General features: G+C 40.2%; 5 protein-coding genes and 1 long non-coding RNA gene across 12 annotated transcripts; 4 read left to right on the top strand and 2 right to left on the bottom strand.

The window, feature by feature from the left end:
• Positions 1 to 66,377: 66,377 nt before the first annotated feature.
• Positions 66,378 to 76,175, top strand: LOC120736490 (urotensin-2 receptor). The gene is made up of 2 exons (XM_040036662.1): positions 66,378 to 67,558; positions 76,065 to 76,175. The coding sequence occupies exon 1, from the start codon at positions 66,450 to 66,452 to the stop codon at positions 67,524 to 67,526; it is 1,077 nt and encodes a 358-aa protein (XP_039892596.1). The 5' UTR covers positions 66,378 to 66,449; the 3' UTR covers positions 67,527 to 67,558; positions 76,065 to 76,175.
• Positions 75,503 to 109,723, bottom strand: uts2r2 (urotensin-2 receptor 2). 2 transcript variants are annotated; one of them, XM_040036663.1, is made up of 9 exons: positions 109,533 to 109,723; positions 107,670 to 107,896; positions 105,820 to 105,895; positions 105,640 to 105,682; positions 102,534 to 102,598; positions 101,676 to 101,732; positions 101,060 to 101,213; positions 91,946 to 92,069; positions 75,503 to 76,251 (listed from the first exon to the last, which is right to left on the bottom strand). In XM_040036663.1, exons 1-9 carry the CDS (start codon positions 109,598 to 109,600, stop codon positions 76,115 to 76,117), a joined length of 951 nt encoding a protein of 316 aa, XP_039892597.1. In that variant the 5' UTR covers positions 109,601 to 109,723; the 3' UTR covers positions 75,503 to 76,114. The 2 variants fall into 2 exon arrangements, with proteins under 2 accessions (XP_039892597.1, XP_039892598.1); XM_040036664.1 differs by lacking the exon at positions 75,503 to 76,251 and adding an exon at positions 90,125 to 91,501.
• A 49-nt stretch (positions 109,724 to 109,772) lies between these two features.
• Positions 109,773 to 114,656, top strand: hexdc (hexosaminidase (glycosyl hydrolase family 20, catalytic domain) containing). Its single transcript, XM_040036655.1, has 11 exons — positions 109,773 to 110,084; positions 110,173 to 110,288; positions 110,482 to 110,569; positions 110,648 to 110,812; positions 110,891 to 111,074; positions 111,267 to 111,338; positions 111,715 to 111,913; positions 111,992 to 112,153; positions 112,247 to 112,354; positions 113,021 to 113,110; positions 114,162 to 114,656. Exons 1-11 carry the CDS (start codon positions 109,998 to 110,000, stop codon positions 114,331 to 114,333), a joined length of 1,443 nt encoding a protein of 480 aa, XP_039892589.1. The 5' UTR covers positions 109,773 to 109,997; the 3' UTR covers positions 114,334 to 114,656.
• Positions 114,515 to 119,078, bottom strand: LOC120736492 (cytochrome b-245 chaperone 1 homolog). 2 transcript variants are annotated; one of them, XM_040036666.1, is made up of 6 exons: positions 118,874 to 119,078; positions 117,062 to 117,149; positions 116,897 to 116,938; positions 116,632 to 116,802; positions 116,384 to 116,528; positions 114,515 to 115,426 (listed from the first exon to the last, which is right to left on the bottom strand). In XM_040036666.1, the coding sequence occupies exons 2-6, from the start codon at positions 117,147 to 117,149 to the stop codon at positions 115,270 to 115,272; spliced, it is 603 nt and encodes a 200-aa protein (XP_039892600.1). In that variant the 5' UTR covers positions 118,874 to 119,078; the 3' UTR covers positions 114,515 to 115,269. The 2 variants fall into 2 exon arrangements, with proteins under 2 accessions (XP_039892600.1, XP_039892599.1); XM_040036665.1 differs by lacking the exon at positions 118,874 to 119,078 and adding an exon at positions 118,060 to 118,244.
• On the top strand, positions 118,545 to 128,530 carry narf (nuclear prelamin A recognition factor). 5 transcript variants are annotated; one of them, XM_040036659.1, is made up of 12 exons: positions 118,545 to 118,651; positions 119,544 to 119,618; positions 119,726 to 119,791; positions 120,087 to 120,215; positions 120,298 to 120,430; positions 120,735 to 120,869; positions 121,449 to 121,567; positions 122,874 to 123,006; positions 124,560 to 124,632; positions 124,787 to 124,924; positions 125,418 to 125,575; positions 125,668 to 128,530. In XM_040036659.1, the coding sequence occupies exons 2-12, from the start codon at positions 119,562 to 119,564 to the stop codon at positions 125,916 to 125,918; spliced, it is 1,392 nt and encodes a 463-aa protein (XP_039892593.1). In that variant the 5' UTR covers positions 118,545 to 118,651; positions 119,544 to 119,561; the 3' UTR covers positions 125,919 to 128,530. The 5 variants fall into 5 exon arrangements, with proteins under 5 accessions (XP_039892593.1, XP_039892592.1, XP_039892590.1 ...); XM_040036658.1 differs by having other exon boundaries at positions 118,548 to 118,781; XM_040036656.1 differs by having other exon boundaries at positions 118,549 to 118,864.
• A 3,276-nt stretch (positions 128,531 to 131,806) lies between these two features.
• LOC120736455 lies at positions 131,807 to 132,102 on the top strand. The gene is made up of 2 exons (XR_005696510.1): positions 131,807 to 131,938; positions 132,045 to 132,102. It is a non-coding gene; the product is annotated as an uncharacterized LOC120736455 (long non-coding RNA).
• The last annotated feature ends 12,077 nt before the right edge of the window (positions 132,103 to 144,179 follow it).

Genomic DNA, 144,179 nt, shown 5'->3' with positions numbered 1-144,179 from the left:
GAAATCAGACAGTCTGAGCAACGAGGAGCTGAGGAGTTGGGTGAAAAGGCTGGCACGTGAGGTGGAAATCTGGAGCATAACAATGTACTAAGTTAGCAACTTGGAAAGATTACTTCTCTCGAACAATATTACCACACTGAGGAATAAATGATGAGCCAGGAAATGGGTGGAGGGGCTGGTCCTTAAATACAACAGGGAGGTGATAAATGGATACAGGACAGACCTGTATTCTGGGGAACCACTGTAAACTGTTGAGAAAAGCACATGTTTAGGAAGCCATATGACGACTAGACCATTAAAAGTCAAACGTTGTTGTAGTAAAAGAAGAAGAACACACATAATTGCTTTCTTTATTGCAATATTGATTGATTATGATCAATATTTCTTGCTGACATCTGTTTTTGCTGCTGTACCACAGCCAGGTTTGACTGCAGAAATAAGAATGCTTTAATCTTGTTGTTGGCTTTCCAGCTGCTAAATAAAACGAGGACATTAGTTGTATAAATGTATGTTAACATTTGCCACAGTCAGTTGCAGAGTGATAAAAGCAGCTGAAGTGAAACCTTCAGAGGAGCTGATTTGACAGTTTAATTGGCTCTTTTTAATCACTTGAAATGCCAGTTAGTATAATTGGTGAACACACTGAAATAACATCAGACTGTGATTAAAATCTCAAGTTAAGTTGTCCCATAGCACCTGAGAGACATCTGAAATTTTTAAAGGTTCTTTGCTCACACACCCAAGCTTTTTTTTTTTTTTTTACTGGTGAACCAAATATAACAATATAGAACAGCAGAGTTATGGTGACAACTTCTAAACAAAGACTATTGATTTAGGGCCTGTATAACTTTTTGGGCAAACCACATGAATCTAATAAAACGAGCATTAAGCAGCTGGCAAATACAAAAAGTGACTGGTGGATTACAAATTAAAGCTCAGCAGCAATACAGAAAAGTTCTGCTTTAATAAATCTAACACGTTTTCTCTTTCCGTCTTTTTCGATCTTGTCCTGCAACCTCAAAATGATTAAAGCCTCTTCAGTGGTTTGCCTCATATCTCTCACACAGGAAACAGTGTGTGGTGTTGGATGGGGTTAAATCTCCATATTTAGACTGTGATACAGGGGTTCCTCAAGGATCTGTTCTTGGGCCCTTATTGTTCTCTCTTTTTATCAATAACTTACCTGAAGTCTGTCCAAATATATTTACTCAAATGTATGCAGATGATGCAGTTATATATACGCAAGCAAATAGTGTCCAGCAGGTGGCAAAAGATCTTACAGCTGCTTTAGCATTAATGCATAGCTGGCTGGAGGACTCATGCCTAATGTTGAACACCTCAAAAACTGTCGGTATGTATTTTTCAAAACGCCCCTTAAACTTGAAGCAGTCAAACATATTCCTGGATGGAGTAGAGCTTGAATTAGCTCCAGAATTTAAATATCTTGGGGTCATTCTAGACCCAACATTATCCTTCAAGAGTCACATAAATAAAGTGTCCCAGGTACTTAAATTTAATAATCGAAATTTTAATCATATACGTAATAATTTAAATATGAATGTTGCAAAAACTTATTTTTACTCAATGATCATATCTCATATGGACTATTGTTTGACGTCCTGGTCACTTGCTTGTCCAACAACACTTAAAACTATTGAAAACATTTATAAAAGAAGTTTAAAACTACTTGACAAAAAACCGACTTCCCACCACCACTGTCATGTGTTTAAAAAAACATAAATTACTGAACTTCAATAACTTAGTGAAACTTAAAAGAGTGTGTTTAATATATAAAGTCTTACACTCCCTTGCTCCACCACCACTAAAGCAGTTCATTAGGCATAAAGAAAGCTCAGACAGGACCACTCGAGCTTCAATCCGAGGAGACTTGTTTATACCCCACAGACGGACAGCATTTGGGCAGAACGTCCTTTCTGTCCAGGGTGGCCATCTGTGGAACAGTCTTCCTCAACCCATTAGAGAATGCTCAACATTCAATTTGTTTAAGGCAAAGGTTAAAAACTGGTTATGGACAAATCAAGTGTGTGATCATGTATGAGTTGTATAGTTTTAATGTTTTATTTGGGAACAGAATGGTGTGTATGTGTAAGTTTGGTGATGGAGTTTTTATTATGAATGAATGATGAATTTTTATGAATTATTATGTCTATTTTTATGCTTAAGGACAACAGATGGAAATTAGCCCTTGGCTATAATCTGGTATGTTTACATTCATGTAATTTTTTTTTTACATTTATGTTCATTAACATGCACTGTCCTAAATAAATAACTAAATAAATAAATAAAAATACTTTGTCCTGGAGACCTACCTCTCCATTCTTGCCCTGTTTTAGGTCTTTAGAGGATAACACCCTCTAGGTTGGAAAGGTCGGTCACAGAGAACATATAGAATATAGAGTCAAAATAACCAATATTGCTCCCATCAATCAAACATATAGTATAAATGTGTAAAGTATAAAACTGAAGACCAAAAAAGAGAACCTGTCAAATAATTGCTTCGGGACATATGCGTCCATCACCATCTTATCAAAGCCAAATAAATTATTAACATATCAATGAATATAAAAGGTTACATGAAGCTGTGTTTAAAAGGGCATAAAACCAGCTGCAGAGGGATGCAGTAGAAGACAGAAGTACAAGAACGTGTTTGTCTTGGAGCACACAAGAAAAAATAAAAGATAATGAAAGGATGATTTTTTTTTCTAATCTTTATTTTAGGGAGTTTGGTGTTTTGTCATTTGGCAGCACCTTCAGAGCATGTGTGAGTTTTAAATTACATTTTCTCATTTTTCCCTGCTCGGAACAAAACTAGTAATTCTCAGATATGTTAACAATGAGATTTGAAACTAATCTTCTGTATTGACTAAAGGCAGGTGTTCAGACTACTCAGCTGCCCTTCCCCTGGGCCTGGTTCATTATTAAGATGTAGTTTGCCAGATCCCAAACCGATAACCCATCACTTATAATGACTTAGCCTCAGGTGCAATTGTCCCTTTCCTAGAGATTTTACACACACAGTCTCGTTTTTAATAAAGCATAACCAGTTTCATGCTGCAAAAGTCAGCAGTGGTGGGATTTGACCGCTTAACCTTTACATTGAGCAAATCCAACACCTTAGACCACAGATTATTTGCTCAGAACTTCAATATTTAAGAAAGAAACAATAGTTGACGTCATTGGCTTTGCACCTTTTAAAGAACCACACATATTTCAGTAGGTTTGAAAACTGAATATTATGTTAATTGTATTACTAGCACAAGTTGGTGACATTTTCATTGGAAAATTAATGAATTTATGGCATACATCTGCTAATTGTTCATGCAGTTCCCCTTACTATGGCCACTGTTTAGGGCCGTCCACACAGGAAGTGGCTAGCATGACGACCAGAGACCACAGAAGGTCGATGGCATTCAGTGACTCGAATATTTGGTGACAGCAGGTGAAATATTCGCCGGCAACATGAAACAGATCCCAAACAGAATTGGGTGTGACGTGTTCCAAAGTTACGTGTTACTGCAATCACATTACATTAATAAGTAATGCAGTAATATAATGGTTTTTGCACTAAATTCAGCAATAAATTTACTAATGTGTCATCAATCTGTCATTGTACTCCAGCTGTCTTAACACCACAGATTGAAAGAAAATCAATCAAACATGCTTAGTGCGCTTGTGCTGCAGTTAGCTGATTTCAGTTGTTGTGCAGGAGGAGGATAATGGTGGAGCGAGCTACAGCAGTTGAGGAGTGTCGATATGGGCATTATTTTATTTCTACTGCCTGTAACGACAAAAGAACGGTGGTAAAGTGCTGCATGCAGGAAAGAAACAACTGGATAATACTGCTAACACAAATTCGGGTCTTGCAAACATCTGCACAGATAGCATGCTAACAAGAAGTTAGCCAAGAAGTCCAACTTATGACAACACTGAGTGCATGCTGAGCCCAGCAACCAGACCTGAACTTCAACAGGTAACAAAGGCAGTGATGAGGCTGTCAGCATTGTAGTCTCTATTTGTACATGTATCTACAGTAGAATCAGTGCAGGCTGGTTTTTATCTTCGCTTTGTGATGTTGGTTTTGCTTTCATGTGCATAAACTAGAAGAAAAATTGTAAAGCATTTGTGTTGATGTGTGAGACTGTAGCCTTGAGCTTATGTTTACTGGTAATTATGAGACAATGCATGTCAGGTCATTTAAAAAGAAAATTACTTTCATTACTTTTTAAAAAAGCAACAAGTAATATATTATAGCTGGTTAGTAACGGGTTAGACCCCCATTTATCTTCAGCCCTGCCTTAATTCTTAATGACACAGATTCAAAAAGGTCCTGAAAACATTACTCTGAGATTTTGGTCCATACTGACATAATAGCATCGCACAGGTCCTGCAGATTTTTCAGCTGCACACCCATGATGCAAGTCTCCTGTTCCAACACATGTCAAAGGTGCCCTAAGTCGGGGTGTCCAACTCCAGGTCTCAAGGGCCGGTGTCCTGCAGGTTTTAGATCTCACCGGGATCAACACACCTGAATCAAATGATTAGCTCATTACCAGGCCTCTGCAGAACTTCAAAACATGTTGAGGAGGTCATTTAGCAATTTGAATCAGCTGTTTTGGATCAAGGACACATCTAAAACCTGGAGGAGGAGATGGACACCCCTGCCCTAAGTGGATCGAGATTTGATGACTGTGGAGGCCATTTAAGTGAATTCATTCTCATGTTCAAGAAACCAGCTTGAGGTTCTTTGGGCTTTGAGATGTTATCCAGCTGGAAGAAGTGATCAGGAGCCCAAAATGTGCTAAGAAAATATCCCCCAAACCATTACATGACCCCCATCGGTTAGTTTTGACCTGGACCTCACGGTTCTTTCTGGAGCATAAATAAATAGAAGCTCAGACAGGTAAGAAGGAGCTCCGCCGTTAAGTGATTTAAAAACAAAAAGTAAAATTTTAAATTGAAACTGGAAGGAACAGGAAGCCAGTGTAGAGAAGCCATAACTGGGGTTATATCTTCCTTCCATTTTGTGCCAGTTAGCAGATGAGCAGCTGCATTTAGGACCAACTGGAGATGATAAGGAGAGGCCTGGTCCAAACCAAAGTACGCAGAATTGCAGTCTGCAAGTAATGACAGCTGAATAAGACGTTCAAAGACCTTAGCTGGAAGGTACGGGTTTACCTTGGCTAGCTGTCTCAAATGAAAAAAGCTAGATTGGACTACTGCAATCCCTGAAGATGATTCTGGAGGAAACTTCCAGACACTGAATCTCCTTTCTTCCCTATTATGATGCTCTGTTTGAACTTCAGGTCACCGTGTCTTCAAGGTGTAAGGTAAAATGGTGAGCTGGCCAAGTTAAAAAAAAACTCCATCTTATAGTTCACCTAACTCCACAACTTATTAATCTTGCTTCACAGCACACCGCTCAGGTGATGTTAATTTATTTTAATACAAAGGTTCCAGTCGAACCCTCTCGTGTTTCAACGCCTTTCTGCTTAGTACTTCTGCTTCTGCAAAATATTGATCAGAGTGACTCCGCTGATTGAGTAACTGATAAAACTGAGGGGGCATCTGAGCAGAGCGACACACTCGGGGGTTAAGAGGATGATTAGTGACAGGGTGTTTCAGAAAGATAAAGTGAGAAGTGCTTGCGTTAGTGAGGTGTCAGATACAGTTTTTTAATCAGTGATGTGAGTACAAGAAAAAGTCGTTCCATGTTTGGTGTGAGAAAGCAGGTGGACCTATTTGCTCCTTTATATATTTTTATTTATCCTGTAGACCACTTAAAAAACAGAACCAAACGCTTTTTATGGAAAATTCAACTATGAATGTCACTATATTTGATCCTATATTTGAGCACAAAACACCGGAGCTCATTTGCCATATGCTTTGATCACTGTGAGCCATGGATATAACATTTATTAGGCTACTCTTAGGTCCAAAAAGTCACGATAATGCTAACACTGACCCAGACAAAACATGTCTGCTAATGTGATCTCTTGTACAATTTCTCACAACAGACACTCGAGAAAATACAAAAAGAAAAGCTGCTGTGTCTGCTGCTGTCACAGATCATTGCACATCTAATATGCAGAGCCAGAGTGATGCAAAGGGCAAATTGACAGACGGGGGCAGAGACACGCCACTTCGGGGGTTTGATCTTTACACTTTTTCGAGACTGATTGAATATGGGGCATATTACAGGTTCTGATGTGCACATTGGCCCTGATGTGAAACTGAAAATCAAATAAGAAATGAAATAAGAGGTCATAGGTCATAAAGGAAAAACATACACTACCATGTCAAATTTTAATGGAAGTTCAAATAAGTATTCTGTGCAACACAGCCAAGAAAACACATTCAGTTATGAGTTAAACCTGGACTTCTGTGGAAAGAAAGCTTAATGAAATGGTAAATATTTATCACAGAAAGATATAAACTCCTCCCCCCGAGGTCCCTGTATTAAGCACGTAAGCCTGTGACACAAAAATCACCAAACTCAGACCACCACAGACTGTTTTCCTTCTAGGTGATGAAGGAAAATGCTGGGCTGGCATGTAAAAGGGCATTTATTCCCTTCAAGGACCTGAAGCTCCATAAAGCACCCCTCCAATAGCCAAACCCATCTGTTCTCTGATTGGATAGTTAAATTTGTGATTGACATGACATTGGCCAATCAGATGAAAGGAAGAAAAACAGGGTCAAAATTCGTACTTGTAACTTGAAACTTGAGTGCAGAGTTTCCCACGTATTTTTTGACTAAGTCCACACACAAATCTTTTTTACACACACAAATCCTGATTTACAAGTACAAAATATTTATGACCACAATTTGAGCCCATACTCCTTTAGCGGTAGGATGGATTTAATTCAACTTTATTTATATAGCGCCAAATCACAACAACAGTCGCCTCAAGGTGCTAAGGTAGACCCTACAATTATACATACAGAGAAAAACCCAACAATCACATGACCCCTTATGACAGGGGTAGGCAACTCCAGGCCTCGAGTGCCGGTGTCCTGCAGGTTTTAGATCGCACCCTGGGTTAACACACCTGAATCAAATGATTAGTTCATTACCAGGCCTCTGGAGAACTTCAAGAAATGCTGAGGAGTCATTTAGCCCTTTAAATCAGCTGTGATGGATCATGGACACATCTAAAACCTCCAGGACACCAGCACTCGAGGCCTGGAGTTGCCTACCCCTGCCTTATGAGCAAGCACTTTGGCGACAATGGGAAGGAAAAACTCCCTTTTAACAGGAAGAAACCTCCGGCAGAATCAGGCTCAGGGAGGGGCGGGGCCATCTGAGTTCAGTCATTCAGGAGGGGCCCAGCACAGCCTCTAATGCTCCGCATGGAAAGAAATCAGTTGAGACGATTCAGGCATCTGATGCGGATGCCTCATGGACGCTTCCTTGGTGAGGTGTTTTGAACAGCTGGGAGAAGACCCCAAGGTAGATCCAAGACAGACTGCTGGGATGCCAACCAAGAGGCATAATCGTGGGCAGGGATAGGGAAGTCTAGGTATTTCTGATTAAACTGCTATTCTGGATAAGCTGCAGATGGATGGATTGATATAAAAACAGCAAATTAAAATGTATCACATATATTGATCACATAAACGAGAAAATAATGCATTTTGAATTGCTCGCTCATTATAGACTTTATGTATTTATTTGTTTTAAGTTAATCTTTGCAAAGGAGCTTCAAGGGACTTTAAGAGATCCACAGACACTTGGTTATGTGTGGGTTCAGGACACACACTGGCAGTGGACTGATTTCTATAGGCATATTTACTGTGATATATTAAGATTTGCAGTAATTAGTCTTTTTTTACATTTCTGCACACAGCACTAAACCTTATTTATATTTGTAAGTATTTTCCATATCTGACCTAAATCAAAGGCTTGTTAGCAAGACCCATAGTGGCCACATTTATGACAAATATAAAAGGTTAAAACCAATCACACTTGTCTTTAAAGTATTAGTCATAACTTACAGCATATACTTTCGTATATTAAGAATGGCACATGTACTTGTAATTTTCTTCAGGCCCCGCGCTGTGCAGCTTCATTCACATATCTCAGCAACTGTTCCATTCAGTCATTGTTGTCACAGAGTTTCCCACATCTTACTCGCAAAAGAGTGTGGCAGTGGGGAAAAAAAAACCTTTATTGTAATCTGTCACTCGCATTCTGATAATGCACTGCTGTGATATCTCTATCCTCGGCACAATGTATAGTGAGTGAAGTAGATTTGCTGAATGGCCACAGTCACGTACCACAGTGATCCCCGCTGCTAGTGTCACGTCTCATTTGCAGGGACACCTTTTGTTTGACTGCTCACAGCAGATATCATCAGTGGTCTATTCAACTGCTTAGCTTTGAATCAGCACTCTGTCAACCAGCGGCACACAGGAAGTGTTCTCTTAAAGCAGCAGCTGAGGGAGGCATACAAAAATACTGTGTGCACTTTTTTTGTATGCACTAATTAAACAGCAAAGGAGTGTGGAACGTCTCCAGAAAAACTTGTTTTACTATCTTCAGAGGAAGAGCTTTTAAGCACTTTCCCACATGCATTTGTAAATTTCCAATTACACTGAATGTTTTTAACTGTTGCCCATTCTGCGTCCATTAAATTTGGTCTGAATAAAGTCATTTACAGTATTACCCTCAGACAACAGTCAAAGTATTAGCAGAGGTGAGTCAGCCAGCCCTGATGTGCTTCACCATCTACATCACCACATGTCCTGCACCAGTGAGGTCTCCAGGGGGGGAAATGAATGCAAACAATTGTGAATGCAGAAGGTGTACAGTGTCATTATAGGGAAAAAACAAGCCTTTGCTACTGTTTATATTCATGTTATCCTACTGCAATTCCATTTCATCTGTTTTTTTAAACAGCAACAATCAACTTACTGCAAGAGTCATGTCAGCGTACATACTATTGCAAGATAAGAAGCAACAGTATTTCAGCAAAAACTGCCACATTCAGACAAGTTCCTATGAGCAGCACTTGGGAATATTGGGAAGGAAGAAATCCCAGAAATCCCTGCAGTGTCAGGGGAAAGTGACGAGATAAAAGGAGAGGACAGAGACAGAGAACACAAAACTTACTGATACATTGAAGTGAAGATTAAATGCTTTATGGGAATTCCAGCAGCAGGAGGCTGAAGCAACATAACTAAGCAATGCTTCAGGGTCACCTGATCCAACCACTGGTATCTGATATTTAATTTTAGGCTGTGTGTGTCTCCAGAATCCAAACTGGGAGCTGGTCCACAGGAGAGGGACCTGATATCTGAGCGCTCTGCCTCCCATTGTACTTTTCAAAACTCTTGGAAACATAAATAACCCTCTAGAATGACAGCAAAGTGCTTTATATGGCATCATCTTCACAATATGATGGGACCTGATTATGTATGAAAGTATATAAGGATGGGATGTTAAATTCAATATAGCAACCTAATGAAAAGAAGCCAATATTGAAGAAACATGATATCGGTACGTATGTTCACTCCTACCTATTCGTAGGCTTGCTTTCTACATATGACACATACAGTAAGTTATATATCATTATATGATAAAGCTGTTAACAGCTGTATATTTTTTACTTAAAAAGAAGAACCCCACCGTGTTTTTCAGTATTTTAAATATTTTTGAAATAATAAAAAAAAAGTGTAAAGTCATTATGATGTATTATTTTGTTACTTTTTCATTAGTTATGTACTATAATTATAATGGAATAATTTTATATTATATTACACATTGTACATGTGATAGGAGATACTACACGCTACAGGTGTCATAACAGACCAGTGACGTCATCCTTCATCCCAGAGAATCAAATACGGGTGAACAGATAAATTGTAGCTCTGGCATTAACTCTGCTGAAGTGGCTGACATTTTTCTTCCAAGAGATTTTTTTTTTCATTTAGTTTTGTTGGTGGAGAGTGCCGTTTCCCACGGTAGTCCAAAATCTTCCATGTGGTTGAGAGCTTTTAATAATCAGACACCATTAATGGATGGGAGGATTTTCATACCTGTGATGATTCCAACTTTGTGGAATTTGCATCCTTATTCTTAAGCACTAAATACCATGCTTTTCAGTGCATAGGAGAGGTACTGCATCCCCTCAAATTATATTATGTAAGCAGTGAAATTTGAACTCCAGCACAGAAATAAAAAAAGCCACATATTTTGAAAGGATGAATGGGGGCTGCTTTGTTTAGTCTCGTGGTTTTACAGCCTTGGATTTATGCAGTTGCACATATTTTCAGGAACAGAGTGCATATCAGTCTGTAATTATACAATAACTTCAATTTGAGACTTTATTTTACTGAGTTCTTGTCCCATATCTGTTAACCTCAGAGCTGCAAGTTATCCATTATCCCCTCAATGTTTAATGCTGATGATTGATGTGTTGCTGCAGTCACAGATTAGAGATGACATAGGCAATGATGCAGGAGCTATAAATAACCACTCTGCACAAAGGTCAGGATGTAATGACAGCAGTTGCCATTGTCACTGACAGCTTTAACAAATGATTGATTAGGTGCAAGTCAACATCATGCAAGCACATGCTTAACCACATAAAACCTAAGCTTTTTCTTTTTAAATGCTCCTTGGACAACATCCACTAATTGTTTCAGAAACCCATTCAAAGCTGTGAGCGCTAAACGGGAACGAGGTAAAAACTTTCTTCACCAGCATTTATAACAGGAAATTAAAAAAGCCCAGCGAAAACTTGCATAACAGCATAATAACAGTGATTCAGAAAATATGGGTGTAACACAGTAGCAAATATTTTTTGGTGTCAAGCACTGTTTTTTGTAAGCAGGACCGTGTCACCAGTGGCAACCAGAAAAGCAAGGTTTTCATAGATATGACCATTTATTTGAACACAAATCTAAATCGAAACAAGTAGATTTTACTACCTAACCCAAACCAAGCAACATATTTATCTTTAATGACATATTCAGAAATCACACGAATGATATGTGAAAAACTGTACTGTTGTATTACTTGACCCTGGATCTTTGGCATCAAAGTTGAGACACGTGTGGATTTGGTTTTACAGACCGAATGAACAGCACATGTGACGGCAGACTGATGAAAAGTCATGTTCAGAGACGTGAGTAATACTGGGACATTCATGTTGAGGAACACGTGGAAAAAAAACACATTTTTATCGGTTGTTTAACTGTATTCATATCCAAAAAAATATTTTATTTCTCAATTTCTTCCAGGTCACTCACTGGACAAATTGTGTCACGTTAAAATAAAAAGATCTAAAAGTCACCAGAATGTCAATTTTCTTTCCAAACTAGACAAATACTTTTTTTTTTCCATCTCAACATCATGTTTCTGCTCTAACACAACTTTGAGGACAAAATGTTCACTTGTTCCTTAATATATATCCCACCCACTAACAGGTACCACGATGAAGGGATAATCAGCGTTATTGGGAAGTGGAAGTGTTATTCACATCTGTCAGTGGTAATAATATGCCTGAGTAAATCTGCATTGTTGGTTTGACAGGTGGTGAACAGAGAGTGCTTTGAGTTTGTTGAGAGGGTCTCCTGGCAATATTTGGTGATGTTATTCGTGTGAAGGGAGACTAGAAGGCATTTCAAACCTTCCTCCATCCCAGCAGGTAACCTACCGATGCAGGTGGAATTGCTACAACAGAAGTATGTGTAGTTGTGTCATGCAAGTATTTGAAGTATGTAGTGAGTGGCAAGTGGCTGACACAGTCATTAATGTAGAGGTTAAAATGAGAAAGAGCTTCAGACACTGCCCAGTCTGTTTGTTATCTGCTGCTGGGGAAGCTATATACCCAAGGGACAAGAAGTTGTTGGGCAACTGAGTTGTTGGAGTTCCTTGATGGTATTGGACTGTGTTGAAAGCTGAACAAAATCCAATTAATAAAAGGATGGTGTTTGTTGAAGAAGTAACAGAGGCATGATGAAGCATCCTCACTCCCACTGCTGAGGCAACAATTGTGGTAGGACAGTTATGTTTTAAAAAAAAGCTTTTGCAGTTTTCTTTCAATACTGAGGTGTGTGTGTAACCAGACAGCTGTGGGTTACCTTAGATCAAGAGAGAAAAAGCTTCTGCATTTCCATTTAACTATAGTTTTTGGATGTGTTAACTGGTATGATTGTGATAAGGAGGAAACCTTAGGCATAACCAGGCTCAGAGAGGGGAGGGGCAGCCTTCCTGAAGGGGGATGATAATAAGGAGACAGGATAAAAGACACGCCGACATAAAGACAGAAGCTGTGTCCCAAAACCTAGGCCGCATCCTAATCTGAGGCTGCATTTGTAGACCGATTATGTCACAGCCATGCAACGAATGCTGTCCTAATTCAAAGGCTGCTGCAATTGCGGCTGACAAATGCATCCTTCATTTCCCCGAATTTGAAAGATGGGTCATGCGTGTCCTTCGTGTCCCAACCTATCCCAGAATTCATAGTGCACGCCATCCAATTCCAGTTTCCAACAATGGCGGCAGCTACTTAGTTTTAATATTACTCTTATTACTCTTTCTGGGTCACAAAATAAACGTTTATCATATTTAACATATAGAATGTAGCTGTGTAAACTTCAAATATCTGTTCTGTGAAAATATCTTGTGAAAAACATTTACCCATCTAAAACAGGAAGTGGCTACACCTTTGACATTAAGCATACATACAAATCGGAGGCAGATAAAAACAAGGAGAGATACGAAAAAGTTTAACACTAAAAAACACAAGGAAGGAGAGCTCAGCAAGACCCAGGAAGGAGGATCTGAAACTCAAATACTAACACATCACAGTCACTGGCACATGCATGACCAACAACTGCCACTTTCCTACTGTTCCGTTTACTTCCTGTGATCTGCTTCCTCCCCATAGCTGTCATGAGTCTTCTGTATTTTACTCCTGACACCAGCCCACACACTCAAAACGATGGACACAATCGGAACAAAGATAAAATAATCATCACATTCAGATCTACCTTATTGCATTCTCCAGGAGAGTCGTGCTTTTACTAGAATTGTTTAATTGTCAACCCTGAATATTTTTTTAAACCTCCTCTGCCCTGAAATATTTATTTCCTATTATTGTTCATGAAAAGGAAAATCTGGCCCTCCTAGGAACTGAACCTACATTTGTTTGTTTTGGGGGGGCGGGGTTGTTAATCATGAGGATTGTCTGCTTAAAATGGATTTTGTCCGCATGCTTTTGCACCAAGGAAACCACTTTGGTCATGCTCATGGTATGTTCTAACTCTACCTTTATCCCTGTTTTCTTACTGTGGTAGTTGTGATGTTTTCCATCACTGTCTCAGCGTACAGTTGCAGCACTGCCAGGCGCTTTTCTCCCCGTCGGTTAGCTTGCAGATTGTGACAGCATTTTTTATTTTATTTTTATTTTTTTCCTGCATCTTATCTTCAATTTCCTTTACCCCTCACTGCTTTGTGTTCTCTTTCCAGATGGCACCCAGTTGTAAAGGGGGAATACTTACAGAGAAACTGTGGGTGGTCAGGGTTGTCCGTGGTGGATACTTATTGTGGAATGAGATTGTAGCAACTCCGCTGGTTGAGCAGCATTTGAGCTGGGTACACTAACAAGTTTGTTCAGTGACCTCCTTTCCAACACAACTTCAAAAGTTTCCAGTTTGTAGCTGATCACAGAGCCAGCTTCCCTGATCAGTTTATTCAGACTGTTAGTGTACCCAGCTCAAATGCTGCTCAACCAGCGGAGTTGCTACAATCTCATTCCACAATAAGTATCTGACTCAGAGAGCACTGAACTCTTGTTCTACGAGTCTGTTGTGGCCAGTGCTATCCTCTATGCTGTTGCATGCTGGGGCAGCAGGTTGAAGGTTGCTGATGCTAACAGACTTAAAAAACCAATCCGCAAGGATGGAGAGGCGAATGTTGTCCAAGATAAAGACAATGTTGGATAATTCCTCCCACCCACTCCATGACATGCTGGCTAGCCACAGGAGCACGTTCAGTGAGAGACTGAGATTACCAAAAAGCACCACTGAACGACACAGGAAATCATTCCTGCCTGTGGCCATCTCTCTGTACAACTCATCCACCTAACACACTGTATACTGCTATAGCTACATCCTTTTTGCACATGCTCTTCTTTCTTATTCAGATATTTATTAGTAAGTGGCTTATATATATATGTATATATTGTGCTATTTCTTACTTATTGTATTGTCTGTTTTTGTTACTATATGTACTGGAGCACTGTAACCAACATAATTTACCCTAGGGATCAATAAAGTATTCTGATTCTGATTCAACAGGGGCCTTCCCCACCCTTAAACATGTGTGAGCTAGACCCATATCTACTTCTTAAACTTTCCTTTGAATTTTAATTTAATTTAGCTACAAATAAGCCAAGGATCCCACAATAATACAGAGAAATTGCCAACAATCAGATTACCCCCCTTTGAGGAAGCATTTGGTGACAGTCGGAAGGAAAAACTCCCTTCTAACAGGAAGAAACATCAGAACCAGGCTCAAGGAGGACACCTGTGGAGCTCTTTCATTAAAGTTCTTTTTAACTTTCCATTATGGTACTTGTCAACTAGCAGTCTTGTGCTGGTATTTAGCCTTAAAGTAGATGGAGTTTATCACTTTGTGATGGGTGTGGCTCAGGAGGTAGAGCAGGTCATCTGTGCATTAACCAGAGTGTGAATGTTAGATAGAAAGGATATAGACATAGAAAAAAAGTACTTGTATGTCAGAGACCTAACAGACCTTCTCGACATGTATAGCCCCAAGAGAGCGCTCAGATCCTCTAACCAACTGCTCTTAGTGCAACAAAGGCCCAGACGAAAGACTAGAGGGGACCAAGCTTTTGCAGTTGCCGCACCCAAACTCTGGAATAATCTTCCTATCGATGTCCGCATGTCAGATTCCATTCAATCGTTAAATCATGCTTAAAAACTCACCTGTTCCATCTAGCTTTTGAAGGAAATTAGTTTGGACTTCCACCTGGTCTGCAGTTGTGCTATGTAACTGTAACTGTTACTGTAACTGTAACTATAATAGTTTATAATTGTTTATCACTGCTTTTGTTGCCTTTGTTGTAATCTGCTTTGCTACATTGTGTGAAGCACTTTGATGGACACTGTCCTTTTTAAATGTGATATAGAAATGAAATATTGATTGATTGAGACATATTGAACAAAGTGCTCGCATAGAAAATAGCCTGCCAGAGAGACCAGCTGGAGTGATGTCAGCATTTATTTACACACGCTCTTTGCTCTGATTTGGAAATTGTAATGTGTGTGTAATGAAAGCTGAATTAAATGTTGAAAATGTAAGGCTTCTGTCGAAAATGTTGAAATTTTGTCAATTATGGTCATGTGGTAATGAATTCATCCAGATTAGAAGTGTTGGCAAATAAAAGTGGGAGTGGAAGACAACATGTGTTTTCAGAGTCTGCTAAGCCACACCAGACATCCTAATACATGTAATTACCTTAACTGTTTTAGCCCCCTTCTCCTTCTTCTGTCTTGTTTCTTGATGTCTGTGGATTCAAGCCACCCAGCTCTGATAAACACCTCGTGCTTTAGACTGTGACTTCTGGCTAGGTTGAGAGATTGCCGAAGAAACTATACCAGGGGTCAATACTAGAGAGAAATTTCAGCATATTCACAGTATCTTTTCCATTAGCTTGATTCACTTCACCTAACTCTGGTAATCAGAATCCGTGGTCACACAAAGTGACGACAGCAGCAGAGTGGCTGATTTCACAGAGAAGAAGCAGCTGAAAAATAAAAACAAAAGTAAGTAAGTAAGTAAAATTTATTTATATAGCACATTTCACAGATAAAAATCACAAAGTGCTTTACAATAAGATCAGACATACAAGTTAAAATTAATTAAAAGCCCGTTTGTATAAAAATGTCTTCAGCTGCTTTTTAAAGGAGTCAATGGAGTCTAGACAGTGTAAAGACAACGGCAGAGAGTTCCACAGCCTAGGTGCCAGTGCCTGAAAAGCCCGATCCCCACATGTTTTGAACCTAGTACGTGGGACCACCAGTAGCCTCTGACTTGAAGACCTAAGTGCTCGGGATGAAGCATGAGGTTTCAACAGGTCAGAGATATACTGGGGAGCTTCACCGTGCAGAGCTCTAAAAGTTACAACTAAAATTTTAAAATGAACCCTAAAATTTACTGGCAACCAATGAAGAGAAGCCAAAACTGGAGTAATGTGTGACCTCTTGTTTGTACCAGTTAAAAGTCTTGCCGCTGCATTCTGTACAGACTGAAGGTGATCCAGAGTTGATTTGTTGAGACACGTAAAAAGACCATTACAATAATCCAAACGAGAAGAGATAAAAGCATGAATAATCATCTCAAGTTCTGCCTTTGACACCAGTAGTCTGAGTTTAGAAATGTTTCTTAGATGATAAAAACAGTTCCGGACAAGTTGTTTAGACTGTTTCTCAAGAGACATTGAACTGTCAAATATAACACCTAAGTTTCTGAGACTCGACTGAAATGAAGGGCCTAAAAAACTGATATGCTGCCTAATTTCTGAGAGCATGTGATCAGGTGCAATAATCAAAGTTTCTGTTTTATCTGCATTTAACTGAAGGAAATTGTCATTTAACCATTGTTTGATTTCTGACAGACAATTATTTAAACAAGACAATTTATACAACTCAGAAGCTTTGAAAGCAAAGTACAACTGAATGTCATCAGCATAGAGATGATAAGAAATATTACTGTAACGTCTGATAATGTGGCCTAGAGGGAGTATATGCAGCAAAAAGAGAATAGGACCTAAAACAGATCCTTGAGGTACCCCAGAAGGCAGAACTGATGTTTCCGACAGCACATGATTTATACAGACAGTAAAAGATCTCTCAGATAGATACGACATAAACCATTTTAAAACAACACCAGTAATCCCAAACAAGTCCTTCAGCCTATTTATCATGATGCTGTGATCAACAGTATCAAAAGCAGAGGTGAGATCCAAAATAACCAGAACAGTGTACTCTCCAGAGTCTGCTGCCATCAGAATGTCACTAGACACTTTAAGCAAAGCGGTTTCAGTGGAGTGCAATTTGCGGAAACCAGACTGGAAAATGTCCAGAACATTGTTCTTTTCCAAAAAGTTGTTAAGTTGTTCTGCAACTGTTTTTTCCAAGATCTTTGACACCAATGGTAATTTTGATATTGGCCTGTAACTGCTTGGAAGAGATGGGTCCAAATTTGGTTTCTTTAATATTGGTTCAACAATAGCTTGTTTAAAATAGCTGGGAACTGAGCCAGTATAAAGAGAAGTATTAATTATTTCCAAAATACAGGGGCCAATAGAATCAAACACACTAATGAAAAATGATGGAGGAAGTACATCAAGGTGGCTCGAAGTCAGTTTCATTCGACCAAGCAGAGCACTGATGTCCTGTAAGGTAACAGGAGTAAAAGAGGACCAGGTATCAGAGGTAAGCAACGTGTCAGTGTGATACTGAGAGGATGATGGAGAAATATTAGACCTGACAGCAGCGACCTTATTAAAAAAATAGTTTAAAAAGTCATTACAATCAGATTTAGTATAGGCTGGTACATGAGGAATATCAGGAGAGACAATGTTTTTAATTGTATCAAACAATACTCTGGGAAAAGAGAAAGACAAGAAAGCAGAGACAACAAGCAGCATCTGGAGCTGCTTCAGCTGTGCCAGCAGCAGAATGGTTCAGGACAATGATGATTAAGCTCATTCCTGAGCAACAGTACTTTCACTATCCATTCTCTACACCTCCCCCCATCCCTCTACACCCCATCCTCCCCCTTCCTTCAATTATCTCTCTACCTCTTACATAGCCCCCCTTTCAACCGCCCAACCGCCTGGTCTTAATCCTACCTCCTGACCACCTTCTCTTTTATTTTTTCTGTCCACAGTCATACAGCCAAAAGCTTCATGCATTTGAGCACAAATCCACAGCTACACAGTACACTGATTTCCAATTCACAAAGTACTATGGACAAAGTTGGTCGTATGTCAATAAATCCTCTTCCCTGGATAATAGATGGCAGTTACACGGCATTTACCAGGGTCATTGTTGTTTCAGAGAACGAACATTTTTTGTTCAAAGAAAAAAAATCTCTGCTAGAACTGCCTGTCCTGATACACTTGATGATTTAGTTCTGACTTCTCCTTTAGCTGAAGTAGAAGTTGGATGGGATTGGCAACAGATGTACAAGATTGTAGATTACTTTGTGTAATGAGCCAAAAATTGAGTCCAAATTGGGAATTAGTTTTCCTTCTGGAGTGGGAATCTATAGTATTGAATTATAAAGTCCGGCGTGTCTTTTCAGCTTCCCAAAGCCAATTGCTCCTCTAAACAATGATACACAAAATGTATGCATAGACATGAAGACGCAAATACAGGAAGACAATATGCTGCATGTCTTAAAAAGAGCTTTTGTGTGCACAGTCAAGATGATGTAGATACCCCACCCTCACTTTTATTTTACTGACTATTACAATTGTTGGTGTTGTATGTGGGAGTAAATATGTCTGTAATGTTTGCAAAAATCAACATCTTTCAATATTGGAAAATTGTGTACAAAATACAAAAAGTAGGGTGGCGAAGGTCTGAGAACAGACTTTTGTTGTAAGCAGTCTAAAGCAGATCCAAAGTCATTACACCTACATCTATTGCTATTATTACTAGCATCAGCACTTGAGATGTCCTGCCAAAAGTAGTGAGGGAGCAGAATGAAGCGCTGACATTAGGAAAGGGAGTCGGCAACAAACCCACAAGCTCAATGATCTTCAGGTACCTGTGACACAAAGAAGCAACTATATGACAAACCATTTAATATATAACATGTATTCTTCTATATAAACCTATATAAACCTTCTATATAAATATATTTTTTTGCGCAGTGGTAGGGTCGATCTCAAAACTGCACTGAAATAAAAACAGAACTTCGAGAACCTGAAAGACAATGAAATATGACAGTGGAGGAAGTTTGGTTACTAGCAGATACATGCATAAAAGAGCTTTATAGTGTTCTGAGAGGATTTTAAAACTCTAGAAATGGTTATTTTAAAATATTATAACAGTCATACGTGAGCTCAGCACCTTCCAGAATGATGCAGGTTTGCCAAATACACCTACATTGGCACTCCTGTTGTTTTAAGAGACTGGCACCAGTCGTTGTAGAACTTAGTTGCCGTCCCATAAATCTACTTCAACCACCTTTGAGTTCTCCAGTAGAGTAGAAAAGTGCTATATAAGAACCATTCCTTTTACCATTTTTAATGAGTAAACATTATCCTGATTCAGTTTAGAAGGATCCAGTCAACAATTAACTTCACTTGTTAGGCACACCTTCTAAGTAATCTCTTATAGTCTTTGGCATTTAAAACTGCATTAATTCTTTGTGGCATAGATTTTACAAGGTCCTGGAAACATTCTTCCGAGATTTAGGACCATATTGATATGATAACATCGCACTGCTGCAGATTTTTAAGATTTGTCCACATCAATGATCTCCCATTCTACCACATCCCCAAGCTGGTCTGTTGGATTGAAATTTGGTGACTGTGGCCATTTGTCTTGTTCAAGAAACCACTTTGAGATTAGTTGAGTTTTATGACAAGAAAGGAGCCATCTGAAGATTTCTTGTTCTTGACTGACAGGAGTGAAAATGACACCATCTTCTTTGCTGTTTGGTGCATTGAGAGAAGTTCTTGTACATACCTTGGAATATTTTACTGGTTACTTCGGATCAGTTCAATGCAGTCTGGCCATCCTTCTCTGACCTTTGGCATCAACGAGACATTTTCTCTCAGAGAACTGCCGCCCACTGGATATTTTCTTTTCCTCTCTATAAACACTAGAAAGGGTTGTGTGGGAAAATCCCAGTAAATCAGCAGTGTAAGAAATACTCAGACCAGCCCATCTGGCTCAACAATCATGTCCAGAGTTAACTTAAGATGAACTGGAAATTAAGTTCTCTTCCTTCTCCACTGTAATGCTTAGACTACATGTCTAAATGTATTGAGTTGCTGTCTTGTGATTAGCTGATTAACAGTTGGATTAACAAGCAGTTGTACAGGTGTACCTCATAGTAAGTGTAGATAAACTTTTTGACAGGACAGAAAAGGTGAAGCTTGTTAAATAACAACAGTGAAATTCACAATATTGAGAAAACTTTCGTGCTTTTTAATCTACTTCCAAGTGTTGACTTTTCTCTGTCTGTACCGTCTGTCTGTGAGCAAGTTTTTCGACCAGTCAACAGATTGTTAGCTGCGTGATGTGAAGTTAACCTTGAATGACCCGAAATTTGCATTGCACTCTATCTGTAATATGTCTTTTTGTTTGTTTGTGTATGTTTTTGTTTTTGCGCCCACTCATGGTTTTTGTGTAAGTCAAACTAATATTTATTCTAAAGCCTCAACGAGGTGAGAGGTGTTGTCCTTGAAGCTCAAAACATGCAGTGCCACGGGGTGAGTAGTTCTGTACACAGACTGCACTCGGCAAAAAACAGGCAACAATGCAGAAGAAGATGAATTATATCTTTTTGTTTGTGTACCCACATAACATTTTGTGCCTCCAAATTCTACAGTTCGTGTATGCCGTTCTTTCAGTTTTTCTTCCTATAGGCATATCAGAGCGTATGCATGCCTAAGATGCAGTCTTCTTGGTAATAAAAAACTGAAAAAACCCCACATAGATAGCAGTTGATACTACTTCTGAGAAAAAAGTATTCACTGAATAAAAGCGTACATTGCTCAAAGATGGATCATTATGAATCTTGAAACTGACTGCTGAACTGTAACTCTTACGTTAGAAATGGAAGCGTGCCTGTATGCAAACTGGAAGTCTGAATGGGAGCTGAAGATGACAAAACAACTTAAACACATCAGATAAATTTTAAAAAACCAAAATAAAACACTCCTTCAGTTTGTGGAGCACTCTCCTGCAATTCTGTGTCAAGTTAAAACTGTCAATCAGTGAAAATCTTCTCTTCCTTTGTGCAAATGTCCTCCCATTTCCTTTCATCCTTGCAACTTAAAATGTCACCTGACAGACATCCAGCCCCCCGATGTAATTGCAGTGAGCCTACCTTTGAAAAGCTCTATGCTGCCTTTTTTCTGAATAGATTGTGATTGTTAGGTTGAAACTACAGCTGGATGACTCCTCAAACGAAGTAACGTGACGTCAGCCATCTTGCCACAGTGAGTGTTCTTTGCCAGAGTATTTTATTAACAGACTGTAGTAACTAACATACTGTGAAAACACATAATAAACCATTTCAGGTGACTACAGTGAGCTCGGTGAGAGAAGGCCAAGGGTTTGCAGCGCTGTAAACAAGTAAAATGTGGCTACTTTGAAGAATCTAAAATATAGAATGTATTTATCAGTTTTTTCTTTGCTACATATTTCCATATATCTTGCTTAATATATTTGATGTCTTCAGTATGTAACTACAATGCAGAAAGTAGTAAAAATAAAGAAAAAGCATTGAATGAGATATTATATATAGAATATAGTCATGTTACAACTATTAATCTCTGGCTCTCTTCCACAGCGTGTCTCTTACCCCAACCCGTTGCAGCAGGCTCCCTGAGCCTGGTTCTGCCAGAGGTTTCTTCCTGTTAAATTGGAGTTTTTCCTTCCCACCATCGCCAAAGTGCTTGCTTATAGGGGGTCATATGATTGCTGGCTTTTTCTCTGTATCTATTATTGTAGGGTCTACCTTCCAATACAAAGCGCCTTGAGGCGACTGTTGTTGTGATTTGGCGCTGTATAAATAAAACTGAATTGAATTACAATAAATGTATATTCACGGCATTATTTCAGCTGTGTTAGTGTTTCTTAAGGCTGCTTGAATTGAATTGACTTGGCTGTGGGGGAGGGCTTTAGCAGAAGGAAAAACTGTAAAACTCGTGAAAATAAAGTTTGCAAAGCCAGTCAATGGGCCAAAATTGTGCAGCATTGCTGTGGGTGTGCTCCTTTTGAATGTTTCCTCATTTTTAATTTTGCTGTGAAAATAAATCACACACACAGAGTGTGTTACCAGAGACTGAGCAAACCTATTCATTCTACTCACATTCAGCAGGAAAATACAGGAAAACCTTTGTGAGGAACTGTAGCCTTTCTTTGAACTTCACAGTTCTGCAAATGCACATGGGAGTTACTGTGCAACTGTGTGATACCTGTAAAGAGTCTATGATTGTATAGGGCTGTGCAGGCAGGCAGTCCATAGAGGACAGTAGGTGAAAAAAATAGTAGGTGAAAAAAAGAATTCTTATCTTCAAATACCAGTCAGTACATCTGACAGACAGAGAAACAGGAGGAAGAAGAAGAAAAAACAGGGAAGAAAAAGACAGTTCCAGTGGTGTGTGAAATTATTTTTAATAAAGGAATGTAAATAGTATAGAAGCCACTTCACTTAAAGAAGAACAGACCTTATCTCATAATTACAGCAAGATCAGAATTGTGAGAAAAGATCTTGCAGTTATGAGTTGCAGAACTTGTAATTATGAGAAAAGATAAAGGCAATTATTAGTCAAGGCTGCTGGAAAAGTCAGGGTATTATTAAACTACCTGATTATATTGTCTGTGCATTTCCATGCATGTAATCAGTACTACAGTAGGTACAGTTACAAAAGACATAACAGATACACCTATATGCTGGACTGTTTTTACATATGTAAGCTTTATATTTGGTGACCTCTTCAGCATTCAGAAGAGTGTTTTGGGGGTTTTGTTGTTGTTGTTTTTTCCATCTTATCCCAGAATATAGTCAGTGCCGGAGGGGAAAACACAAGGTGCACCATTTTTCCTTCCACTGGAGCGCGAGCCAGCAGGATGAGCAGTGAGGGAGAACCTCTGCGGATGTCAGGGTATCACCTTAATGAAAGTATAGATCTGTCAGAGCAATCATGGTTTAGAGCCATTAATCAATGACAAAATAACAATGCCATGGGGACGGAGAAAAAATAATGACACCAGCAATCACGGGCCGACATTAGGTAGATAAACTGACTTTAGCGATCAATTTAGGATTGCATTGTTGTTAGGTATCAATAATTGCCGAGCTTCAGTCATACTGTGGTACCGAGGCAGATGTATACTCGGCTTGAACTGCACAATCACACAACGCAGATATCCAACACTCCAGGAAACATCTATAGCTGCAGGACGCATAATTGTCAGATGTTTAGCTATACATTTAGTCACTTAGGTATGTTAATATAACAAAAAGTAGAATAATCTCAAATTGGCAATAAATTTAAATAGTAGATGGTGAAAAATCACCCTCCTCTGTCATCTAATTGTTCATCTATTACTTAATTACTTCCTTGTAGCATGAATGGCAGTGGGGGAGTTCTTTATCAGCAGGAAAAGCTGTAAAACTCATCAAAATACAGTTAAAAGTCCAAGATTTATGCCCTCCTTCACATTTTTTAAAATCATCCATTTGGATGTTAGACACCCCTGCTTTAAGTCACAACCCTTTCATTTTTATCACAAAGACTGAAATCTACCTTGGTGTGTGTGTGTGTGTGTGTGTGTGTGTGTGTGTGTGTGTGTGTGTGTGTGTGTGTGTGTATAGTATATTACCTTTATTTATCCAGTGAGGTTTTCTGGGGGTCCATCTAACACTTGTGGCCACGGGTCTGCAGTTATTTGTAGTTGGCATGTCCATCAGATTAGATTTGGATTTGCTCAACAAAATTTAAAAAAAGTGACTGCAGCATAATTTGTTCGTTTATCCCTGTGATCCACATTTATTCACACCCAATTCATGAAGGATTTGCTTGAATTGCCATGTAATGTAGTTTTAATTAACTTTATGCAATCGCTAATTCAAATGGAAAAACTAATGGGGTGATGGTGCTTGCCAAGGTCATGATTATTTAAAATGCAATTATAGGTGTCAAAAGTCTGATAATTACAAGATTTGCATTATTGGTCAACCTGACAGCTTCTCTAGTGAAAGAGTGAGTTTCATATGTCAAAGTGGAATTTAGTGAGTCACGGCTGTGTTTAAGAAGAAACCTGTGGAAAAAGGACACATCATTAGTCATAATGAAGTGAATGTCGATGATGTTTTTAAAACTAATCGAAAATTGGAATCGTTCGCATGGGCCACAAGCAATCTCGGACAGTGTTTTCTGTTTTGATTTTTTTATAACTCCATTAATTTTGCTTTGACAGATTATTCATGTCCAGACTACATTAGCAGTTAGCGTAATCTGCTGTCTTGATGTAGTATTAGCTGGTATTAGCTCTACACAGGAGAGGTCACCAAGCTCTTCTTTGATCTATAATTGCCACATCCATGTAATTCTATGTAAATCTGCTCCACATCCACACCTGGGGTGGTTCTGTTCTTAAAAAGGTGTGCTGAGCTTTTTTCCTAGCTCTAAAAGCTATTTGTGTATACATGTATATATAGTGCTAGGCTAGCATATACAGATAATTCATTCACACCAATCATGAATCACCATTTAACATAAAATAAATTTATTTGGACTGAGGAAGGAAGCAGAAAGAACCCACATAAGCACAGCGAGAGAATGTACAACTTTAGCAAAGAAATGCTTCAGTCAACCAATAGATTTGAATCCGGGAGTTTCTTGATATGAGTTGACAATGTGAACCACCACACCACCAAGTTACCCTTTAGTTACAGCTAAAAAACAAACAAACAAAAAATAAACCCATGTAAAATCATGATCAAGATAAAACTGGGCCATTCGATTTTACATTTGTTCATTTCTTTCAGTCAGTGTAATTGCCACTCCAGAATATTTTACTATATAGAAGAGTTCATGGGGAAATCACTGGCTGCAAGGTGCCCAGGGAGGGGCTGCAAAACAAGGCCACATCATCAGCCCTCCACCACCATCTGTGACAGTTGGTATGAGGCTTTTTTGCTGATGTGTGTTTGATTTTCTCCAAATGTGCATTATGGCCAAGCAACCACGTTAGCCTCATCTGTACAAAAAGACGTTGTTTTCAGAGGTTTGTTCAGATACAGCTTTTCAAACGTATGCTAAATTCATTACAGAGAGAAGAGAAGAGGCTGGTAACCCTGTTTCTGCTGGTTAAATGGCTTGGATTTTTACAGATTCACTGGGACATCCTCTTCTGGGAAGGAATTTACCCTTGGCATTGTGCTTACATGCACCTTCAAGCTCCAGAACAACAAACTGCCAAAAATTCTGCTTTTATACTTACTGTTGGTACCACCTTGCTGCTACTTATCCTTTTAATTACTATGGAAACACTAACGTTTACTTAGTTTTTCTTCATAGATTCCTGTGAAAACTTTTTTTCGTATGACTGTAGCAGTTAAAACCAGGTAGAGTGGTGATGTGCAAGTGCAGGCACGTATCCATGAAACGTATCGTCTCACTGTTTTCTCTCTGAGTCTGAATCAGTTCACCAAGCTTTTGCTTCTTCTTGTTCAAGGACACATGCACATTCCACGTGATAATAGCAGAAATAGTTCCAGCTCCATTCAAACCAAGAACAAATATGCTGTGTGGCAATAGCCTAACTATTGCACTACTGTACCACCCAGACAATGAAATAATTCCTTTATTTTTCTAATAAATAAATGAAAACACAACGGCAGCAAACTGCCACACAGGATGGTGTGGGGAAAAAACGCTAACACTGTATTATCAAAATTGATTGGGACAAGCTTAACTAAACATATAAAGAGTTTTATTGATAATTCAACAGTGTATTGCACAACCTTTAACGGTGTGTATCATCAGCAGCTGTCTGAAAATAATCACACTGACACAAAGTCAGTGACATTGCCGTTCTTTCCGTATCTCATTTCCGGCTGTCAGAATTGATTCCTCCAGAAAACCCAATTTCACCATAACATACTTTGACTGCCAATTACCTGCTTCATCGCCCGCTCAGCAGACGCACTCTGGAACAGGAAATTGATAGAGAACTGAAAGAAAATGGTGGCGCTTTTATTGAACACACAAAAAACATTAGTTTCCTATTTGTAATGGCGTGACACCGTATCCACTGCAGATGGAGAGAAATTAAGAGAGGGGATTTTGAATTTTATTTTGGCACTCTACCTCCATTCTCTCAGATCTGATTGGACTCAATCTGTAGATACACCTTGACTATGGTGTTTTTTAAATTATGCATGACTAGAAATAACAGAGCTTTTATGACAATAAGGCAAAAAACAACAATAACATTATCCTGTACGTACCATTTGTAGCATTAGTGCTTAAATCTGAACTAGAAGAGTCTTAGTTTTATTTGGTAATTTCATTTCTTCTGATATTCCCATTGGGTAATTTTTTGAGAAACCTCCAATACAAAAGTTAATTTAGTGTTTAGACACACACACACACGAAAAAAGAAAATGACAATCGAAAGTTCATGAGCCAATGTTTCTGGCATGAAAAAACAAGAAAAAGACAAACAGACAAAGTGTTAGGAAACAGACAAAGCAGATGATATTAAAGATAAACAGAGGGATGATTAACTCGTAACTTTGGAACTGCAAAATTAGTGTTTTAAACCATCTCAGGTTACTCTAATACAAAAAAGTTACAATTACTTTCACTTTAAATGCAACTAATGTGGTTCTGGTTGCAAACATAGTTTTAGATGAGTCTCATTAGGAGCGTTTTCCTTACATCAGACGGGTAAAGCTCTTCAGTCACTCTGCAGGTGCACAGGGATCATAAGCATCCTTGGTGGATAATGACAGCTATTCATCTTGGGCTGCTGTGGTGCAGCAGACAAGGTCTGATGTTGTCAGAGCTCAGAAGGTCACATCCTTCAATGAGAGACCGTCAGTAGGCGGTTAATTGGTCCCCCAACCAATTAGACAGCCTTCGCCTACTTTATGTCAAACCCAGTGATTCACCTTGACGACTAACCAGCAATCATCTAAAGATGAGTATGCATATGCAGCATAACATACGTAGCACACATTCTCCACACTTCAAGCGATGTTTGCATATGGTTTATTTCCTGAACGACTTGGCAGAGATTGACAACATTTTAAATGTTTGCTACATAAATATATGTTAAAGACAGAAACTGAATAAGAGTGGCATGTGAAGGGGCTCGATTATTTAGTCCAGCTCATCATGTAAGAATGCCCAAACTTGCAGCCTTGATATAGTTTGCATGGAGTTTGTCACAAATTAATTATCTTCAGTACAATGTAAACTTCTCCAGGGAACCCTTGTCCTTGACGTCCTATATCAGACAACAGCCGAGGACTGTAAGAAGGTGATATTTCTAAAACGTCGTAACATGGCTCTAGACTAGCAGCAGCAGGGATAAAAATTCCAATGGATGTGAAAGTGCAAAAACTTTCATTCTTCTGCTTGAGGTTAACTTCAAAAATAAGATAATTCCAATGTTAAAATTCCCAAATAAACAAGACTGAATGTGTTGTTACAAAAATAAGAAAGAAACTATTTCCAGTTAATCGTATCAGCTTTTATCCAAAATATGGGATGACTAGTATTTAATTTGTGACCATTAAATACCAATACAGGGCGTGTATTTTATAACTCATTCATCTGGATACTGGGGTTAGCAACATGGCTGCTTTGAGTGGCAGGTGTCTGAACAGAGGCAGCTGTAGCCGATAGCTGTCTGCTAGGCCTTCAGCTAAAGCAGACACTGGTGCTGCTAATAAGGCAACAAAGGAATAATTGGAGAATAATGTTAACTTGACAAGGGACCTTGAACCCTGCCCATGCCAACCAATTATTCTGTGATTGAAACAGAGTTGGTCTTTTTCTGACAGATGTGCAGATGCTCAATTTGGATCTTGGGACTTTGGACGCTCCAAGCGTAATCTCCTCCAAATTCAGTTGCATGTATATCATAACTTACCATGATTATTTAGCCACAAGGGACAGGGACTTGTAGGGTTTGGGTTTGGGGTACTGTTCTCGGGAAACTCAATATGTTGTACGTTTGTGGTGTGCTGTATAACACAGTTTCCCTTTGATCTAAAAAAAAAAAAATTATATTGTATTTTAAGAAAATATGAAAAAATTCTGTGTTGTTATAAGGTGTTAAATTAAAGTACAGTTGACATAAAGACTTGTGTATTTTTTTATGATAGCCTGTAAAGACATTTGCACATCTATAATACCACAATACAAAGCATCTGTTTCCCCTGGAAGCTTAAACTTACTCCGTACACCTGGTAGTGGGTTTAGGTCGAGATAGGATCCCATTCACACCATAAATGGACCACTCTGGAGTTCATCTGGAAGCGCATCTAGTACACTTCCTCCAAAGGGTCTTTGTGTGGTTGTTTCCAGTTGCATCCGAGTGCACAAAACTGGAAAATGAACCAGAGTTTGATTTAAAATACATCAGTGACCTCCTGACCCAGTATGAACCTTCCAGATCCCTCAGGTCATCTGGATCCATTTTTTTATCAGTTCCCAGAGTCAGAACCAGACACGGAGAAGCTGCATTCAGCTTTTATGCTCCATATATCTGGAACAAACTCCCAGAAAGCCTCAGATCAGCTGAAACACTCAGTTTATTTAGATCCAGGTTGAAGACTCACCTGTTCTCAGCTGCATTTGAATAAAACACCAAATCCACACTTTTAAGCTTAAAACTTACATTTTAACTACTGATTTTATCTACTGTTTTTTTTTCATGTCTCTGTAAAGCACTTTGAATTGTGCTATATAAATAAACTTGCCTTGCCTTAAGAAGACTAAACACAGCAGATGTGACAACGCCCTTAAAACATGATACAAACCTTAAGTGGCATCGTTTGAATTCCTCCTATGTAGAGTGATGTAGGAATCAGCTCTTACCTTCACAAGGGAGAGTAAGAGCTGTTAATGCAGTTGGTGCGATGCTTTAATACTGTAGCAGGTAACATCATGTTCCCAGCCAGGCTTTGTTCAATATGCATTGAACAAAGCCTATTATCTGTAATTAGGGTAACCAGTGAAAAGGCTTGAAAAGGTAAATGTAGAGCATTTATATCAACAGCAGTAGATTTTCTACTGAAGGCCTCTGTTTATAACATGACACGAGCACCACCACTCACTGAAAAAGACTAACCATGGTTATTTTTATTAAGGCACTAATAATTGTATGATTGTTGTCTTGGAGCCTTGAGATTCCCTTCAACTGCATTCACTTAAAAATAGAGTAACTTAATTCTGGAATGATTGTCTGCAGTACCACCTGTGGCTCACCAGAGAGCCAAAACCTTCTGGGGGTCTTTCATCTTATTTTAATTTCGAGCTACACTGCTTTGGTTTGGTCTCAGGGTTCTTATCAGAAATGTTTTCACAGAAGGCAGCTGTTCTTAGTGAGAAAAAAATTAAAATCCTGAATGCTCATACTGTAGATCAGCGGTAGTCAGTCCAAAATTCACACTGTATTCAGTTACCAGGAGGCCCATTATTTCCCATACGTCTCGGGTTTTGAAAGGCATAAAATACAGAACTCTGATTCAATATTGGGCCGAACAGACACAGAACTGCAAAAAATAGTATTGATGCCCTAAAGGTAATTGATACAATACACTTTCTGTCAATTCTAAGGTTTTGCATATAACAGCATAACATATAGCAGCCTGATTTACAAGCTCACAGTCAGTTGCTAGTGGACTTTCCAGGCTCCGGTCTCGCTCTGATCATTGCCCTCTTCCTGATTTTGTAGTTTTTTGCATCTTTGTCACACTTAACTGTTTCAGACCATCAAATAAATGTTACTATTAGACAAAGAACACACATGGAAATACAAAATGCAGTTTTTAAATGACGAATTCATTTATAAAGTAAATCTATCCAAACCTAACTGTTTTTACGATAATTGGCAATGAGTCTTTCATGTTGCTGGGAACCATTTGTGGCCCACTCTTCTTTGTTAATTTGGTGCCACTGGGGAGTTTTTGAGTATGAACGGTCTGTTTAAGGTCATGTCAAAGCATCTCAATCTAAGTCTGGACTTGGTTACTTCAAAACCTTCACATGGATTTTTTTTTTTTTTATGTTTCAGAGGTGGACCTGCTGGTGTCCAGCTTCAAGGCACCAACTGATTCTCCTTTAGGATTTTTGGCACATTGTTCAGGTCCTGAAACAGCAAAGTAGCCCCAGACCATCACACTCCCACCACCATGTGAGTTATAAAAAGGACAAATCAAACAGGACTACAAAAATAGATCACTGGCAATTTAAAAAAAAGGATGACTGCTAATGTGCAATTTTGATTCACAAAATAAATGCATTAAGCTCTTTTCAATAACATGAACACAATATTTTTTATATTTTTAAAGGTGTGGTGGTATCCTCTGCTAGTTTGTTTAAACTTTCACATTCTTCCCACTGAGTTTTATTGTTATGGCTGCAGGGAGAGCCAATTATAATTAAGGAAACTTGGATATTGTGAGATTTTTCTAACAAAAAGATCAGAAGAATGAGCTAATTTTGCATTCTGACCTGATCCTTGATATTTAAGCATAAAGATTTTGACAATGTCTACTGAGAATTTAGTTGCTGTTTTTTTTTTTTTTTTTAATTGAGTCTGAGGCACTTTTAGAAGATCAAATGATATTTGGTGCAGGAGAAGGACTTACTCAGGCAGCTATGATTACTTACAGCAAAAGAGACTTTACAGGATCAGACAGCAGGAGATAAGAGATGGGACAGAAACAGCGCTTGTGAGCAGGACCGTGCACGTGTGAGGTGTACATTTTACTTTTTCATCTTTCACATCAATTCTCTTTCATTTTCTTTTGTTTCTAGAAAACCAGCATTCACAATGAAATGTTATGCTATGGATTTGCTGGACAAAAACAGGTCTGCATTAGGGAGTCTTGCATTAGAGGTTACCTACAGGGTACCTACAGTCATAAGTTAAGGCATCTCTTCAGCTGCAAGACTTTGGGGTGGTGGAGAAGGGTGGAGGATTAATACTCTGTCAAATGCATAAGCCACAGTTCCTAATGAACCTCTTAACAAGTTGGCTTGTAGGGGTCATCAAGGATTTAAAGATCACAACTGACAAAGTTGTATGAGTGACTGTTTATACTATGCTCACATCATGGCAGATAACAACATTTGCATGTGTATCTTTATTACTGCATCACTATGTGACAAGTCACAAAATAGTCCAGCAACTGTACAACAATATGTTAGCCTCATATGAACCCCTGAAAGATCTGATCCTTTTTTTGAACTTTTAAGTAAGAGAGAGTTTGCATTATTTTATCAGATGGGGGGGGGGGAGTGAAACAAGAAAAAGATTCTTTCATGTGCGATTAGTGTGTAACTCGTGAAATTAGATCATGATGCAACTATGTGTTTGCTGTCTTTCTGTTTGAGCTAACTGAGCTAGCAGAGTGCTAATAGTTGTGTTAAACCAGACAAGTTCACCATGGAACAATGACACAGAATTTACAAGTACAGATAGATCTATCATATAAAGGTATGCATTAGATTTATCTTTAAAAATGGCTAATAACAGTAGTCTGTGTATGTGGAGTGGATATTATGTGGCTCTTCACGAATACTTTGGAACAAAATCAGATGCCAACAAAAAGAGACGTGTTCAGTTCATTTACTGCAATAAAAAAACACTTTGTAACAGAAGGTTAAACTCTGTTATTGAGGTTTTGTACACATGTGACGACTAACTATGTGACGTTAACTTGTCCACCTTCTGAATGGTTGTGGAGGTTCATAGCAGTAGTTGTCCATAGTTTGCATGTCAGTAACAGACTTGCCGACAAACGCTGGCCAGCTACCTTTTGAAAAAAGGTTTTAGCACTAGGGAAAACTAATCTCCATTGCTGGTTTGCATTGTACTATGGCCACTAAACTAGTAGTTAGCAAGTATTTGCAGACAAACATGAAAAACTACCAAAGCAATCAACTGGAGGTTTTTGGTTTCAGCTGATTTCTGACAGCCAGTAACTTCCAGGAGCCACTGCCAAACAGTGGGAATGTTCTCCACAAACAGGCAGTTTTATCATGTCCAATGCTGTAAATACCTCTTGAGAGTCATGTGCAAATAACAGTTTTAACTGTTATAGCACAACCATCTTTGACTACAACCTTTTCTCTCCAATTGATTTCCCATTTAGATATGTCCTTGTCTATATCACTTGATATTTTCTGATATTTATGAAAAACCCAAGAGTTAATTTTTGATTATCTTACCTGAACCTTTAGCATGGTTTGTTGTGGAATATATTTGAATAATGTTTGTGACTCAAGTCCTAATGCATAGCAGGTTGTTCATACAGAAGTAGACACAATTATAATTTCATTTTCTGCTGACAGAAACAAACATGCTCACCTCTTTTGCGGCCTCAAAACAAAGTCATCATCACAAGCTCACTATGACGCAAATCCGTGCAGCAGCAAGCATTTTGTCTGCATCTCATTTGCTCGTCTACTTTCACAAATTATCCACCAGAGACCTCTCTGAAAGGGAGGTCAGCTGAAGTGAGTATTTAAATCAATGGATGTGCACTGGAGCAGCTACCTTTTTAAACCAGACCCCTACACTGCAAAAAGAGGAAGTGGAAACACAAGGACTATGTTAATTAGGACAGCGGTCCCCAACCCCCGGGCCTCGGACCGGTACCGGTCCGTGAGTCGTTTGGTACCGGGCCGCGAGAGTTGAGGCTCAGGTGTGAAATGTGTGGTTTTCAGGGTTTTTATCGGTTTTCAGCGTTATTTTGTTATCGTTTTTATCGTACTCGCTTTTCCTTGTGTCTTTTCACGTGTGTTATGAATAAATCTTCTTTTTTTCGGTACCGGTACTAGTTTTATTTTGTTGTATTTATCCGCGACACCTTAAAGGCCGGTCCGTGAAAATATTGTCGGGCATAAACCGGTCCGTGGTGCAAAAAAGGTTGGAGACCGCTGAATTAGGATATTTGCAATAAAAGAATGGAGAGTGATAGATAACAGATAACAGCACATCGACTTAAAGGAGACACAAAGCTTTTCTTTTTTATTTTATCATTGTTATCATTTTCATGGATGTCATTTTTTTAACTTTTTTATGCCGAAAGAAAGTCGATTCACATTTAAAACACCTTTACGAACTTCATTGACTTCTTGCTCATTAGTAGGAATCCTGCAGTCCTGAAGAACCGGTGCATCAGCACAATTGGTTGTCCACTCTGTTGCTGAAGCGGAGCTTGCTGTGACTGTAAAGTTGTTGGTTGCTTTCTCATCCTGTTAATGTATGTCTTCGTCAACACCCTGGTGGCCCTGGAGCAGCCTCTGAATAAAGAAGGTATTTGGGGTATTTCTACCATCCTCTATAAAATGCACATGGCTGTGCCTGCAGAGGCTTCTCTGCTTAATTAGTGTGTACGTGGATAGGATCTTCATTGTGAACAAAAACGCCGGCTCATTTCTTGGTGGGTCCTGTCTATTTTGCACCTGCATATAGGAGTCCTCTCGCCACATGAGATGACTTTTTTACCTGCTTTTAACATAATCTTACTGAGTATTTTAACAGATAAATTTGAACAAGAACTTTTTTCCACCTTGTTTGAGTTTATATATTATCAATTTTTCAAGCAGCAGATCAGAGTAAGAACTCTGCTTTCTGTCAAGTAGACCACTTCCCCTCAAGGCTGTGTTTTAGCTCTGTTGTTGTTTATGTTATCTCTTTTCCAAACAGATGTTTTATTAAACTGATACAGATTTAGTGAGCCTCTTACACAATGAAGTCCAAGAGCATGGGCAAATGTTTTGATTAAATGGTTTGAGGCAGTGTTGTCCTCAGCAAAGACCAAGGAAAACATCAAGCCAACCCACCTTCGTTTATGGGGAAATGATCCAGTCTCTAATCAAGTGCAAGTACCTCAGAGTTGCGCTTGATTAGAGACTGAAATGACTGTTGGACTGACTGCCTGGGAAAAGCGGCATAACACAAAAGAACATGTTTATTGAAGAAACTTTTATCCTTCAAAGTTGATTCTATTGTGTTTTTATTGAAAATGTGTTGAATTTCTGTGCTTGTTGTTTTGGAAATGGCTCTGAGGTTCAGACATGGGCGCCTAGAAAGACAGTACCAATGGCTCGCACAAGGCCCTGATGACAAGTGTGGAAACTGTGGTGATGATTCTGTACCTTAATGTAGTGAAACAAAAATGGACATTAAAAAAGGCAGTAAATTCAGTAGAGATCAATGCTCTGCATCCATACACTGACAAATATACTGGCATTTGTTTAGTGCTTTCTTAGTCTTGCTGACAACTCAAAACGTTATTGTTGTTCACCTGCAGCAGGGTAAGACTGCACCAAGGGCTACCAGGCCCAGGGAGAATAAAGGTGGACTAGGAGTCAGGGTGGAGTGCCCACTCCGGGTCGATCTACGCCCCTACCCTCACCCTATGGTCACGAGCTGTGGGTAGTGACCGAAAGAATGAGATCGCGGATACAAGCGGCGGAAATGGGCTTCCTCTGAAGGGTGAGAAGTTCAGCCATTCAGGAAGGGCTCAGAGTTGACCCGCTGCTCCTCCACATCGAAAGGAGCCAGTTGAGGTGGTTCGGGCATCTGACAAGGATGCATCCTGAGCGCCTCCTGGGTGAGGTTTTCTGGGCATGTCCCACCGGGAGGAGGCCCCGGGGCAGACCCAGGACACGCTGGAGAGATTATATCTCTCGGCTGCCCTGGGAACACCTTGGTGTTCCCCCAGATAAGCTGGAGGAGGTGGCTGGGGAGAGGGAGGTCTGGGCTTCTCTGCTTGGGCTGCTGCCCCCGCTACCCGGCCCCGGATAAGCGGAAGAAAATGGATGGATGGATAGAAGTCAGAACTTGAATGTATATCTTGTTTCTGTTTACATCTGATTGATCCTAAACTGTAACTTTAAAATGTTGAAGATATGGTAAAAATGTGTCAGGTCCTGTTTTTGTACTTTATTGGGCCCTCAGATAACTGTTGTTTAGGTAGAGCATTTAGCTCTTGGGCGGTGCATTTCTGCAGGGACAGAGTGTACTGGCTTTCTAATCACTGAAAAACAATAGCAAGTTTCATACACTCATCTATTTGCATGGTTTTCAGAATTAATTAGGGTTCCTTTGTGACATGAAATTCAAGCACAACAGTTAGAATTGTACAAAGCCCAAGGTTTTATTATTCTGCCCCCATTGCAATAATAAGAGTGTGCTATTTCTTGTAAAAATATGTTGTAAGTTATAAAGTGATTAAGTAAAAATCATCAGTGCTGTTGCACTGATGAAGATAAATTGCACACTTGGCTCAATAATTAATGCTCTGGACAGAAAGAAAGCTGCCAATATCAGTCTCACTGAAGAAAAGAATTCATAGTTGATAACTACACCAAATATCCCTGCTAATATGATTTGGATGACTAATTACCGCCCATGTAGGTCAACACTGATGAATGCATATTTGTCCAGTGTGAAGCCTGGTGACAGTACACTGACAGCTTTACAAAAGTCCCATATCATTTGTCATTGTGCACTTGATTATAACGAGAGAAGAGGTGCAGGATTATGCACTTATATGTTCATTTATTTCAGTGTATTGCATTGTGTTGCCATTTGTAGTCATTGTTAGGCTAATTTCTCTTTCAGGGAATTCTTGTTGTCAACTACACACTTTTTGTCACACTTTTCCCCCTGAATTTCTCCCATATTTTAAAATGCATTTAAATATTTTAAGTGTAAAACATGCATTGGGAAAATGTTCTGTGTTTGATTAATGTAAAGCCAAGAGATCATCTATGATCCATATCTACATAGCAGGCAATCCTGTTAGATCCTTGCTATAGCTTTTGTTACTCTATTACTGTATCTTAAGAGTGGTCCTGGGTCTTGGGCCCATAGTTTCGAGTTACTCAGTTTCCTTTGTTTTGGTTATCATTATGATTATTATTAGAAATTACCCCATGGCTTTTTGCATGTTTAGTGTATTGTTTGAGTCTTGATTATTGGTTATCTGTTAGTATTTTTTGATTGATTGAATTTATTTTGGTGTCTTTCTAGTAATTCATAGCATCAGTGGTTGAACTGAGTTCTGTTTCTTATTTAGGTTGCTTCAGAGGGCCACCTTTCCCTGAGGCTCATTCTGCTGGAGGGAAAAGGAAGTTTTTCCATCCCTCTGTCGCCAAGCATCTGCTCATCAGGGGTCATTTGTTTGTTGGGGTTTTCTCTCTGTTAATGTCAGATCTTTACATTACAAAATAAAACACCTTTGAAGTGACAGTTGTGATTTGCTGTTATATAAATACAACTGAATTGAAATTGTATAGTTCTAAGGCATTTTAGTTTAGTAAGACAAATTTGTCCTTCTTGTTTCTATTAAATCCTCTGTGTTCCTTTGTCCTTCGTCATGTTTCAGTGCGAGTTCATGTGTCTGTGCTTAGTTGCCTGGTTTTCCTTCATCCCTTAGATTAGATTTACTTCCAACTTGTGTTTACCCTAAGTGAGCTCACCTGTAAAACTTTTCATTTATTTAATTAAATAAATGAACAGTTGTGTGTGTGATTTATTGATTGCATCGTGTGTGGTCAGTTTTAGTTTCAGTCTTCCCTCTGTCCTTTGTCATATTGGGTTCCTGCTCATAAACCTTCATTACCCACCGTTGAACTTAACTACTTTACATTTCATATAAATCGTGATAATCTGCGACTTCAGGACATACTAATAACTTTCATTAGTTTTTGAGCAGCTGCAGTAGTAATAGTGGTAATGACAGGTTGTCACATGGCATGGCACATCTGGACTTGCCTCAAGTCACAACATTGTGGGACTACACTATGAATGACAGTTGCATGGAGGGTTGGAGTGTGTTCTGCTCAAAAAGGACAAGTCTAAGCAGATCATTAAAAATTCAAATGGAGTTCAGAATGAATTCTAAACTTTAAGTTACTAGATCATTTTAATCAGTGTGAAGTGAACTGGGCAAGCTGTTAGAAAGTTTGACCTTGAACAGCATTGGTCACATAAACAAACCAGTGTAAGCGGATGGATATTCTGGAGATTAGGTTGTTGTAGATTTGGTGACTCCTCATTAACCCTGAATTCTACAACTGAACTGAAGGGTTCAAGGTTAGGATTACACTTATAGCTGCAAATAGCACACTAATGGGAAAAAAAGCTAGGTTGAAATAAATGGGATTTTTACTTTAACTGCATGAAAAACAAACTCAGAGGAAATGAGTAATGGGCCCAACATCTCATCACAAAGCCCTTCCACAAACTATATGTACAAAGAAGTCAGCAGCTGATCATTTAACCGCTCAGCCTCTGAGCAAGCTGTACTGTTTCCATCCAAACAGTAAAGCCTTTAGCCTGGCTTTGATTGCATCACAGAGACAGAGTACAGACAAGGCACCGCTGTGCGTGTTTGGTCCCTGTGGGGCCACACCTGCAAACTGCTCGTCACATGTTCATGCCCTTTTCATCATATCTAACCATCTGTATCTCTGTCTGACTAGCTAATTAGCTGTCTGCATAAGTAAATGCATCACTAATGCCTCATTGCAAGAGCACAATTTTTCCACATTTCTGTCATCCGTGACACTCTAATTACAGGGTAAGTGTGCGGTCAGTGTCTTTTATCTGATCACATTACAGCATGAATGAATGAATGAAAAGCATTCAGCCTGGAATTCCTACTCCAGCATAAAAAAGGCTTTTTATTGCATAAAATTTTTACGATATTCAGGCTATAGATAGGGAGACTCATTTGATGTGTTGTGATTGGCTGTGATGTGAGTTGTGAGCAATTACATAATCTCAAAGTCCATCATGTCATCTGAAAATAGGAATTAATGTCTGCTTTTACAGAGGTGCTCACACTTGCTGTTTATTATGCTCCCTAAATCCAGGAATCTCGGAGTATAAGATATATATGCCACAATGTTACTCCAGTTCAACGAACTTCTAATAATGAAAATATAGCGACATACAAAGAACAAACACGAATAAGGGAGCTGGGCGCCCAAGCAAAGTAGTATTCTGGCTTTTCCCCTAAACTGATATTGGTAAGCTAAAGTAAAAGAACCTAAACTGAAAATAGGACTGGCCCCCAGATCAGCTCATAATAAAAACAGGAGGCACCACGAGAGCACAAACCTTCATCAAGGCAGCTCCCTCTCTGTCACTTTGACCTTTGATAGCCAAAGAAGAATACATGTGCAAACATTACATGAGCTCCTTGGCAGTGGTCATAATGAACAAAAAACTGCGAAGGGAGAAGAGGATGACATCCGTGCTGATGGAGATGAGGGAGGAAGACAGAAGGACCAAGAAACCAACAACAAACCTGCATGCCCCGCCTTACCTGGCTGGATACAGTATGCATGCCAGTGAGCCTTCCAATCAGCACTGAGGATAATTCAGTGGAGAGAGCAGGTTAATGAGGATGACACAAAGGCAGGAGGTAGATGATAGATGTACCAGCACACGGAGGCTACGTGAACCACTGATGACCAAGTACTCAAGTCTGTTTAATTAGCAGCACCTGGCTGCTACTTAATGTCTGTGGAGTGCACTTAGTTTTTCACACCCTGCTTTTGCATTTTGGATTAATTTTTGTTAAATAAATGATGACACAATGTCATGTTTTGCGATTTATCAGAGACTGCACTTGGTCTGCTAAGGACCAGTTTGTGTTTATGTAAAACCTTCAAACTGAGGGAGTGTACTTTCTGCAACATGACTATTTAAGCTAATGTAACAATACAAAATGGTAGGTGTAGTCAGAGACATTATCAGGCTTCTAGGATTTGATGTAGCTTTAACTTTTCCATCCACTAACTTGTCTTTTGCTAAGCTAATGCGGCTACATTAGCCACATTAGCTCTAGCAATAGATATAGTTGCTGTAGAGCAGTGGTGTTGAACTCCAGTCTTCGAGGACTGAAACTTTTATATGTGTCCCTGCTTTAACACACCTGAATACATTTAGTATGTCATTGGCAAGACTCTATAGAACTTGACTGTATGCTGAGGTAGCACTTCAGCCATCTGATTCATGTTACAACAGCTCAAGAGTGAATGAACATGGTGCAATAAAAGTAGTTCTGGAAGTACTTTTTTTAAACGTACACTTTTATTTAAACTTACATGAGTCGGGTTTGGGGTTGCCACCTCGCCATGCAGTCAAGTCCTGCTAATGACCTACAAATTTTATTCAGGCGAAGAATAATAAAGATATCGGGGTAGATTATAAAACAAATACAAATTTTAACACTTAAAAACAACCAAATTCCTGGGAAGTATTGAGCCGCTATTTCAGAGAAAATCTGTTATATAAAAAAAAAAGAGATTTCCTGAAATGGAAATGTTATGAACTGAGTTATATGGAACATTGAAATTCTTTGTATTAAATATTACTGTGACTCATACAGGAGTGACAGTCTTGTTTTTCAGCTCTTAACTGTTTTGTTTTGTGGATTCACAATAATCACAGAGGAAGTTTAGTTGTCACATCAGTTGAGTTCAGTGTCAGTTGTCAGCACAAAAAACTCTTTAGGCTTTACATCGAGGAATAATCCTTCCTGTTACTCACTGACCTAAGGGGTGTCTGACTCTGTCAAATGGGATGACAGGTTCACTGGCGTACTCAGTCAAACGCAGCTTCAAGCGTTCTGAGGGGGAAAAAAGAGGCAGTCTGTAGACTTCCAGTCTCACTGTTTCTGAAGAAAGACCTGAAGAGAATTCATTGTTTCACCCTGAAAAAGCTCTTGGCCCAAAAATAATTGTCTGACGCTCGCAGTTGTTGCAAAATCAATTTCACCCCGGTTCTTTTTATTCCTCGGGCATCCAGAGACGGCACCGGACTCAGTAGTCATTTTCACAAAAACCTTTATTCATCTTTATTCATCTTCATTTAAGCATGCATCTTCTAGAAGGGGAGATGTGCAATCTTCCACTCCTTTGTCTGTGAAACACAGTTTTGTAGAAGCGACCCCATCATAAAACCCCCATGGTGTGCTGCAAACTCTGTGTCTGTGTGTGTATGCACGAGCACGTGAGTGCCTGTGTGTGCACGTACCTGTGTGTATGTGTGAGTGCACGTGAGTGACTGTGCATGTAGGTGTGGGTGCATCAGTCAAAGCACTGTGTGTGTGTCTCTGTGTACGTGACTTCCTCCCGGTCATAAAAGTAATCTCCTCACCTAAGCTACACCAAATTCCTCTACACAACAGAGAAAACAGAGTTAACATATTACAAACACTGAGACCCCCACCCAGGTCTCCCCTGGGGAATTTCCACTCAACATTAACTTCTCTTTGTCTTACTTTCACAGTTCAAAGTGGGGGAGAGCCTCAATACGATTACGTTTCAGGAGCAGTAATCAGATAAACTTGTGTTCTCTCCACTCTGAGAAAGAGTTAAGTTAAAGTGGCAGCTTCAGGTGCACCTGACTGTCCTGCTTTGTTCTCAGCTGTGCAGAGGATTTCCTGCTCTCTGTGTCTTGCTTGTCAGGCAGCTTTTTCCACTGCTGTTGTTGTAATTTTGTGCCTGATTTTGTTTGATGAACATCAACAGGCAAAGGAGTGAACAGTCTGAAAACTGGAAAAGGAAAAAATACGAATGCATTAACATGCGTTCACATACATGTGCTATTAAATAAAAATTGGACTAGATGCCTTTAATATTTTGTGATAATCTTCTCCCTATATGCATTATAATCCCTATAATCAAGGAAAAGTTCAGTTTTGAATGTTCTACATTTAGCCCTGCTGCAGACTGGTGACCTGTCCAGGTTGTCATGTTGCTGCTGGGATAGGCTCCAGCCCCCCACCACAACCTGAAATGGATAAACAGGTGAAGATGGATGGATGATTTTATACAGTGTAGGCAGGGGTAAACAGGTGTACGTATTTAATCAAGTATTCAGCAGACTTAGAGTAAGTAGAGTATAGTAAAAAGATTCAGCTTTTGCTTTGCTTCGATTTTTTTATAGCCTGTATTTGCATTTGAGGAACCATCTTGCTTTGCTCCATCGTCATAGCGACACCAACCAGTCCCTCACAGGAAAGGGCAATCTCACTGAGCTTAAGAGTTAGCACGATCCAAGCTAGCGATGTGTTACTAGCTTTATTCGTATACAGATGGGTCAATACTCATCAGTGATCAGCTTCTCCTTTTATTTTGATGCCAAAGTAGAGACGCGACCGCCTCACTCTCACTCATGCGATTTGATTGGTTCGAGGCATTTATGCAAAATTTGGAGAAAAAAAGTGTTTTTTGAAAAGTTAAACTTTTCTTTACTTTTTAGCGTGAGCTGGCTCCACAAGTCAGTTTGGCAACTCCTGATGTCAAAGTGCATGAAAGGTGAAAGCACTGAAGCCTAAAAGTGTACATGTGTATTTTTTCCAACCCAGACGCTGGTAAAGTACAGACAAGACGCTTTTAGAGAAAGTTAGGTCCTCCATCTTAACGATTTTGTGTCTCAGGGTATGGCATGACAAAAAACAAGCCCTAAATTTAATCTAAAAATGCCTCCCTTGCTGCATAACAGAAAACTGACTTCTTTTGAGACCTAGACAAAAGCCAAAAACATGAATTTAGAGGCTGCTCTGAAATAAAAGACTGAGCAACAGCAAGGGGTGTGTCAGCATCTGCTGTTAGCGGTGATCGATGCACTGAGAAACCTTGAGGTGGTTTACTTCATCATCGTGGTTGACGGTGCTGTGGATGAAAAAACTAGAAGCATGCTGAAGTTGAGCGGGTCTTCTCAGATTGTCGGAGAGACTCCAAATGGGTGGGTCAAGGGTCAAGGGTGGCTGTAGCTCAGGAGCTAGAGCAGGTCACCTACTGATCGAGAAGGTCGGTGGTTCGATCCCTGGCTCCTCCAGTCTACATGTCAAGTATCCTTGGGCAAGATACTAACCCCAACTTGCTCTCCGATGCATCCATCGGAGTATGAATGTCGTTAGAAAGCGTAGATAAAGTGCTTGTGAGAATGGGTGTGATTGGGTGAATGAGGCATGTTGTATAGAGCTCTTTGAGAGTAGAAAAGCGCTATATAAGAATCAGTCCATTTACCAAATGGTACAGGAAGCAGGTTATGTATATATCTCGTATTATATTCAAAGATAAATGATCAAAAACACCTTTGGTGAGACATTTGGACACACCAAATACTCTTTAATGAACTTTCCTAAAGCTACAACTCAGACCACCCAGATAATGGTGATAGATGCTTTGAAAACATCTTAATGACAATTTAGTAAACACTAATGATTATTGTGGCTGAACACATTTTTATTAACGATCCATTTTTAATGGCTGAGTCTTTCCCATAGTCTTTTCTCCTGTCACCCTCCCTCCTCCCAACCAGTTGTGGCAAATGGCTGCCCCTCCATGAACCTCCTTCTGCTAGAGGATTCTTCCTGTTAACAAGGAGTTTTTCCTTCCCACTGTTGCCAAGTGCTTGCTCATAAGGGATCATTGGATTGTTGGGGTTTTCTCTTTATTATTATAGGGTCTTTACAACTGTTGTTGTTTCATTGTTGTGATTTGGCACTTTATAAATAAAGTTGAATTGAATTGGTCCCCTTCATAGAGCAGAAAACACTCAGGTTTCAGAGAAAACCAATCTGTAAAGTGTATTTCATTATTTTGAAACACACCCTAATGTACGAGACAGCTTATTCATACAGCACGTTCTATTACCGAAGCTATAATAACACAGCCATGTCTCTGTGTTTAAACTGTAAAGCCAAAGCTAACTGTATGATATTGTGAGGAATGGATTCATAACATGGCAGAAAAGTCAAAGTTGTTCATATTTTATTCTACACTTTTCTGGCATGTATTTTCGTTACTGTGTTACTGTTGTTGAGTTATATAGAAAATTCTCTAGAAAATGCTTATTGCTGTTTTATTCCCCGTTTTCTATCGCTATACTTATTCTTAGACAGAGGGCCTCTAGGAGGAGCACAGAGTGGTGGAGTTTTGTTTAGAGCTTCAGGGATGGCAAATTAAGCATGATGAAACAGTAGCATGAATGAGATGTCCAAAGCAGCTCCATTGAAAATAACGCTAACAGCATTCTTACACTTACTGATAATGATGAGCTCAAGCAACTTGAGACTTGAATACACGTCTCACACCCGCTTAATAATCATATTCTGAGCTTTAGTTTATGTGACTTTTTGTCAGCAGTTTTCTCAGAGACAACCCAAACTGTATCTTTAAAAAAAGATCTCATATTTAATCTTTAAAAGCACACGGGGACATAACTGCGACTGCGAAATTACCAAACTGACTGCGACTAAAAAAGCTGATCAGGAACAGCTCTGCAAATTGGCCGAGTGGTCAACATCCAGAATTTAGCATTTCAGCTAGTGAGTCATCACATCTCTAAAAGCAGCAGAAATCTGCAAACTACAAACAAGTCATCAGTCATTAAGTCCCTACCTGCAGTTTTTTTAAACGAGTCTATGATGATGAATGGAAACACAGAGAGGTGATGTAAAAATAGACCTGTGCAATTTGTTTCTATTTGCTGCCCACACACGCGCTGCTGCAGTGCTGAAATTGGTCCGCTACAGTACTTTCATAGTAAACACTGGTACTTAGAACTTTGCTTCTTTGAATGTGTCAAGAGCAGTTTGAGCTCCTCACCCTGTTCACAATAGGGCTCCAAACCACATGTACCCATTAACCCTTACTTGTGATGTTATGACCCTGCCTTGGATTCCTTCACTTGGGCTTCACTTGGCAACCACTTGTGAATAAGGGAGGAGCGGAAAGTAGCAATAGAAAAGTACCTATTTCAAACTTACAGTTTAAGATACTAAGCTTAAACTGTCGAGCCAAGCACCACAAAGTTGAATGTGCCTAATCAGAGTTTCTGCTTTAAAGTTTAATATGATCTCTGCACGGCTTACATTTTAGGGATTGTCTCTGGGGTGACTGTAGCTCAGATAGAGCAGGTCATCTGCTAATTTGAAGGCTGGTGATTTGATTCCTGGCAAATATCCTTGGGTAAGATACTTAACCCCAAGTTGCTCTGCAATGCGTCCATTGGAGTATGAATGTCTTTGAATGGTAGCTAGAAAGAACACAGCACAAAATGCTTGTGTGAGTATGGGTGAATGAGACAAGTTGTGTAGAGCGCTTTTTAGAAAAACAGTCCATTTAATTCAGTTCAATTCAATTTTATTTATATAGACAAATCATATCAACAGTCGTTTCAAGGTGCTTTATATTGTAAGGTAGATCGTACAATAATAGATACAGAGAAAAACCCAACAATCATATGACCTCCTATGAGCAAGCACTTTGGTGACAGTGGGAAGAAAAAACTCCCTTTTAACAGGAAGAAACCTCCGGCAGAACCAGGCTCAGGGAGGGGCGGCCATCTGCTGCGACCGGTTGGGGTGAGAGAAGGAAGACAGGATAAAGACATGCTGTGGAAGAGAGACAGAGATTAATAACAGATATGATTCAATGCAGAGAGGTCTATTAACACATAGTGAGTGAGAAAGGTGACTAGAAAGGAAAAACTCAATGCATCATGGGAATCCCCCGGCAGCCTACGTCTATTGCAGCATAACTAAGGGAGGATTCAGGGTCACCTGGTCCAGCCCTAACTATGTGCTTTACCAAAAAGCAAAGTTTTAAGCCTAATCTTGAAAGTAGAGATAGTGTCTGTCTCCCGAATCCAAACTGGAAGCTGGTTCCACAGAAGAGGGGCCTGAAAACTGAAGGCTCTCCCTCCCATTCTACTTTTAAATACTCTAGGAACAACAAGTAGGCCTGCAGAGTGAGAGCGAAGTGCTCTAACAGGGTGATCTGGTACTACAAGGTCATTAAGATAAGATGGGGCCTGATTATTTAAGACCTTGTATGTGAGGAGCAGGATTTTGAATTCAATTCTGGATTTAACAGGAAGCCAATGAAGGGAAGCCAAAACAGGAGAAATCTGCTCTCTCTTTCTAGTCCCTGTCAGGACTCTTGCTGCAGCATTTTGGATTAGCTGAAGGCTTTTCAGTGAGTTTTTTGGACATCCTGATAATAATGAATTACAGTCGTCCAGCCTGGAAGTAATAAATGCATGAACTAGTTTTTCAGCGTCACTCTGAGACAGGATATTTCTAACTTTAGAGATGTTGCGCAAATGGAAGAAAGCAGTCTTACATATTTGTTTAATATGTGCGTTGAAGGACATGTCCTGGTCAAAAATGACTCCAAGGGTTTTCACAGCGTTACTGGAGGCCAAGGTAATGCCATCCAGAGTAAGAATCTGGTTAGATACCATATTTCTAAGATTTTCAGGGCCGAGTACAATAAACTCAGTTTTATCTGAATTAAGAAGTTAGCGGCCATCCAGGTCTTTATGTCTTTAAGACATTCCTGCACTTTAACTAATTGGTGTGTGTTATCTGGCTTCATGGATAGATAGAGCTGCGTGTCATCTGCATAGCAGTGAAAATTTATGCTATGTCTTCTAATGATGCTGCCTAAGGGAAGCATGTATAATGTAAACAGAATTGGTCCTAGCACTGAACCCTGTGGAACTCCATAACTGACCTCAGTGTGTGAAGAGGACTCTCCATTTACATGCACAAATTGGAGTCTATTAGATAGATATGATACAAACCACTGCAGTGCAGTACCTGTAATACCTACAGCATGTTCTAATCGCTCTAATAGGATATTATGGTCGACAGTATCGAATGCTGCACTGAGGTCTAGCAGGATGAGCACAGAGATGAGTCCACTGTCAGAGGCCATAAGAAGATCATTTGTAACCTTCACTAAAGCTGTTTCTGTGCTGTGATGAGCTCTGAAACCTGACTGAAACTCTTCAAATAACCCATTCCTCTGCAGATGATCTGTTAGCTGTGTGACAACTACTCTTTCAAGGATTTTTGATATGAAAGGAAGGTTGGAGATTGGCCTATAATTAGCTAAGACTGCTGGGTCTAGAGATGCTTTTTGAGTAAAGGTTTAACTACAGCCAGCTTGAAGGCCTGTGGTACATAGCCGATTATTAGAGATAGGTTGATCATATTTAAGATCGAAGAATTAATTAATGGCAGGACTTCTTTGAGCAGTTTTGTAGGAATGGGGTCTAAAAGACACGTTGATGGTTTGGAGGAAGTAATTATTGAAGTTAACTCAGAAAGATCAATTGGAGAAAAAGAGTCCAAATGAATTTCAATGGTACTAAAAGTAGCTGTAGATAATGTTACATCTGTGAGATAATTATAGGTAATTTTTTCACTAATGATTAAAATTTTATTTGTGAAGAAGTTCATGAAGTCATTACTAGTTAACGTTAAAGGGATGGTTGGCTCAAAAGAGCTCTGACTTTTTGTCAGCCTGGCTACAGTGCTGAAGAGAAACCTGGGGTTGTTCTTATTTTCTTCAATCAGTGATGAATAGTAAGATGTTCTGGCTTTGCGGAGGGCTTTCTTATAAAGCAGCAAACTATTTCTCCAGGTTAAATGATGATCCTCTAAATTTGTGACACGCCATTTCCTCTCCAGCTTACGAGTCATCTGCTTTAGGGTACGTGTTTGAGAATTATACCACGGAGTCAGGTACTTCTGATTTGAGTTTTTAGTTTTCACCGGAGCTACAGTATCCAGAGTCGTACATAGTGAGGAGGTAAGATAATCGACCTCTGTTGGGGTAGCGTTCAGGTAGCTGCTCTGCTCTATGTTGGTACAGGGCATTGAAGATGATAACAGTGGGTGGATTATATTCTTAAACTTAGTTACAGCACTTTCAGAAAGACATCTACTGTGATAAAATCTACTCTCCACTGCTGTGTAATCAATTATTGTAAATCTAAATGTTATCAGGAAATGATCAGACAGGAGAAGGTTTTCAGGAAACACTGTTAAATGTTCAGTTTCTATGCCATATGTTAAAACAAGATCTAGAGTGTGATTAAAGTGGTGGGTGGGTTCTTTTACATTTTGAGAGAAGCCAATAGAGTCTAATAACAGATTAAATGCCATGTTGAGGCTGTCATTTTTAGCAATGGCTGCACTGCTACGGTAAACTCTTTTGGAGTTGTTTTTAATAATCCTGAAGAAACTCGTAAAGGTGCTGGTTTATCAATTAACCATCAAGCTGCACTACTCAAGGTGGGGTTCTCCTGCCCAAGCTCCTCCATTTTCCTCTGTCGGTCAGTGCAGTAGAAATGCTCGGGGTCTGTCTAGTTTACCAGTTGTGCTTCTGAGCTCCTAATTTTGTATTTCCCTTTGCTGTATCATGCACCACACAGCTTAGCTCCTCTCTGCCTCAGCTCATTGCTCACCTGACTCCCCAGCCTTACCTCATCTCTTGGATCACCTCTGCACATTCCAAGTCTTGCTAATAAACTTTTAAACTGATCCTTGTGTTATACTCTGCGTTAGAATTTGCCAGTTGTTTCAAACACAATGCTTTCTAAATCCATAAATCCAGGCCTGTCTGCTGAGTCTCTGACCTTTCAGTTCAACCAGACTGATTACAGTATATCTGCATCCTTATAGCCGAATCCTTCAAACGAGGTAAAAATTCCAATGTGTTCTGCAAACTGCTTTCTTTTCTCTGAGAAATAAAATGAAAACCTTTTCTGGAATATTTGCAGGGTTTTGAAATGATGATGCACCCTGAATGTGTTTCAGCCTTTTGAGTTGTGCTGGTGAAAACAGCTTTAAGGATCCAGACCTTTGATCTAAGTAGAATATTTCTACATTTTATTTCAGGAACCATTGGATGGACATAAAATTTGATTCAGATGTTTGTGATCTGCAGAAGAATTATGACATAAAAAAGAAGGGCATTAAACATGACTGAAAACACAAGGGTTTTATTACATAATGGGACACCAAGACAGATTTATAAGTATGCATACTAACAGAGTAGTAATGTTCATGCAGCTGTAGTTTTATGTTCTGGGTTGTCATCTTGCTAAAAGACAAATCTTGTATCAAGTGGCAGTAGCAGATAGCAGCGAGAGACATTTATGCTCCCCTTGTACATTCATGAGCCTTTCAGATCGTTCTGCAGATGAATATCCCCAGAGCACCACCTGTCTTCCTGCTGGGGATGATGTACAACAATGAGTTACCTTTGGTTATAACTTTACTTTGTTTAAAAGAGCTCCCTGGGCCTTCTGGCACTTGTCTAGATGTCTCTTGAATTATTTGTTTACATTTAAAATAGAATCGGGGTGACAGTTTTGTGCTTTTGGATTATGCTTTTGGTGCTTATCTGCTTATGGTGACAGTTGTGGATCATCCTTAGTTGCTGGGAAAAAAGGATTTCTTTGTGTGTGTTTAGGAGGCTTTAACAGAGCATAATGTTAATAAAAATTACAATTTGAAGGATCCAGACAGCATTTTTAGATTCCTGGAGACAACTTATATGTTCTGGTATGTATTACATGGTCTAGAGGTGTTCTGAGGCACAAGGGGAAAATACAGAGTCAAATTAATAAAATAAAATAAAATCACATCATATATATATATATATATATATATATATATATATATATATATATATATATATATATATATATATATATATATATGTGGTGATGATTTTACTTTACTATATACTCTTGGCTGACACAGTGATTAGAGGCAAGGAAGTTTGGGGTTTGAATCTGTGTACTCTGCATGTTCTCACTGTGCCTGACTCTGCTCTCTCAGGATACTCCAGCTTCCTCCTACAGGCCAAAGACAGGCTTGTTAATTGGTCCCAAAACTGCCTTGAATGGGGAGTGTGTATTTTAGTGGCTGTCTGTCTCTCTAAGTTAGCCCTGCAAAAGGGCCACTGCCATCAGAGGCTAATGCCAGTATTGTAGCTTGTAGTGAATTTCATCATCAGAGGGTGAATGTAGATATAGATATAGATATCCGCGTGCCTCCTAATTTTCCGTGACCACAGTGTATTACAAAACCCATCCCCAAAAAGTTTGGACGATGTGTAAAATGTAAATAAAAGTAAAATGTAACATTTTTCTTAATCCAATAATTTATTTGCAATAGAAAAAGAAACATATCAGATGTTTAGACTGAGAAAATGAAGCTTTAAAGAAAAGTATTTGCTCATTTTGAATTTTATGAAAGGAACATGACTCAAAAACGCGGGGGCAGGGGCCGTGTTTACCGCTGTGTGGCATCACATTTTCTTTTAAACTGTAATCAGCTTTGAAGTAAAAAGACCAGCTGTTGGACTTTTGAGAGAAGAGTGGTGTCCTGTTGTGGTCGGATATGGGATTCTAACTGGTCGGCAGTGTTGGGTCTTTTTTATTGTATTTCTTGTTTCATGATCCATCCAGATGTTTTCAGTTAGTGAAAAGCCTGGACTTTAGTTCTGTTTAGCACACAGACTCTTCTACTAGGGTCCCGTGCTGTGGTAATAACTGCAACATGCCAACATGTTCTCGCTCCCAAACAGAGATGGGCAGTAACGCTTTACAAGTAACGCATTACTGTAATCCGATTACTTTTTTCAAGGGATTACTATTGCAAAAAAGGTAATTAGATTACTGTTACTTTCCCGTAAGCACGCTGGGTTACTGCATTACTAAAACTGTGATTTTTTTTGCTAGAGTGTCTCATGACAATGACGTAAGCGAGTGCGATGTTCGTGGCAACAGCTGTGTGCAGATCGACAATGGATAATATATCGAGTGTGGGAGAGAGTATGAGCGTGCAGCGTTTAAAGCGTGGAAGTACTGACCTTACTTTGAATTTGATTCCGTAAAAAAACATTAGCGTCCGCTGTTCACTGCGTGGGAAGAAAACTTCTTTTTACAGTGAAAAAAACCCCTAAACTTCAGAGCAAGCACCGACTGCCGCTGCCACGGAATGAGAAATTCACAGACAAACTCACGGATTCTTCCACTGCGGCTCACCTGCACCAGGGCAAACCTCCGCCTGCCTCACTCCTGCTTTACAGGTGGAAATAGAGCAACAGGGACTGCTAGTGTTTGATTTTATTTATTTTCTGCTGTGTTTTACTTACATTTATTTGAAAGAGTGAGTGTAAACACAAAAACCTATTTTATTGTATGTGCTGGAATGTGCAGAAAATAGGTTTAAATGTTAAACAAATTTGAGAAATTTGAGAATGTTGCATATAATTTAATGTTTGCTTGATGCATAAAGTTAAAAGATTAAAACTAATAAAACAAATTTTAAAAAGAGACTTTTTTTACATTTATATGATAGATTATGCAGAAAAAGTAGAATTGGGCTGAAAGAGCTATCGCTTTATTACCTATTCAGGTTGTGTTTTTTTTTTAAGTAACTAAGTAACTAATTACTTGAAAATATGTAATCAGTAAAGTAACGGGATTACTTTTTGGGGGAAGTAATCAGTTACTGATTACTTTTTTCAAGTAACTTGACCAACACTGCTTCCAAAGCGTAACATTTTACAGTAGGTGACAAATCATTGGTATATTACGCTTCCGGGAACCCAACGTGTCCCTATATTACAAGAAAACATGAGAACCGTTTGGAATGAATCTACACATGTACATTTATTTTACTTAAATCGCTTTGGAAAACACTACCTAACGTCATTAAAGTGCTGGTTAAGGTTAGCGATAAGGTTAGAGATAGGTCTGGAATACATGGCTGGAACGTCTATTACCGCAGGACCGCAACCCGGGGCGTAGCATAGGAGCGTGAAAGGTCGCCTTTTGCATTCCCATGGAATGCCTCAGGATGTGGCAAAATTATTGGTATATTAGGCCTCAGGAGTGAGAATGGTCTGAGTTTGCAGTTTAGAATTGTCTTGCTGAAATATGCAAGAGTTTCCCTGAAAAGGTCATTGTCTGGTTGGGAGCATTTCTTTTTCCAAAACCTGTATAGACATTTCAGCATTGAAGGTGACTTTCCAGATGTGCAAGCTTCCAATTCCATAAGCACCGGTGATGATTTCTGGAAGTATTCCTGAGCCCATGCAGTGATTATTTATTTATTTATTACCATGCTTGGTTTGAGAGCCCGAGGATCACGGGCACCAGTAACGATTGCACACAGAGATTTCTCCAGATCATTTGATCTGCTGATTATATTATGTAGTGAAAATGATGAGACATTCAAAGTGGTTACAATTTTACAGGAACAATATTGAGAAACTGCTCCACAACTTTCAGAGACAGTCTTTTGACGATTGATGAAACTCTCCCCATCTTTGCGTGTGAGAAGCCCGTCTCTGTAAGAAGAGATCCTGTTACTGACCCGTTCTCAGTTAACCACATTAAAACGTTCCTCCAGCTCTTTCTTTTTAGTACCACTTACTTTTCCACCCTTTTGCTGTCTCTATCCCAATTTTTTTGAGATTTGCTACAAATTCAAACTGAGCTAATGTTGTTCTGATTGTTCTTAAATCTGAGTTTATTTGATTTGCAAATCATTGCGTTATTTTTTCCATTTACATTTTACACATCATCCCAACTTATTTTGAATTGGAGTTGTATATTATGTCCAAATAGACACAAAGTATAATAAGAACAACTAGTCGTCCACGGTGTGCACAGATGTCCATGTGTGCGTTTGCCGTTGAGGCCAGAACTTAATTTGTGCCATTTGTTGCAAGTTTCAGGGTTGATAACATCACAGGAATAACATCAATAATTCTTCTTTACATGCTCGCTTTGACAGCTCGTAATGAAAAAATGGCACTATTCAGATAAAAGTAAATGCTGGTAAGTTTATCAAATTGTATAAAAAGTTTTTAGCTTTAAATATTAATTAATTCTAAATAACTTGGAGGAGATAAATATGTTAATTTTCTACAGGTTACTTTAGGTTTCCTGTAGCATTTTATAGTAGAGATGGTGCACGTGGTCTAATATTAAAAGTCCATTCTCCAATGCCTGAAGACATAATAACATTTTTATGGTATACAGAATGAGGTCCATGAAGCCTCGGGGGAGGCAAACAGTGATGGTACTTCACACGGCCGAGAAAACACATTTATTCTCTTCTGTTGACTTTGCATTAATTCAGCACAGCAGCATTTTTTGGAGTTTCTGAAAAAACATTCTGAAGTTAGTTTGAGAGAACAGGTTTTCATTTTACACTGACCAGCGGGACTTTAGATTCAGGGAATATCATCTGGCTTTTAATAATCTGATAAAATGAACTGATTAAACAAATCTGACTTTTTGTCATTCACATAGTTGGACCAGTGATCATATCATCCCACTCTAACCCAGTAAAGATTCTGATTCTGCTCCTGAGTGGAAAGCTTCTGGTGCCATAAAGCGAGTTCGACCTGTCCTGAATCCTTTAAGAAACAACTATCATTTTATTAGCAGTATACTAGCATTTTATAGACAAAATAGGCTTTACTATAAGAAAAGGACAAATAGATCCCCAAAATCAGATGACCCCTATGAGCAAGCACCTGGCAATAGTGGGAAGGAAAAATGCTCTTTTAACAGGAAGATGCCTCCAGCAGAACCAGGCTCAGGGAGGGGCAGCCATGAGCTGCAGGGGTGAGTGACAGGAAAAAAGGCACTGTGGAAGAGAGCCAGTGCTTAATAATGACTTATAATTAAATGCAGAGTGGTGTATGAATACATAGAGAATGAAAAGAGGTGAGTGACGAAACACCATCAGCTCCATCCACTCAGTATTCACTTAAGGCAAATCACTGAACAGCAGCCACTTTCTACTGTGGATTTTAATATGCAGTGGAATGGATGTCCTAAAAAATGACACTGAAGTTGGCTGTTTAGTTTCTCTAGTAAGTACAATGTTTAAAATTTGCATACTGTTTACTATGACAATAAATTATGAATCCATCTTCCTAAACAAGCCACAGTAGTCCACGAGCCAGTGGATGAGATTACCAATGCCACATCTATCATTTGTATGGATGGAGTCTATGGTTGAAACCTATCTTGGATACACAATAAACAGTGGAATTCAGGGTGAAATTAGAAGTCCATTTGTATTCATACAGTATGCACATGGTTATCAGAAAGTGCCTGCTCTACGAAAGCAAAAAGTACATCAATGAAGTAAGGGATCCTTATGTCAGCAGCTGCACATTGATTTGAGCCTTTGTTAATCAGATTAAGTCCCACAGCGGGAAGAAGAAGCATTGAATTTGTGTTCTAAGAGGGTGGTCTATCAAGAAGCTGACAAGAGAGAACGAAGGCAAAGAGTTAGAGGGGAAACTAAAACTGGAATGAACCAGTCAAAAGGCCATCGTGATAGAAAGGAGCAAGATTGAGTGCATAGAAAGCAATAGATAAAGGTGCAAGATTATGATAATGAAGTTCAGCGAACACGTTTCTTTCTGCCAGCCGACATCAGGAATTTAAAATGTAACAGAACAAAGGCTGTGAGTTCTAGAAGACTTTTTTAATGCTAGGATAAAAGCAGAGAGGGCTTTACGAAATACCGGCATACTTTGGGAAATGTACTTGCTTGCTTTTTTGCCGCAGGTAAGATGAAATGATTGAAGGGGGTTCAACTCTGTGTACGAAATATTGACCTACGGCTAACAGGTGATTAGCTTTCGCTGAGCATGAAAACTGAAGGAAATAGATTAGATCTACATCAGATACTGACAACTTTTTCAAACCCAGTATTATCTCACAAACACACACAACATTTCTTTTTGGAATTATTGCCTGACACATCAGGTTAAGTCAAAATTATATCCAGTGGGCTTACATTCTGACGCATTGGCAAAGTGTCATTTTTCAAAATGTAGGTTTAATGTTGTACAGCATTATATTTTAACTCGCCCAAGTATAACCGTCTGTTTTTTCAGTGCATGAAGAAGTTGTTAGTGTGTAAATTTCAAGTAAATTTCAAGTAAAAGCAGAATTAAGCTTCTATTATGGATTTTTTTTATTCCTTCAACACTAATACTACCATTGGTAATGGCACCAGGCACCAACACAGAAGAACTAAAAGCATTTTCTATGTACAGCATATGGGTGCTTATAAGCTTAATGAATAAACAAATTAATTATCTTTATTTACATGTTAGTTTTGCAGGTTCTCTAAGTATTGCAAACACAATTAAATGCATCATGTTGTCAAAGTAACAGTCCTATGTCAAATGACTCATGCAGTAATTTTACGGATCAAAATGTCCTGGAAAGGTTTTGTATTTATTGACACTAATTGTGCAAGTTAGTGCCAGATATATACACGAGCTTCCTGCAGTACTCCATCAGTTTTGTATTTTTTGTTATTAAGCAATTTCCGTCTATTTCAAGTCACAAAAACAACCCAATTGTACTCTGACATAGTGATAACATCTATGAATGCCCAGATGATTACAGAGAATGGTCAAAGAATATGAAAACATCCACTGAGAGGCAATTCTTTGTGCAAAAATCCTCTGTTAAGGCCCAAGGACAGAGGAGAGGAGATGTTAACATTTACTCAAGTAACCATTAGTTACAACCAAGCATTTCTGAAACTAGCACACGTCAAACCTTGAAGCAGATGCAGAATACCCCACCATGGGCCACTCATATCAGCTAATAACAGGAAGCTGTGGCTACACTTCACAAAGACTCACCAAAACAAGAGAAGATTGGAAAAACATGGTGTAAGAGCCAAAGTCAATGTTTATGTTTTTCCTTTTTGTTTTGGTGGCACAGGTGTATAGCTTTACCTGCGTCTCAGGTGATGGTATGTGGGTGTGGTCACAGTCTATTTACCTGATGTCGGTGTTCGCAGCAGGTGTGTTGGGTGAGTGGTTTGTGGGCAAACTTTTCTGTTGACCGTCATTTTTTGGCACACCAGTTAATCCATGCGCTATGTGTAAATTGATTGAAAGCGCAAATGTTGTTTTTGTTTTGTTCTTAAAATAAATGCGCAAAGTACAAGTACGACCCATTGTGGATTATTGGAGGCGCGTCACAGGGACACAACCAACTCAGCCGGCCGCGGCTTTATTTACGGATGAAAGTTGCAACACATGGTCTCATTCATTATATCAACAGCTCAAGCTGATGGTGGTGTGATGATGTGGGGAATATTTTCTTCACTTTGGGCTCTCAGAGATAATTTGACATAATTAATCAAAGTGACATATTCTGTTTTATGTGACACAAAGAAAATCACAAAAGTCCCACCGGCTTGTTGTTGATAGGTAAAATGATACAAAATAATGCACCAACCATCACTGGGACATGCATTGATGAACAATACTAGAAAAGGTAAAGTGGAACAGATGGCTTTAATCAACAGCTAATTACACACTGTGCTGAATAAAAACTTAATTCTCCTTTACAATAATTCCCTACATGTTTATAGTCTGGTAGATAAACTCATTAATTTTCAATTCAATTTTATTTATATAGCACCAAATCACAACAAAAGGTCCCTCAAGGTGCTTCATAGATAGAGAGAAAAACCCAACAATCATATGACCCCCCTATGAGCAAGCACTTTGGTGACAGTGGGAATGAAAAACTCCCTTTTAACAGGAAGAAACCTCCAGCAGAACCAGGCTCAGGGAGGGGCGGCCATCTGCTGCGACCGGTTGGGGTGAGAGAAGGAAGACAGGATAAAGACATGCTGTGGAAGAGAGACAGAGGTTAATAACAGATATGATTCAATGCAGAGGTCTGTTAATACATAGTGAGTGAGAAAGGTGACTAGAAAGGAAAAACTCAATGCATCATGGGAATCCCCGGCAGCCTACGTCTATTGCAGCATAACTAAGGGAGGATTCAGGGTCACCTGGTCCAGCCCTAACTATATGCTTTAGCAAAAAGGAAAGTTTGAAGCCTAATCTTAAAAGTAGAGATAGTGTCTGTCTCCCAAATCCAAACTGGAAGCTGGTTCCACAGAAGAGGGGCCTGAAAACTGAAGGCTCTCCCTCCCATTCTACTTTTAAATACTCTAGGAACAACAAGTAGGCCTGCAGAGTGAGAGCGAAGTGCTCTAATAGGGTGATATGGTACTACAAGGTCATTAAGATAAGATGGGGCCTGATTATTTAAGACCTTGTATGTGAGGAGCAGGATTTTGAATTCAATTCTGGATTTAACAGGAAGCCAAAGAAGGGAAGCCAAAACAGGAGAAATACGCTCTCTCTTTCTAGTCCCTGTCAGCACTCTTGCTGCAGCATTTTGGATTAGCTGAAGGCTTTTCAGTGAGTTTTTTGGACATCCTGATAATAATGAATTACAGTAGTCCAGCCTGGAAGTAATAAATGCATGAACTACAGCCTGTACATACTTATAGTTATAGAATATTCACAACATACTTCATACCGTGTACATTATAACATACCATAATAGACCCATTTCTGTAATATACTCACATATCTATATTATTGCTAATATATATTGTAATATATCTATATCACTAAAGCACTTCTGGATGGATGCAAACTGCATTTCGTTGCCCTGTACCTGTGCATGTGCAATGACAATAAAGTTGAATTCTATTCTAATTCTATTCTAATTCTAACTAGTTTTTCAGCGTCACTCTGAGACAGGATATGTCTAACTTTAGAGATGTTGCGCAAATGGAAGAAAGCAGTCTTACATATTTGTTTAATATGTGCGTTGAAGGACATGTCCTGGTCAAAAATGACTCCAAGGTTCCTCACAGTGTTACTGGAGGCCAAGGTAATGCCATCCAGAGTAAGAATCTGTAAAATAACCTCAGGTTTATCTGAATTAAAAAGCAGAAAGTTAATTAATATAAGCAACAATTAAAATCAGCGTCTGATGGAACAGTTGCATTAGAATCTGCAATCAAATGTGGCCTCTTATGAGTAAAGCTTTCATTGGGGTTAGCTGTTTTCAGACTAATCTCGTGTAAAATTAATACGTTATGTGTTTTCCCTTCCTTTAAATCACTTAGTAGCTGCACTACAAAATGTAACCCTATGGGGCATTCAAAAAGTTATTTGTGCATTTACTAACTTGCAAGTCAATTTGAAATCAGGTCGAGAAGCCAAATTACTAATAATCCTGGTACTTGCAAGAGATGAGCACTGATTTGTGTCTGAGTGCAATCAGCAAAAATAAACCTCCACCACCCACCACCTCTTCCATACATCATGTCACATACACACCACATTTCCTTTATCTGTCCCTATAAGCTGTTTACACACATCCCCGAAGATCACTATGGAAACTAAGCATGCACATTCAGTGTGAACTGAAGATGAACAGGCAAAGACGACACATGCAGTTTCTCTGAAATAACGTAATTCTGAGGTTATGTAACACTACAATCCTGGCACAAAGTTAAGTCTGAGAGTTTGTATTATCCACAAATACACAGTAAAAATCCCCTTTTCAGGACAAGGACGATGCACAGCGCAAGATTTAGAGCAACAAAAGGAGCAACTCTGACCTTCCCAGATTTTTATACTTGTGTGTTCCAGTAATTTGGATTTAAAGGACCTCGTAAATAACATATCAAACACCTCATCTCATTTCCATCTGTGGCAGGTGCTGGTAAACATAAACAGTTGATGTTGTTTCTCTTTCTAGCCAAAGCGTAATGTCATTTAATGTTCGCCCACAGTTTCTGCAGCATCTGCCAGTCAGCTGGTGATGCTAGCATGTTCTTCCTGCACAGTGAACCTCTTTTTTCATGTTTAATCCTCCCTTCCTTCATGTATAACTTGCAGAATGTTTTGCTTCTTATGTGGGATTTTTTTTTAGCTTATACTGTCTGAAAATAGACCCTGGCCTTTGCTGTGCAAACCCATCTGTGTACCAACTGTAAACAGAAAGTCTTATTTTTCTCCCGCTTCTCATTCACAAAGATAGAGATGACATTTCTACTTCTTTCTCACCACAAAAATGAAAAAGTAAAAATCCAATTTCTTCCTACTTGCCTGATGCTCTCTATCCTTTTTTCTTTCCTCTGTATGTTCCCTTAATCAGGATGCCTCATTCCATTGAAAATGAACTTAAAATGCATTCAGTTCTCTGTTTATAAAGTCTGTAAATGGGGAAAAAATAAATATATATGATCTCTGTGCTCTACTATACGGACATACTGTGTAAAAGGCCTATTTTTGAAACGTTACTAAATCTACGTTTTTTTCTGGCTCTTCCTGCTTTTTCTAGATCTAAAAGTTGCTTTTATCAACACAATCCTCAGCAGTGGGATGAAATATTCTGAAATAGGTATGCCAAGTAAAAAGGAAAGTTAACTAAGTTATAAAAATCATATTCACAATAATAATAATAATCTTTATTCATGTGGCAAAAACAGCTTTATTTGTAACTTTTTAAAACACACTGTTACAAAGTACTTCAAAGTTTGAATAAACCCACTATTAAACTTAAGTAGACATGTTATAGCATGCAGACGTGCAGTCAAACATACAATCTTAAAAATATTCCAATGTACGTATTTCCATGTATATGTTAAATGTGAACTATAACTATCTAAAACAATGGAAGAAAGATTAAAGAATAGATCATCTATAAAAATATGTTTTCAGAAGTCATTTACAACAAACCACAGATCAGCCGACATGATGAGCTGCAGAAGGCTGTTTCAAAGTTTGGGTGCTTCAAACTCAAAAACATGGCTGCATTTATAATCAGAGACTGCAACAGTTGGCTGAGACGGAGTGGTTGTGGCAAGGACCCCACGCACACACACAGTTGACAGTTTGTTCAGGTATCTTTTATTGTCTGTGGGCACCAGATACTGTTGCTTCAGTGCTCTGCACGGTGGAAGCAGTCACTGCAAGGCTGCTGCCACACACACGTCCTCCTGCTGTGCCACAGCTCCTCTGCAGCAGGCCAGACACCACACCTCCACCACAGTGGTGTTATAATGTCTTAGTAGCTCTGATATGGTAAATGGACTGATTCTTATATCGCACTTTTCTCTCTCTCCTGGAGTTCTATACAACACTCCGCATTCACCCACACACACCCATTCACACAAGCACTCTATGCTTTGTCAGTGCTTTTTAACTAACATACACTCATACACACTCCTACTCCGATGGATGCATCAGAGAGAAAGACTGGAGGAGAGTTACACTGGGGGAGTCAGGAATCGAACTTCCCCATCAGCAGATGACCTGCTCTACCTGCTCTACCTCCTGAGCTACAGCCACCCCCTGTATGCAGGATCCTGGCCACATAGAGCTCCATATGTTATTAAAATGTTTTCAAATGAATTCTGAATTTTGCTGGAAGCCAATGAAGGCCAGCACGAACAGAGGTGATGTACAAGCTCTTTCATTCTTGTAAGTAGCCTAGCTACAGAAAGGCTAAGGGCCAAGAGTTGCATGTGAAAGGTGAGTTACAATAGTCACGGTGGGAGAAAATTTAAGTTTGTACTAAAAGTTCCAAATTATTAGATAACAGTAGAGGTTTGATTGCTTCAGTATTTCTTAGATGAAAGAAACCAGATTGGATGAGCTTTGAAAGATGAGGATCAAATTTTAGATGCTCTCATATAATACCAAGGTTCTTTGTTGAGGTTGATGGGCTTAAAAGAAAAATACAGCTGTGTATTGTCAGCAAAGCAATGAAAATGCCTTTCACGCTGTTACACAGATGGACCAGAGGTAACATATATAATGAAAATAGAATTGGTCCAAGGATTGAGCCCTGGGGGATTCCACATATAAGCGTGGAGACATGACATACAGTTGTCAATATAAATTCATTAGTGTCTTTCAGTGCTGTTAAAAAATTAATTCTAATAGTACTAAAGTGGGAAATTCACCCTTATCTAAGCACATAAGAATATCATTAGTAAATTTCCATAATGCTGTTCCAGTGTCAGTGTCCAGCTAAAAGAGTGATGTGTGACAGCTCTAAGTACTTTTGAAATCAATGGCAGTTTGGAAATGAGCCTATAATTATCTAAAACAGCAAGATCTAAGGAGGGTTGTTGTTTTTTTCAATTAGAGGGAAGAAGGTGCCTATTTTAAAGTACCTTCAAAAACAAAGGTAACAAAGTGCTTTGACAGAACAGAAAACTCTGAGAGTAAATTCAAGCCAAATGTGACAAATAATTAAGCTAAAGTTGGCATAGAGTTAAAGCAGCCGTAAGATCAAAAAACTGAGAGGTGCAGAAAACGATGACTAATAAATGCCAAAGAAACAGTAAAAGCAAGGGAACTTGGAAAATTAAATAAGGCAATAATTAGACAATTTAAAAAAACTTCACATGTTATGGATTCACATAAAAGCAAGTCTATAAAAATGTGTGCTAAAAAGTGATTTAAAGGAGATGAGTGATTCTCCAAGCCTTACATTATTAGGCAGATAATTCCAAAGTCAAGAAAGCCTGAGAGCAAAAGCATGTTTAAGTTTCACCTACTTAAGGAAAAATCTGTGAACTGGCTTATATTGGCCAGTATTTGTACTTGTGTACGATGAGACAAGACCCAGATGAGGTTTGGAGATGTTTTATGACTATAAATGAAAAAGCTTTACTGCTAACATTTGCATTTTTAAATGTATCGATCAAATCATGCTGAAACATTTTGAACTGCGTTCGATTATTTTTGCCCCTATTTATACTTGAAAATTAACCCTAACTTAAGTAGACATGTTACTTCTCTCTGAGCATTGCTCCAACTAAATTAAAACCTCTATAACCTCTCACATACACAGTTGCATAGTAGGAAATGCCTATCATCCAGGGGAGGAGTCACAAACTCCAGTTTGATCCAGTTTTCATTATTTTTGCGAGCAGCAATTTTTTTTTCAGTCACCATTTTCTGGCACTCGTTACAGAGCTCTAAGTGGTTGTGGACGATTGTGTGATGTGTGTGTGATGATGTATGATTCTGAGGTTGAACAGGCTAGTTTAGACCAGTTGTTTGGCTACACCGGGATATTGTCAGAAGCTGCTCCACACATCATTTCTTTCCACATGCATACAGGTCCTGCCAAAAATGTAATGCAAACCTATGTGACAGTAGACTGTGCTAATGTTTCAAGAGGAAGAAGAAAACGACTGCTACTGCCATGTGGTTTCTGTTCCTCTTCTTTGTATTTGTGCCTCATTTCTATCTGTCTTCATCTGTGTGAGTGTTTTTCTTTGTCTCTATTTCAGGTTACTTTTTGTTTTATTTTGAAGGTTAGTAGCTTTGGGTGTTTTACCTCCTTCCTTTGTTCTTTTCTTCTGTCTCTTTATTGTCTGGGTGTCTATTCACTCAGTCTTTGACAGGTCATAAATTATAACTCCCTAAAGTACCTGAGTACTTTAATTTCTCATGGAATCAACATACATGATCTTCCTTCCAGTTTTAAAACAAGGAGCATTCTGTTTTTTCAGACACCTTTCTTATATTTAAATGATACATAAATACATAAATATTACTTTGTTTTTTGTTTTGTTTTTTTTACTTTGTTTAAAGCTGCATCGGTGAAGCCTTGTCTGTTAGCATTTACAAATGACTCAGATTGAATTAGCAGAAACTCATTCGGAGTCATGTTTTTTGGTCTTCACCAAACCATCAATGCTAAAATACACTCTGGACACGTTATAAGGTGCACCTGTTCAACAACAACAAATCTCTAATCAGCCAATCATCTGGCAGCAACTGAATTTAGACATGTAGACTTGATCAAGACCACCTGATGCAATGGTCAGCCTGCCTCGAGCTGATAGGACTCCAACAGTAACTCTGCCATTCATTAAAACCAAGAGCATCACTGGTCAGAATTTGGCATAAACAGCATGAACGCACAGATCCATCCAGCCTCGTATCAACAGTTCTGGTTGTCGGTGGTGCTACAGTGATGTGTGGGGACATTTTCTTGGCACACTCTGAGCCCTTTAGTATACCATCGTATAAATGCTTCAGCCTATTACTAAAGTCCATCGTTTTACCCACGGTGCACCCATCTTGGTTCCAGCAGGAAAAGCACCATGTCACAAGGCTCAGATCATTTCAAGCTGTTTTCCTGAAAACAACGATGAGTTCATTGGTTACATTTCACTGTGTGTTATACTTGTATAACTATGCATGTGACAAATAAAGAACCTTGAACCTTCATTGTGCTTAAATAGCCTCTGCAGTCACCAGATCTCAATCTTTGTGGAACGGTAAAAACACGTGAAAGATGTGCACCTGAGAAATCGCAGGAACTGCACAATGCTATCTGGTCAAAATCTCTGAATTTTTCCAGCACCTTGCGAAGAATTAGGGCAGGTTCTGGAAGCAAACGTGGGTCCAACTTGAGACTAACATGATGTACATAATAAAGTGTCCAGTAAGTGTACTGCTTGTTCCCCTGTTTTAATGGTGGCCTTGAGAAGAATATGTTTCTGAATCTTTTTCAGTCTTTTTCTTTTTCAGTTTGATGACCCTGAGTCAAAACAGTAAGGTCCATTCACCAAAATGCTGACTGATATATGCTATTTTAAATGAACGACAGTGTTTCTGTGGTGTTTCTGCTGTAACCAGGGCGAAGAATTTAAAAATGGCTGTGACTGAGTTAAGTGCCACCATGCTTAACCCTCTTTGCCTCTTCAGCTGCACTTGGGAGTCCCACGTGACCCAGCTAATGACTGTAATATCTCTGGCTTCAGCGCTGCTCTTTTTTGGCTTTGAGGATGGATGGTACAGTATCAGAGTTGGCCACAGAGCTCTATCACTTGTGGATGAATGAGTGTGAGGACACCTACGCTGTCTGGGGAAGATTATTGGCTCATGATTGCTGGCTCAGGACACACTCATCGATCTGGAAAGACAGGGGCTGCAAGAGAGAAAAGCCCAATAGCAAAGTGACGACAATAAAAGGACAGCTTCATGAATAATAACGAGCATTGTACCGAGGGTTTGGAGACGCTATTGTTACTTACAAGGCTCTACTGAGTGCAGTGATGCTTAAAATCCCAGACAAATTCATCTCTGCAATAAACAGTTCATCTGTGGGTGCTCCACGAAAATAAAAGACGAGCGGGAATTGCGAGAAGAGAAAAGCTTCAAAAAGCAGTTAATCCACAAATCGAATATGCTTGTTTTTTTTGTTTGTTTGTTTTTTCACTGGTGTGTAGTGCGGTTTAATATATTTAGTTTTGGAGACATCCTCTGTAGTGAGTCTGTTTTTCTTGTCTTGAATATAATGGGACCAGATGAAACGTGTCTTCTGGTGCTTAAAAATACAATTGAAAAAATAAACAGCGATACCTCTTTCAAGAAATCCTGACCCAGTTACAAAGCAAGTTTTACAAAACTAAAAAATACAAAACTTGTTTCAGGAAGGAACTTTGTTTGCACAGGGGCCTGATTTATTATATTTTTTGTTCTTTTATTGATTAAATATTAATTATGTAGGAGGTTATTTGCCTAAAATTATTAGAACTCCACTGACTTATCTCATTTGTAAAATCTCTGTCATGATGATCTCACACTGCTTCAGTAATGTTGAGGTCCGGGCTCCGGGGAGGCTAATCTATGAGTGTTTTTTTTTTCTATCCTAATATGCGATTGTTTCATATGTCGGTGTTTAGAGTCGTAACGAACATAAAACATTCATCTGACAATAGTCAAGTGCAAAAGCTGAATGAAAATGAATTAAAATCAGACAGTGACCAACGGAAACCTTTGAAAGACCTTTACAAATCCTAAAGAACTATTCTCAAGCTCACTTGGAAGGAAAAATGTGAAGTAGTGAGAGTGGTTTGAGACTTTTGCACAGTGATGTATAATACTTGATGTTCATTTTATTGAAACATTGATCCATTCAGGGTAAAACTACGGTGGCCCTGAAAGGCCAAAAAGACTGCAACTTAAGAAAACACCAGCAATAAGAAAAACGCTGGGAAAGCAAACAAAACACAAAAGAAATGTGAAAAACAACAACGGAAATAGGAAAAAACACAAGGGAAGTGTTTCTGGGGAGAAAATAACCCAATGATCAGTTGCAGGAACCCAAAACATGGTAGGTGTGTTTTATCATAATTCATATAATACTGATGACGGATTTTTAGGCTAATAGTTAGGCTAACACACTTACCTCTCATCTTTTCTTTCCTCACAAAACCGATAGATCCTCCACTTCTTTTAAGTGTCTCCCAGCGCAATTCTTAGCATATTTTGGTTCCTGCAACTGGTCCGTCGGGTTATTGTCTCCCCAGAAACACTTCCCTTGTGCTTTTGGAAATCTGTTTTTCCTGTTTTCGTTTTTCTTATTTCTGTTTTGTCCTATTTCCTTTGTCGTTTTTCCTATTACCGTTGTGTTTTGTGTGCTTTTGCAGCATTTTTCTTATTGCTGGTGTTTTCTTAAGTTGCAGTCCGTTTAGCCTCTCAAGGCCACCGTGTAAACCAGACAATAAAACAGAGCATGCTTTAGGGTGTGGGTACCAGAGATGGGTAATCCGATTACTTTTTTCAAGTAACGAGTAAAGTTAGGGATTACTATTGCAAAAAAGTAATTAGATTACTGTTACTTTCTCATAAGCACGCTGCATTACTAAACTTTGATTTTGTTTGTGAGAGTGTCTCATGACAATGATGTATGAGCGTGCAACGTCCGTGGCAGTAACAGACGTGTGTTTATCAAAAATAGATAATATGGAGTGCGGGAGAGAGCACGACCATGCAGTGTTTAAAGCTTGGAAGTACTGACATTACTTTGAGTTTGATTCCATACACTCTACATGAGAATTTTTTTTGTTGTGTTTTACTTCCGTCTATTTGAAAGAGTGTAAACACAAAAAAATATTTTATTTTATATGCTGGGATATGCAGAAAATACGTTTAAATGTTAAACAAATTTCTTCAAGTCAAAGACTGTTGCTTACAATTTAAGTTTCGCTTCATGCAATGTGCATAAAGTTAAAACATTAAAATTCATAAAACAATATTTAAAAAGAGACTTTTGATTCAATTTTATATGAGGGATTATGCAGAAAAATTGAATTGGTCTTTATTACGTATTCAGGTTGTGTGTCATGTTTTTGAAAAAGTACTCTAAGTAATAAATTAACTAATTACTTTTGAAAACAGGTAATTAGTAAAGTAACAGGATTACTTTCTTGGAGACGTAATTAGTAATTAGTAACCAGTGTTTGTCAAGTTTCTTGAAAATAGAAATTGGTTACTAATTACTGATTACTTCTAAAGTAATCCCATTACTTTACTCATTACTTGAAAAAAGTAATCGGATTACAGTAACGCGTTAAACATTACTGCCCATCTCTGTTAGTAACTAATTACTATTTTCAAGTAACTTGACCAACACTGGTGGCTACCTTTCCTCACGTTGCTAACATATGAGCATTCAGTGTTTGTCAGTGAGATTCAGACGCATGTTGTAAATTCTGGCAACAAAAAAACAACATAACAAGATGACAACAGCCCAAAATGCCAGAGCCCACAAACCAATGGGTCCATGTTTGTTTAGCCTATTTCACCTTGTCAGATCTGCCCAAAATATAAGCTGCTTTGCCGTCCTTCTGGTCACTAATTGGGGCTGTGATGAACAGAATAAACCAAATCAATAAGACCTGAAAATAGCAGCTGGGATAATAAACTCATCAGGAAAGTGTTTAATGAGGTCAGAGTTCAAGAGAGCTGGTTTTCCACACATTTCTTTACAACAGGATTTCATCTTTTGCAGACAAAGACACCCCCCCCCCCCCCCCACACACACACACACACACACACACAATACTGGCCCACCATCTTTGTTCACAACCTGTGGGAAAAATAAAAATAACTTCCAACATAAGAGAGAAAAACAGATGACTGTGATTGTAGATAAGAGCAATAAAACCTATTTATTTAATCTTGAGATGATAATAAGTTTTATTTATTATAATAATTGGAGATGTATTTATTTTTTCCGTGACCTATAATAAACTATTTGCATAACTCAATGCCGACCTGAGTGTTTGCTAATGTTACACAAACACCGAGCTGCACAAAGGAAATGCTGGCACAAAACAAGCGCGTGAGGGGCTCCGACTGCGCTGCGGTCAGTGAAAGAGAAAGTTCGCTTTCTGCTCTCGTGAGTCTCAAGAAAATGGCACACTGAAATTAACTGCAGGGGATTTATTCTTTTTTGTGTGTGGCGGTGGGTGGGTGGTTGTTTTAACACCGGTTCCTCTAGCAAGTATCTATGCCTGACATTACCTGTGTCCTAGCTTTTCATGACATTTTAGCAGACTCGGTCTTGCTTTTGGCATCAGGTGCGCGCTCAGTGCTGACTAAACTTTTAATAATACATCCCAGTCTCACATCGTTGCGCCGAGAAATCCACCCGCTCTTCAAGAAAGAAAAAAGAAGCCGATGCTTTCCTCTTCGTCCATCCTCAGATGGAGCATTGTTTACCGGTGAGACAGCTGACTGTCAGATGTATATGGAAGTAACGTTGGTGACGTCAGGAGCAAAGAGCAGCAGGCGGAGAGCGGAGAGAGAGGAGGGAGGGGGGAGGGAGCGAGACGCAACCTGTGCCAGTGCGCATCTTTTCCAAAACTTGTCCGGAGCTGTCAAAGAGCAGGGAACGGATCCGAACGCGCCATGAGTAACAAATCTTTAAACCTGAACACCAGCCCGCCTCGGGCTGGCGGCACCGTGGACCACGAACTCGTCATCACTTCCACTTTCGGGACGCTCCTCTCCGTTGTCTACATCATCGGGGTCTCGGGGAACGTGTACACGCTGGTGGTGATGTGCCACTCGATCCGGTTCGCCACCTCCATGTACATCTCCATCATCAACCTGGCTCTCGCGGACCTGCTCTACCTCTCCACCATCCCTTTCGTGGTGTCCACCTACTTCCTGAAGGACTGGTACTTCGGAGACGTGGGCTGCCGCATCCTGCTCAGCTTGGACCTTCTCACCATGCACGCCAGCATCTTCACCCTGACCGTAATGTGCACGGAGCGCTATCTGGCCGTCACCAAGCCGCTGGACACGGTCAGGCGCTCTAAGAGTTACCGCAAAGCTCTGGCGTGGGGCGTGTGGCTGCTGTCGCTGGTGCTCACCGTGCCCATGATGGTAATGGTCGCTCAGACAACTAAAAGCACGCCGGACGGGGGTGTGAAGAGGATGTGCGCGCCCACATGGGCTCCACTGGCTTATAAAGTTTATGTGACGGTCCTGTTTGGCACCAGCATCATGGCCCCGGGGCTCATCATCGGGTACCTGTACGTCAAGTTAGCCCGCACTTATTTAGAGTCCCAGCGCAACTCTGTGATCAGCAAAGGCGGCAAAAGGTCACCGAAGCAGAAAGTGCTGATCATGATTTTCACCATCGTGCTGGTGTTCTGGGCGTGCTTCCTGCCTTTCTGGATCTGGCAGCTGCTGCCTCTGTACCACACCAAGCCGCTGAGCCTGGCCTCGCAGACCCACACGTGCATCAACTACCTTGTCGCGAGCCTCACGTACAGCAACAGCTGCATCAACCCTTTCCTCTATACGCTGCTCACCAAGAACTACAGGGAGTACCTGAAGAACAGGCACAGGAGCTTCTACAAGTACACGTCGTCGTTTAAGAAGCGGCCGCCCAGCCTCTACTCGTGGGGCAAGTCGGCGTCCTCCAGCAATCAGTTCGAGTTCAACTCCGAGACGCTGGCCATGGGGTCACTGAAGTGAGGTGAAAGGGTCTGGAGCCGGAGCAGCGACAGGTAGGCGGTGATGTCTCCGTTACGCATAACAGGAAGCAGCCAAGTTTGTTTTCTGTCATTTTAAAGTGCGGCTGTTCTTTGGTCACACATATGTTGTTTGTTATTTTATTCTGTCCATGATGGACAGCCCCTCTGCTGCGCTCCTGCAGCTCAGCCTCAGTGGAAGAACTCTTCCTGCGGTGCTGTGTTGCAGTACAAGGCCGCGGCGGTAATTAGAGAAGCTGAAGCACCTCTTAAACGCAGAAGTGATTTTAAGAAGCACATTTGAATGTTTAATTTAAGGGTGTTTTAATCTGACATTACATTATTTGTATTAGAGCAGTTAAATAAAGGGGGCAGTCAGAACTTGTGCTATTGCAGGTTTAACCTCCTACTGACACGCCTACACTACAAACCAGGGACGTGCCCGAGTTTACAGGTCTGTGCGTTGGGATTATTTTAGGACCATTTGATTTGGTAATCTGAACCTCTGTAAACCACAAAATAAAACAGCCCCTACCAAGGACCCATTTTACAAACGGAATAAGTCAGCGGAGTTCTGATGCCTTAAAGTAACCTCATAGTCCCGAAATACATTCACATGTAATCAAATTCCCACACAGTAAATAAAAAAAACGAATAACAATAAAAATAATCTGAATAGGGCATAGATTTTTTTGTCCCACCTTCTGCAAAGGTTATGTTTGACTGAGGAAAACATGTAGTGCACCTGTAGGTAGATGGAATTCCAAAGCCCCACTTTCACTCCATATTACTGATACATACACACGTCTCAATAATATGCACCACTGTAGCAGAATATTAACTTTTAGAAGGGCCAGAGGTTTACAAGCTCTATATTAGTTTATGCTGAGCACATGTAAAGTTGGTCGTCATATTTCTTCAAGCTTTTCTTGTTTGAAGTAACTGATATAGATGTTACTGTGTTATTCCTTCATAGAGGTACTGGACTGCTCTAACAAGTACTCTCACCACTACTACATCTGACATCCAATATTATATTTGCATATACACAGAGAGAATGTTTGAACTACGTTGGAATGGGAAAACTGATTTTTTTGTTGTTGTTGTTTATTTCTTTTGTTTTTAGTTTATAGCATTGCATCTCACAAACTGGTCAAGGACTTAAACTCATTGCTGCTCAGCTATGATGCTACTCTGCTGCATGCACTGCAGATAGTGAAAAAAGGATCATAAACAGCTGAGTTAAAGCCATTTTGGTGGGCATACTATGCGATGATCACATTTCTTAATTACCCTCCATGTAAGGATAATAAATGTTTCACATTTGCAGTTATCTGACAAAAAATAAATAAAAAAACAAATTTATAGACATACAATATGTCAGGTCACTATGAGCTGATCTGATCCTTAGCAGGTCTTAAAACCAGGTAAATACAACCTCAGATGAAAAACAAAACATGAAATATTACACTGCATCATATTTTTTTAACCCAAAATGCAGAAATTGCTGTCATAGGAATAAAGAGGGTCAGTACTGCAGCAGGCAGGTGCTGCTAATTAAATACACTTGACTTATTGGTCATCAGCAAGTGTGAGTGCCTCTATAAAAGCAGAATTTGGGGCAGTTTGGTGATCTGGAATATTGAGGTGTGTTAACACAATATCAAGCAGGAAACAAAACACACCAGCAACAATCTTAAAGAAGCAACTGTTGCCCATCTATCTGTGGAAAGTCGAAAACACTCAAGACAGCTGCTAATCTTCAGAGGAGTGGTCCCAGGAAATCCAAAGAACAAAGAGCTACATCTCCAACTCTAAAAGCCTCAGTTAGCATGTTAAATGTTAAAGTTAAAGACGGCACACTATTTAAAAAAAAAGACTGGATAATTACGGCTTACATGGAAGGATTGTCAGGGATAAAGTCTCTTCTTTCTAAAAAGAACATTGCAGCACAGTCCAGGTTTACAAAGTTGTATCTGAACAAACAGCAAGACTTCTAGAACAATGTCCTTTGGACAGATGAGACCAGAGTGGTGACGTTTGACCATAATTTACAGAACCATGTTTGATGAAAACCAAATACGGCGTATCAGCACAAACATCTCATACCAACTGCATGTTGGTGGAGGGGTGATGAGCCTACATCTAAACAGGTGAATTGACCTCGATGTGTTGTGTGACAGCCATAATAAGAGCTGGTCAAATTCTCTGAAAACAAAGGAAGGTGCTTTAGTATTTCCTTTCTTACCTCCTTTAGTAGAAGACACTGGAACATCCCTTAGGAGAGGAAAGGAGATAACTTCTTCAAAGTAAGACAGCATCCGACTGTCACTAAAACAGCAGATCAACATAACTGATAAGCGACATGTTTCACATTGTAAAATGCGGCTTTTTTCCAGTTTTAACCCACAGGTGAACGAGGAGTATTGCACTACTCTACTAAAACCTGCTAGATTTGAATTTGTTCCCTTGTGTGAAGCACTTTGTAAAGCGGATTTTAAAAAAGTGTTCTACAAATGAATATAATTACCCACATTAAAACAATCAAGCTGAAGTGGACCTAATTTGTGTTAATTGTGTCCTCATTCTGAGTTGCTGTATTATCAGCTTTTAGAACTTATTAATTGATTTTACTTCAGAGATGCTAAAAACCTTAATAAAGGAAAAGTGATAATAAGGGGATCATCTCTTTAGTGGGGAAAAAAACATCTGATTGGATAGCAGCACGAGTATCTGTTAAAACAGCTATTTAATTTGAGTGTTACTATCATTACTTGTACACAATTATGCAAGCCTACATGAAGAAACACTCTAAGAACACAAATAGAGGAGCGTGTATCTAATGCTAGTTTAAACCATAGACTGTATAAAAAAGATGGCCACAATGACGTCACTCAATTGAGCTAAGCATTTTCATCATCCTTTTTGACTCTAAGGGCAAGATTTATTAACGCACTGCCCCAGCATAAACTGGGTTTTGGTGTAAATTTTAAAAAGTACTGTTGGTATTTACAAAGAGTGACAATCATTCATAGAGCTAATCATGCCCTCACACGCTACTTTGTCCCGTTTTAGTAAATCTGGCCCAAAGTAGAACTGAAAATTAGAAAATTGTTGCATGATCATGTTGCAAGAGGACTTAAAACTACAGATAATATAAGCTAATAGGCAAAGAGTTTACTGAAGTCACTCATCAACACAGTTGAGTGTAACTTTAAAATTTTTTTAAAGAAAATTTAAAAAGAACAGATGGAAGAAACACCCTCCAGTGATGTTATTATGTAATGAGTGTTGATGTTGTGTAGTTTGTTCACCAGGACCAGCACACCCGTTTAAAATGCCTCAAACATGATAATCAGTTAATGTGAGCAGAATTATTCAGAGTGTAAATAAGCAAGGTACAATTTGTTGTTCCAATAAAACCAGTTTATGTTTAAGATACATAGTCATATTTTCCTAGTAGGGAGTGATGAATAACTACATGTAACAAATGTTAGGAAGTTGCGTTTGTTTTGTGTCTGAAAGAAACAAAATATTGTGCAGTATGTCACATTTTTAAATCACCAAATATCAACATCAAAATCTTATATTTTCTGACTTCTTCTTGTCCCAATCAGAAATGCACCTCCTGCTGGTCATTAGAATGAATGCAGGTTCAATGAATTTCAAATGCCAGGAACCTTGGTTCATCTTTTATATACAGTTTACTGATTTTAACTGCAGAGCCATCACATTATTAAGCAAACAAGTATGAGCTGAACCCTCTGAGCACTATATTTATCTTTTCCTAAGTCCTTATAAATTCTCCCTTACGTCTTACTTTAAGACGTTCCCCATCACCATCAAGGAAAAATGATTAGCAACAGAGATAATTTTCTGAATATTTAATTGGAATCCTGAATTTTGGCAGGAAATGGAAAAAGAAGAGAAAAAGAAGCACACACATGGCATGTCACTGCCATTGAATTTGCATGCATCCACCCACAGAGGCAAACACACTTCTGCTGCTGTGGTAAAACCTGAGCTAAAACACCTACTCTTCAGCGTGCTCGCATCCAGGCTTTGTGCGCTTTGTTTACTAGGCTGAACTGTGGCCCACTTACCTGAATGGACAGACAGGACTTCCTTTCATGCTGTAGTGTTTGTGTGGTAATAACACAGTTAATAGCATAGCACCTGCACCCATTAACAATTACTGCAAAGGTTTAGAGGTTAGAAGGCCTCAGTGGCAAGCATGCTAACAACAGATGCATAAAGTGCCTGTGTTTTATGAAGAGTTCACAGTCTTTAATTAAGACAGCTCTTCACTCTAATCTGGCATGTTGTTTCCAGCTCACGCAGCCTTCAGCTGTAAAGCCACTGTCTTCTTAGATTCATAAGAAGCATGGAAAAAAAAGACTGTTACAGACCAAGAGTGGTGGAAATATTACGCACGTCTAGGCAGTAAAAGAAAAATGTCATTAGTGACAGATTTCCTGTCATTCTAAAACATATCTGAATATCTAGAAGTGTGACATTTTGCAAATCATGTCCCAGGTGGGACTGGGCACTTTGGTACACTGACCTTTTTGTGTTTGCATGTCAAATTGTCCAAACTCATGCATAAATTCATTACAGCTACATCGTGCCGCATCACAGATATGGAAATCCCCCACCCTTTCTTTCTTTTTCTTCCTTTCTCCACATATTGACTGACAAAACTTTGCAGAAGTTTGAAAATTCTGGATAAGACCAGGTCTGTGTGGGATTTAGCAGCTTAAATATGCATACATTCGAGCTGAGAAGTTTAGCCTGGATTTGTAGATTTCTTCTAAGCGTTAGCTTGAGAGCCACTTTTGGGTTTCCTGTAAAAATGTAATTTCCCAAAAGAGAAATTAGAACAATGGACGTTAAAGGTCTTGAAGAAATTTGTGCCTTTTGATTCTGTTTAGTTTCAGCAGAGGTGCAAGCACACTTTTTTTTTTTAGCGTGTAATCGTTTTTTTTTTTATCTTACATCTTAGCAGACAAGCATCAGCAGTAAGGTATCCAAAATTCCTATAAATAAAGCCATAATTCAGTGTCTAACCTCCATGTAAAGCTCAGCAGGTTTTTGAGCTTGTGAATGAAGGAAAAAAGGGAGAAAATCCTTCCTAAAGCACACAGTGCTAGATTCTTTCTTTACTGTAACGTGGTACAGATAATACTGCTGTCTGTGTCTGCAGAATATTACATTACATTAAACATTACAGTAACTTCCAGCGGTTTACAGCTCTGTGTGAACTGTTTATATTGGCGGCTGTTTCCCTGCATTTCATTAAAGTGGAATTTAGACAGATCACTAGAGTCTGAGTCCTGTTTAAGCCTTGCAGAGACTATCTAATGGCGCCAGTTGGCACAAGCCAATGATAACACCTGAAATAATCAGTCACATCTAGACTATTAATTACACAACCCATATCATGATAAAACACTGCTGAGGGCAATATGTTCTACAGAGAGTCTGTTTTTTGTTTAAATTACCTTAAATAGGCCTCAACTGATCCTGCATCAATGCCTACAGCTGTCAAAGCCTTAAAAATAATACTTGGCACAGTCTGCACCCTACATTTATTTGCAGTCCAAATCAATTACACCCACTCCTGCAGAAATTTATCCTGACGTGCATGATAATAGTTATTGGTAAGTAGAAGTATTTACTGTGTTATTGTCGGGCAAGGCCAGACGGGTCATTTACAATCAACTATTGGCTCAATTCCTTTCCCACACAGTATCAACAACTAAAATAAATCACATTTAGAAACGGTGTCCTTGATATTTAAAGAGATCAGAAGGCAGTATTTGTTTTTCCAGTCTGTTCAAACCAACAGGAAAGATATAAGGAAATGAAAAAACTGTGTGTGTCTGCTTTAATATAGGCTAGTACAACCTTAACGTAATCAGCTAGCAAGTGATCACAGTATGTCACTTTAGAGGGAAAAAAGCTGACATCAATTCAATTCAGTTCAGTTTTATTCATAATCAATCATGAATAATCAATTCATAATTGTCTGATCAAATTTACATTCCAACCACAGCAAAGCCTCCCAACCTGCAGTACAAGGACAACGCAATTTCTTATGTTTTTTTGTTTTGTTTTTAAATAAAGCTTTGGCATCTTTCAGCATCATTAGCCAGAAAAGTACGAGTTGGAAGATTCTTTTGCAAAGATTTGTCTTAGAAGTTTGTGAAGTGTGCTGAATTAGTTTGCTAGCTAAAGCTGATTACGCGGAAGCAGCTACAATAAATATATATTTGACCATTTCATTTATGTTTATATTTATTAACAGTTCCATGTGGAAATGTCACCACAACTGTAATAGATGAAGAGTACAGTGATTGGAACCATTATTTATAAGGTTAGAGGTGATTAATGGCTTCTTTATTAGTAAATTCATACGTGGCCATCTTTATCAGATCAGTTATAAACTCTGAACAAGGCGCTGCCATTTACAGCTGTGTGACCCTGTCACATCAGAGCATAAATATATATAAATATGCAATGTATATATGTGCTACTGCACAGTGACCCAACACCATGCTCATTTCAAATAAACTCCCACACAGCCCTGCACAGCATAGAAAGACTTACCTCTGTTCTTTATATCACCAGTGAATGTGCTAACAGCTGTGCAGCAAGGTGAGAAAAGTGTGAGAAAAAATGTTTCAGTCACAGCTTTTGAATATGTGTGCTCACTAATGATACATGTAAGTAAGTATATGTAAGTATATATAAATGTATACTTACATATACATAAATGTATACTTACATTTTTGAGAACCAGTGTGCAACTGGCACGTCTTTCTGTAGCACGAAAGTTGCAATTGTTAGCAACAAACTAACAGGGAAGCATCACCTCACTTCAGTTTTTCATGACCTTTACGAGCATTCTTCATTTACCATTCATCTATTCATTTATTCTGCTTTATCGTGCAGGTATTTTTAATTTAAAACTAAAAATCTGTGATAGTCAAATGTGCAACGTACACAACCAACAACACCCAAACAAAATTAGTTTGGGGTTTTTCAGAATTTATCTACACAGCCTGATATTTTCAGTAGGAGCTGGAAGAGAAACAAAAAGAGCTAAAAAAGAAAGCGAATATTGGACATGCATCAGACTGTTGCACACAAAGAGAAGTTTACTAGCATATTTATGTTAATGAGTCAACTATATACAAGTGAACCTAGTGCCTAAAAATGAATGCTTTTAGTGTAGGCGATTTATAAAACGTTTACTTTCAAATGCCAAAAAATGCAGAATTGCACAGCTGATTTTAAATATACGCTAAAAGATTGTCCTAGTGTGTTGACATTAACAGAAGTAAACAGCTGTTTGCATTTATTAAGTGTAAAAAAACCTGCTGTTATTTTAAATGACATGAAGAGCCGTTTTTTTGTTTTGCTTTTTTTTTTTTTTTTTAAATGGAAAATGGCACCACGTAATAATATTTTGACTTTCTCTTTCTTTCTTTCTTTCTTTGATGGCTGGCTGACATTTTGTTTCTGATTTTACCTTTAAAAGAAAAAAAAAGAAAAAGCCCCAAACACATGAACGCATTAACATTTAAAATCACATCAGAGCATAAAAACTGAAATGGGTGTTGACATATAAAATAAACACAAAATTATGGATCCTAAAATCAAAAAACTCCAGAATCGATAAAGAAAAAATGAGAATGGAAACGGTGGGTGGTTCGGTGCAGCTGTGTGAAAAATAAGAAAGGCGAGGATGATGACTTCCCAACCACATGATAGTCTCAGATCAATCAAGAGATTCCTCAAGTGGCTGGCTCACAAAGGAAGGGCGGATAAGACTCTAGTAGCAATCAGCAGGAGCAGAGACGGGTATAACACTGGTTAATTGAATTTAAAAAGTAGTAATACATAAAGGTTTAATATTCCAGGCTGCTGGTTTTAAAATAGAAAAGTACAGAGAAGCATGACTAACAAAACCAGGCAAACTTTTGATGTCATTTTATTTCAAAACATCCTCAAGACTGCACAGAAGCATAAGGTAGGAAAAAGCAAACGAACAGGACAGAGAGACGGTTCTTCTTAGAAGAAAATACCTCAACGGGTCATAGGACGGGGTATGAGTGGTACTTGGTGATGAAACGTTGATTATTCAGTTGGCAGTTCATAAGTTTCAGATCTCTTCTTCAGGGAATCAGCAGCTCTCTTAAAATAATAAACAGAAAGGCAGAAAACAATCCTGCTTTGGCAGAAAGCCTGCAGGGGAACTGAAAAACCCTTAAAACCAGCGATTAAGATGGTGCAGGAAAAAAAGACATTTCTGTAGAAAACAGGATAAAAACACAAACAGGAAAGCACAGAGGGAGACCACATGTGGCTCTTTTTTTCCCCCTGTTGCACCATCAGCAAGTCAATACTTGAAAAATAAACGGAGAAAATTGAAGATATTGACCGAGCAGCTACAGAATACCAATGTAAAAATCCATGTAAAAGCTCTTTTTCCTTCCCCTTGTTCTTAATTCCTGCCTATTCTGCCTCTTTGTTGCAGGGCCTATCGGAACCAGTGGGCAGTGCCGTCATCCATCATCCGTGGTTGCCTCATGGCAGGGCAGGGTCAGAGATGGCGTGTGCAGGGTCGCAGGTGAAGGACACAGTGATGGCGTAGCGTGTCCCCCACATTACCTTCTCCACGCGGTGGAGGTTCTCTGAGCCAGAAGAGAAGAAAGAAACTCTCCCTAAGGGTGGGGACAAAAGGAACAAGAGGAACTCTTTAGGAGAGAGGAAATGTAAAAGCTGTTCAATATTTACCGATTCAGATCCAACACACACACAGCTGGTGTTACCATGTGTTGAACAAGGCTTTTAAAGTCAGAGAAAACCTCTATTAATCTCATGGTCGGTTGTTACATCAGAGGTATTGGCAAGGCAGAGATACGGCACTTGACGAATAGAAATCTTGAAGCGAAATCTATTGGAGAATGCTGTAAACCCAACTATAGAAGCTGCCAACTATGCCTCTTTCACGAGATGCGATCACAAAGTTCTGGGATTACACTTCTACAAATCAAAAACAACATTAGATTTAAATGTAGACGATCTGTCCTTCAAGGGCATCTTCTCGTATATCTCTGGACTAATTTAAGCGCCTCTGTGCGCACGCTGGATCCTCCGCTGTGTCAAAATGACAATCAACTTGAATTAAATCATAGGTGTCAAACTCTGGCCCGCGAAGCCATACCAAATTACTATCAGAGCTGGCCTACTGGTATTATACAGCTAATATATATATTGTTTAGTATTAAGCTTTGCTTGTTCCATATTCAGTTTTTCAGCAAAACGTTTTTTTGAGTCCATAAGAAAAGTTTAATTCTTATATCTGGAGGAATAAATATATTTCAATAAATATTAACGTTAGCCCGCGACTTTGTTCCAGTTTTGAATTTTGGCCCACTGTGTATTTGAGTTTGACACCCCTGAATTAAATTGTATGAAAGTGGGGGAAGTTGCAGGAAGATAAATCTGGCGGTGAGGCAGGTGGTGAGAAACGATTATGCTGTCGTGGCCACAAACCTGTAGCATTTTTCATGAGCCGTGGGGGCTCACAGACACACACGGCAGTGCAGGTCATTCCAGCTCAATATTCTCTCACAGATACTTCATAGCTATAAAGGAGAACTCTGCGCTGACAGCTCAAGCCCCGCCCACCCCCAAAACTCCCCAGCAGGTATGCTCCTGTTTACAAAACTTAGGTGATGTGCTGTGCTGGAAACTGGACATTTCAACAAGAGAAAGAGAGGGGAAAAAGAACATGTAGTCCCTGTATCATAATTCAATACAACAATGATCCTCTTCAAGAAAGTGTTTTCAGTTTGACACAAGCTGAGGTTTGCTCTCTGTGCACACTTGAGTCGCTGAACTTGGATCATGGTGAAATCACAGGACGCACAATGTCATTTCCAGGGATTTATATCAGCAGCACTGGCAGCTGTTCAAAGGTGTATGAGAAGATGACTTTAAAGTCAAACTAATATTAAAAAAAAATGTTAAATTTTTTAATTATGATCACATCTCATCTCAACAGTCAACCTAGGAAACATATAAACGAGTTGACTGGTTTAAACCGTCATAGTAAAGATGATGATGGTACGTCTGCTTGTTTTTAATGGCTGATCATTCACATTACAGAGCAATGCCAGGGTAAGAGAAGTGATTGCATCAGAAATCTGGGTAGAGGTGTAGATGAAACTTGGGGCATGTGTACTAGAAATAAATCTAGTTTAAAAAAAAAAAAAGATTTTTAAAACCTCTTTCTGGTGAAAAGTCAGCAAACTTTTTAAATGATTCTTATGAGATTTAACTGGCTGCAAACATTCAGTTTTTATGAACTACTGATCATGTATATAAATTTATGGCCTCCCTAACCTTCCTTCAGATACGTATCTGGTCTTAACCCAAAATAAATGCCTAAAGGGAGTATCAAGTGGCAAGACATCAAGAAAGGTTGAAAACAGAGTTTGGGCTTGGGTGACCAGGCTAAAAACCCAGAGTCAAACTGTATTGAATGAATATGATAAAAAATTAAATTGCTGATACTTTCGTGCATACTGAAATTTTCTTTTATATTGTTGATTTATAAAAAATGTTTAAAATATGAGGCGTGTGAACTATTATTGACTTCTAAAGCGGGACATAGTGGAAGTAGTTTGCAAACGATTGGTTTAACCTGTTCACTGAGAACACAGTCGTCCCTGGCAGAGCCCGACCAGAGATTTTTAACACTGATATTTGGTGATTTTAAAATCTGGCATTCTGAAATAAACGCTGATCGTTTTAATAAATTCCGATATCGATATTTCAGCAAAATGTTAATATCAGCCAATAATATCAACTCACTGGTAAAATGGTAAGGGTCTCGAGACAACTCCAACTCTAACACCATACCAACACCATAGAAGCAGAAGTTTAATTGACTTGATGATAGCTTACTAAACAGCTATGCTGTTCATAGAGAAACTGCTATAACATCCAATTTGAAAGTGTTGGTATGCACTTTTTAAAAATTATTGTTATTATTTTAACCTTTCGACAGATTATACCTTGCTTATTAACCATGTTTCCAGGTTTAGCCTAATATAGTTTATAAGCCTTAAAACAGTTCAAACACTCCCCCTAAAACTCTCACTACAATCACAAAAGCTGGATGTTTATTTCGAGCCAAACTTGCTGTTTTGTAGTTATTATGCAAAGCAAGGTAAACCATGTCCTCCCTCTGTCTGGTTGTAATATTTTCCTTTCATTTGCAAAAAGAAAGTAAATAAGGTGAAGCTATTATTTATTTTTTTTTTTTTTAAAAAAAGTATTTGCAATGATGGTGGAGTCAAAAACCATTGATAAGGGAAGCGAACACAAAGACAAGCAGTTGGAAGCAATTTACTTATTCTAGGGTTTCATTTTTTGGACTGAAATGCATTTCCTTTGACTGAAAAGGTTTTTTTTTCATTAAATAAACAAACAGTCTGAGTCTGGTGAGGTTTCCTCAGGATAAATTTTCTTCACTTATCAGAAGCTCTGTGTCACCAGGTCATCTCATGAACTACTACCAGTTACTAGCCAGTGTTGTTTTACCTGTGCTCTGTGTTAGATAAGACATTTCCATTCAGTTTGGAAAGTTTAAGCAGCAAGCCCACAGTTGTAGATTTTTATTCAGAATTCTTTCAGACTCTTGGTTTGCTAATAAACTTACAGTGTCTCAAACCTTTTGAAGAGAATATCTCATTATCTTATGCCATGAATAAACAGCTGGAATCACTGAGCCCCCATTCTGCTGCTATAATTTCCCTTACAGGCGCTTTATACATTTGTGTGTCTTTGTGTGTCTGTGTAAGAGAGTTTGAATCTCCCTGGATAGCATTAGCTGACGACATCAGAGGTGCTCGCTGTATAACAACAGAATTTATGCTGCAAACTCTGAGAATAAGGGAAAAGGGAGAAGGATAATAATAATAGATAATAATAGTAATTCAAAATGCAGTTTTGAAATTTGATAATTAGGGAAAAAAGCATTTTGAGAAAAAAATAATTGCCCCCTACCCCTAATAACTGGTAGCGCCATCCTTGGCAGCATGAACTGAAATTGAGCACTTAAGATAACTGGCAATGAGTTTTTCACCTCACTGTGGAAGAGGTGAAAAACTCAAGCCCACTCTTCTTTGTTTGAATTCAGCCACCCTGGAGGTGGTTGTTTGAGCATGTACGGCTTGTTGAAGGTCATGTCAAAGAATCTCAATCAGATTGGAGACCGGACTGTGACTGGGCCACTTCAAAACCAACAGTTTGTCATTTAGAGCCATTCAGAGATGGCCTTGCTGCTGTGTCTCAGATCATCGTCCCGCTGCACAACCCAATTTTGCTTCAGTTGAAGGTTACAAGCTGATAGCTGGACATTATCTTTTAAGGTTTTCTGGTAGAAGTCAGGTTCAGTCAGTTACAGCAAGTCATCCAGGTCCTGAAGAAGCAAAGCAGCCACATAACTTCCACCACCATGTTTGACTGTTGGTATGATCTTTTTAGTTAGTTCTACACCAGATGGAACGGGACTCAAACCTTCCAATGATGTTTTGTGGCAAATGTGAGACTGTTTTCCGTTTGGTCAACAGTGGGTTTCTCCTTGGATCTCTCACATGGAGGCCATTTTCGCCCAGCCTCTTTCTTACTGTTGAATCACGAACTTTGACAAGTTAGCCGTGGAGTTCTTCAGATGTCGTTGTGTGGATAATGGCTCTTTGTGGTTCAGTGGAGTCCCAAAGCCTTAGAAATGGTTTTGTAACTCTTTCCACAGTGATAGATATTACTGACTTTGTTTCTTTTTGTTTTCTTTTTCTTTTAGCCTACTTCACTTCATGCTTTTTTCTACACTAAAATTATCATTTAAAAACTAAATTTTGTATTTACTCTAGGGCAGGAGTGGGCAACTCCAGGCCTCAAGGGCCGGTGTCCTGCAGGTTTTAGATATCACTCTTGGTCAACACACATGAATCAAATGATTAGTTCATTACCAGGCCTCTGGAGAACTTCAAGACATGTTGAGGAGGTAATTTAGCCATTTAAATCAGCTGTGTTGAATCAAGGACACATCTAAAACCTGCAGGGACACCGGCCCTTAAGGCCTGGGGTTGCCCACTCCTGCTCTAGCCTATAAAATACTGATGACCAACGAGTAATGCATTTTTTTAAATTATGTAACATCAAACATCCACTTCCATAATTACCTAATAACTACCTTACAATATCAGCCACATCATCTTGTCTGCTAGAGTCTAAATAGTACTTTCTTCATTAAAAGCACAACTAGAAAGGTCTTCATAATAAATGCAACATGCTTTTTAGCAGAAAAAAAGGCAAAACTGCTACTTCTTAAAAACAGAAAAACTGTATGTTGTAATTATTGCTTTACCTGCAGTCTTTCCCAATAGTATTTTAGCACTTTGCGGTGTCATGAAAAGGAGTAAAGCAGCAGTACATTTCTGTCATTTAAGGATTTGGGTTTCCACAATAGAAATTTTCCCATGAAACAGAAAACTTTAGAGAAACAATTCCACTTCCTGAGCTTATTCTTGAAGCACCTGGGTCAGCAATAAGTTCTATGGAGGAAATTTATCCTCCAAAGCTAACGCTTAAGTGATAGTACTTCCTAAAGATTGAGAGTATTCTGGGTTTAGCTTGAATATGCTACCATTTACAGGATACGCAGAACTGCTAAACCTCTGAGGTGGCACTTAACATTGTCTTCACTAAATGTATAGGGGAAGTTTTGCCTCATGCTACTCATGTGTCATGCCATTAACCCATGAATATTTGCCCATAATCACCAATGGGATGAGCAAGAGTACAGGTCTAACAGTAAAGCTGAACCATAGAGCTTCAACTGCCATCAAATGGCTTTAATAAGCTTGTCCTCTATTTCCGATTGTGATTGTCAGAAGCATCAGGAGAGAAGCTGATAGATTTTTGTGACACAGCATGACAGGGCCTCCTCACTGTCGGACATGCCCGGAAAACCTCACCCAGGAGGCGCCCAGGAGGCATCCCTGTCAGATGCCCGAACCACCTCAACTGGCTCCTTTCGATGTGGAGGAGCAGCGGCTCTACTCTGAGCCCTTCCTGAATGGCCGAACTTCTCACCCTATCTCTAAGGGAGAGGCCAGCCACCCTTCAGAGGAAGCCCATTTCCGCCGCTTGTATCTGCAATCTCGTCTTTTGGTCACTACCCACAGCTCGTGACCATAGGTGAGGGTAGGGACAGAGATAGACCGGTAAATTGAGAGCTTCGCTTTTACACTCAGCTCTCTCTTCACCACAACAGACCGGCACAGCGTCTGCATCACTGCTGCCGCTGCACCAATCCGTCTGTCGAGCTCCCGCTCCCTTCTCCCATCACTCGTGAACAAGACCCCGAGATACTTAAACTCCTCCACTTGGGGCAGGGTCTCGTCCCTGAACCGGAGTGGGAACTCCACCCTTTTCCGGCTGAGGACCATGGCCTCAGATATGGAGGTGCTGATCCTCATTCCCACAGCTTCACACTCGGCTGCGAACCATTCCAAGGCGAGCTGGAGGCCATCACCTGATGAAGCCAACAGAACCACATCATCTGCAAAAAGCAGAGATGAGATCCTGAGACCACCGAAGTGAAAGCCTTACGCCACTTCGCTACGCCTAGAAATTCTGTCCATAAAAATTATGAACAGAATCGGTGACAAAGGGCAGCCCTGGCGGAGCCCATCACCCACCAGGAACAAGTCCGACTTATTGCCGGCTGTGCGGACCAAGCTCTTGCAACCGTATAAGGACTGAATGGCCCGTAGCAATGGGCCAGACACCCCCATTGCTGAATATAATATGTACTTAATAACGTATAGCATTGATATTTTGTAGTACCCTGTATGATTTTTTAAATTCTTTAATTTTATATAATAGAAAAATCCAATGTATATAATTTTAAAGTCAAGTGAAAAAAATAGTTTTTTTATTATTTCATGGAATTTTCTTTTTTCACAGAAAGGAAGAAAAGTGGTTTGGGAACTAGTTTGCTTCTCTTGTACGTCAACAACTGAGCATCATGTCAGTGTTTGACTGACAGCAGGCTGCGGTCCGGTAGCAGAGCGAGAGAAACGGTGATTAATTTTTGATGGATGGAGTGAGAAAGTAAGGACCACACGCCTCCAACTAGACCTCAGTGAGAGCTGCAGCTTTGTTTACATGGAGTTTAATGCGCTGCAACCAAGCAGCAAACTAGGCATCTAGCCTTCAAACTAATGTTAGCGCACTTTTCCCTGGTGACGTGTGCTTTTTGAAGCAGGAATGTGTGAAACAAGACATGCTCATCTTTTTAGGACAAGAAAGAAAAAGACTTAAGTAGTAAAGCTAAAGTGAGTTCTTTTCAATATGTAGATGAAGCAGTGCGTGGGCTCTGTGTTTGGCAGATAGCCGACATAATGTAGTAGTGGTAAGTTCAAGGTTTGGCATCTACCATTGGTTAGTTAAATTAAAAAAAAAAAAAAGAAGACCTTTAAATTCCAAGCTTTTATGTATCAGAACACTTGAAATAATCAGATCCTTATTATATCTTAAACATCTGAATCCCACTGAAGTGCTTTTGGTTGATTTTAAACAGGCAGTATAAGCGCTACAACTTGTGCAAAAAAATGTACACATTACTTCTAAAAGACACGGGGCTGGGTATCGTCCCTGATTTCTAGAATTGATTTGATTCGATCCATGATTTAAATTCGATTTGATTTGAATCGGGGAAATTTTGTCAAAAATATTATAATTCTGATCATTTATCAGTACTGACACTTGTGAGAGCTGTGTGAGAGCTTCTTATCGTGGTGGAAGCAAAACAGCAAAAGTAAAAGGGAATGCATGACGATGTGTATGTGAAGTGAAATGTGAAGCTTAGATTTGATCTTCTTTTGCTGCTGGTTCAGTCAATTTTGGTTGAAGAGTGATTAAACCTGCAGCTTCAGAATCTAGTGCAAAAAAAAGACGTAAACACAAAGCGCTGATCCGCCACATCAGAATCAGCCCCGGTGGTGTGTCCGTGTACATGCCGTCGGGTGAGAAAGCCGACAGCTCACTGATTCTGATGTGTCGAGTTCGAGCTTTGCGTTTATTTCCGTTCACCTGCTCTCGTTTGCTGTTTTAGTTGTTTGGTGGTTGGTGAAATAGTTTTGTGAGGTTTAACCTGAGATTTTGGATTTCTGGCAAAATACATTTATATTTAAAAATCGATTCAGGATTTTAATGAATCGATATCGCTTTATTCAAACTAAAACCGATTTTAATCGATAAATCGATTATTGAAACCCACCCCTAAAAATACAGTAATAAACTGTTAAAATTTCCACATAAGATTTAGTTCTACTAATAGTTTGTAAAATGTTTTTTTTTTAGGTGATTCTTACTTTGACTGTATTTAGGAAATTCTCCGTTATCTGTGGGTATCCAATCATTAGGATCAAAAGTTTGATGCCATATAAGGGCGTGCAAAGTCAAACATTTTCCCTGAATACACGTTTATTTTTTAATATCACAGTGAAATCTGCATTTTGGAGTCTCATAAAGTGATTATGTGCACCATGATGAATTTTTTTCTTTTGTTGTGTATTATTCAAATGAACGAATTTGCCTTGAGAACCAAACACGGTTAAACATTCAGAGAAACAACAACCACGTACAAAAATGTCTTCTAGATAAATGTAAACGCCATCAACGGGAAGTGAACAGAAAAAAAAAAAAGTATGTCATAACACTTGAGACAGTAGGAGAAAAAACCTGCAGAAACACTGCCGTCTCTCTTGGACCTGCTAATAAGAGACTTTAAAAAAAAAAAAAGAAGATCCAATTAATACCATCACAGAGGTACTACGATGCGTAATAGTGATCAGCACGAAATACTTCAAGCAACGCCACTGTTTTTGTTTTTAATAATGAAAAACAGCCACATGCTGCTGATTAGCACTTAATGAGCTCTTGAACTTCACAGACCCAACCGGGATGAGTGCACAATTCTAACAAGATGCTAAACGACGCATGACTCATCCAGTGCCGATAACAAAATCGCCTGCTGGAGCGAAACGCCTCTTTACACTGCCGGCACAGTCACAAGGTGTGCGGCACACTGACACAATGTCCAGTCAATTTATTACTCCCACAGCCTTATAATTAATCAGCTGGGGAAGAATTAAAGAGGGTGTTTGGTGTAACCAGAGATGAAAGGGATAAAAGTAAGATAAAGATAGATCACGCTAAGCTTGAGCAGACAGGACAGAAAAATGTGCTCCCAGATGCAATTACCTGGATTACATTGTGACTGACTTCAATTTAAAACCCTTGAGAAGGCTGAAAGGAGTGTGGTCGCTTTCCATTTGTCACCATACGTCAGTCTAAAGAGCAGCTTAAGTGGATCCGTTTCACTCTTTTCTTTTAATGATAACTGGATACAGCTTAAGATGGCGAGTGCTGGAAAATGTATATCTGCTAAACATCATCTTAGTAGCATTATGACTCTGAGAGTGTTAGCACCGTGAGCTTCAGACAAGAACAGAGCTGCAAAATGTTCTTGTTTTATTCAGTGTGAAATTATTCTGGACATTTTCAGTAGCATTTGGGCGTCTCACCACTGGCTGTCTGTCGGTGTGTGTTAGCTGTGTGATAGACTGACAACCTGTCCAGGCTTCACGTCAGCTCCCATCCAGTGACAGCCAGGATAGGCTTCAACGCACCGCAAACTAAATGGGAAGAAAATGCATGGAACTCTGTCGAGCTCTCAATACATTTATACAGGCTTACACTCGATACTAATGTCATAAATGATTTCACAAGAATCAAGTACAGATGTCATCCAAAGCAGTTTCCCATCATTTGTAGAACAAGGAGAAAATCCTCTTCAGGCGAGCTCTGACTAGACAAGTGGAGGGCATGCAGCAGGACGCATGACGCACAATGCACAAACAATTACTGTGAATTCTCTGGTCAGTTAGTTGTGCTATTCTCACATCTCTGCAGTCTTAATCCACACAGACTTTGGATTCCAGAGCTGGGAGGCTAAAAGCTAACTTGCTTTCTCACATCCACCTGTAGAAAACTTTAGGGCAGTGCTGCAGGCATGAAAGCATCTTAACACAAAATCTGTTTGTCATTGAAAAGAAATGAGCATTAGACAGGAGTCTAACAAACAGCTACAGAAATGAGAAGTGTGGGATCCAGCCACTGTCACGTTAATGTTAATCATTCTGTCTGTGATGAAACATGAGGAACCAAATTTTATACAAAATTCAAGGACTCTTTTACCTCTTAATTCTATAAACAATTCTCACTTTAACCAAGTGGCAGCCTCCAGGGATGAAAAATCAACCGAGTGCAGACATGCTAAAAGTCTACAGTTTCTTCAGTTCAGTTCAATTCAATTCAGTAATAGTTATATATCGCCAATTCACAACAACAGTCGCTTTATATTGTAAGATAAAAACCTTACAATAATACAACAATCAAAGACTCGCTATGAACGAGCACTTGGCGACAGTGAAAAGGAAAAACTCCCTTTGAACAGGAAGAAACTTCCGATGAACCCAGGCTCAGGGAAGGGCAGTCATCTGCTGCTGGGAGTGAGGGGAGGAAGACTGGACAAAAGACACGCTCTGGTATAGAGCCAGAGATTAATAATAACTAATGATTAAATGCAGAGTGGTGCGTAAACGCACAGTGGATGGAGAAAGAAAAATGTGGGTGAAGAAGAAACGCTTAGTGAAGCTCCCAGCAGCCTACGCCTATTGCAGCATAACAAAGGGAGGATTTAGTGTCGCCCTAACTATAAGCTTTATCGACAAGGAAAGTTTGAAGCCTAATCTTAAACGTACAGAGGGTGTCTGTCTCCCGAATCCAAACTGGCAGCACAGAAGAGGGGCCTGAAAGCTGAAGGCTCTGCCTCCCATTCGACTTTTAAATATCCTCGGAACCACAAGTAAGCCAACAGTCTGAGAGCGAACTGCTCTACTGGGATGACACGGTACTGTGAGGTCATTAAAATAAGATGAGGTCTGTATATTAAAGACCTTGAATGTTAGGAGAAGGATTTTAAATTAAGTTCCAGTGGCCACTTGAGGCTGCATACAAAAGGAAGTTGATCCCCAAGTGCCCAGCTATGAAATATATGTTTAAACCCTGGCAAAAAAAATGGTTTTAGTGTCCTTTCCCTTTATGGCAGTTGTGTAGTAGGTACATTTAAGTAGCCAGTCAGCGTCACTCTGTGCTTCCTGTGCCTTTAATTAAACTACCTGCAGAATCCTACAACTTCCTGTAACACTGCAAGCTGATCTTCCATATACGGTCATTTCTGACTAACATTGAAGGCATCGTATCGATCGTATGATTTCGCCCACACACACTAGCAGCGTCTTTAAAACAACACACCTTCTCAGAGTGAGAGATTAATGCACATATTTTCACTCCATACACTGTGTGTGTCTGTACAAGCACAGCGGGCAAGGTCAGACTGGCCGTTTTAAGGTGTCTGCCCAGCTGAGGTTATCTAATTCCCCCGTGGTTATCCAAGCAGTCAGGTTAACTGCTGCTGGCTCCTCTAACTGGTAGACGTGTCTTTTTCGCTCTGTCCTTTTATTACCCTGTTTGTATCTGCCATTCCCAGCCAAACACCATATCTCTCACGCTATCACACACTGTATTTACTCTTTATCTGTCTCCCAGCCATTTTCTGTGTCTGACCTACCTTCTTGCCCTATCGGTGGCGCTTTTCACATTCCACAAATCTATCCATCATCTCATCTAATCCTCCACTTTTTCCTCTGCAGTCTGAACACCTCCACCTCTGTCCCCCTACTGCTCGTTGTCATTACATCCTTGACTGTTGCGCTCTCTGACAGCAAAGTCCTGATTGTCTTCCTGGTGTTATAATTACACCATGTTCATTGCAGTCGCCTCGAAGAGACATGATTATCTCGGCAAACTAATCATCCATCCAGATATGAGGATCAGACTCTTATCAAGTCAAAACATGTCAGTGAGCTACCTGGGATCCATCCCAAACAGTTTCTTGATGAGCTGATGGTGGATTTTAGTGGAGAAAACAAAATGATGGGATGTTGATGCATTATGAATGAGCCTGTATCATGTCTACTACTCGACGCACACACATAGCAGGTTAGGATTTACCAGCTTTACAGATTCAAGCATTTAAAAATCTATCAAAGGGACAGACTGTACTTTTCCTAGTTCACTTTTCCATGACCCTCTTCCCCACCTTCCTCTTCCTCCTGCAATGTTCACTGGGTTTAAAAATCCTGCTTATGTCGCCCTCTTTGCTGTCTGGAGGTTATTCTCACCTCGCCGATACAAGACAGCTGAGCTATTCACCAAAACCCGTCACAGGAGACTAGGAGGCAGACACGCTGCAGTCACTCTTTATTATCATACGTCCTTCAGTCGATGTCCAAGACAGTGTCAGCTGCCCAGGATCCTTCACTGCAGCTCACCGAGTATGACACATGAGCGAGAGTGGTAGCAGAGATTAAATGGAGGTGAAAAAAAGGCACAAAAAAAAAAAGCATTTAAGGTAAGAGAAGTAGTAAAATATCATTTTTCTGAATTGCTTTTGATTAAAAGTGGCAGAAGACTTGGTGTAAATGGCACGAGATGATGGACAGTGGGGGAGATAAAGGGAGAGAGCGAAAAGCGGTGAAGAAAGAAGTTCAAGAAGGGACAAGGTGAGCGGAGGCAGTCTGGGATGGTTTGCTGTCAGAAGGAAAACGCCTCAGGCGATGTTTCCCATACAGAATCGTTCAGGAGTAACGCGTACGTGGGGGAATATGAGCCGAGAAGGAAGCTGCCCCGAGTTTTTTGCACAATAACTAGGTCACACAAATATTACAAACCATGACACTTTGGAGCATCACCTCTTCTCTTCCCCCACAGTGAGGCCTCCACAATCAGCAGACTATACGACACACAAAGCTTTTGAGTTTATCTTTCAAATTTTCTTCAGTGACGACCTTTTTACACTGAAGGGGAGCTATTACAGGGAGTGCAGAATTATTAGGCAAATGAGTATTTTGTCCACATCATCCTCTTCATGCATGTTGTCTTACTCCAAGCTGTATAGGCTCGAAAGCCTACTACCAATTAAGCATATTAGGTGATGTGCATCTCTGTAATGAGAAGGGGTGTGGTCTAATGACATCAACACCCTATATCAGGTGTGCATAATTATTAGGCAACTTCCTTTCCTTTGGCAAAATGGGTCAAAAGAAGGACTTGACAGGCTCAGAAAAGTCAAAAATAGTGAGATATCTTGCAGAGGGATGCAGCAGTCTCAAAATTGCAAAGCTTCTGAAGCGTGATCATCGAACAATCAAGCGTTTCATTCAAAATAGTCAACAGGGTCGCAAGAAGCGTGTGGAAAAACCAAGGCGCAAAATAACTGCCCATGAACTGAGAAAAGTCAAGCGTGCAGCTGCCAAGATGCCACTTGCCACCAGTTTGGCCATATTTCAGAGCTGCAACATCACTGGAGTGCCCAAAAGCACAAGGTGTGCAATACTCAGAGACATGGCCAAGGTAAGAAAGGCTGAAAGACGACCACCACTGAACAAGACACACAAGCTGAAACGTCAAGACTGGGCCAAGAAATATCTCAAGACTGGTTTTTCTAAGGTTTTATGGACTGATGAAATGAGAGTGAGTCTTGATGGGCCAGATGGATGGGCCCGTGGCTGGATTGGTAAAGGGCAGAGAGCTCCAGTCCGTACTCAGACGCCAGCAAGGTGGAGGTGGAGTACTGGTTTGGGCTGGTATCATCAAAGATGAGCTTGTGGGGCCTTTTCGGGTTGAGGATGGAGTCAAGCTCAACTCCCAGTCCTACTGCCAGTTTCTGGAAGACACCTTCTTCAAGCAGTGGTACAGGAAGAAGACTGCATCCTTCAAGAAAAACATGATTTTCATGCAGGACAATGCTCCATCACACGCGTCCAAGTACTCCACAGCGTGGCTGGCAAGAAAGGGTATAAAAGAAGAAAAACTAATGACATGGCCACCTTGTTCACCTGATCTGAACCCCATTGAGAACCTGTGGTCCATCATCAAATGTGAGATTTACAAGGAGGGAAAACAGTACACCTCTCTGAACAGTGTCTGGGAGGCTGTGGTTGCTGCTGCACGCAATGTTGATGGTGAACAGATCAAAACACTGACAGAATCCATGGATGGCAGGCTTTTGAGTGTCCTTGCAAAGAAAGGTGGCTATATTGGTCGCTAATTTGTTTTTGTTTTGTTTTTGAATGTCAGAAATGTATATTTGTGAATGTGGAGATGTTATATTGGTTTCACTGGTAAAAATAAATAATTGAAATGGGTATATATTTGTTTTTTGTTAAGTTGCCTAATAATTATGCACAGTAATAGTCACCTGCACACACAGATATCCCCCTAAAATAGCTAAAACTAAAAACAAACTACAAAACTACTTCCAAAAACATTCAGCTTTGATATTAATGAGTTTTTTGGGTTCATTGAGAACATGGTTGTTGTTCAATAATAAAATTATTCCTCAAAAATACAACTTGCCTAATAATTCTGCACTCCCTGTATAGTTTTCTTTATTTTCTGTGATATATCTACTGTTACAGTGACGAATGCTCAACCTACAAAGTTTAAAACATGAAGTCACCATAAGAGCTCCCCAGTGAGAGTGGATATCCCTAATATTTTGACTTGCTGCCTTTTATTACCAAAAACCAGTTTCCAAAAAACAAACGTCAGCAAAGTGTTCTCATATTTTTTCCTCTTCTTAGTTCAGTTTAAGAGAACAAACTGCTGCTGTCATCTGTTCAGTTTTTCTTATTTACACACGTTTTAGTCCTGATGGAGCGCTTAGTTACGCTTAGTTACGCTTCGTTACGCTTCGTTACGAATCACGTGGACAGATTTGTGGATAATAAATGATTGAAGTGGTCCTATTATTCTTCCTAAAGCTTCATATTTTTATCCCTGGACTCCACATAACTTAATCATAATCATTTTATTTATATGATAGATGGCCCCTCAGTTGATCCATCCCCTGAAATGAGCCGTTTCAGCTCCTCTCCCTTTAAGCCAAACTTTTTCCGATAAAGAAACTAAAAAAGGATCATTTAACAGCGCTCCATGTCTGCTGGCTGTGCAACAGTGCATATATTACAGAAGACAGGAGATATTTGCTATTTGTTTTAATATATGTGCCCCCTGTAAACTGTGCTACATCTTAAAGCTGTCAGTGTGGCAGGTGGATGTTGTTCACTCTGCCTGGAAGCATCCACAATTTTAATATGACAAAAATAAGGAAAAGTAAAAAAAAAGTGCACATTACCAACGACTCAGTTATTATCTATTTAATAATAATTCCTTATTGATATTTGATAATTACTTCTGTCTTACATCTTTACTCTCTACTTAAAAGCAAGTATCTTAAGTGTGTCTGTATATTGGAGAGCCTCTATTAAGTATTGACAGAGTAAAATGTGAGGTAACCAGTATTTCACCCCAGAAAGCGCAGACATTACATTTAGACTTAATGGACGACAGAAATAATTAAATAAATGTGATTTTTTAAAAAGCCATGTTAGATCTATAACTAGAAAAAGAATCCAATCACTCTTTATAAAGCATGGCGTGCCATATGTTAAACAGAAAGAACAATTTATTGCTCACTTTCAATATCATCCAATTCAGTATATAAATAAAACAGGTTTACATGCTGTGTCACATTCCTTTAAAGTGACCAGCTTGGAAACTTTCCAGATTTCCTGCATGCTCCCCCTGAGGACGGATTCAACTCCTCCGCTTTAAAATGTCTGAAAAGCAGATGCCCCTCTAGGCTTTTCTGCTTCAGTCTTCAAGGTGTTCATTTGCTTATAGTGTTGCCCATTTCTTTTCCTTAATGTGAAGTGTTGACACAGACAGATCACGTTACTTACTAAAAAAAAGACCACATGTAGTTACTTCTAACTTTTTAGGTCCTAAAAGCTCAATAAAAAAACAAATCCCCTGCATGCGCACTGTGCTACAGTCTGTGCTGCTGATTACCCACTTACAGAGGATTACGCCCACTTTGCTGCACATATTAGTGTGCTAAAACCACCTCCAGGCTCCCTAATGCAGCTCAGCAATTATAATTTTAAACTCTGCTGTGATAATGAAATCATTTATCTGTCTCACATCATTTACTTTAACTTTTAGGCTTATGAGAACAAAAGCAGCTATCAGGTGTTAACGTCAACAGCCTGCGTTTACACCATCCTGTCTTTAAGCAGGTCAAGCATTAAAAAAAGGTTTAAAGCTAAAGAAGAACATGTGTTAGGTAGATTCAGCTTCTAATACCTGTCCGTGGTTCCACAGTCCGGTTGCCATTCTGGTCCATGAAGACAAATCTACCTCCAGTGAAGTCAGAGCCGTAGTCAGACAGGTACAGGAGGGAGGTGTAGTCGAAAGAGCCATAGGTCACCTGGCAGACAGGGAGAGAGGAGGAAAGCACGAGTTGAGAGCTGAATAATATAATTTCATGTCTCATCTCCATATTCAACCAACACTCACAACACACACGTGTCACAAGTTCATTCCCAAACTTCTGCACGCTTTAAAATTGAATGTGTTCACGTGGAGCAGCAGAAGAAAGGAGGAGTGACACTGCGCTTAGTAAAACATTTTTTCTCCTTTGTTTGTCCTTGAGAAACAGCGCTGTAGACCTATCAGTCTATCTAAGATTAATCAATTATATTCTGATTCTGATCCTCGCCCCAACAGAGGACTACAAACTGACCAGCAGCCTGTGTGAAAAAATTAATTTATCAATATGACAAAAAAAACAACAAAAAAAAGGATCAGTTATGTCAGTTTGGTTTCATTTTAATGGCGATGGTAAGGAGGTACAAACTAGTGTTTTTGGAGCTTGCCTCGAGTGCATTACAGGTTTTATATGCACATTAGAAGGTTTTCAAACACAATTGTTCCTAAATGGTGTGGCTCCTGATTCTGTAACACACAGACATTATTACTGCCAGTGCAGAGGCCAATTCTGTACTCTTAAAGAGAGCCCCAGCAGCCATATGCTGGAAAGTATCACAGTGCAAAACACCACATTCCCGACACAAGCATCAAAAATTCAAGACGGGCAGAATGAATTACTTTATCATCCAAAACTAACAACTAGCACAGCACAATCTCTATATATCTAAAGAAAAGAGGGAGAACCCTATCATACAAGCCTAGCTAATGCTGCTGGTTTCACATGTCACAAATGTGTTCCCAAAATACTTTCACAATACAACAAAAAGAACAGACAGCATGCCTTTGGCTTTTTCTTTGTTGTACCTCCGCGACAAAACGTTTGAAAAGCACTAACCTAAGGCTCCGGTCTGCCTATGGAGCGTCACTCCGTGGATTCCCAAAGTTATTGTATGGATTCTTACTCAACACTGATTTTAAAAGCTCAAAAAGCATTTACAGCTGTGGAACTGTTCACGCATGCATTCAATGCATATCACTTCATGAATCATATCCCTGAAGGTTTTATCCATCACACTGTAAAAGAAGCAGCAGCAGCTCTCTTTCTGTACATTTTGGCTCCACGTGAGGTCCCCAGGCTCTGAGGCACAGTTTGGATCTACTCACTGCAGTTTCACACATAAAGCATTAGGTAAAATATCCCACCTGCATGTTCTTTACAGGCAGGCGGATTGGTTACTTTCTGCATAAACTCATTGTGAAGTTCCTTTGTGTATACACCACACAGCTTCTCCCACAGCAGGATGGCAGCCACCTGTTTGTGCCCACTGTGTCAGCGGCTCATGTGGAAAAAGAAGAGCTTTGTCTTTACGTCTCTCAAAGATTACCTGCTGCCAGGTCCTCCCTCCCACTCCCCCCATCGTATCTGTAATCACTCAAATACAAGTCAAAACGATGCCGCTTTGAGCAGCAGCAAGCTTTATTCATGGGAAGTGAACTGTTGCCTGTTTCTGCAGAACAACTAATAGCAGTGCTAACGTGAAAGCGCCTGATCTCAAAACCTTAATATATCATCTGAAAGTAAGCTGAGAGGGAACAAGAAACGGCTGCCTCTCTTATTTCACAGCAAGAGTCCTCTAACTTCAAAGAGAGAACAAAAGTAAGCTGCTAAGAGTTTTATGAATCCCTGAAACGACGTCAAACCGGCATCGTTCACAAAGCGCTCGTAAGTGTTTCCAATCGAGTTCTACAATTGGAAACTTTAACAATTCATGAACATTTGTCTCTTTGTGTGCGTGTGCCCGAACGCCTGTGTTCTCCAATTAGAGAAGAGTGTGAAATGGAAATATAGTGTAACCATGGGGACTGAGAAGCTGCCTGAAGTTAGAATCGTGTTATGTAAGATGTTATTTTTGGCTAACGTTTAAACACATTTTACTAACATACACTGTAAATCTGAAAAGTTAACATATTACTGAGATTTACAATGCCAGGCAACACACCTAGCACACATCTGTTAATAGTAAAAGCCAATTGTTGCTTATACACTGTTACTGTAACAGAAGCTCACAGCAAACGCTGCTGAAGTTTCAAAAGGATTTTGCAGGTCTGAAAACCAAAGTAGTGAGTTTGAAGATGCTTAAAATCCCCTAGTATTTAAAGTCATGTGAAAAATAATTTACATTCCATTGAATGTAGTTAAACGTAGACGCTAGTTAGAATATCTAACTGGCTTTCTAGACTTGAAGGAATCCACAACTTTGAAAAAAAGAAAATGGTTTAGCGTGCATCTTACAATGACTGCACAGAAAGCAAAGAGAACAGCACGGCTTAAACACCAGTTTTAAATAGGACAGGTTCCACCTATCTCGAAACATTGAGTTACGAATTTGACATTCTGACACATTTATTGACAATTATTTCCAGACACCGATTCAAAGAAGTGCAAATGTTTACTTGATCATTAAAATTTAAATTAAATAAAATATTCTGCAATAAATCAAAAACTGAAGAAAAACCATGAATCAACATATGAACATTACCTGATACTGCTGAAGTGAAGCAGAGTAATGTTTTATTAGAGACACAGCCAGGTCATTTTTGAAAGAAAAAAAAACAAGGTGAGAGCTGTTGTTGCGATTATTCAAAAACTTTAAGAAACAAAATGACCATCGATCTTCCTTGATGGGGTGAGGATGATCGTGAGAAAGGAGGTAAATTAGCTTAAAACTACACGATGGGAGCTTGTTAACGATCTGAAGGCAGGTGGTCCACAACTGGTAACACACCTGCAGGGTCTCCTGCTCAAGAAGGCACAAGTTTGCTGACTTCTAAATAATTTACAGGAGCTATGGAGAAAGTGCTGCAGTTAGAATTAATGCACTAATGCACCAAAATCGAGCTGTTTGGCAGCAACTTGACCCGCCACGTTTGGAGAAAGAGAAATGTTCCATGATCCAAAGTAGTCTAAGGAGCTTGGAAAGAAAAGCATCTGGACTTCTTTAAGTTGCTTGAAGACGTTTCACCTCTCATCCAAGAAGCTTCTTTGGTTCTTAGGTCAAATGGTGGAGAGTCCCAGATTTAAACCCTGTGGAAGTGTCCCCCCAAGAGAGACATAGACCCCCTAATGATCCTCTACCTAATCACACGAGCCAAGGTGTGAAAACGGGTGTAGGTCACAATCAGCCAAGGTGTTGGGTGAGCTCATTGTGAAACCTAGCCCCAGCCTATCATGTGATTTCCAGAGGTCACATGACTCAGGATGTGAGTGGGCGTTAAGGCGTCTGGGAAGGGATCTCAACACTGGATTATAGATGGCAGACAGTTGGTGTCATAAACCACCGCTTCTGTTCAAAGATGGTCGCTCACAGTGGACATAGATGGCTTCTTTCACTCCTCCTTCAAACCATCTGTCCTCGCTGTCCAAAATGTGAACATTGGCATCCTCGAAAGAGTGTCCTTTATCCTTAGATGCAGATGGACTGCTGAGTCTTGTCCTGTGGAGGTGGCTCTTCTGTGTTGTGCCATGCGCTTGTGAAGTGGCTGTTTGGTCTCTCCAATGTAGAGGTCTGGGCATTCCTCGCTATGCTGTACAGCATACACCACATTGTTAAGTTTGTGTTTAGGATTTTTGTCTTTGGGATGAACCGGTTTTTGTCCGAGTTCGTTGCTTGGCCTGAAGTACACCGGGATGTCATACTTTGAGAAGACTCTCCTGAGTTTTTTTCCGATACACCGGCTACATAGGGGATGACAATGTTGTTACATTCGTCTTTGTGATCCTCCCTAGTTGGGATCAAAAGTACGCCATGTCCACAGTCAAGCACAGAGGTGGAAACGTTATGCTTTAAGCCTGTTTTTCCGACTAAGGGTACAGAATGACTGCATTACACGTACCAAACAATCGTAACCCCTTAGCAGTCGGACGTACCGCCCACGGTACGTCCGACTCCTAACCCTTTTAGGCAAAATTTGTAGGACTGCTAAGGGGTTAACAGATAAACTTCTTAACTAAGAACACTGGTGGGTCATGGATGAGTCAAACACACAACAATGTCCCTTCAACTGATGTGGGGCTGATCAGAACTGCACCATTTTATATGTTTGTCACGACACACATTCATCTGACCCATTGTCAGTGTAAAATAATGAGTGTATGCAAGATGCCATCTTTGTGTGATACAGTGTGACACAGCCTTTGTAAAAAATGGACCAGGTGCTATTTGAGGCTGTGAAAAGATCTGAGTGTTTGGTGAAAATACGTTTGTTTGGTGGAGTTGCAAACATTGTCTGAAGAGAGTGCAATTATCCTTGGTGGGTGCATCAGAGCGGTTGTATTTCAGGGTAAATCCAGGGTGATTACCATGTTAGTAAGTTGATGTGCAGCTTTACTCCAGCAGAAGTCAAGGAAGGGTCAGGAATGAACAGACTACTTGACACTCGTGTCTTCACCTTAAATTCCATTTCATTACAACTCCAGATATGAGATAAAACACACTCTCTGTGCTGTCACACCCCAACTGCTGCTATGACACCGTATCAGTGCTATGATCGATGGGAAGAAAAATCGACCACCCAAGACAGCCAAGGGCCATTTACATTTAAATGAGAGTTGGGTTGGCCAATTAGCCCCAAAATAGCAGCAGAGACAGATGGAGGGGGAAAAGTGTCTCTTTCTGATTAAGTTTTACCAGCTGTCAAAGGCCAGCAGGAGACGATTAGGTGGCAAATATTAATATGGCCACAGGGCTCACATTAGGTGTTAAGTATACACAAAGGATGAAGCGAAAGCAAACAAGAATAATCTTAGAAAGATAGCACGATCGTCACAAGCAAAGTGAACACGTAACAGAAACATGTCGTTTCTGCCTCGTGTAGCAGGAGAACCACAGAATAATATTCAGACTGACGTGCAGTTTAAACACGATTGCAAAAGCAGCATTCAGGGACATCTCTTAAATTTTAAAGTGTTTTTCTTTCACCAGCTCTTCAGTAACACATTAAAAAAATACAATAAGAAATTCTTCCAATAAGAAAACTCATTTCAGAATTTACTTACTAACACATTTTTCAATAATAACATAATTTGTAAGCCATTAAAAGTTTGTTGGTCTTTTCCTATCAAAACACATCTAACTCAAATTGCCTCAAGGTCTTCTTTCAAACGCAGAGCAGAGAATGTCTCATGACAATGACCAAACTGTAAAATGAAAGCGCGAGATTAAAGCAGCGAGCTTTAAAGCTGCGCCTCATGAATAGAAATTATGACTGAATGATGTAGGATGTGAAGAGTTTACATAACAGAGACATGGGCTACAGGAAATTAACAACCTGCCTTGCATGGCAATGTCACCTATTTGAAGCCATGATCTATGTAAAACCATGTCTAAATGTGAAACAGCAGCTGTTTTAGAACTGCTGAACTGATGGTATAAGGGATGATCAAAAAATATTAGTAGGTGTTAGGGCTGGGCCATATCATACCGTTCATGGTAATACCGGTATAATGTTGGGCAACGATAAGAAAATGAAATATCGTGATAGAATATGGGTAAAGCGCGCATGCTCAGTGCCTTTGTTTTCATACGCACATGGCGGAAAAAGCATGGCGGCGACGGAGAATGAGAAGGGTGAAAACGGATCGAAATGGATGAACCAGAATTGGTTTGTAAAAATGCTGCAACTTCAGTGGTGTGGAGCTGGTTTAGCTTTCGTCCGTCAGATACGCAACAAAGCATTTTTTGGTAGCGCATGCTAGCAGGCCGTCGTTAATACCGTGTTTTTTGGGAAAATACAGCACACTTAAAATCAATCCTTTGATTTTTCTGAAAATCAACCTGGGTTTGGGGGTAGGGATGGGTATTGATAAGATTTTCATGATTCCGATTCCATTTTCGATTCTGTTTAACGATTCGATTCTTTATCGATTCTTTTTAAAAAAGGAGAACACTAAGGTCGATTAGCTTAGAACTTTGTTTTATATCTTCTCTTTGAACAAGATAGAAATTTAGGAGTAACATGGCCTTACAAACCCAACAGTGAGATCTTAAGAGATCCACAGCCTACGGCTCTTCAATGGGGTGTCACAGGGTCCCCAGGAAAAAAAATTGTAAATGTAAAATAAAAAAATAAATATTCTTCTGTAGCAATTACACAAGAATATCCAGTAATGTCCCTGCCTACAATTAAACGCATTCACTTACTGAAAATCGGGGCATCTGCTGTGGCAAATGGGTTCAAGCCTTTTACCACAAACTTAGTCACTGCTCGGTGACATTCGTCTATCCTGGCCTGAAAGGAGACGCTACCGGTAGACTGCAGCGAGAACTGCCAGCATCTGAGCCAGACTCTGTCTGTCTCTCTCATCATGGTCACCTAAATGCACAGCAATGGCAGGTTTTGTAATAAGACAGATCGCGCTAACATAATATGCACTGTTAGTTGATTATTTATCCGCCGCATTAACGGGAGAGGACGTGCAAACGTCACCGCTGCTGCTGGGTTGAGATTCACGAGTCCGGAGCGGAATTAAAAACACGACATTCATTTAAGGTCATCACGTGTTTTGTGAGCAAATGCTTTTGCATATTCGTAGTGTTTCCTCCCTTAAATGAAATATCCACTTTGCAAGTATTGCAAGTTGCCCTGTTGTCATCCGTTCTCGTAAAGTGTAATCAAACTTTTGAGCGTTTGAGCCGCCATGTTTCCTGCCAGGTAAATGACGCTCCGCAACGTGGTGACGTCATTCGGGGCGACTGGAATCGATAAAGGAATCGTTTGCAAAACTGGCAAACATTTCCAAGGAATTGAAACAGTGGGAACCGGTTCTCAACAAGAACCGGTTTTCGATACCCATCCCTATTTAGGGGTACGTGCTTTGGAATTTGTACGTGTTTGTACTCTAGGGGCCACCGTATATATTTATATATAGACATATATAAATAAAATCACTTTTTTTTTTACATTAGTAATTCCTTTTGTGCATAATTTTATATTGTTGTTAATAATAAATTAATTAAAGCAACAAAACAACCTGAAGAGCCGGTTGGGAGCCGAAAGAGCCGGCTCCTTTTAGTGCACCGAACCAAAAGAGCCGGTTCTCTAAAAAGAGCTGGAATTCCCATCACTATCACATATGTGGCAGATACAGACCGGAGTGGGCTTGGCACTACATGTTTGCAACCTCACTTAAAGGTAAAAGGAAAAGTCTTCCAGTACTGACAACTTTCTCTTCTTTGAAAGTGACCTAGTAGCAAACAAACTGAGCTTAACAGAAATTCAGATCTTTGTTCATTTCAGAAAAGTCTACAATACATTTTAAGTGAGAACAAGATGTGGGTGGAGAGGCCTTGAGATCATTTTCACTGTTGCTTTGATGTTGCAAAAAGGTTCCCACTCTGTTCGACAAGATAATGAGATACACCCTTTTACTAACCTGAATGGAATCACTGGAGACACAAAATCCATGGGGCCACTGTTTTCTAATCTCACTTGATCTTCATCCTCTATGGGGGTCTCTCTGCCAGATAATTGACTTTAGCCTTCAATAAGAAACCATTGGCTTTTTTTGCGCTCAGCTGCTATCTCGGTAATTCAGCAATCCGGCACTGAAATTGTCCTGTTAATATTCGCTCGGAGTTTTGCGTCTATAAACAGTCTTGGTAATTCAGGCCCTGAGGCTGTAATTGCAGCCATTATCATCTTATTACAAACCAAAACTGAGGCGAGTGAGTTTTTTCAATTTTACATTAATACCAACTAAAACAAATGTACATTTTTCAGTGAATCCTGGAGAAATCCACCACTGTGTCAAGGCATCCCCCACCACCTACCTCCACCCTCTTCTCACACTGTATGTATAGATGAGAACAGCTCCCCCGTGGAAACTCATTTCAGCGGCTTGTATGTGAAATCAAATTCTTTCTGTCACCACCTAAACCTCAAGGACACGGTGAGTGTTGGAAGGTAGACTGACTGGTACATCAGAGGACTTTGTTTACAGTTCAGCCAATCCTCTGAAGATATCACCGAACATGATTCCCAGCAGAACCATTTAACAGCAGATGATTACATTTTGGCCCTGGTTTGTATAACATATAAACATGTTTAAATGACGAGTGGGGTAAAATGAGCAGATTTAGCTGAGTTTAACAATGCTGTGTTTACTAATCTGAACAAACCAACAGCAGCTTGCTTCATAATCATTTCCAGATACACTGATCATTATCCAAACTAGTTTGAGAGGATCTTAGCCTCTTGATATGGTGAAGCAACAATCAGTGCGCTGTAGCCATAAAGGGATGGACACTGTCGGCAACGATTCTCAGCTAGGCCGTGGTTTTAAAATGATGCTCAGATGGTATTAAGGGCCCAGACTGTGCCAAGAAAATATCAACCACACCACTACACCACCACCAGTCTGAACCACTCATTTTAAAAATTATTTTTAATCCCTGGAGATGATTGATTGGGAAAAAAATCCACAGTTCATAAATAGTTTCTGAAATACCCAAACAAGTTCACAATCATGCCGCGTTCCAAGTCACTCACGTCACCATTCGTCCTCATCCCGATGCTCAATGTGAACTTTAGCATGTTGCTGTCACCATGTCTACATGCCTGAATATATTAGGCTACTGCCTTGTGATTGACTTATTAGATATCTGCATTAATAAGCAGCTGAACAGATGCACCTAATGAGGTTTCCAGTGAGTGTATACCACAATATAAAATTTATTAATTGCCTCTATTGCACAGACTACTGACACGGACAGAGATAACTCACTAACATTAGTGAAAATTCATTTTTATTTCCTTATTCTGTTAATTTAATGATTAATGAATTAGCCTACCTTATGAAACCTGCCTTGTGGAGGGCTTTAAACTTAACAAGGTAACGTCGCTGACAACAACACATAATGTCGGACTGGTTCTTTTAGTTTTTCTTGCTTGTTCTGAAAAACAGACGAGGATCCGGTTTTTGTGCCTTACCTTATCAATGTGCGGGTGCCAGTACTCGTCGTGTTGGGTCTTGGCTGTCGTGCTGTTGATCCTGGAGAAGAAGGTGGGCTTGGTGAGGTACATCAAAGCTGGGTCCAAACCAAACGTCTGAGCGATAACTTCCTGGATTCGCCCACGCACATCTCTACCGGGGAAAAACAGACACAATATGACAGGTTGAAAGCTCTGACTTTATTTCTTCAAACAGAATGATTTATGACCGGGGTACACCGTCAGGCAGCGCTGCTCGAGCTTTTAAAAAATATCCCAAATAAAGCTCTGCAGGGCTCAACAAGCACTGATATTTACACAAACGCTCGAGCACTAAAACTGCTATTAGCAAAAGGTTTGTGACAATGTTCAGTCATTTTAGTTCTATGTTACTTTTTAATAATAGAAAGGTTGTATGTGCACATTGGGAACAACGAAACCTAAATATGTGTACATCTAAATGATGTAATAGTTGTATTTTATCGATGCAAATAAAACAGGACATGTATTAACAACTAACATTGCGTATGTCACCATTTTAAAAATTCAGGTGTTTCTTTTTGGTTTAAACTCTAAAAATATACAGAAAGATTTTTAATAACGGTTCCTTCATCACCTGTAAAGCTGGAAATCCTCTTGTGTGAATACATCCTTGAGCCGTTCCCCAAAATACCTGCAGTCACATCGCCACCGCACAACCACAGGCAGGTCCAGACACAGCCAATCAGAGACACAAACACAGAGAGGAGGACAGGGGGGGAAACAGAGCAGAGGAGATGGGATCTGTTAGGAGAAATTAATATTTCACAGCACAGTGCACTATTATCCAGACAGGTATTCCCACCCAACCGTCCAAACGCAACAGATTCTGAACATCTGACTGTTTCGCATGAGGAAGTCCCCAGCGGAGGGGAGGCTAACCGGGTGGGAAGTGAGCTGGGAGTACCACCGTCACTGTTTCCTGATTAAAGTCAGCCAGATGGTCCCTGAGGATCTCGTGTCAGCCACCTGCGCTATGTGACTAGAGAGCGACGGAAGGAAACTGAGGCAGAAAACTGATTGTACCAGCGGTGATGAATGAGATTCGTGTGGGTCACTGAACCTGGAGAGTTCAGCTCACAGAGTCCGTCATCATTAAGATTGATTGTCAACTCGATAGTACGACTAGATTTCTGCACATGATGTTGTAGGCGGTTCCTGCTGGGGAACAAACTGGAAAAACCTTGTAGACATAAGTACCGAGTGTCTAGGGCTGTAAAATGAAGCCAATGCAGAAGCGCCAAAATCTGCAGTTCCAAAACGGAGTCAGTCCCCATAAATCAGCATGTTAAAATGTTTTCAGCCTGGTATGTAACACAGTTTGGCCTCTATGGATAGTTTCCCCATTCATAAAAACGAGCAGTCTATGTTTTTTTACACAGTTTCTGTGTCGATCTATAGAAGAACAAATAAAAAAACTGATGTACTTTCCCACCTGTATATGTTAACAAACTGTTTTCCCATCGACAAGGCTCCAGAGTGCAGGTCCAGTATGGAGGCCTGCAGGGTACAAACAAAAGAACTGGAATGTGTGCAAATAACAACAAAAAACAAGTCAGCTGAACAAATAATTCCAAAGTGTTGATGTGCACTGGTACAAGCATGACACAGTGACCGTTCCAAGGGTCAACACTGATCCCTCAGTGGCCTTTTTGGGGCGTTCTCCCTCTGCCCTTTACTTGTTATTGCTTATCAACTCCTCGGGGACACTGATCTGAAAATAAGTCATTTTCAAAGAAGTCTCTCTGTGGCTTCCCCTCGGTTCATGTGAGTGTCTTAACACTCCATAAACAGCTCCTTTATTGGCTGTGGACCAGGCCTGGGGGGAGCGGAAAGCATTACTGGAGAGTGCCCGGAACATCCAGGCAGTCCCAGTTTCATCTTCCACAGCAAAAGAGCCAAAGCTCTAGTTATTGCTCAAGCCTGCCCTCAGGTGCTGAGAGGGCCCATTACAGCAGTGGTGCTTTCTAGGTTCATACTGGAGTATTATTTCATTCACATCCAACAAAAACACAGATGTAATAACTACAGCACATACACATTCCTGTTGTTGAACAGGCTTACTAGAACTGCTGATAAAACTTCATCAGACACTAATTCCTAATAAATGAGCCACATACCAATTAGTTTTCTAAAAACTACAGTGCCCGGGTGTTTAAGAAAACTGTTTGGACTTTCTCAAAAGAAGCCATTACATACCGAGTCATTTACATATCACACAGCCCGTGACAGATTCAATTATTTTTTTATTTAAAGAAAAAACAAAAGAACAGCTGGATTTCCTTCTGTTCCCCTGTCAGCTTTTTCTTTTTTTTTAAAGACGGATGGGTTATTCAAAAGATCTGCTCACACTCCCAGATGGATGTAGACAAATGCATACATTAATCATCTGAACAGTGTGGGATCATTTTGACGTAGAATACAAAGTTGAAGGGAGATGGCTCATAGTCACCCTCAGTGTTCATTTACCTTGTTGTATTAAAGCTTACCCTCTGCAGATTGCTGCTTTGCAACAAAACCCACAATAAAGCAGTCAAACAAATACTGACTTTTAAGCTTTAAAGAATTGTTTTTGCCTCATAAACTATATTTCCATCTATATTTGCACATTTCAATAAATCCCTGAGCACAGTTCTCATTTTCCTGGCAAAAGAAAGAAAAATGTGTCTCTTAAAACAAATGTTTACATTTTTCTTGTTTCCGTTATTGTTCTCTATATTGTCCTCTGCTGTCCACTCTTCTTGTCATTGTTTGTTCTAATATGATGTCATCACTGTTTTTGTCCTTTTTGTCTGTAAATAGTGTATCTGTATGTTTTTACTAACTTGTGTGTAACACCAACCTGCCAGAGGGTCTGCAGATGGAAATTAAGGGTATAGGGTAAACTGTGTGGTCTGAAATTGGGTTGCATAAGCATCCACATACCTGTATAACATTTTTGTCACTTTGATCCAGGTGTGACAGTCTTACTAGACTGAATCTACTAATGTATCAGTTTCAACATGACAGTATGAGAGGATCCCATCTTACTAACTGGGTAAAGTTTCTGTCACTACTAATAAAAAAATGATTCTGTCATGTTCCTCTAATACTTCTGTATCTATAAAGAGACTGAAATGTCTATAAAATGAAACTTTACCACGATAGGATGAATTTCACAACACTGCACATGAATGCACTCTCATTACAAGTTATAGGACACATGTGTAAATATCAAACTGGCTATAAAAATATACCAGCCATGATACAAAAACTCTAATGCAACGTACAATCAACACTCAAGCTGAGTAAACAAGGTGGGAGTGGATGTTTTGGAGTGACGTCCATATTTCTCATGTTAGTTTTAACTTCAAAGGCTGTTTGTTAACATATTTCATGCTTTATTAGTATTAAAAACACGAACCACCCATTTAATCCTGTATAAATGCACTTGTTGAAAGCTTGCTGTCTCAGAGATAGCCGGGTTATCCCTGCTTCACTGTCATGTAGGGCTGCCACGATTAGTCGACTAGTCACGATTACGTCGACTATCAAAATCGTCAACGACTGATTTAATAGTCGATGCGTCGTTTGAAGCTTTGTAAGATCCCAAAAGACGCAGGAATAAGTAGTAGTATTTAAGAGTGTAATAACGGACTGAAACAGAAGATGGCAGCACTGCATGTACAAGGATGCCAGCTGCCGTTAAACCCCGAAGAAGAAGAAGTAGCTCTGTCCCAGAATTCATAGCGCAGCCCAGCTCAGTTTCCAACAATGGCGGCAGCTAGTTAGTTTTAATATTGCTCTTATTATTCTTTCTGGGTCACAAAATAAACGTTTAACATATTTTCAGGCGAGAATGTAGCTGTGTAAACCTCAAATATCTGCTCAGTTTATCAAGACACCACATATTTTCAAAAGCGCTCCGACATTTTCGGAGACGTCTGTTACCCACTAGCTCGATAGCGAGCCGGGGGCAAGGCTCACTAGAGCCGTGAGAACACCGGACTCCCAGCAAATCGTTTTCAAACCCACCGCTGTCTTTCGCTACTCAGGTTAAACATATATAAGTCACTTAGATAACTTAAAAATGTTATTGTTTGGCTTTTTTAGTATTTTATTTGTTCCTGAGTGAATCGGTTTGGCTGAGATCAAAGTTATAGTTTTTGCATAGCTGAATAAACGTCAAGCAGACAGCTGATTATCAGAAGTGTGAGATGCTCGAGAATTTACTCCGGTCTCCTGTTATATTTTAGATAGCAAGGAGTTTATTAAACTTCACCGAACAATCTGCAAATTTCATTAAAATTTAATAAACTATCATCTTGTCTTTATTTTTAGTTATCACATAGCTTAAACACTTAAAGCTGTAAGCTAATGATAGTTATATAAGAGCAGCTGCTGCTGGTGCAACAAGCTGTACGTTTTACGTCCAATGGATGATGATCTGATTAGCCGACTAATCGCAAAAATAATCGGTGACTAGTCGACTATCAAAATAATCATTTGTGGCAGCCCTACTGTTATGTTATTCCAACAGCATTATTTGGGGATATACTCACTCCTCCCTCTGACCCAGCCAGAGCCAGCCCCCTCTCAGCCAACCTGTGTGCCAGAGACAAAAGCACAGAGAATAATTCAGCTGCACCACAAAACACAGAAGATGATGAAGGAGAAAAGCACAAAGGTAGCAGGGAAGGGAGGGAAATGAGACACAGCGCTCTCAGAATGACATTGTTTACCTCCTGAGTGTCTGAGCCTCCTCCCTCGTCACCACGCCGTCTGTGACAGCACGGCCACACTTCTGAGGGGTGCATCCTGAGGAGAGGACGGCCAGGAGAGGTTTTCAAAAACAACAGGAGCATAAAAATAATTGTCAGTAGACAGGGAAAGTGGGTAATAATAAAAGCAGTACTGCCAAAACATGTCCAGTCTTACTTCCAGATTCTTGACTGGTATAATTTCTTGCTTAAAGCTTCTCACTTCATTATCTTTAGGCACTGGAGAGGCACAGTTTGAGCTGTGGGCAGCCCTCATGTTTAAGAGAGAACAAATACAGATGCAAGCCTCGATCAATTATCCATGACTTCTGGGAATGCAGATTATTAACAGTTCTTCAAAAGTGGCACATGATATGCTCAACTTCTGTTCTACAACACACCAGTACAGTACCACTTTAGTACACAACTGGACAGGACAGCAGGCTCTGTATCTCCCAGTTTGAGTGTACATCATTAAGACAGTAATATATATCACAAAGAAACCTGAACCTGGACTATGACTGCTAAACCCTTAGTGATAGAACGGAGCACTGCCTAATGAGGTTAGATGGACTTTTGTCATTTTATTTAATACTGTTTGTTTAAAAAAATGCAAATGTATAGAAAGTCTTTGAACTTATACTCTTGGAATAACAGACAGAATTATTTGCCGTCAAGATATTTGATTTGCTGAAATGCTTAGCAGCTAGATTGACTATTTTGCTAGAATAGATTAAACATTATCAGGCTCCTCCTCCTCATCCCTACGAAGAATAATCATTTTTTTAAAAACAATACTGAAACTAATAATAAAACCTAAACTAAAACTTAACACTAAACTAACACTTAAAATCATAAAAAATACTAGCAACTGCCAGTACTACCCCTCAAAACTTGACCTCTGACCTTGAGGTCGCTGAGATTCGAACTTGGTATCGATTTGAAGCTCTTCCGTCACCTCGTTCTCCAGCTATCCCCTTCACAAACTTAGGTGTCCTCTGCCTGCCCAAGCAGCAGGGTTACAACAATAAATACTGAAGTGAAACTAGAAAATCCACTCTAGAAGCTAAACTGAATTAAAAAGAAAGTCAAAATAAAAACTAGAATAGGTCAGATTTCCACTGACATCATACAAAGAAAAATGTAAAAGAAAACAAAAAAAACTTTCTAAAACTGAGCATTTCGAGTTTTCGCTTACAGGGATTACTTACATGTTGACAAAAGGTTTTAACTTCATCATATAACAGTAGATATATGCCAGAAAATAAAGAAAAAGCATAATAGATTCTTTTTTAATAGAGTGATCAGTGCTATAAGTAATAAAAGAAATCACTTATTGCCACATTACTCACAATCCAAGCAGCAGATTTCCAAAAAGTCTGCCACTCATTCCAAAACAGGGGGATGTTGACTCTTAGCTGTATTCTTTTTACCGTGATAAAGGCCTGAGCACAGATGCAGCGATACAAACCACAAACACACCGATGGCCGCAATTAGCATATTTGGGTACAAGTACATAAATTTGGGGTTTCACCTTAAGCACTGTAGCTTTGTAGAGCCTTGTAAAGAGATGTGCAAGAGGTACTGTACTATGCTGCCATCTAGTGGATGAAACTTATGCTGTTTTAAAATCAAACCATTTGAGAAATTTTAAAAAAGCAATTATGAAAAACTAATAATAACAGTTCCAGTTTGATTTTAAAGCCAAAAATGTGCTGCTGGATTAAAATGTTATTCATTAACTAGACAGAGCCTCAACCCTGCCATGTTTACTCAGCACAGGAGTGTCAGCTGATTAGCTGACATTATGCAGTAAGAACAGGAGCCTTACCTGGGTAGCGTTTGTAGTTGTCATAGTCTTCAGAGCACTGGACGCTGTAGACTCTGGGCTGAGGTGCGACCAGCTCCCCTTGGCTGACCAGAGTTTCTGTGACGTCACTGTCCAAAGAGGTCATGTACAGCCACGTTGCCGCCCCACATGCAGACAAAGCGACCAGCAGCAAGGCCACAAGCAAACGGGACCCCCGCCATGACGATCCCTGCCTCAGCGCATTACCTCTGACCAAGACAGAGAAAAGCTCCAGATAATTAGCTGAAGTTGAATTCTGAGAGAACTTCCATAACATGTTTAGATGAACTAAAGCCATTTCTCTCTCAGGTAACAGTTAGAGGGATGTACTGAGTAATTATTTGACTTCTAAAAAGATTCCCACATTTGTGTGTATGATAGGAAAATCCAAGATTGTATTGTTTCATACTTGTTTCCATTTCTAATGCACAGAAACTGCATAGCAAATTCAAAACAAATGACATTCTTCATTAAATGTCATGGCTAAAGAAATATTAGCTTGAAATAACAGTGAAATACATAATTATGTGGCTATAAATGAAAAACCGCCTTAAATTGATGAACAAATAGTTGAAGTAGTGAAATCTATCAGTGGAAACTAAATAACACTAATAACATCAAAATTCTGGGATATTGAACAGTTAATTAGTTACAACTGGTTCATTAGAGGAACCACAGGTTTTACAGGTAGAGGCCGCTGACATTTTCCCCCATCTTATCTGTCTTATCCCATCTATTTCTGGCTGTTTTTTTCTTTTTTTACTAGTTTTGCATTCTACACAGCTTCAAGAGCATGAAGGAAATTGCATGGAGACAGGTAGGAACTCTAGACAGAGCCATAGAAGGTCCTTAACCCACAGATGAGAGCAGGTTCCCCCAGAGCCCATGTGACATGCGTGAAAGACTCTGGTGAAGCCGTGGAAAACATTACGCTGCCTGTAACGTTTTTCAGAATGACCGGTGGGTCAGTGACAGTCTGAGGAGGAAAATCCATGGAGGGATTTAGGTCTATTGATCTAAATCCAGTAGAACACCTCTGGGACGTTATCTTCGGTCCAAACCTTGCTGCCAGTTCACACCTCAGATTGTGCAGGAGCTCAGCGATGCCCTGGTCCAGATGTGGAACGAGATCTCCCAGGTTACAATTCATCATGTCATTAGGACCATGTCAGGCATGCATACAAGCGCATAGGGGGGCCACACAAACTACTGAGTACTATTTTGTGTTCCTGCAATGAAATTTTGTCAAAGTGAACTAGCCTGCTGCGTTTTTTCCCCACTTAGATTTTTTGGGGTTTCTTTGATCTCTGTAGGCTGATCATTTTCATTTCTATCAAACAGCTGGCATCCTTTCACTCCTAACACATTACCCAGTCCATATCAGTGTTATGACATGATTTTTTTCCCCCCAGTGAGTTGTGATGTGTTTTCAAAGTGTTCCTTAATTTATTTTTTAAGCAGTATATATGCAGTGTACATATACATATAATACATGCTTAATGACGAAGTTTTTAGTTGGGGCTGGATCATTGCTGAACCGGGCATTAATACTCAGTCAATATATGTCACTGCATAATTATGTGAAATGCAAATATTATGTGCATATTATTGATTCACTTGTAAGAAAACTGTTTACAGGAAAGCGCAACTTATAAGTATTTGGTTCACCTGAACACTCTATACCTGTGTTATTTTAACATTAGCTTAGCATTTAGCCAGCTGACGTTTCATCGCGGTCAAACACGGTGACAGCACCTGAGTGGCACACACTCCCCTTTCACACCGTACAGCTGTGCACAGGTGAGCACATTAGCACGTTTTTTTGTTTGGTTTTTTTAAGCTCACCTTTTAATTTTCTTCTCTATCTCGGCTGCATTCGCACCCTTCGCGTTTCTTTGCCGTACTGGAGCCATTCCACCTTAAAACATCTACTACGTAGCATTTAGAAACGCATACAGTCACACACGGCCGCAGTCTCTTGCCTTCTTCCACTAAACCATACCGCTCACCCCGCCAACAGCTTGTACAAGCTCCTGAAACTCTCTACTTCCTGCTTGCCCCGTATAATCCAATCCTATTGGCTCCGGGGAAGGGAAAGCCTTTTTTCTATTGGACCACGTTCGGGTCTCTTTGAGTTGCACTTACAGAGCATAGCTGCGAAAACAACATAGCTAGGCTACAGTGTAGGTAGCTCGGCTGTTATCATCATTTTGATAGTAAACAGTAAGAGAACGGGCTTACGCCACAATATTAACATTTCATCTGTGATTAAAGTGTACAAGTGAGTGGGGCTCTGTGTATGCATGCAGAATGAGCTGTCCACCTTGGCCTAAAGGGAAGAAAGTGGTGCACCTGGACTTAAAAGGTGCTCCTCCACGAGTTGAATACCTGCACAGGGTAAGCTTCCACTCGGGTCTTGCTGCAACATGAACAGTATTTACAGCTCTGTCACTTTTTAGTTCCCCATGTGTGCTAACATCCTCAGCTGATCGAGCTCTTCTCTGAGCTGGGAGTGGATGGCCTGCTGGTGGAGTATGAGGATGTGTTTCCTTATGATGTTGAGCTGAAGCTGCTCCAGGCAACAGCACAACCTGCTTACAGGTGCAGTTTGGGGATCTAGTGCTTCTTAAATAGTTTTTACTGTGTGTGGATTTTTAATCTCTTTTCACAATAAAAGATCCTCTAATAAAATCATAACCCTCCCTGTGTTTGATAGAGATATTTTAAGTGCAGACTTGCTGTAGAAATGCTTTGGTTTATCAGACTGTCTGATTTTTGCGTGCTGTACTTTCAGCCGAGATGAGGTGCTGTCTATGCAGGAATTCGCCAGATCCAAGGGGATGGAGGTGATCCCACTCGTGCAGACATTTGGTCACATGGAGGTGAGGTGTGTCGCATGTGGCTCAATTTTAAGATGGGAGTTCTGTGTCGCCCCTGCGCTCATCTCATCTCTGTCATAGTTTGTGTTAAAACACCGATCCATGTGGCACCTAAGAGAGGTGGCACACTGCGTGGGAACCCTGAACCCCCACAGAGAGGAGGGGGTGAAGGTGGTGATGGAGATGCTGAGGCAGGTAGTGGAGTTGCATCCGGGGATCAGCACGCTCCACATTGGAGCAGATGAGGTGAGGGGTCGGTCTTCAGGGGGGAACTAGTTGTTTTTGTATAACTGAATCTCTTACATTCGTCTTTGCGTCCTCAAGGTGTACATGCTGGGTGAGGGCGAGGAGTCCAAGTTGTGGCTGGCTTCACCTGGGCGTACAGTGGAGCAACTGTTCTTAAGTCATGTGACCAAGGTTGCCAGGGCTGTCAAGGAGGCGTGGCCTCATATGACCATCATAATGTGGGATGATATGATGAGAGGCATGAGCCTGGACACACTGAAAGGTGAGGTGATATTCAGGGTAGTTTGAAGTTCTTGTACGTGTACGGGTCTAAATACTGTCTAAAACCACTTTGCAATAAAGTTAGTACAAAAAAACATTTCAGACTCTTGTGCTAAAACTGTACAGTATAAATGATTTGTATTTATTTATGATAAAATATTCTTAATTACTGTTTTTTTAATCCATATGGAAGCCAGTGGTTTAGTGGGACTCGTCCAGCCTATGTTGTGGGACTACACCCCAAACCTGGATGTGTCCCAAACTGGTAGGTAAAGTACACAGATGTACATTATCAAACAGTGCACTGCAAAACTATTGACTTCAGGCTAATAATTCACCTTCTGTAAGTTTTCTTTTTGCTAGTACAGAATGTTTTCAAATGCAGAAGCTTTAAGAACTTGATATCAATGAGGGGTAAAAATGAACAGAGTAAATACAACCAAAAATATGTGACCTAATGATGATTCAACATGTTATCTTAAATTGACTGAGCTTGTTTTGCTAATTTAAGTTGAAATTCTGAATGGCCATTTTTACATTTTAAAGACTTGGGAAAAACTCAACCTATATATCCGCTTTATTCATTAAGTTACATTTGTAAGTAGAATAAACACTGAATATTCTCAAACTATGTTTTTCAGTGTCTCTGCTGGAGAAGTACTGTAGTGCCGGTATGGCAGATCTTTGGGCAGCCAGCTCCTTTAAAGGCTCCACCAGTGTTTACACCTGTGTGACCAGCACGCAGAGACACCTGGATAATCACCTGCAGTGGCTGAAGGTGGCTGCTTCTTTGTCTCCTGCTGTAAATATAAAGGGTATTGCCATCACAGGCTGGCAAAGGTAAGAAGCAGAGGACGTTCTCCACGGAGTAAAAGGAAAATAAGATGTTTATGTGGGCCATCATTTACCCTTCATCAGGTATGACCATCTGTCAGTGCTGTGTGAGCTGATCCCAGTGGCTATTCCATCACTAGCAGTCTGTCTCCAGACTCTCCTTCACGGACAGTTCAGTGCTGAGGCCCAGAGCAAAGTAACCGGGAAGCTGGGGATCTCATCAGTGGAGGTGGAGACCATGGGAATGTGAGATTTAACACCGTTGTAATAAACAACACCATCACTGTATCTATGTATGCATCTCCAAGCTAACAGGATTTTATTCCCCACGGCCCTCAGGACATGTGTAGCTGACACAGTGTTCCCAGGAAGGAGGCTGGCTGAGTTAATCGTGGAGCTCAATGCACTCCTCAATTCAGAAGATATAAGATTTTTTGAAAACAGCATGTAAGTTATGGGAAATGATCATAACATTTCATTTTAAATGGAATTAAATGGAATTGAATGCCAATTCAGCCTCACGTCTGTACGCTAGCATCTATGATTTGTGCACAGTGTACCACTTTATTAAGGATATTTGTGTGCTGCGAACATGAACTAAAATTTAGTCAGTCATGTCGTTATTGAACAACAGTTTCAGTGAGATGTGGGAATGGATTAAGTCTATGGACAGATTTTAAAACATTCTAAAAATGTTATTAAAAATATTTATATGTGTTGCTACTTTGGCAATTACTACAAGACAGCCAGATATGTTAGGTATAGTGTTTGGTATAGTGCACGGGCTACCTGTTAGCAGTGATGTAAGCTATGCTGCTAAGTTTATAAAATGAAGTCTAAATATGAAGCCATCGTAAAACAAATTTCATTTTTACATTTTAGGTTTTGGACAATTAGCTTTAAAGGTTATACTACAATTTTTTGATTCTTCGTTTGATCTTTTTTTTATTTAACTTTAGTTAGAGCCCGCTTTTAGCTAACAAGCTAACATTAGCGCTATGTATAACTTAGAAATGTGAAGCTAACAGGTGCCAAATAAATTTTTATTAGAGATTTGTCGAGAGTTATTTTTTTCCAGTGTAGAGATTTAACTGTATGCTTGTGTTTCTGCAGGTTTGTGAGAGGATGGTTTAGCCCATACCAGCGGCAGAGGAAAACTGTTACCCCGCTAATCACCATGCAGATTCACAACCAAGCATCCCTGTGAGCACACCTTCCTTATGTTTTACCAAAATGTGGAAAATTAAAAATACACAGAATATGCAGTCATAGTAAAAAGAAAGTACAGCATGTACAGGATATATTTTAAAATCCTTAAAATTAGGCAACTAGAACCTCAATTAAACTATATGATATATGTGTCATGATATTTAACAAAAGCTAAGCCAAAATGAAGAAGCGGTGTGACCCTGTTTGGCCAACAAGCACTTTGTAATCCTACATGTATGCTGAGGTCAGAGCCAAGAGCGATTTTTCGTAGACTCTGTGCAGCTAATGGGATCGCTCCATGGTGACCAATGAGAAGAATTCAGGTTTAGGGCACTTCACAATAGCTTCACTTTTCAGACCCAGAAGTTTGGAGCATCTTTTATGCTGTCAATAAACCATAGAGGGATCATGTCTGACAAGATTTCGTGTGACAGTGGTAGCAACACACCTTTCTAGGTAACTAGTTACCAGAGCCAGTCTACAGAGAATGTCTTTATTTCCTGAAATTCTCAAAGGGATGCTCAGAAGATATGAAGTGACGCAATTCTAATGTCCTTATGATGCTCTTTTACCCATAAAATCTAACAGGACTGGCTTAATGGCACCAGTTTCCTGATAATAAATGCAACAGATGTTGGGAAAAACATGTACAAAAAGGAGCTTGCTGAGGTGCCAGATAGGCTTGAAGTCCTTAATGCAAGAACGAATATGTTTTACAGCAGTTATAGCTCTGTGAGAAAAACCTAGAGATGAAACTACATCTGCTTTACTGATATCTTCTTCAGAAATCACAAAGGAAACAGACAGAAAATTTGTTTTACCTCTACAAGTTACTTGTTTTTGGGCCATAGTTAAAAAGGGCCCCTGTAAGTAAGTGCTGCCATGAAACTCATATTTTGTGGTTCCATTTATATGTGCTAAGCATGTGCAGAATAGAACAGTTATTTAAATCGTTTTAGCACTTAGCTCAGCCTGTGAGCTAGCATCGTGATAAGTCTTAACCTTAGTTTGTATGGCTTTAAACTCTCTTCCGGTCACGTTGCAGGTATTTGGCTACATTACAGCAGAAGGTGGAGGCAGTGAGAGAGGAGATGGCCAGTCTCTACCCAGATTCAACAGTCCAGGAGTGGATAGAGGAACACGTCAGCCCTGTAACAGCTCCTCTTCAGAGGATAACAGAGGATATTGCAGCCTGTTTGAAGGAGATGGTGCCATAGAATCACTTTTCCGTCTTTGACATTGCTGATTAATTCACATAAAGCCTTCCTAATTTCTGCCACACACTGGCACTAAAGTTCAAAGGAGTGATTTTATATAGGGTTCTACGCTTATGTGAGAGTAAACTGCTATATGTAAATGGAGCTACATGTAACAATGACAATAAAAATCAAACCCTAGTTTAAAAAAAACAAAGTGTTTATTCCCTTAAAGCAGCACACATTTGAACTTGGAATGAGACAAAGTTTGACAAAAGCACAAAAGTCTTTTCCTGAGATACAGTCTTTGGTTCACTTAAAAAACAACAACAACAGGTAAAGGTTACAAGATAGACAAGCATGACGTCAAAGCATTTGACACATAATTCACTCTTGACTAAGCTCAGAAGATCCTTCATGCTCAATTACAGTTTACACATGCATTCATCTGGATTGTCTACTGGGTTCAAATAAACACGCAAAAAGACAATTATGAGCGGGGTGGTCCAGAAAACTGTGGGAAAAGCACTTTCCTGAGGCTCACATACACAAGCACTCAAATTCAGTAGGAAGGCACGGGAAATCTGTAATCTGGAGTGTGCTCTCAAACAGTAATTAGCTCAAAGATGATGAAATAATACTCGCTTAAAGAAGACTCCACTTAGAATGTAACAAAAGGGAAATAAAAAGGTCTGTTCCAAGATTTCCTAAATTGTGAACATTTGCAGGACAACATATAACTGAATGGTTGTATTACCAGTAAAAATACAAACAAGGAAGACTGTAAGTAGAAACTAAGGGTTATTTTCCCTGCTGTTCCACATGCATGCACATGCTTAGAGTTTGCTATATATTAAGGGCCTTGCACAAACCTCACCCTCTGTAATGCCTCTGCATTGCTGCAATGCCCCTAATTAAATCTCCCTTACATTAGAGTAACACTACACTTCAGACAGATCACAGCTTGTCTGCTTCATCTGAGTCGGTGTTATTGTCTAGAGAATCTTCATCCTCTACGTCCCCGTACTCAGCCTCATACTCCTGCTGCCGACGTTTCTGCAGTTCCTCCAGTGCCAGGAAGCGCTTGAGCAGAGCAGCCACTGCCTCCACATCACTGAGGAGTAACCGGAGTGCAGAAAACAGATCCAAATAAATCCAAATATTAATACAGTGTATTCATGAATAAATGTTCATCTCAAATCGTAGTAATCAAAGTGCTGTGGTACTTTTTGTGCAGGGTATTATTAGCCATCACATCTCGATAGCTAATTAGCATGCAACAATAATTCCTGTTAGCAATCTTAAAGTGAACACCAGAAAGCAAACAGTGTGTCTTTTCTGTCCTGTCTCCCACACCTCACCACCAACCGGACGTGGCAGATGGCTGAGCCTGGTTCTGCTGCAGGTTTCTTTCTGTTAAAAAGGAGTTTTTCCTTCCCAATGTCGTCAAGTGCCTGCTCATAGGGGGTCATATGATTGTTGGGGTTTTCTCAGTGTCATTATAGGGTCTTTACTTTAAAATATAAAGCGCCTTGAGGCGACCATTGTTGTGATTTGGCGCTGTAGAGATATAATTGATTTGAACTGATTTAAACGGTGAAGACAGGCGACTCATTTAATGTTTATATAACACTTGGCACACACATCTACTTGGTGGTTTCTTAGCTAAAATAATTAAAATCTAACAGAACTGTTTTGGAGTCAATTCTGTGTTCTTTGGTTTTTGTTTGAACTGTGTAAGAGAGCTATTGATTGATTTATTGATGAGGGCAGGCTGAATAACAAACATCTATCTGTAGAAGTCAGCACAGTTTAACAGCAACATAAATTCTAGCCTCTAGATTGGCCACAAAATAAATCAATGCAGGAAGGATCTCTTATACAGTTGTTGTGTTTTAGCTGCGAGCCCTCTAATAAACTGGTAGCTAAACATGTATTAACTGCAAGTTTTAATTTTATGGGGTTAATATACTGAAAAACTAAACATCAAACCTCTATTTTATCTTTCATCTAGCAACAACTTCATACTAAATCAGATCCTGTGCTGAACTGTCAACTGCCGGGGACCTACCTGCGTCCCCCGAGCGTGGCACTCTGAGTGAGGGGGTAGGAGAAGCCTGCAGCCAGCTTCAGCATCAGCAGATAACCTTTTCCCAAATAACGCACCCTTTCCTCCTGTACGCAGATATCGCACAGCTGGTCCAGATCCAGCACAACTGGGAGATGGAGAGAAAAAACACAATGGTAAGATCCATTATTGTGGCCTCTCAGCTCACTAATGGAGCTGTAGTGACCAGCCCCCTCTGTGGTTTTACTCACCTTTTTCTTGGCCCTTCCTCCACAGAGTCAGGACTAAAGTGTATAAACTGAAGGTCTTAAGCTCAATCAGGTTCTTGGTTTTATCAAACACAGCCTCCTCCCATTCCTCCATGTTCTGCATGGCCACAAACAGACAGCCGGCCACGTAGAAGAGCTTCCACGGGATGCTGTCTGCGGGATCGACGCAACACAAGGAAAGAAAAGAAAGCTGTACTCAAGTGTTGGAAGTTAAGATGACATATCATATAAATTTTAGCTTGCATACCTGAGCTGTAATATGCAGCTGTTAAGCCAACAGATGCTATACCTGCAGTGTAAATAAGAGGCTTATGGTTTTGGAGCAGTTCAAGGGAATATTCCATCACTGAAGTGTGAAAGCGCATGTCATATTTGAGTATGGGAACAACATTTGCACAAAAAACAAACTTACCAACAAGAAGAGACCACGAACGGATCCCCGGGGATCTCTTTAGGTGGAGCAGGGTGGAGCTCTGGTCTTCTACTGTCATGTATCCCATCTAAACAAAGACAAGAACCCAGCAGTTTAGAAACACTAAAACCTTTGATTTCTTACAGTAGGAAAAGTGCAAAAATTTGCAAAACCTGCTTTACTCCATAATTTCACAGACCTTTCCTTTAAAGGAAGTGACTGTTTTAAGTGAACTCAATTTAAAGAGCCACTGTAAAACATTCACGTCTGTGTTCATTTTCAAATTGCCATTATAATAAATCTGACAGGGCCAGAGCTCAGTGAAATGTAAACAACTAGTGAATCACCCTATGTATTTTCTGTACTTTTTTCAGTTTCAGCTTTTATATTTCGTATCTTTAAGTTAAAATTAATCAAATCAAAACCCCAAAAGGAGCTATACCAGACCTGTGCTCTGCTTCAATACAATGCCCAGACAGCAAAGTAACAGCTGTTCAATAGGGACCAAGTCTTCACTTTTTTTACCCCAGAGCCTCCCTTGCAAATCAGACAAGCTTGGATTACTTCAAAATAAACCAAGATGGTTTCTCAAAAATAATCCAGACAAGTTGCTGTAAGCAGTGGATCTTTTGTTTGTTTGTTTGTTTGTTTGTTTTCTAACTGAAGAAATATCAAAGATGAAATGTGTTTCATGGTCACACATTGATGTTTTAACATGTTTCAGTCCTCTGAGTGGCATAGACCTACCTGCTGCTGTACTGCTGTACAGGGGTGATGGCAAAATAAAACTCAAACTGTTCTCGTGGCTTGATCTACATTTTTGTTCCATATATGTTTCTGATCAGACATACGGTTTTTTTTTTTAACTGGATCTGAAAACACGAGACAAGAAAGATGCCCCTGCTGCTGCTGCTGACCACGATCACTCAGCGTGACGTATACCAAGAACCTCTGCAGAACAGGTAAAGACACAGTAATATGAAATCTGTATTGCTTACCTTAAAATCGCCTTTTTTTCTTATAAATTTTTGCCTTGTAGATTTAGGAAAGAAGAATGCGTACAAGGGAACGCAACCGCTGAAATTATAAGGAAGTTCTATTCATATTATTGCAACAAAACAGTCCCATAGGGGAAACACTTCCTTCCAGGAACAGGGCGAGCTTTACTTCATCACGCCTTCAAAATAAAAGCTTAAGAAAGAAAAAAGTAAGTAAGAAAGAAAGGAAGGTTTTTTTACTTTAAATTTTACATTTAAACATTACATTTGCCTGCATACGCCTACCATAAGCAAGCAAGTAGTATATATGATTGTGTACTTAAATGTTTCAAACATAGTAACAATTTGAAAAGGCGTTCATAACTCGATAATAACCACACAGGTTTTCTTTTCAGAAATACCTAAACTGAGTTTTTATCAAAGCTGTTTCTATCACATTTGAATTTAGTGTGAAGTGAGGTAAGAAGACGTCTTTCTACACACGAGCTTCCGGAGCAACTCGTACCCAGTTTGCGCATGCGCTCAGAGGTCGCCGGGGTACACAATGGAGTCGGACGACTGGCTTGGACACTAGAGGAGTCTCGTCGCTTTTGTAAGCGGCAGTTAGAGTATTATGAAATAACCGCAGAGGTTCAAGCCTGGCGGCCAACAGTGGCGGTGACGCCGTCCACAGACGAGTTGACCGGAAAACGAAGGGTGCTGAGTAACTGTCGAGTTCACCTGTATGTAGTCTTCTTTAGCACTGGCTGCTCTTCTACATTTTTCCCATGTCTTTGTCCGAAAGAGCAGTGAAATAAACCGTCCGGTGAGTTACCTTAAAATTCGACCTTGCAGCGTTAACACTGCGTCTGCCGCGCCGTTAAACCAGCATACACGCTTCGGTCCCACACAGGAATTAATGTAGAAACCCCAAAAAAGGCCTGGACCGAAATGGCGTGTTTTCAAGTGGTATATTTAAGGGCAGCAAAACTAAAATACCAGGTAGCTTGTTAACGTGAGGCATGCTTAAGGATTTGGCTACTCTTATTTAAAGATAAATATATTCACCCCAAACTAGATTTTTTTTTAAAAGTGTTTTTGTATCATATGAAAGTAAGACTGTTTCTATACAACAAGCTAACTCTCTATAGGTTTTAATAGCACGGTAGCTTCCAGCCCATACTTCTCGCGCTTCCCCTCACGCGCACGCAATCTGACGTAATGGACTTCGTGGCGGTTTCTGTTGACTCTGTTTATATAATTAACCCGAGCAATTTGGGATGTAATGACAGAAGACTAGCTTGTGCTTGCACTCAGTTTCCCACCATTATAAAGCTGTTTTGTTTATGATAAAAACGCCCGCCTGTGATAGGACGCTGGAAGCAGTCAGTGGAAGGTGGAGTTAATTAAACAGCAAAGAGTAGTCGCCTCTGCCTTCATTACAGGAAACCTTAGGCTGTGTGGAGCTGGGATGTTAATCTCTGTGTGTATCTCTTAATTTAAAGATATAACTGCTGAAGAAAATGTCAGTGGTCAACATAGCCAAGCGCAAGGAGAAGTGCGAGAACTGCACCAAACAGGTATGATGATGGCTCTGTAGCACTACGCTGTCTCATAAATGGGTTGGTTGACTGCCTCTTTCTTGCTCTCAGTTCTGAGCTGAGTTTATCGATCTTTCTACACACAGTGCAATAAGAAGCAAAGCGAAGATGGGGCCAACTCAAACCAGGAAAGCGAAGAAGTCAATGGGCAGGTAGTATCTGCTTACCCAGTGCACTCTAGTCATTAATTGCTCTACATGAATCAGTCCTCATCATGTTCCCATGTTAAGCAGTGTTCATGCATGTGCATTTCATGCATCCTTTCAGACTGTTTGGAGTTCACAGGGAGGATAAAGTCTAAAAAGTTACAGTTCTTTATTTCAGCATGATTCAGATTAAGATGCTTTTAGCAGATAGTAGGCTTAAGGCAGGTAATAACCAGTACAGGAAGATGAAACGTAGCCCACTTCAAAGGTTATCGGGGTGAAAAAAATCTAATTTTTTCAGGGGAATGAAGGCTCCCAGCTTTTGTTGAGCGCATGCCTGTCCTGTGACGGCTGTCTGTCAGACGAGGACACCTTGAAGATTTCTCAGCAGGGTCTGGAGGAAGTGGAGCGAGTTCTGGCGCTGAATAAGGTACACTTCCTCTGAAACCAGGGAGTGTTTCTGCGCTGCCTTGTTGCGCTTGCTAAACAACACCTTCCTCTGTCCCTGTCAGAAGTGTGATGCGTCGAAGCACAAGGTGCTGGTGGCGTCGGTGTGTCCGCAGTCTCTGCCTTTCTTTGCTGTCAAGTTCGGTGTGGACATCACTGAAGCGGCCCACAAGCTCTGCGGCTTCCTCAAGCACATCGGTGATTTGAGTTTTTTTTCTTTTATGAAATACGAAGTAGACTTTACCATAAGTTTCCTACTCTCTCCATTTTGTTTCTTTCTGTTGTTAGCTTGTTTTGTTATTTAAAAAAAGCTACTTCCTTTTTTTTTTTTTTTTTTTTTTTTGGCCTTACTTCCCACTTTTCTGCTAAACAGACTTAAGTTTACCTTTCTGCAAGCAGGTGTGCACGGATTACCCGTACGCCCTGGTATTTATCATACATGTTCAACATTTCCCTGTTTGTTGTGTGCATTCTGCTTCGTCACTCTGGGTTTTCCCTGCAGGAGTGCAATATGTGTTTGACACCACTCTGGCAGCTGGCTTCAGCATCCTAGAGAGTCAAAAGGAGTTTATTCAGCGATATCGCAGGAGGCACCATGACTCCCACGCCCTGCCCATGTTCACCTCCTCCTGTCCAGGTAAACAGTCCTCTCTTCTTTGCCTTCCTCATACTCCCCCCACTCTTTACTGCTGCTTCTTCTTCTCCTCTTTTTTTCAAACCCCCACCCCGTTGTACTGGTTTGTCAGTGTGATTATCATCTGTGCTGGTGTTTGCCTCAGTTTTAAGATTTCTTTGTTCTGCAAGTCCCCGGGCTCTTTCTTGAGTGAATTTTTGTGCGTGTGCTGAACCTGGGGTTTTAGAGGTGCAGATAGCAGAGAGCTGCTGGGGAAAGATAGGAAGCTCTTCCTGCACCACTCCCTTTATCAGAGATAGGACGCTAGAACTTTTTTGGTCTTTAATTGCGGCTATACACGTGCATGCAGACACCCAGGTATTCATCCTGTGGGGTTTAACACTGGCCATGGAGGAGGGCTTTGCTCGCCTCCAGGTGAGGAACGACCAGTAATTAAATAGCAAGCTGGCTTATCATCATGAAAGAAATGTATTGGACTATGTGGATTTTTTTCCTCTTATCTCTTGGTGTGTGTTTTTAAAATAAACAACTTCAATTCATGCACAGTAGGCTAAGGGTTATTTTAACATTGTGTGTTTACAGGGTGGATCCGCTATTCAGAGCGTGTTCTGGGCAGCCTGGTCACTCCTCATATCTGCGCAGCCAGGTCTCCCCAACAGATCATGGGGTGTCTGATCAAAGACTACTTCTCTAAACAGCAGGTAAGCATTGATCCACTGTGACAACTCACAGTCAAAGGTCTCAGGGTAATTGGAGGTCTTTCTACCACTTGTTTAAGTGTCTGTCGACAAATAAGGAAGGGTAAATAAATGAAAACTAATCTGTTGTATAGGCGTAAGAGTTAAATATAATGGAGGTAAGAGGTGATCAGCCTGATGGGGACTGATGGCTAACATTTATTGGCTAAAAGGTCTTCATGCTGCTCTAAATCTTTTTTCTATTAGAAAAGTCTCTAATAGGTTAAGACCGGGAACTTTGCTCACCCAACATGTGGTTCTAGGACTTGTTGTAGTTCAGGAAGTGCTTTACCAAAACAAGTTTCACCACTTCTGAGGCCCTGTGTTAAATTACCTCTAATTTAAGCTGTCACAAAATGCAGAAAAATAATGCATCAAATGAACTAATGTTAATGAACCGCTCCTAAAATCTTAACAGCAGCTCAGCCAAAATATCCTGCAACAGAAATGAAGCCCGACAAATGTGTAACACCTCGTGTTAAAGCTCTTTTATTAAACTGTCATTGAGGAAAAAGCAGAAGGTTAAAAAGAACATGCGTAGTTATTCATGATTGCTAGCTGGGATGTTTTGTTGGCATATTCAGTAGTGCCAGTAGCACTTGTAAATACAACCAGATATAACTTCATTTATACATACAAAGATCATCCTTTTAAATGACTTGCGACCCACTAAAATAAGCCATAACAATGCAGGCAGATGACCCTGGCACTTGTCTCCATTGCTACATTTTCTTGTTATTTTGCTGTGGTCAACATGTTCCTGGGCTTCAACCTTTGGGCAGTGGGTGTGTGGCATCCAGCCAATAGTAGTGCCAAGGGTATCAGATTTCACCACTCTCAGGTGCAGTGAGAACACAGAGTGGATCTATGCCATTACGATTTTTTTTTTTTTTTTATTCTGTTTAATGATAACTGTCATTTTAAATTATACTAAAAAGAATACTTAAAATCCTTCAAAATAACTGTTGTGGGTTGTTTTTTGTTTTTTTAAAATGATGTTTAAAAATGTAGCCAAAGTTTAAAATAATGTAAAATTAAAGAGGTAAATTTACCAAACGTGTAAAAATCACTGTGAGCCAAAAGGCTGTTCTAAATGTTCAGTATTTGATCACCTGATGTAGTCACGTCGTCCCAAACCACACGTTCCATCTGAGTCAGAGTGTTTGTACTGTCTCAAACCTGAACAATCCAAGGCTAATGTCAGACTGAGTTCTGTATTTTATGAGAGAGAATCTCTCTTATTATGTCTTTGTCGTGTTTTCTGTACTAGCAGAAGTTGAGTCCAGAGAAACTCTACCATGTGGTGGTGGCTCCCTGCTTTGATAAAAAGCTAGAAGCTGTCAGAGAAGAGTTCTACAACAGTATGCTGGAGACCAGGGATGTAGACTGTGTACTTACCTCAGGTAAGATTTTTAAAAAGACCATATTTGCAACCATATTAGAGTTTGTTAGACCCCTCTCTCTGGTTTCAGCAGAACACATTTACTGTCTAGAGGTGTATCTGAAACCTGAGGATTGTTTGTGCAGTGGAAAGGCTGAATTACTTGATATCCTTAAAAGGTTTCCTCCAAGAGTCTCGTCAAGTTGCTTTAAACAGCTATAATGTTCTTCAGAAAGGTCATAATGGATACTCGAATATAATCACTGTAATTATGCCAGCAGGATGCTGATCTGGTTTCTTTTGTTTTCTTGAGATTCAGCCATTTGTCTCTAGATCCATTTAAGATTAAGAGCAGCTGACCCCAGTATGACAGAGCATGTCAGAGTGAGCAACTGTGGGAGAGCTGCAGCTGTGGCTAAAAAAGAAATCTGCACTCGCACTCATTTGATGCACCTGCATGTACCAACCAACCAACCAACCATGTTTCCTCTTCTTCACTTTCTTTGTTTCAACCAGAGTATCACTGCATGTATCACTGTAAAATGTACACTCACTGGCCACTTTATTAGGTATACCTTGCTAATACTTGGTTGAACCCCACTTACCTTCAGAAAAGCCTTAGTGGCATAGATGGACAGATTCAACAAAGTGCTGGAGGCATTCCTCCGAGGTTTCAGTTCATACTACTATGATACACAGCTGCTGCACATCTATGATGTACCACATCATCAGGTGCTCTGCTGGATTAAGATCTGATGACTGTTGAGGTCATTTGAGTACAGTGAACTCATTGTTATGTTCAAGAAACCAGTTTGACATCAGTGCAACTGTGTGCATTATCCTGCTGGAAACAGCCATCAGAAGATGGGTACACTGTGGTCATAAAGGCATGGATATGATGAGCAACTGTACTGTGGTTTTTAAACAGTGCTCAGCTGCAGTCCAAAGTGTGCCAAGAAAATATCACCAGTAACAGTTCATACTAGGCAGCATGTTGTTTATGCCAAACCACCTGAATGTCACAGCAGAAAATGACATATTCGAGTTACTGTTGCCTTCTTGTCAGCTCATAATATTCCGTTCATTTTCCTCTCGCATGAACAAGCCATTGTGTTTTCTTTTTTACAAATACAAATTTTATTTGTCACATACACAGTTCAACATATAGTGAACATGCAGTGAAATGCTTGTGTCCTGAACTGCGAACAGGCTGCAGACATAGCCGTGCCGTGACAGGACCCTTACTGGATACCGGGTGGGAATTGAACTTGCGACCACCACTCTAGAAGAGTGTAGTCTTACCACTACACTATCCAGCTTTTAAAACCTAGAGATGGTTGGGTGGAAAAACTTTAATCTGCAGTTTCTGAAATACTCAGATGAACAAAAATGCTGTTAAATTACTTAAAGAACCTTTCTCCCACATTCAGATGCTCACTTTGAAGTTCAGCAGGTCGTCTTGACCATCTGTACATAAGCCTTTAAACAGGTGTAGCTAATAAAGTGGCCAGTGAGTGTTGTAGTTGATAATGAAAGAGAGCACTGTCAAAGTAAGAGTCATGTTTCATGTTCCAGGGCAGATTTATTACCTGATGGAGCAGAGGAAGGTGTCGGTGGAGGAGCTGGACTCAGTTCCACTGGACCAAGTGTGAGTAGCTGGGATCATTGTTTTTAATAATGTAAACGATGACGTCAGTGCTATGTAGTTGGAGTGTTAATAAATTGTACTTTGATGTGTAATGTTTACGTGACTGGATACAACCTCTGAGCCTGTGTCAATGCAGCTTTGACTGTGACTGTAGGCTGGGAGACGGTGGAGACGTGGCGCTGGTGAGACATGACGGCAGAGGCTCTGAAGGTTTCCTGGAACACGTGTTCAAACACGCTGCTAAAGAACTCTTTGGTGTGGACGTCCAGGAGATCACATATAAGACCCTCAGGTGAGAGACGGCCCAGTCGGCATAGTTGTGTTCTAATACCTCACGGTTGTGTCATTCTGGAGATGGTGTTAGGGTTTTAATCCATTTGTCCATCTGTTAATGTGAAATTATGACATTACTGTGGTTGTTTGTACGTTTGGCGCATCAACAGATGCGCGGAAGGTGTTTTTTCCTTCTTCATTGTCAACTTTATGCACATCTGCTGCTTTTAAATTCCTTTCAATTCAATTATTAACAATGAGCAATACAAAATTTGTTGTCACACCAACTTCACCAACTTTGAACTAAGACTGACCCTGTGATCCTACACTCCCCACATTGCTGTGTCAGCCTGTACTTAAGAGCTGCTAGTTTGTCTGTGTAAAGGTGAAAAACCAGTTTAATCAGCTTAGCAGTGTGATGTGGGTTTTTAAAACACGGCAGTGGATGGATCAGTTAAAGATCACTTTTCTTTGATTATCTGTGTATAATCCCTTTGCTGGTGACTTTACAGGAATCGGGACTTCCAGGAAGTGACACTAGAGCGGGATGGTGAAACACTTCTGCAGTTTGCTGCTGTCTATGGTTTCAGGAACATCCAGACTCTGGTTCACCGTATGAGAAAGGGACGTGTGCCTTATCAGCTGGTGGAGGTGCTGTCCTGCCCCGGAGGTAACGCCCATCACGGCCCATGAGCTCAGACATGCTGCTGCCAGCTCTTTAAGATTTATGACCCTTAACATTCCTCCTATGTTTCCTTTCAGGGTGCTTGAGCGGCCGCGGTCAGGCTGAGAGTGAGGGAGGTGCAGGCCGGCTGGACAAAGCCTTGGTCAACCAGATGGAGGAGATCTACAGCAGCCTTCCAGTCCGGCTCCCAGAATTCAACCCTACCCTGCACACCCTCTATCAGGACTGGCTGGAGGGTCAGGACTCGTCACAGGCCAGAAAGTTGCTGCACACAGAGTACAGAGATCAGAGTCACGGCCACGCACAGCCCCCACACATGCAGTGGTGAGAAGAAAGGGAACGTCTTCCTTTAAAGACATGAATGGACAGCTATTCGATTGTGCTTCTGCCTGGACCATCACATATTCTAAAAAAACTGTGGATGACGCAGAATGACGGACCAGTGACTGACGTCTCAATAGATCATTCTTCCATTTAACCACGGGGGGGGGGCCTGCCTCTTTTGTGCCGAGCCTGATGATATGTGAGGGGCAGAAAAACAAACACTTAGAAATGATACCAAGTGAATCAGTGAATGCAGTGAGGTGTTCTTAAACTGGCAAAAAACAAGATCACCTGCTGTGCCAGCTGTTCTAATAAGTGACATCTGTAGCAAGTGTGAACCATCAGTCTGTCGAGTCACAGAGCAATAACCCCTTGAGAAAACAGAAGCTTTTATCACAACTGGAACTCATGAACCGAACCTGTGGATGCTGAATGTATATTTGATGAGTTTGAATCTTAGCTGTCCAGTATGAATCATGCAGTTTTCCATGCTAAAGTCATCTCCACTGTTCCTAGCTGAAAGACTGCGTGCTCTCTAACACGGTGATAACTATGCAACAGTGTCTTATTGAATCAGTCACAGTAAGTCTGATGCATTATTCAGATTATCCGTCCCAGAGGAAGGACAGTCCTTCTGTTTAAGGCTGCAAGAGGGTTTCATTTGTATCACTGCTCCAGTTTCACAAACTAGTATTTTTATTAAGTTATGCATATTGTTTTACAAGATCAAACATTCATGTCCTATGTAAAGCACAAAAAGAAAAATGCTTCTCACAAATAAGTGACTTGTCTCATTCTGATGCTGATGGTTTTTTGTTTTGGTCGGGGGACCTGGTCATAACATAAAGAGACGTCACTCCGGAAACTTTTAAAAAAAAAAAAATTATTATTTTTTTGGGTCCTTTGAGAACCAAAAGATGCTGATCTCTCCAAACCAGGCTGATCACCAAATAATCTAGATAGAAAAACAGTACTACAGGTCACAGGAGAAATGTGTATAGTCTTAGTGGAAGCATAGAAGAACTAGAGAACAAGAAGGGACCAAAATTTGAGCCTTAGGAGCACCACAGACGCATCACTGATGATTGATGGCTGAAAATATTTAGATTTTCTGTGCTGTCATTAAGCGAACAAATGGATTAATCTTTGAATTTCTTCAAAAGAAATATTAAAACTGGCAATTTAAAGAAAAAGGTTATGACACTGTTGAAATAACATGCATATTCACACTTATTATTGCTTATTATTTAGATCCAGGTTGTCTCTGAGTCAAAGGGAAATGGCTCATCTGATGTTTTCTCACCAACACCTGCCAAGTTGTTCAGTCTGTGGTCGCATCAAATTAAAGCAAAATATGAGATTTATTGTTTTCTTGGATGGAGAAAAACACATTTGGTGGACATGTTTTTGATTTATACAAGGAAACAAATCCGTTTTCACTCAGTCAAAAAGTCAATATTGCAAGCTTCAAAGAAGGAAAGACATTAACATAGTTAATTATCACAACAAAAAACCAAACGTGCCTTTGATTTTAAATCCCCCTTGTTTTCAGTCAGCATCAGTAGCATAATTCAGATGAATACCATTTCTTAAAATCATCTAAAAAACACTTGTGGGGTGTTTTTAATCTTCAAAAAGTTTGTAAGAGTTTAACATCAGCACCATGTTTCTCCGGCAGCGCTGGTGTGTGGTTAAAAAAAAAAAAAAAAGAGAAAAAAAAAGCGGCATTTATAATCGGTGGTGTTACTCTGAGTTGTCCCCAGATGCTCTTAAAGCAACAAGCTCTCTAACAGGTGCGTGCTGCTGCTGCTTCATATTTTAACAAATGATAGACATGCGTGAGGGTAACTGAGACCTGCTGATCCAAATTTACAAAAGCAAAACGTTGAGTCTAAAAAGTGAAATTGGTTATTACGTCAAGCTTTTTCCTTTCAGCCAGCCTATTTAAATCCTATTTGAATTACTTTGATCTGACTGTTTAGACCATTATTGACTCCTGTTGGATTTTAATATGGACTTAAGTTATTCCATAACTTTCTCAGGATTTGATCATTTTTCCATTTTATTTTTCTTTCTTTTTTTTGGCTTGCTGTGTCAGCCACAGGAAACCATAACTCCCAGTGACTCAAAATTATAAAACCAGTGAGTGTGTTTGTGTATTTATGGGACATCTTAATCTATTAGTTTGTTGTGCATGTATCACAGTCCACATCCTTAAAGGGCAATGCTGAACAAGAAAGGTTGTTATACATCTGAACCGCCCATAGCATTTTTCATTAGCTGCTGTTATGAGCATGTTAACGCAGCAGTTATCACACACTGTACAATTTACCAGTTCAACATTACAGATGTGATCACTTTGAGTACATGCCTCATCAACTCATACACCTACTTATATTGAGTCATTCTACTTTAATGTGTGTGTAAATGTAAGTGAATGGACACATGACAACAGTTCATGATCTACATGAAGTATTCTCACAAAGTTAACACTGTCTTTAGTACAGTAAGGACTTGGAGATGAAGATAAGCAGAGACACAGAAATGGCATCTGTAATCTGTCTTGTGGGTTTTTCATTTAGTTTCTGTTAAGCAATAAACTCAGAGATCTGCTGATATGAATCTGTACCTCCCTTTTTTAAACTACTCACCATATCAACACTCACCGCTTGACAGATTTGTCACCCTTATAACTGCTTGTATTACCTCAGAAAACGTATGATTGGTGTAACCGTACAATACAGCGTGGCATGTAGTGGCATGGTTCTGTATAATCTTGCCGTGACATCACACGATATCACAAGTATTTGTCACCAATTGTGACAACTACAGTTGAGGTGTAGAAACAATACACACAGCAGCTTTAAACTCAGAAAACACATAAAGATGAAATAGTTCAATGAAATCCAGAGAAATCCTCAAGCATTCAGGTCTGGTTAGTCAACTCCATGACCTTAATGTGCTTCTTCTTTAGTCACTCCTTTGTTGCCTTGGTGGTATGTTTTAGGTCATTGTCATGCTGGAGGTCGTCCCCTACCCTTGGCAGAAAAACAGCCCCATAGCATAATGTTTCCACCATGCTTAACTGTGGCGATGGTGTTCTTTGGGTCATACGCCTCGATTTAGGTTTTATCTGAGCAGCAGTTTCTCTACAGTCTCGTCCTTGATGTCCTTTGACAGCTCTTTGTTGAAATGCAGGTTTTAATAACAGCTTCTTCTCAAACCTTGATGTGACTATAATTTATGAACAAAACAGTAGGAGGGGACGATGGGGTGGGTTGTGCCATGTTTTACTTAAAACCATGACTGTAATGCTTCCAAATAAAATATGTAAATATATTTCAGGATGTCGTGCGTCCCTGGGAACAATCACACATATAGTATTTAAGAAATATAGCTTTCTGAAAAAAAAGTGGTCTTGTGGCACAACTTGCCCCTGGTGCAGGGTAAGTTGTGCCTTTGGAGAGAATACCTTGGGTGCCATTGATTATGAAAGTAAAACAGTAGACTTTGATCTCAGAAACTGTAATGTTATATAACAGCTACACAAATTTAACACAAAATTAATTGTCTAAGGTTAATTTAAACTTGTTTAAAACCTCAAAGGCCAATTTTACATAAGTCAATTCTGCCACATGAGCACATCAAAAGTCAGTTTTCTTAAACGCGGCGTAACAACACTTGAACTCATTGATGCTACCCACTGCTCTCTTCTGGCAGTATCACCAAGTTTGTGTGGTGTGGATGGCTGTTTTTATGCACATCTACTCTAGGGATGACTCCGTCATCATTTTCCTTGAAAGTGAAGAAGGCAAGGCAAGGCAAGTTTATTTGTATAGCACAATTCAACAACAAGGTGATTCAAAGTGCTTTACAGAGACATTAGAAACAAGAACAAATAAAAAGCATGATTTAGAATTGATTAAAACAAGCAAATAAACTAACTAACTAATTAACAAACAAACAAACAAACAAACAAACAAACAAAACAGTATATAAAATCAAAACAGATAAAATCAGAACAACAGATAAAATCAGTAGTTAAATGTAAGTTTTGAAATTTAAGCTTAAAAGTGTGGATTTGGTGCTTTATTCAAATGCAGCTGAGAACAGGTGAGTCTTCAACCTGGATTTAAATAAACTGAGTGTTTCAGCTGATCTGAGGCTTTCTGGGAGTTTGTTCCAGATATAAGGAGCATAAAAGCTGAATGCAGCTTCTCCGTGTCTGGTTCTGACTCTGGGAACTGATAAAAGACCAGATCCAGATGACCTGAGGGATCTGGAAGGTTCATACTGGGTCAGGAGGTCACTGATGTATTTTGGTCCTAAACCATTCAGAGCTTTATAGACCAGCATCAGAACTTTAAAGTCTATCCTCTGACGGACAGGCAGCCAGTGTAAAGACCTCAGAGCTGGACTGATGTGGTCCACTTTTTTGGTCTTAGTGAGGACTCGAGCAGCAGAGTTCTGAATGAGCTGTAGTTGTCTGACTGATTTTTTAGGTAGACCTGTAAAGATGCTGTTACAGTAATCAAGCCTACTAAAGATGAATGCATGGACTAGTTTTTCCAGGTCCTGTTGAGACATCAGATCTTTTATCCTTGAAATATTCTTGAGGTGATAGTAAGCTGACTTTGTAATTGTCTTAATGTGTTTTTCTAAGTTTAGGTCTGCATCCATCACTACACCCAAATTTCTCGCCTGGTTTGTGGTTTTTAGATGTATAGATTGAAGTTCTCTGGTGACCTGTAATCGTTTTTCTTTGGCGCCAAAGACTATTACCTCAGTTTTGTTTTTGTTTAGCTGGAGAAAATTGTGGCACAACCAGTCATTGATTTCCTCAATGCATTTACCAAGAGCCTGTACAGGGCCTCGGTCTCCTGGTGACATTGTGATATATATTTGTGTGTCATCTGCATAGCTGTGGTAGTTTATTTTGTTGTTCTTTATAATCTGTGCCAGTGGGAGCATGTAGATGTTAAACAGAAGGGGTCCCAAGATGGAACCTTGGGGAACTCCACATGTGATACTTGTCTGCTCAGATGTGAAGTTACCTATTGATACAAAGTATTTCCTGTTTTCTAAGTATGTTTTGAACCAGTTTAGTACAGTTCCTGAAAGACCTGTCCAGTTCTCCAGTCGTTTGAGTAATATGTTGTGGTCAACTGTATCAAATGCTGCACTGAGATCCAGTAAAACTAAGACTGACATTTTTCCACTGTCTGTATTCAGACATATGTCATTAAACACTTTGGTCAGAGCGGTTTCAGTGCTGTGGTTCTGTCTAAAACCTGACTGGAAGGCATCGTAGCAATTATTCTGTTTTAAGAAGTAACTGAGCTGTTGAGAAACTGCTTTTTCAATGATCTTACTTAAAAATGGGAGATTTGAGATCGGCCTGTAGTTGTTCATTTGTGTCTTGTCAAGATTGTCCTTTTTCAGTATAGGTTTGATTACAGCAGTTTTTAGTGATTCTGGAAACACACCTGATAATAAAGAAAAGTTGACGATTTGTAACAGGTCTGACTCTAAAGTCTTTGAGACCTTTTTGAAAAAACTTGTTGGCAGGAAGAAGGGCTTTAAATTCACAGACCTATTACTACTTCACCTTAAAAACTTTGCACCAGTGTCAGCACCATCAACCAATCCAATGTAAGTGTAGGATTTGGTTTTGATACGAACTTCACAATGACAATCACAACTACTTTCAGATTTACATCTTCAAAAATCAAAAATGTCCGGTCTCATGACCAATTTCTTCTATGGTTCACTAGAAACAAGGGGCGGCACAACTTACCCGCTGGCACAAATCACTGCACTTTCCCCTGCTGAAATTAAACGCTAGGTTTCAATAAACCAACCAGTATGTTTCTTCATTTTTTTTAAAGATGCTCTCAGAATGATCCTCATATCTTTTCTTCTTTCCTCTAGTTTCCAAACACAGTGAAGCTTCCAGCATGTTCCATCTGTGGGCATGTCTGAGTCTGTTCTATGCACTACAAAGCAGTGTCTCATCAGGTCAAGGTATGTCTATACTGCTTGTAATAATTACTGTTAAACTGGTCACTGCAAACACATTAGGGAGAGTAACAAATTGAATAATATCATATGTTGATGTTTTGTCTTTCAGCTGTGTCACTGAACTGCAACAAGACTGCAGGAGTTAGACAAAGTGTGACTCTATATTGTACAATAAATTGGAAAGATGGCTCAAACTGTAGAATTCAAAATTATACCTGGGAGAACACAAATGGAGCCATAACACGTAGCAGCAACTTGATTAAAGACTAAGATCGTTTAACATTGTGAATGTTGTGTTAGTCAGTGTACAGGTGGATGTGTGTGTGTATATGTGCTGTGCGTCACACTGCTTTCTTCTGAATTATCACACAAACATTTTTTAAATATATTTTTAAAACTTCTTGGTGTCTTTATAAAGATCAAGCCATGTAAATATGACGATGTAAGTAAATTTTACTGCCGACCTTTTCGCTCCACCTTCTCTGGCTTTTTGTGGAATCTGAATTAAATTTTCTTGCATCTGGATTAAAACCTGAAAGTCTGCTATGACTCTCTCGTATCTTTATATTTCACATCTAGAATTTGTATTACCCACAGTGCAACCTGGCTAGTGTGTAAAGATATATGTCCATGTCACTATGGTTGTATCCCAATTCAGGGTCTGCAGCCTTAAAGTACGCATTTCAAGGCCGATTACGTCACAGCGGCGCGCCGAAGGCTGTCCCAATTCAAAGGCTGCTCGAAATGCGGCCCTGAAATGCGTCCTTCATTTCCCTGAATTTTAAGGCTGTGGCAGTGTAGACTTCGTGGCGGCTCAGCTGGTTAATAAAGAGGGACAACTACTTACTTACAACGACTTTATTGCACTATATAATTTTCCAATCAGTGTTCAGGAATTCTCAATGGTGCTTGGTGCCATACCCTCAGCGACTTTAATGTTATATAAAAACACTGACAGCTCAATATCTGCCTCAGTCACTCTCCCTGATCCAGCTGAGTCACCAATAGGGAAAATCTGCTTTTCACAGGAACTTGGTAACAGCAATAAGAGAATACGCAGTTTATTCCAAGAAGATATCGTCTCTCTCCCATATATAACATCTTATTGGAACCGATATGTTCCAGATATCAAGTGGAAGACAGTCTGGATGGTCCCCCATAAATATTTGATTGTAAATAAGGTGAAAGAAGTCTCATTTAAAATTCTACATAAATGTTATCCAGCCAGTCACTACATGGTAAAATTTAAAAGGGACATTAATACTAATTGTACTTTCTGTGGGGATCATCCAGAAACTGTGACACATCTTTTTTGGTACTGTTCTTTTACACAGAGATTCTGGAAGGAATTTAGCAGGTTTGTTATTGTCCATATTTTAAGGGAGTTTTCTTTACGATGGGAAAATGTTTTATTCTGTTTCTTTAAGTTCCCCAAGAAGTATGATAAATGTTTTGTTATGATAAATTTGTTAATACTTTTAGCTAAATTTTTTATCCATAAATGTAAGTTTACTAACAAAACACCATATTTCTGTCATTATTTTAAGGATGTGGAAATGTACATACAATCAATATCAGACTCCACCAACAAAAAGGCTCTCAAAACAATATATGTATGTGAATTTTTGCGTGTATTCTTATAATTGTTACCTTTTTCTTTTACCCTTGGCTTTTTGTGTTAATGTTCTGTTGTTTTGTATACTTCATCTGTTCATATGTTGTATACTCATTGTTTGTTAAATAAAGTTAAAAAATAAATAAATAAATAAATTAAAAAATTAAAAAAAAAAAAAGTGTAGACTTCGTGGCCCAACATATCCCAGAATGCATAGCGCGGCGGTGGGTGTGGATAATTTTGCCGAAAAAAACGGCGGATGAGGGGCGGCCGAAGAGTAAACTTTAAGTAAGTACTGAATATAATGTCACCTATTTATGTGCAAATGTTTAATAACGAAGAACATTAAAACATTACTGTTGGCCACATGTCGGCAAAGTTATGTGACATTAGTGACGTTTGTACTAACTTGGTTTTAAAGCCTTTACTTTAAAATATACGCCGTTCAATAGCTGAGCTTAATCCTACAGAGAATGATCAAAGCTCATGTAGAAAGAAACAAACAAATGAACAAAAGATGTTCTCCTTCATTTCTGTCAAACACAGCTGTATGACACGTTTCCAGCTGTCAGTATCATGGTTGCTAGGCAACCTGGGCAGCGCAACGGAGGCTAGACCGTCCCATTTCACAAGCCTCGCACTTCCGGCCTTAGCAGTCTTTGAGTACGCGGCCCTTGAGGATCGTTGAGGCTGCGTACTTTAAGGCTGCAGACCCTGAATTGGGATACAGCCTATGTCACTGTAAAGCCTTAGCAATCTTTGCCATGGTTATATAAACCTGACAGGCATTCATCAAACAGGAGAGAATTATGGGAACTTCTAATTTCCCATCTCCAACTGGGCATCATCACGCTTCCTAAACCTTCACTGGTTTACGGAGAGTATCATTAAAGGGGGATGGACACAGGGGGGACACACACGTACAAGTATGCTTAATGACTTGCCCTGTTAAACAAAAGTGCCAAATGTTCTTTGGCACAAATTGTTATTACTGCGCAGTTTTAACCAGCTGATATCTGTTTAAGACACTCTGGCTAGCTCGGCCACACCCCACAGCTTACGTATAAAACAGCTGTGCAGACATGAAACTGGTGATTGTTTGCTCTCCACTGTCTCGGCAGCCTCCCTGCACACTACCTATCCCCTAGCCCCTATGTCACTTAAAAAGCAAAAGGCAATAAGAAGCTGCTGTGCTCGAGTGGCTGTTGTGGGCTGTGTTCCCCTGGCGTATTGCCCACGTTTCCCCGGCTTACGTGTCAGTTGGACCTCGCTGCGGCGAGTGAGAGTTCTCCAGCCTACATAACCAGGTTCCTGTCTGGTGTATTGTCCACCTTTCGCTGATTTATGCGGCCAGCAACCCCCCACTCGATCACTTGGGAGTTAAGCTCCTCACTCCTGTATTGCTCTTTTTGCCTACTGTTCTAAGCGCTGCACACACCAGAGAGAGAGAGAAAAAAAACCCAAATGTGTAAATAAACAGTGACGAGGGGAAAAGGTGGCAGCTGGTAGCCTGCTTATCTGACAGTAGAGGGTTTTCCCTGCATTGATGGTTCCCCGCCTGGAGATGGTTTGCTGCCATGCATGGCTGGGAGCAAATTGCCTATGGCCCACTTCCTCGCGATGGAGCCAAACCTGGCCCAGCTGTACGCTCCTTGGGTTCCCTTCTGAGGAGAGCCATGGGCCCTGGCAGGGACGCTAGGGTGTTGGACCACCTGTTGGGCTGCACAGGTCCATGGCTTCCCAGGCCTGTCTGTCTAACTCGACAGCCATTTGTTGCTTCATTTGCGGTACCTGGCCCGCCAGTTGCAGGCATGTTCCATGGAACCGGACGGTGCTGAAGGGGTGCTGGCTGCCTCCGCCAGCATGGAGGAGCATGCCATAGCTAAGCCTCAATCTGGATGTCGCACCACCACCTCTGGCTGTCCTAGTCCCAGCTCCGGCAAGATGACCAGGCGTACCTGATGAGGCTGCCGGTTGACCCTGCAGCCCTGTCGGCCTGAAGGCAGCCTGGCTCCTGCAGTGAGCTGGAGACAATCGATGTATTGCTCAGGAGATGTCACGGGGCCTGCTCAGGCTTTCGGCAACTGAACAACTGAGTGGGGAGACCCAGAACTTCTGTGTGTGGAGCCAAGACTCAGCCATCGTCCAGCCGCACATCTCCCTCCTCCCTCCTGACTTCCTTTTGAGTCAGGTTCAGTGGCCAAGCTGCTGCAGGCTGTGTTCCCCTGGTGTGTGGGACGCGGTTCACTGGTTTACACGCCAATCAAACCTTGCTGTGTCTGATACGTCAAGTGAAAGTTCTCCAACCAGCAACAGAGCCCTGTCTAGCATATTGCCAGTGTGTCGCGTGTTTACGCAGCCAGCAGGGGTCTGCTTAGTGAACTGAGCTTCCTAGCTGCACCAGTGTCTCATTCGAGTTCACTCTTGCTGCTGCCCCGTCTGCAAACAGCGTGGAGTGGCTGCTAGGCTCTGTGGACAGACCTTCGGTTGCCATCCCTAGCTCGGCCCTCCACTTTCAGCCGCCAAGCTGCTGCTGCAGGCTGTGTTTCCGGGGTGTAATGCCCGCATGTCCTGGGTTTACTTGGCCAGTGGGGCCCCAGTTGGTACCTCATTGAGCTACGCTTCCTGGCGTCGGGCTAGCAGGTTAACCGTGAGCGGCTGCTCAGTTGCAGTCCTTGCGTCTTCCGGGACTCATCCAAGGTTTTGGTTGCACTGTCTCACGGTGTGTCTTAAAGACTTAACCCTTACATATGTAATACGTAATGGAGTGGAGAGATAGCCTCGATATGATAGCCCGTACATGCAGAATATGTAACACAGTGGCTTCACTCACAGAACTAAGGTTAAATGTAACCATACGGTCTGCCTTTAAAGCTCCTGACTACTCGGGTAATCAGAAAATTAAATTTTTACCAACTAAAGATTATACTGTGCTGAGGTAGGGAATCAGTTGAGTCATACAGGCTTTAAGTTATGATCCTGCATTAAGATTAAATTTAAAGTAATCTAAAGATTACTTTAGATGAGTACAGAGTTCTGTAATACTAAATGTCCTTTAACCAGTCATTTAGACTTAGAGTCATTTGAGTGGTTTGGCACCCCGCTGGGTCAGAATAAGTTTATATCTGAGGAGGAGTTTGAGAAACAAGCTGATGCTTACACTACAACTTACACAACTTACACTTTCAATGGTCAAAGTAATGGATAGAAATGGACGTTTTACATTTAATCATCCCCCTCACAAGAGATATTCAGTTGTTTAAACTTGCACTTTTTCATCTACTGGATGTATAATCTGCAGTGTATATTATGGCATCAAATGAGGAATTGTTGTGGTCCTGTTATTTTATGTTTATTTTATGTTTAATATACGTGGTGCATAGACACGTCTGTAGTTCTTACCAGAGGTTCAATCATGTCTATATAATTAACTGATTTATGTCATTCTATGTAATGATATTTGAACATGAACATCGTTCTGGGTGGTACTTTATGCAGGATCATGATCACAGGTATCAGAAACACAAAGAAAAGCCACGAGCTGAAATATGTTACATACTGAATTGTGATTACTAGAGATCTTCGTAATAGTATCTTCACTCTAGACTGTTTAGTTGTTTCTTTAGTTAACTGTTTAGTTAGCAGTTTTTGTATAATTTTTGTATAATATGTTGCATACATCAGGGTATTGTTGGCCCTTTGATCTAAATACAGTTAGCATTAAAAAGTCTGATTTAATAACCTTTAAATTTAAAGACTTTAACTAAAGTAAAAATGTCTCTATTGAAATTCTAAAAAGCAAAATCCTGAGTCTAAAACGTTTAAAAGCTTTTTTCTTGCTATACACTCAGGGCGAAACACCAGATTACAGTGGGGCAAAAAAGTATTTAGTCAGCCACCGACTGTGCAAGTTCCCCCACCTAAAATGATGACAGAGGTCAGTAATTTGCACCAGAGGTACACTTCAACTGTGAGAGACAGAATGTGAAAAAAAAAAAAAATCCATGAATCCACATGGTAGGATTTGTAAAGAATTTATTCGTAAATTAGGGTGGAAAATAAGTATTTGGTCAATAACAAAAATACAACTCAATACTTTGTAACATAACCTTTGTTGGCAATAACAGGTCAAACGTTTACTATAGGTCTTTACCAGGTTTGCACACACAGTAGCTGGTATTTTGGCCCATTCCTCCATGCAGATCTTCTCGAGAGCAGTGATGTTTTGGGGCTGTCGCCGAGCAACACGGACTTTCAACTCCCGCCACAGATTTTCTATGGGGTTGAGGTCTGGAGACTGGCTAGGCCACTCCAGGACTTTCAAATGCTTCTTACGGAGCCACTCCTTTGTTGCCCGGGCGGTGTGTTTTGGATCATTGTCATGTTGGAAGACCCAGCCTCGTTTCATCTTCAAAGTTCTCACTGATGGAAGGAGGTTTTGGCTCAAAATCTCACGATACATGGCCCCATTCATTCTGTCCTTAACACGGATCAGTCGTCCTGTCCCCTTGGCAGAAAAACAGCCCCATAGCATGATGTTTCCACCCCCATGCTTCACAGTAGGTATGGTGTTCTTGGGATGCAACTCAGTATTCTTCTTCCTCCAAACACGACGAGTTGAGTTTATACCAAAAAGTTCTACTTTGGTTTCATCTGACCACATGACATTCTCCCAATCCTCTGCTGTATCATCCATGTGCTCTCTGGCAAACTTCAGACGGGCCTGGACATGCACTGGCTTCAGCAGCGGAACACGTCTGGCACTGCGGGATTTGATTCCCTGCCGTTGTAGTGTGTTACTGATGGTGACCTTTGTTACTTTGGTCCCAGCTCTCTGCAGGTCATTCACCAGGTCCCCCCGTGTGGTTCTGGGATCTTTGCTCACCGTTCTCATGATCATTTTGACCCCACGGGATGAGATCTTGCGTGGAGCCCCAGATCGAGGGAGATTATCAGTGGTCTTGTATGTCTTCCATTTTCTGATGATTGCTCCCACAGTTGATTTTTTCACACCAAGCTGCTTGCCTATTGTAGATTCACTCTTCCCAGTCTGGTGCAGGTCTACAATACTTTTCCTGGTGTCCTTCGAAAGCTCTTTGGTCTTGGCCATGGCGGAGTTTAGAGTCTGACTGTTTGAGGCTGTGGACAGGTGTCTTTTATACAGATGATGAGTTCAAACAGGTGCCATTCATACAGGTAACGAGTGGGGGACAGAAAAGCTTCTTACAGAAGACGTTACAGGTCTGTGAGAGCCAGAGATTTTCCTTGTTTGAGGTGACCAAATACTTATTTTCCACCCTGATTTACGAATAAATTCTTTACAAATCCTACCATGTGAATTCATGGATTTTTCTTTCACATTCTGTCTCTCACAGTTGAAGTGTACCTCTGGTGCAAATTACTGACCTCTGTCATCATTTTAAGTGGGGGAACTTGCACAGTCGGTGGCTGACTAAATACTTTTTTGCCCCACTGTATGTCTCAGATTGTGGCATGGCTACCAAGTGCTATTTATAAAAGAATACTGCGGCAAACAGCACTGGAGATTTCAAACACCAGAACAGTTTCAACATGAGGCCAGCCACAACAAGCCTGATACTCACAGCTTAAAAATCTTGATGATCTTGAAAAATTAATGAAAGTAAGAACAGGACACCACAGTGACAAACATGACACACTTGGATGTGAACCACTGAATCACACCCTGGGAGATTCTCCAGGGTCCTTTCTTTTGGCCCACTCAAAAGAAAGGACACTTTCACACTGATTGAACCCATAAAATTTCTGGTTGGAGAAAGTGCGTTTATTTGCACTTAAAAAGTATCAAACAGTGCCAACAATCCACAGCGTGTGCGTTCCCAATCCCGGTGCCGTGATTCGGTGCTGTGTTAGTTCTCTTTTGAGCCAGAGAACTAACTGAAGTCCTGGAGTCCTGGTCTAAAGAACGCAAGCCAACTGCCGCTCCACTGCTCTCTTAAGTAGGATTTCGTGACTATGCAGATCAGCAACAGGTGAGTGACGATCCTCAGCTAAGTCTGGCTCAAAGGCGGGAGACTCTCCAGGCCTGATGTGGCATAAAAACTCTCACACCACATCTCACACAAACACGCACACACACACGGGGGACAAAGAGCAGATCACACCAATGAACAGCCCTACAAAGCAATCCAGAAAGACCAAAAAATTTATAATATTCGTTACCCGAAAAACAACACATGAGCCCTGGGTCCCCTGAAAGGTATCTGCTGTGTTTCAGTGGTACATTGTGTTAACTACTGTCAGTTTCTCATGTGAAATCCTGAACTTGTCAGTCAAGACATAAGCATAGACCAAAATCATTGTGCAGATTCAAAACACAGCAAATCTGCAACGTTCATGTCAGATCATCCCATTTTCACTTTGTAACCTGATTAAACCAAGTTTGAGCTTTTCTATAACAACAGTGGCACACCCAGATGTTCAACACCTTCAACTGTTTTTTTCACTTTTATGTATAGAATAATTTTCATTTCCTATAATCATATTTCATCAAACCAAATCTTAAAAAAGTTTTTTCTTTCGTTCACTTTCAGACTGATTGAACCCATAAAGTTGAATTTCCAGACCCCAACTAACCAAATTTAGTGTTTTTTAAGCTGCAGAGTAGTTTTCAGCTCTGCTTGTCAGTAAGATGATTCCAATCATATATTAACCATCTGACCTGATACATTTGCATTAAGTACCACCATGTGACCTGTAAATACAGGAGTCATTGTTACTGAAAAGTGGGCCCCTGTATTACTGTGTAGAGATTTTCTAAAACAACATAACTGATTTATGTAAAAAACAACATCTGTGCAAACATTCCTGTTAAACCTCATGTAATATTACATGTAAACCAATGGAAATTTGTCTTTTAAACAAGGACTTTTCAAACTGTTGAGCAGTAGTGTGTATTGTATGCATGTATCTGTCTGCATCTGATCAGGATTTTCTCCTCACTTCCAATCCAAGGCTACATTTTTAAACTGTGTCCTTCTTTAAAAGTTGACTTCAAGTGTTTCAAGGCTGATGGGAAACAAGTCCACTTTACTGCGTGCTCATTTATTCTCTCCCATAAGTGGCTCATAGGTGCTAGTCCACTTTATGCATGCTTCCAAAAGCCCCGAGAGAATTAACGTTTCTCTTGTCAGAAGTGTTTTTGTGTCGAGTCCTAGTTATAGGTTCTTTTTTAAATCATAGACCTAAGATATCTAACTTCATAGTTCACACTTCTAATTTCTTGTTTCCTTTTGGATTCTTAGTTCATAGTCTTGACTTTTTGCATTATTGTGTTTAGTTGTAAATAAAGCTTTGCAAACCATGCAGTCCTGTGCTTCCATGTGAGTTCTGCTCTGAGTCAACCTGTGTTGTGCGGCCTCGGCCGTGACAGTAGCAATTGGCCAGTATATAGACTCAGCGGACCCCACAAAGATAGCAATCGCAGGGTACCAATTTAGGAGCACACGAACAGTCCATTCAATATTTGCTAAGTTGGGTCCATACTCTCTCTAGTCAGCAAGTGACAATGCAAGCCACTGCCCAACCCTTGTCTTCTATAACAAGTCCGATGCTGACGCCGGTTTTCCGTGACGCGGTCTCCTTGGAGCCAGAGCCTTATTTTGGCAACCCCGGGAGCTGTAGCGACTTTTTTGTTTCAATACGCTCACCAGACACCTTTGTTAAAGATTCCACTCGGATTTCGTATTTGGTGGGGAAGCTGCATGATCAGGCATTACGGTGGGTGCACTTGTATTTGTTACGTAATTCTCTGTCTACCTGCCGCTATGATGTATTTCTGGGTGAATTTAAGAAGACTTTCTCTCACCCAGTTTCTGAGGGAAGTACAGCACAGAGGTTACTGAATCTGTGCCAGGAGCAAAGAAGTGTGGCTGATTATCTGATTGACTTCCATACTGCCGCCGCTGAGGCAGAGTGGTCGGATCAAGCGTTGCAGGGGATTTTCCTGCAGCCAAATAGAAAACTGCTTTTAATATGCCCCTTGGACACTTTGAATACCTGGTAATGCCGTTGGAATAGCAATCTTTCAGGGCCTAGTTAATGACGTCCTGCAGGACTTTCTAGATCATTTTGTTTATGTATATCTAGACAATATCCTCATTTTTTCCAACACAGTAGAGGAACACACAACTCATGTCCATGCAGTGCTGCAGTGCATTCTTGAGAATAAATTGTTTGTGAAGGCTGAAAAATGTAAGTTCCATGCACATACCGTCTCTTTCTTGGGTTTTATATTGTCGGGAGGGCAGGTGAAGACAGATCCCACTAAGATAAGAGCAGTTATGGAATGGCCAGTTCCAAAGACACGCAAACTCCTACAGAGATTTTTAGGATTTGCTAACTTTTATAGACGTTTAAGAATGACCACTCGGTAGCTTTCCTTAAAACGTTGCTTTATTGAACGAGCACCAAGCATCCATCAGTTATAGCACTCTACAACAGGTACGACAGCTAGGTATATACTGCCACCAGGCAGCCCTGCTGCAAAGGCACATCAGATGGCGTAAAGCCGCAATACACCAGTACTCAGCGTAGGCACAAACATAATCTATTATATGACATCTTTCCCCTTTTCCTGTTATTTCCAATAACAAAACCGTATTTAACAGCAACAAGATAATGACAACATGTCACTATCTAATAGCCACTGGGAGGTTCTTTTAAGGATTTGGGTATAATTATCTCGCTGTAGGCCTGAAGGTCAGTGTCCTCAAAACAGGACTTATTAAACAGGTTAAACCGTTATGGTAATTACATCAACCAGGTAACAGTGGCATTGGTTGTGTCTCAAACCATAAAGTGAAAGAACAGTAAAAATACATTCTGACAACACCCCAATCCTTCCAGTCCTCCCATTACCCCAGTCCAAATGGTAGACACCCCAGTGTCTACAGATCCAGTCTCATGACTGGCTTGCATACCCGGCTGTACCTGGTGCGTACCTGAACCAGTGCGTCTGTATGGACAGGTGTAAGTGTTGGGGCAAAAGCCCACTGGGATGGCAACCCCTCAGTATCCTCGGTGGGTGGTGGAAGGGGTTTTGGTGTCGGCTGTGGAGATGGTCTGAGTCGGAGATGGCGGTGATTCCGTCGCAGCACCACACCTTGAGGTGTGATGACGAGATAAGACCTTGGGGTGATGCTCTCCTTGGAGACAACGGCAGGTGTCGCCCAAACCTTCTCCCGGTCCAGCTTGGACTGCATCCCCTGGTCGGAGTGGAGGAAGGGGCTTGGTTCCATGGCGGCCATTGTCGTAGAATGCGTGTTTGGCCTTCTGAAAAGCATCCCTGTTATAAGTGCGAAATCGCGAAGTTCTGAAACTCAGACCACGAGAACTGAGGGACTTTGCTAGGTTTGGGATCTCTGATGAGGTGGTGAGTGACAAAGGATCGCTTCAGTTTCTGAATAAACTAAGCACTGGCCATGGACGGTAGACGCACTATTTCCAAGAAACATGAGTAGTAATCCCATATAACAAGGTAGTTATGCCGGTTATGTTCACAGAGGTCAAGAGCTATTCTTTTCAATGGACGATCCGGCAAAGGTGTGGAGATAAGCAGCTCCCTTGTCTGTGTTGGCCTCTTACCAGACAGGCATGGCACTGCAGCACTACATCCTTTATCTCGGTGGAGAGTCCCGGCCACCAAACAGATGAATTAACCCTTTCCCTGCACTTGGTGAGGCCTTGGTGCCCGTCGTGTAGTTTGTCTAGAATGGCTGTTCTCTGTGACTTTGGAATAAAAAGCCTGCCTCGTATGACCAGGCCTTCGGCCTCCTATAGCTCATTCTTCACCTTCGTGTATGCTTTGATGTTCGGCGGCAGACTACCTCCATATACGGCCATTGCTTTTGTATGTATTTAATGACAGTCTGTAGTTCACCATCCGGTGCAGTGGCCGCTTTATTGCTTTCCATTCGGCTTGGAGACACTGGAATGGCCTGTATCACAGTGGCTATGTAGTAGTCCACCTTGCTGTAAGTGCTAGTCTCATCCTCTGCACGAGTCTGTGGGCTCCTGCAACAACGTATCGGTAGATGCAAGCTTTTTGCCAGGTGACGTAGAAGGCCTCCGGTTTATACCTCATGAGCTGCACTTGGAGGTGTTGACACCTCAATGGAACATTGTCCTAAGCCCGTAGCTACTGACGTTGGCGGATACCGCTGTGGGTTTGTTGACGTCATAAAAGGCAAGAACAGGTGCTATTGTAAGCGCTCGCTTAATTTTCTCAAAAGCTGCCCGCTGTGGGTGGCCCCAGGTCCAAATGTTTTTGCTTTTGACTAACTCATACAATGGTTGGCATATTGTGGCAAGAACAGGAATATATCTGCTGAGGTAACTGGCCATGCCTAGGACTTGTATAAGTGCTTGCACGTTTTCTGGCGCTGGCAGCTGAAGAATAGCTTTCACTTTCTCAGGGTCTGGCTTGACCCCACAGTGGTCGATCAGGTGCCCCGTGGGAGAGGTCCTTGGATGTTTTCCTCTTTACATGCATCAAATTCACAGTACTCTGAGAGGTCAAACAGGACTCATGTAAAACTCTCTGCCTTCTCGCCTGGACGCTGGACACGTCAGTGAAAACATGATTTCTCG

The sequence above is a fragment of the Simochromis diagramma genome, unplaced genomic scaffold (genome assembly GCF_900408965.1).
Source record: "Simochromis diagramma unplaced genomic scaffold, fSimDia1.1 OVJJ01000371.1, whole genome shotgun sequence".
Taxonomy (NCBI): Eukaryota; Metazoa; Chordata; class Actinopteri; order Cichliformes; family Cichlidae; genus Simochromis; species Simochromis diagramma.
The sequence above is the reverse complement of the archived record's forward strand: the minus strand, read 5'-3'. Positions and strand labels throughout refer to the sequence as shown.

Bases quoted from the DNA above. Each gene is read 5' to 3' on its own strand.
- LOC120736490 (XM_040036662.1), top strand. From the start codon at position 66,450: ATGAGTAACAAATCTTTAAACCTGAACACCAGCCCGCCTCGGGCTGGC.
- uts2r2 (XM_040036663.1), bottom strand. From the start codon at position 109,600: ATGGCTCCAGTACGGCAAAGAAACGCGAAGGGTGCGAATGCAGCCGAG. The intron at 105,896-107,669 runs GTAAGGCTCCTG...TCCTCTCCTCAG, and splicing joins CAACTACAAACGCTACCCAG to GATGCACCCCTCAGAAGTGT. The intron at 92,070-101,059 runs GTAAGGCACAAA...CCTGTCTGCCAG, and splicing joins GGCACCCGCACATTGATAAG to GTGACCTATGGCTCTTTCGA.
- hexdc (XM_040036655.1), top strand. From the start codon at position 109,998: ATGAGCTGTCCACCTTGGCCTAAAGGGAAGAAAGTGGTGCACCTGGAC. The intron at 110,085-110,172 runs GTAAGCTTCCAC...TAACATCCTCAG, and splicing joins GAGTTGAATACCTGCACAGG to CTGATCGAGCTCTTCTCTGA. The intron at 110,813-110,890 runs GTGAGGGGTCGG...TGCGTCCTCAAG, and splicing joins TCCACATTGGAGCAGATGAG to GTGTACATGCTGGGTGAGGG.
- LOC120736492 (XM_040036666.1), bottom strand. From the start codon at position 117,149: ATGGGATACATGACAGTAGAAGACCAGAGCTCCACCCTGCTCCACCTA. The intron at 116,803-116,896 runs GTATGCAAGCTA...TCGATCCCGCAG, and splicing joins AGCTGCATATTACAGCTCAG to ACAGCATCCCGTGGAAGCTC. The intron at 115,427-116,383 runs GTAGGTCCCCGG...GTTACTCCTCAG, and splicing joins GCCACGCTCGGGGGACGCAG to TGATGTGGAGGCAGTGGCTG.
- narf (XM_040036659.1), top strand. From the start codon at position 119,562: ATGTCAGTGGTCAACATAGCCAAGCGCAAGGAGAAGTGCGAGAACTGC. The intron at 120,431-120,734 runs GTGATTTGAGTT...TTTTCCCTGCAG, and splicing joins CGGCTTCCTCAAGCACATCG to GAGTGCAATATGTGTTTGAC. The intron at 121,568-122,873 runs GTAAGCATTGAT...TTTCTGTACTAG, and splicing joins ACTACTTCTCTAAACAGCAG to CAGAAGTTGAGTCCAGAGAA.